At 39.5% G+C, this 144,179-nt stretch overlaps 2 protein-coding genes across 3 annotated transcripts; both read left to right on the top strand.

Moving 5' to 3' along the window:
• Positions 1 to 10,398: 10,398 nt before the first annotated feature.
• Positions 10,399 to 25,108, top strand: KCNV1 (potassium voltage-gated channel modifier subfamily V member 1). The gene is made up of 4 exons (XM_026703700.2): positions 10,399 to 10,613; positions 14,782 to 15,293; positions 17,866 to 18,392; positions 22,962 to 25,108. The coding sequence occupies exons 2-4, from the start codon at positions 14,812 to 14,814 to the stop codon at positions 23,471 to 23,473; spliced, it is 1,521 nt and encodes a 506-aa protein (XP_026559485.1). The 5' UTR covers positions 10,399 to 10,613; positions 14,782 to 14,811; the 3' UTR covers positions 23,474 to 25,108.
• Positions 25,109 to 90,480: 65,372 nt separating this feature from the next.
• On the top strand, positions 90,481 to 136,158 carry SYBU (syntabulin). Of its 2 annotated transcripts, XM_087931632.1 has the most exons (7): positions 90,481 to 90,679; positions 97,691 to 97,901; positions 118,816 to 119,016; positions 126,121 to 126,226; positions 132,074 to 132,280; positions 133,364 to 133,513; positions 134,372 to 136,158. In XM_087931632.1, the coding sequence occupies exons 1-7, from the start codon at positions 90,653 to 90,655 to the stop codon at positions 135,471 to 135,473; spliced, it is 2,004 nt and encodes a 667-aa protein (XP_087787758.1). In that variant the 5' UTR covers positions 90,481 to 90,652; the 3' UTR covers positions 135,474 to 136,158. The 2 variants fall into 2 exon arrangements, with proteins under 2 accessions (XP_087787758.1, XP_087787759.1); XM_087931633.1 differs by lacking the exons at positions 90,481 to 90,679; positions 97,691 to 97,901 and adding an exon at positions 111,944 to 112,388.
• Positions 136,159 to 144,179: the final 8,021 nt, after the last annotated feature.

Genomic DNA, 144,179 nt, shown 5'->3' with positions numbered 1-144,179 from the left:
TTTGTTTCTCCAAACAAAAAAGAAATCCTTGTGTTCAGGCACATACACATAACCTTTTGATTTGCGATTGTCATCTGGCAAGATGTAGTTTGCTAGGTATTTACGATCTGCCTATCTCTATGATGTATTTCCTTAAGCAAATGTTCTCTTTGTTCTAGTCATAAAGTTTGTTCCACGAATCATTGTTTAGATTCTATTCTCAGGAATGCTCCTATCCATACGCTAATGTTATCTCCTCCAACACATTATAACTATTAGTGTTTAAGTTTTGTAACTTATATAATTACACCATTTCAGGAAAATATCGGCTAGGTAGAGAAATAACAAATAAAACTTCGATGGATGATGAAAAGTAATGTTATTTAATTACACATATAAAGCCACACAAATTCAATTAGAATCTCTTTATAATTACTTGAACTCATGCTGAGAAAAAGAAAGCATTAGTGGAGGAGATAAAGAACCCCATGGAGAGCAAAAAATCTAGGAGATTCTGTACAAGGAGAATATTGGTTGTATGCTATTTCATTTAGTGATAATGGTAAACTACAGCAAAATCTATGGGAAGGCAGCAAAATAGCCATCAGCACTACAAAGATTGAGTTACAGACTCTCTACTGCATAGTCAGGCAAATTATTGACAGTGAAAGGTCTGGAAACTAGAACTGGAACTGAGATCTGCACTTCTCCTAAGTCTAGAAAGCTACAGGGTCATATTATAAATAGATGCTCCTAAATTTTGAAGTTTTGTCGAAAAATTAGCTCTGCCATGAGGCCAAATGAGGCAGATGCCCACAAGGACAATTGTTGGAAATTGAGAGTGGTAACAATATGTAGAAGACAGAACTTTGATTTTGCAACCAATGCTGCACCCCTTAAACTATTCTACTGCCTTGTGATATAATAGAGAACCATAATCTATATGGTGCAGGTCAGTGGTGGGATTCATTTTTTTTTTTACTATCGGTTCTGTGGGCGTGGCTTGCTGGGCATGGCAGGGGAAGAATACTTTAAAATCTCCAGTCAGAGGTGGCATTTGCCGGTTTTCCAAACTACTCAAAATTTCCGCTACTGGTTCTCCAGAACTAGTTAGAGCCTACTGAATACCACCTCCTGTACAGTTATATATTTATGTATGCATATAGAAAGTAGCTGACTGCAATTTGGCAGTTCAAATGTCACCAAAGTTGACTCAGCCTTCCATCCTTCCGAGATGGGTAAAATGAGGACCCAGATTTTGGAGGGGCAATAGGCTGACTCTGTAAGCTGCTTAGGGAGGGCTGTAGCAAATCACGATAAAGCAGTATATAATTCTAAGTACTAGTGCTAAGTGCTATTATCCAAACAGCGGTTCATCCAGTTGGATTTGTATTCAGATGAACGCTGTATTTGTAAGTGTTTAAATTTTCCTGCAGGTAGTAAATAAGTCCATTAGTACTACAGTCCTATACAGAGTTATCTGGGAGTGAATTTTACTGAATTTAGTGAAGTTTTCTTCCCAAAACTATGCAAAGGACTATAGACTTAAACAAGGTTTAAGAATGCTAGCTATTCTACTATCACTTCATACTGGATGCTAGTCAGTGGTGAGATTCAAATTGTTTTAACACCAGTTCCGTGGGTGTGGCTTGGTGGGCGTGTTTTGCCTAACGCTGGCACACAGCTTTCCCCACACCAGCTGAGACCTGCAGTGCCAATCAGCTGAGAGGATAAAGAAGAGAAAAATGCAGGGGTGGGTGGGAGGGCCAAACCTGAATTTTTCTCTTCTTTTTCCTCTCAGCTGATCGTTGAGGATTTTTTCCTCCTCTCAGCTGATCATTGGCTTTTTTTTTTTTTACTACTGGTTAGGCCAAACTGGTCTGAACCAGTAGCATACCACCACTGATGCTAATATTTTGTTAACCTTCTTCATACACTAGGGTTCTTCACTATGTTGATGACCACTACACACAATAAGTGAGCAGACAATGGAGGCTCTTCATCCCCAATTAAAGCAAATATTTGGATTATGTTCCACTCTAGCAAATAGATATGCTGTCATAGCAGTTCACTATCAACAAGCAGTTTTACAATTTTAGTTTAATGTGTAATATTTAGCATTGCTCTACTTCATGTAACTCCTGATTTTGGAATTAATTTGGCTTGCCGCAGAGAATATAATAGGCATGGGAGAACTACTTCATAGTTTCAAAGTTCAAAGGTAGTAATTAAATCAGATTAAAATATAATGGGAATCTGAATTACCTACTGCAATGTTTCTTAAACTTGGCAATTTTAAGATGTTCTGGACTTCAACTCCCAGAATTCCTCAGCTAGTGTGCTATAACTGGGCATTTCCCCATTTCCTGAACTGTTGCATGGATTCAGTTTTGCTTGTGAAATATAAAAATATTTTCTATCATATACTAAGGTGGCAGGAAAAGAGTCTTGTGGGATTGGATGTCATACTGTGCAATTAATATTGTTGTTCTCTTTAATCTAAGAAGCTAATAGACTGGGTGGATTATTGCTAGCAATAGTACATCCTTGCTGGTAGTGAGCCATTCAAATGTGTAGGGAGGGATATAATCTGAATCATTTACAACAATATCTGAAGCATGACCATTTCTTTTAGTACAAACACTCTTGTTAAAAGCTCATTTGAGCTACTTTGAATAAAGATTATGATAAATTCTCTAATGACTTTACCAGTCATGGCAGGTAAAAGAACCGGAGGGAAATATGGAAAATAAGTGAATCCGTTTTAGGGATGCTTTTTTTGCCCAGATTTCCATTCGGGAAATCAAGTTTTGTTGATAAGGCAAATGCTCATTCTCACCCACATCAATATATATTTTATTATTTATGTATTGGATTCAGAGGTGGTATTCAGTAGGTTCTGACCAGTTCTGTAGAACTGGTAGCAGAAATTTTGAGTAGTTTGGAGAACCAGCAAATATCATCTCTGACTGGAGATTTTACAATATTCTTCCCCTGCCGTGCTCACCAAGCCACATCCACAGAACCGGTAGTAAAAAAAAAATTGAATCCCACCACTGATTGGATTATATACTGCAATTCATGCATGACTCAAAACAACTAGGGTCAAAGCAGCTTACAGTCACTTATAAGAATAAATCAACTTTCACACACACACAAAAAAACCAGCCCTCATCCTTCCTGAGAATACAGAGCAACAGCTACATCCAGTCTAGAGGAGGATGACACTTTCATCCATTATCTAGGTTAAGACTTTCTGAAAATGTGAGGATGGATCGTTTCCCCACCACCACAAAAAACAACAACCCAAAACAGAACCAAACACAATAAGTAGGAACCAACCTCTTCCTAAGGAAAACGACATCTGAAGAAGTGGCATAGCAATTGAGAAGGGTACTGGCCTATGGTACCCAAAGGAGAACATCATTTTCTTCTTGGAGGAGTGAAAAATGAAATAAGTAAAATAGCTATGCAGGTAGTCCTTGCTTTACAATTTATTTAGTGACAGTTCTAAGTTATACAGCACTGAATAAAGTCACTTACAACCAATCCTTGCCTTTTCTCCTTCTGTCCTGGCCATTTTTTACAGAGGCACGATTAAGCGTTTTAACAAACTGCATCACTGTTTGTTTAGTTGGCAGCAGTGCCTCAGATAGAAAGTCCATACAGAGAGTGGTAAGGGCAGTCAAGAAGATTATAGGAAGCTTGCTTCCTGTTATTTAAGATACTGCTTATAAGTGCTATATGCATAGAGCTCAAAGCATTGTTAGAGGCCCCACACCCCGACTTCACAGTCTATTTCTGTTGCTCCCCTCTGGGAAGAGGTTTTGAAGTATTTCTAGCAGTGGCTAAGATGCTGAGCTTGTTGATCAGAAAGGTCAGAAGTTCGGTGGTTCAAATCCCTAGAGTGAGCTCCTGTTACTTGTCCCAGCTTCTGCCAATCTAGCAGTTCAAAAGCATGTAAAAATGCAAGAAGAAAAATAGGGACCACTTTGGTGGGAAGGTTACAGCATTCCATATGCCTTTGGCATTTAGTCATGCCAGCCACATGACCACAGAGACATCTGCAGACAGTGCTGGGTCTTTGGCTTTGTAATGGAGATGAGCACTGCCGCCTAGAGCTGGAAACGATTAGCACGTATGTGCGAGGGGGACCTTTCTACCTAAGTGTAGGACCTTTCTTTTCTCACCACTGAACTGCATAGGCCTTAAGAATACTAGAAATCAATGATATTTCCTGGTCCTGGTCCAATATTTTATTAGGGCATGCTAGTCGTCCTCAATTAATTGACAACCTGGCCTATTTTAAACAAGCTTACAGAGTAACTGCTTAGAGTACTGAAGAGTGGAAGAGTCAAGTAATGAACTGAGGATTCCATCTATCTTCTCTTTTTCTCTATTTATATTCTCTTATCTTTGAAATCTTGCAAAAATAAATGTCCCACAAAAAGGATTTGGATGCAATGAAAGTAAATAGTTGTCTAATGGTCTCAGAAAATGAACAGATTCTGGCATTCAGGTGTATTCCATATATTTTACTGAATATCCACCTGAGATGAATGGTTTATTATCGCTCTATTCATATAGGCTATAATCCCACAACTTGCTTAAGATGGTTATCAAATTAATCAAATTTTTGGGTTCCCACACTACATTTAATTCTAAGATATGTACTGGGTTCAATACACTAAGCCAAGAAAACAGCTAATCACTAGCCAGACATAACTTGTAGAAATGCAGTTGCTACAACTTTAATTAGAAAAGCATGCCATATGAACATACAAAACATGTAATAACTTTAAAAGAGTAAATACCACTAGACTGAAAGTGTGACAGCATCCTTCTTCATTTTAAACTCAACAATTCAGTGAAAAGCATGCATAATGTCAACTCTGAAACTGGATTACTGAGGCCATTTTGGGGTCTTCAGTGCTGCCACAATGGTGCTGAGGGATAGGGACAGGGGAATAGAGATAGTCAGAGTTTTGTAGTCAAAACAAAATAGCTTCCCCTGAGAACCAAGGACATTCTGACAGGTGGCGGAAAAGAGGAGTAGTGAAGTTTCCTAGCAACCAGACAGCACCTTGATTGGACCATGTGACTGATTGTTTGGGAAAGGGGGGAAACAGCCTGAACCTCTCACAGCTTCAACCTCAAACTGTCTACCATGGACCTCACCCAGAGATGGTGTTCAGCAGATTCTGACCAGTTCTGGAGAACCGGTAGTGAAAATTTTGAGTCGTTCGGAGAACCAGCAAATACCACCTCTGACTGAAGATTTTACAGTATCCTTCCTGTGCCCCACCAAGCCACGCCCACAGAACCGGTAGTAAAAAAAATTGAATCCCACCACTGACCTCACCCCATTCCTAAGAGGTCCTTAAAAGGGGCATGCACAAGAGCACCAGAGTGCCTACTGTCCCTGTCTTACTGTCCCCATTTATCTGTATTTATTTCCTGTGTTCTTGTTTATGGTCACACTTATACTAATCTTGTACATGTTTGACAAATAAATAAATGCTTTACTTTTAATTAGGTGAAAACTGCAGGAACCTTTAGAGTCAGTTTTCACCAGTCTGTGCCAATATGATATGTCCAAAAAACCTGTTATTTGAGGAACCTGCTTGCCTCAGAGTTCTGTTTGATATCGGCAGAACACTGACACTAAACCGACTCAAAGTCTAACCCAATTGTTGTTCCTTTCTGCCCACAAAGTCTACTTCCTGATATTGTTGCCATATTTTGACTACTGGCTGGGGAGAGGGAGTGTTGGAAGATGAGTTTGTGTATATAAACAGCATTCTTTATTTGTATAGGACAAACTAAAGGGGGGGGGGGAGAAAGAAAATTAATTTTAACTCAACCAGAATCTACATATTTAGACTACCTTTACTTATCATTTTATGGTTTCCAACAGAGTGCCATTTACATGAAAATGTAAACACTTGTAGTACCAAAGCTCAGGCTGACTTCTGCTTGATGCATGAAAAATATTCTAAAGTCTCCAGGACAGGTGAGTTTGGTCAAAATGTGTAAACCATTTTGGAAACAGCAGATGGCAGTATGAGATCAGACCTAAAATTCCACAGTTTCATATGAAATTTCCTTTCTAAGCAGTAATTTATTATACTATTATTTTTACACACTTTCCAAAATCAATGGATCAGTGGATAGTTTTTCCCTCCTAAATAAATTTCCTACCAGTGGGGAGGAGAGCACAGGGGAAGGGACCATGCTTTTCCAAAAGCACCTGACAGCTAAACAAAGGAATAATGGATGGAAACTGAACAAGGAGAGATTCAACCTGGAAATAAGGAGACATTTTCTGACAGTGAGAACACTCAACCAATGGAACAGTTTGCCTTCAGAAGTTGTGGGAGCTTCATCACTGGAAGCTTGGAGACTGGACTACCATCTGTCAAAAATGGTGTAGGGTCTGCTTCGGCAGGGAGTTGGACTAGATGACCTACAAGGTCCCTTCCAACGCTGTATCTGTATCGAAAACTGTAGTATCAACATCTGCGCAGTAGGAACACACAAAGTGGAGTCCAAATTGAACAAATACAATGATCACACCACTTTAGCTGTCCATCTTAATAATTACATGCAATATTTAATTAATTGATGAACGGATGAGTAGTATCTGAAGACCACATGCTCCATATGGATTCTACCCACCCAATAAGTGAGTTGCAGTTCCCAATACATAGGAAATGTTGCCATCAGAGTACCTAAATGAAAGCTGGCCTTTTCCTGGAACAGCATACCTCTAAATATGCCCTTTGTCTCACCTAATTCTGATATCTATTAAGACTTGACTTTTCAAGAAGGTCTTTAGGAATTGATGGGTTCTGATCAATTTGGGGTTAAAAATGGCATCATTTGGTTGTGGGTTCATTGTGATTGTTGTTCTGTTAATTTGATTAATTAATTTGATACAACATATTGTAATGCTGTTACTTGAATGAGAGATGGAGAAGACGAGAGATTCATACATTTTTGGCACAATATTTTGTTTTCACATTATAATTACAACCCACCAGGAAGGCAGATCTAACCTATGTGAATGAAGTATATCTCCCAGATGAACTTCTATATGTATACAAATTATATCTGAAACATGCAGCTGATAGCCCAGTCTAGCACTTGTCTTGTGCTTGTGAAACTTCATTTGTTACTTTAGATATACAGTGGCAATTATCTCATACCAAACATTACAGGACTGGAAATCACCGATTTATGTTCCACTCTCCTGGCTTGGAAAGATGCAGCCTTCTTTAAATCATGCACACCAAAGTGATGTTGATCTTGGTATAATCTTGCTGCGTTCAACATTACATGATGCCCTCAAATGAAAAGAGAACTAAAATTGATATAAATGTATACATACATACTTAATTAACATTATGCAACATATAAGCTATGAAAAGCACCTGCCCAAATCAGTAGGTTTAGCAGTCATGTCTTGCTTTATAGTTATCTAATACCTTAAAAATAATAGAGCAGATTTTCAACTGATTAAAAATTGCTTTGATCAATGCATATAAGAGCTGTGCGGGCACAGCAGTTAGAATGCAGTATTGCAAGGGAACTCTGCTCATTGCCAGAAGTTCCATTCCTTTGACCCTGATCAACTCAGGATTGACTCAGCCTTCCATCCTTTGGACGTCAGTAAAATGAGGACTCAATATTCTGACTCTGTAAACTGCTTAGAGAGTGCTACAAAGCATTATGAGGTAGTATATAAGGCCGAGAGCTATTGCTGTTGCTATTGCTATTCTTCATGCTATTCTTCCTCCTCCTATACAAAATGAGATTGGTTAAAATTTCAAAGCCCTCTTCAACCCGAGTCATTTCTGATTGCAACTCCTCAATACCAATGGTTCTGATTTCTTAATTTTAATGAATCCATACCTTAAAGCAGTGACCAATGTATGTGGAAGCATAACATTAAATGTGTTGCTTTAATGAACAACAGATGCTAAAATCATGCATAGTGTATAACAGGGGTGTCAAACCCAATTTCATTGAGGGCTGCATCAGGGCTGTGTTTGACCTCAGGATCAACCAGGGTCAACCTGGGGTGGGTGGGATCCGCTCAAGATCACTTGTGTTGGGGGCGCCTGTGGTAGCCCAAGCACTCTGCCAGTGAAAACGGGCTCCCGACCTTTGTTTTTGACTGCAACAGCCTCCTGAAACCCTCTGCCAGAAAAAAGAGAGTTCCTGACCTCCATTTTCAGTTGCAACAGCCTCCTGCAACCTTCTGCCAGCAAAAACAGAGCTCTCAAGGGCCATGCATGGCCCTCAAGAGTTCTGTTTTTGCTGGGAGAGGCACCACGGGCTGGTCCTTCACTGTTTCCAGGGTGGCCCTGCGGGCCAGGTCTAAATACCCCGCAGATTCAGACCCTGGGCCTTGAGTTTAACACCCCTGGTCTGCAACACCAATTTTCAAAGCAGGCATAATTCTACTGAATACACTTGATGGCAGTCCCAATAGGGAAGGAAATTTATAGATCAATCTGATGATATTAAGCAGGAGAGAAAAACTATACAGACATTTTATCGGTTTTGACCATTTAAAACAATATTATGACAAATTCCTATTAGCTATTGAATGCTTGGGTTTGCGGTATCACTCATAATTAGAACCAAAAAAAAGAAAGAATAGAAACTTCTCCTTGTTTTATTTTAGATATTTTTTGGCCCAATTTTATTATTTTTTTAATAAATAATTCAAGGCAGCAAACATACATAATACTCTTTGTTCCTCTTATTTTAATTGAAAGGGCAGAACCAATGTATCTGTGTCTTCTAGAGAACTGCAAAGCATTTCAGCAGGTGGTGCTCCATTTATCACTAAGGTTCAAAGGGAAACACATTTTCACATTTTTTCTCATTTCTAAGCTCAAAGAATAGAGTTGAGATCAAGGGATGATTTCCAACAAGATTTCCTAACTTAAATCTCATTCATCCACAATGGAATCATTCCAGCAAATTCATGCAGTACATACATACCTTTTCAGAAGGAATCGTCACTCAATTGTTTTCATGGTACACACCTATTCAACAAACACTGTTGTAAATATTCTGAGAAAAATAATAGAATAACAGAGTTGGAGATTTTCTAATCCAACTCCTGGCTCAAGCAGGAAATCCCATACCATTTCAGACAAATGGTTGTGCAATCTCTTCTTAAAAACCTCCAATGACAGAACGCTCACAACTTCTGGAGGCAAGTTGTTTCACTGGTTAATTGTTCTTAACTGTTAGGAAATTTCTCCTTAGTTCTATGTTGGTTCTCTCCTTTATTATTTTCCATCCATTGCTTCTTGTCTTGCCTTTGTGTGCTTTGGAGAATAGCTTGACTCCCCCTTCTTTGGAGCAGCCCCTGAGATACTGGAACACTGCTATCACATCACCCTAGTCTTTCTTTTCATTAAACTAGAGAAACCACTCTTCATCCAGAAGAATTTCACTGTAATTATATTCTCCTTTTGGAAAAAACAAACAAATCTAAAACCATTTTCTTTTCATGAAATTAAATGAGAACTGGTAGAAAAAGAATACAGAAACACAATTCATGTTTGACACTAAAAACTTTTTAACTACTTCTAACTCCCCAATATATCAATGTCTACTGACTTGATCGCAGAAGCTTGTTGAAAAGACCTTTTAGAGTTTGTTTGAAGTAATATGAGGTAACATTATTTTGCATAAATAACTGTTGGGTTTACATGACCAAATATACATTTCCCTTACTTGAATTATTAGACTTGCAGTATTGGAAGAACAGACATTGCAAACAGGTGACCATATTGGCAGCTGGTGTTCTTCAATAAATCTCTTCTCCACTTAGGTTTATTTGGGTTCCTGGAACCAGGAGCCCCTTGCAAGGCCTCAGGTACTTCCAAGACCATAACTTTTTCTTAATATTGGTTTTTCTGCAATAGAGCTCCATGTCTCAGAAAGGTCCTTGATCCTACAAATCGCTCTCCATCCTAATGGTTGGATTCAACTGCACTAAAATGGGGTTGGATCGTTTCTATTTCATTGTGTTGCCTGGATCCTAGTACTTACCAAGATATCTAATCTGTTGCTTGGTCTTACATGCCCCAAGGCCCCCTCGCAACTGTATCTCCTTAGCTCAGAGCTTAGATGTTGTGTGAACTCACCCGTATTGCAAACGGTTTGATAGTCGAGGGACGCATCATCTAACTCGACATAAGGCAGTTCACCCAAATTCTGCTTCTACATATCTTGCACGGTTTTCTGTCCGGAGAGACTCGCTCACATTTCATTCACCGCCCTTCGAGGAAAACGACTAGCCGGTCTAGCTAGGGTCTTTGCAAAGGAGCCGGGTGTATTAAAAAGCCCCTCCCGCTGCTTCGGAGTTTGGGGAGGGGGGGGAAATCGCGCCTGCTCACGTGATCAGCCCAGCCTTTCCATCGGAACGCCGCTCTCCAAGTTGAGAGAGCTGGAGGGGTCGGCGGTGGGAAGCAGACTCTCGGAGAAGCGCTCTGCAAGCCAGAGGAAAAGGCAAGAATTTTTTTGGCGTGAGAGGAAGCGAGCCGGGCAAAGGGGCAGCCGCTTAATCGCAGCAGCCCAGATGTCCTGGGCCGTAAGAAGGGAAGCAGGTGAGTTGGGAGTCCAGCTGCGCTTCTCAGCTTTGGATGGGAAAGTGCGCCCTTTAGTAGTTGGAGTAAAAATGAGTCAACTTTCTCTTCTTTGGTCTTCCTTCCTTCCTTCCTTCCTTCCTTCCTTCCTTTCCTTCCTTCCTTCCTTCCTTCCTTCCTTCTTTCTTTCCTTGTTTTCCCCCTCCTTTCCTCCCTCCCTCTTTTTTCTTCTTCCTTTTTATTTTCTGTGATGCTTCGGGTATTTGTTTTTTCATGTCTCAGTTTGCCTGAATTTGTATATTAGAATGATAGTGGCAAGCTTGTTCAGTGTAAGTCATAGAGTGCTCAGTGATGTTCACTTCTGGAGGGGAAAATGCACCATCAGTTGCAATCACATATAACTGTAGCATTCTCTGGTCTCTAGCATGACTTTTTTTTTTTTTAAGAGTCCTTAAACATCAGTTTGAAGCAACTTCTGGCACATTTTTTTTGTTTAAATGGAATTGAGTTTCTCGGACTGAAATCCCCTTTGCACACTTGCGAAGTATTAAGGTCAAGATATTGTCCTTCCAAGGAAACATGCATTGGACTTTGCTGTCTTTGAATCAACAAGAGCTTACGCAGGTATTAGATGATTTTGCTGTAGCCAGAGATAAAACTATAGTACTCTGTCCATACCAGTTATTAATCTTCATTTTTAATCCCCCTCCAAAAAAATACACAACTTCTATTATTTTCTTTTACTGCTTATAATTAAGGAGTATGATTAAAAGCTGCATTAATGGAAATAGACATTATTGACATTATTTTCATTAAGCATCTAATAGTTGTTTCCAATTGGAAAAAAATCACCTAATACAGGCAAGGCAAAGCTTGGTAAAAGAATGTCTTGCGGTTTCTACACGCACAAAAGGAGATGGAGAATTGAACTACTAATTAAAAATAAATGAGTAAATTTTATCGGCACCCTTAATGTAAATGCAAACTCTTCCTAGAGCAATAAAGATTGTTGGTTGCTCATAAGTGAATCCCTTTATGTTCCCTAGGACTTACTTTTCACTAAGTAGGCATAGGGCTGCAGTCCTGTTAAGTTCCATGGAAAGAAAAGTGTTCTTATTACAGAAGAAATGTAATATGCTCCCAACTAGGTCAATGGTCAATGCCACAGTTTAAATATGTTTCAGCAATTTTAAAGGAAATAGTAGATATTTTGAGATTTGAGTAATTATTGCATGTCATACCATGTGATTTTCTTCAGGAGTATTGTATGACAAGAGCAACATGAGTAATTTCAATTTGTGGATCTCCTAGCTTAAAATAATTAGGCCAATTTTTGGAATTCCCACCTACCTCCTCTCATCATTACGCCTGTTAAAAAGAGTTCTTAAGAACTCAAAAATAATCACTGAGTTCTTAAGAACTCCCAAATAAGCATTGAGTTCTTAAGAACTAAAGGTATCTATTATCTCAAGTATCTATTATTCATAATAATAATCAAGGTAATAATTGTCCATTTTGGTTAGATAAGGAATAACCAATTAAAGATACTTTCTTTATAAATGTTTGCGCAAACATTATGGAATATGGAAGACAGGTGATGATTGAATGGCTGGTCATTTTCCAGGGAAATCTGAGTAAAATCCTGATTACAAATGTAAAAGAGAACAATTTAGATGAAAGGAAGTACTTCCAGAGGTATAAAAAGAGATGTTACTTAAAAAGAAGCATTTAGGGATCTCAGCATCTGTCAATAAAAGATCCGCTGAAAACATATCAAAGCTACATGATTACAATTAATGATGAAGTGAATAGTGGTTGATTGGCCTTGCTTTCTCTATCTTATGCATTCCATTCATATTTTATGTGTTAGATTTAGGACATTCTTGGAGTCAGGAAAAAAAAAGGAGGTTTTCAAACCATGGCAGAGGAGAACCAGATGGACATTTCAACCATATTTCTTAAGTGAGACACTTCTCCATTCATTAGGAAGTCTATGAGGAAAAAGATCAAGGAACTCACACAGATTCTGCCTTAATGTATTCACTAATAAATGAAAATTGAATTACCTTTGTCTAAATTCCCAGAGTATGTAATATCACCCTTTTTTCTGGAAATTAATAGTGTAGACTCTCTGTCAATCTAACCTCCTTAGTCATATGCTGCAATTAGGAAGATGACATTATCCTAAGTTCCTATCAGGATCTCAAGATGACATATGGTATACTTCCTATTTTTCATCACAATTGCTGTTTGGGATGAGTTGGCTGAAAACTGCTCTAGAGTCACCTACAGAACTTCAAGAGTTGGATGTCAATGGAAATTTTCTATCATTCAAGTCATGGTTGTCCCAAAAAAATGTTTTTTCCAAAAGGCAACTGGACTTGCTTGCTTTTTTTTCTTTAAAAACATTTCGTTCTCATCCAAGAAGCTGAAAAAAACTGAAGAAGCTTCTTGGATGAGAAGTGAAATGTAAAAGAAAAGAAAAGAAGAAAAAAGAAAAGAAAGTCCAGTTGCCTTTTGGAAAAAGCATCTTTGGGATTCCAGAGTTGGAGGTGAAGTTGAATCCAAGACTCCTTTGAGTTGAATGTCTACATGAGGTCTAACTATGTAGGCTTCCTATATGATTTAGAAGAGCCTTGCCTGGCACCCTCAAGATGGTTTCACCCAGTGCAGAGTGCTTTTATAGGTGACCTTTTCAACAGCCCTGGAAATTGGGAAATGATGAGGGATAGTGCTGAAAATGTGAAAAATCTGGGGTTTAAAACCACAGATGACCTTTTCTGCAACATTGAAAATAAAAAAGAGGTACAAAAAATAGATAAATCTGTGGTTTAAACCACTTTTTTTTCAGTACTGTTGAAAAGGTTCACATAAATACTTTTATATCTGGTTGCTCTGAGCTCCACCACTGGCTTCAGATATCTATATCCTATGCCAAGCTCGCCAACATTCTGCATCCACAAAATTCAGGCTGAAAAATATGAATGTTTTTGTTTGAAATTTACTATGCTTTTCCATATTACATATATATATGCTCATATTTAAGATGATCACAAGCTGCTTCTCAGGGGTGGGATTCTACAGGTTCTCACCTATTCTCTAGAACCGGTTGTTAACATTCTAAGCAGTTCAGAGAACCAGTTGTTAGAAGAAATTAGTGGCCTAATCCTGTAAGGAAGGCAGGAAGGAAACATTCTGGTGTTGCTTACAGAAACTGCTTCTCCGTTAACCCTTATTACATTCTTGGCAGGACTAGACTTCCTGTCTCAGGAACTTCTCTGTAGTTCTTTTTCCCTCCCTCCTTTGCTTGTGTGGAGTGACCATTCAAAGTTACAGTGGCACTGAAAAAAAGTGACTTATGACCATTTTTCACACTTACGACTGTTGCAGCATCCCCACAGTCATGAGAGGCCAGGCAAGGTGATGCGTGCCTCGATGTGAGTGATATTTAGTTGGCCACGCCCAGCCAATAACATGACCACCAAGCCATGTCCACCCACTCACATGACCACCAAACCACGCCCACCAACTAAGCCACACCCACAGAACCAGTTGTTAAAAAATTTGAATCCCACTCCTGCTGCTTCTGTGAGGGGAACAAAGACATGGAGGTTGTAAAGATTCATTGTTTAGTTGATTTGGTACCTTCAGGATGTGGTGGTCTTCAACACTAAATAGGCAAAGATCTTTTATTTATTTGTATTATTAATTTTCATAACCATTCTGAAAACAAAATGAACCTTGAAATTCTCATAGGTTGGCATCAGTGCCAGATTCCATAATTACGTAGTGTAACCAGGGGCGGGCTTCAAAAATTTTAGCAAAGGGTTTTCTGCCTGGTTGCTGTCTGGCTGTGGCCATGCCGGGTTTGGCCTAGTCAGCCTCAAGAATGACTTTTGCCCCAAAATGGAAAGATAGAGAAATTCCCAGTGAAGGTGAGGTGATAAAGAAGATATTGATATGTGCTGAAATAGATAGATTGACTCAGCCAGGAGTGGGATTTGGGGTTCTCTGAACTGCACAGAATCTTAGCTAGGGACTCTCCAGAACCCCTGCGAACCCCCTGCATGTAACAATGAATAAAAATAATGCTCAAAGACCTGATCCTTAGGATATTTGGAGGAAAATAACATTTTGATTTTGTTCCTCCGGAATCAGCTTTCATCATTAACTTAACACTTTTCTGTAGGAGACCAAAAGCTGCTGCTGGAGCTGAAGGATGAAGTCACCTCCTTGCTGCTTGTCCCTTTCTTCTGGGGCGTCTGGAGAGGAATTAGATGAGAGCACGTCCTTTGATTCTTTGGAATCCAGTGTCTTCTATAGCGAGGAAGGGACAGGATCCTTGCTAGAGCACATAGCTCCATCCTTGGACTGCATGACTGTCAACGTTGGAGGTGCCCGCTTTGTGCTGTCCCAGAAGAAGCTTTGTTCCTATCCAGACACTCGGCTGGGCAAGCTAGCAGTAATGGTTTCAGCTGCCCGGGATGTTGCCTCCAGCCTTTTGGAACTTTGTGACGATGCCAACTTGGTGGAGAATGAATTTTTTTTTGATCGGAACTCTCAAGCATTCAGTTATGTCCATAACTATTACCAAACTGGCAGGCTACATGTAATGGATCAGCTATGTGCACTTTCCTTCCTGCAGGAGATCCAATATTGGGGGCTGGATGAACTTATGATTGATTCCTGCTGCAGGGACAGGTGAGCAATTTGGGGACAGAAATCCATCCAAGTGGCTTAGTTAATTTGGTTGTAGGAAGATGTGAAGGCAAAGTTAACACAAATTAGAGAAACGTACTGGAGTGGTTGGTTCAGCACAATCTCCTCCTCCCTAGATAATATAGCAACAGGCATTATTACATCTGTAAAGACTTAGTGCTAATGGGAAAGAGAAGCAATAAATGTAAAATATGAGGTAGCAGACTGGGTAAATTCAACCCTTCAGGTTTGCTAATGAATAGAAGCAGAAGAATGTTAATTAAGCCTAGAGTCCTGTATGAGGGATACATATAATTTGTTCTGTAATAAATTCAGATGTGAATTTTTTAAAGTGTTGTGGTAGATGAACCTGTTAAATAAAATGTGAAGTAAAACTAGATTTTTCTCATAACTAATCTTACCCTTTTCTACCATTATTTACTTTCAAAAGGGAAAGTGGTGGCCCACACAATTCCACAGGGCATGTTGGGAACATGGAAAGCTGGTCTATTAAGAAAAGTGCTTATCTATTTTGTCAGATGCTGTATAGTAAAACAAGGGTAGAGAATATGATACATCGATCAGGCCCATAGCTCATCAGCTATAATGGAAAGTGCCTAGCTCGTGTTACAAAGTTATTCACCAACATCGCATTTTAGTGTTTGAATATATAGTGTTTTAAGGATTGTAGAGGGACAATAAGGGCTAGTACCTATACCTACTGGTTAAAAAGCAGGGAACCATGAGTTATATAGTCTTCTGAGATGGGCCAGTCAATCTCTCTTAGGCTTAGGAAGAAAGCAATGGCAAACTACTACTGGAAATGTTGCCAGGAAAACTGCAGGACTGGTCCAAGCAATCACCAAATTCAAGGCTGATTCCTACGCACAATATAGTACAGTTCATCCTGTCAAGCCTTTTTGACTTGGGCTGCTGGCATAGAATTAAAATTATGACTCAGGTTTTTTTACAAGTCAGTAGTGAGTTTTTCAAAAAATATTTTTTCTCAAACTAGAAAGATTGGAAGTAGCCCAGGAATGACTCACTGTGATTTGAAAACAGTGGGAAAGGTCTTCTGCCCACAATTCATCTCTTGGCCATCATATTCTGTGACTTTAAAAACAGATTTAAGGACTATAGAAATAAAAATAGACCTGTTGGTATTTCACACTGTGAGATTAATCAAGGGTGGGTAATCCTCATCCTTATTTCAGAAATCCTTTGTGAGCAAACAATTCAAATATTTGGTAAAAACAATCTATCCCTTTACTCCTGGCATGAAATATGGTTCCATCAGTTTTCTCCTAGAACGGGCTCTTGATGGAAAAAATGTTCACTACTAAGTTAAATTATGCTGATGTTGAACTTGGATTTGGTAGACTAGATCCATCCTTGAGTTGCCATCTATCAAAAATATCAAAGTTCATTCTTACTCCACATGTGAATTTTATTCTCTACCTGTTTCAATTGTTGATTTGAAATGACCAGTTTCTTTAAGCAGAAACATTGCCTGGCTGACTATAATAATATAGGGGGGAAAATAAAACCAAATCTATAAATACAGAAACAGCTATTGGAAAGTACCACTTAAAACCAAGTCAGAGTTGATATTTTTTTTAAAAAGCAACATATAAACCCAAAGAAACCTAAGTAAAGTCTCAAAAATGTTATTAAAACTCAGGGAATGCCCTCTGAAATGCAAAATTTCCCACTGATGTATGTAGGTGTTCTAAAGCAAATGTGGATGTTTGGCAGGGATATGGCCTGGATAAATGATCAACCTTTATTCCGACTCAAGCCACACTATGATAGCGTGTTAGTTTATGGCAACTCAATTTTTATTTCTCCGTGAAATTATTCCACATTAATCCTTATCAGAATTATCCTGTACTAGAGCAGCTTGCAGTAGTAAAATTAGATCTGAAATTGCATATACAATATGGGTGAAAAATATTTTCCCACATTTTCTTTCTCAATTGTGTGTTGCAACATCCTCACATCATTTTCAGTGGTTTTGTGGAGCAACCCCTGTTATTAAGCATATGGTGTCTGTGTTCATTTTGATAAGTGAGTTTATGGTGAATTACTTAGAGAACTAAATTGAATTCTTCCCTTATCAAGACTTAATTACATTTATGATGACTCTCAAATGCAGCCTATCTGCATGAGGATACCTTGGATAACAATTCAATTTTGCAATTCAGCTTTGAAATATATCATCTTAACATCCCACTTGTTATTCAGATTGAATATGCTGTTGCTTGGGAATTTTCTTCCTATTCTTTCTCCAAAACTCATATTAGAAGTTACTGGTTCTTTCTTCAAGATCTTTGAACATTCTGTGTCTCTTTTTGTTGTCTGGCTCAGCTTATAATGAGAGAAGGGATCCTTTGAGAAAATTAATCCAGGATTCATTTCCAAAGGTAATCGTGGCCCAATTGCCTCCCACCTTTAACAGCCTCTAGTAACATTGCCTATCAGGGAAGTTCAGAAATAAATATCTCAAAATATTTTCTACTGAATGTATGTATTGGCTTCCAGTGGTGTAATATTAATAGCTGACTGCCCTATGCAGGTACTTCAGAAGAAAAGAACTGAGTGAAACTTTGGATATCAAGAAAGATGCTGAAGAATTGGAGACACAAGTTGAGGAAGAAGATTTCTCTGGAAGTCTGTGTTCTACTACCAGAAAAAAGCTATGGGAAGTCTTAGAAAAGCCAACCTCTTCTGTCACTGCCAGGACTTTTGGCACAATCTCCATGGTTTTTGTCATCATTTCGATTGCCAACATGGCTCTGATTTCAGTGGAATTGACCTGGATGCCAGCCCAGCTACTTGACATCCTGGAGTATGTGTGTATTGCTTGGTTCACAGGAGAACTTTTGCTACGCTTTCTCTGTGCACAGAATCGGTGCCGCTTTTTAAAGAACATAGCAAATATCATAGACCTTCTGGCTATTTTGCCCTTCTACATCACATTGTTGGTGGAGAGCTTGAGGGGCGAACACAGCTCCCAGGAGCTGGAAAATATGGGACGTATTGTGCAAGTGCTGAGGTTGCTGAGGGGTCTGCGCATGTTGAAGTTGGGCAGGCATTCAACAGGTAAATCCATGTGGTGTTGGGAGCAACTCTTTCTTCTTGGGAGACTTCAGGGAAGGGGGATGAATTAACAAAACCGAATTACAAAATAGGTAAGATTCCCCAAAGCTGCTTGTTCTTGTACTATTCCAATTCACCAACCCCAAAGGTGCTTTTTCAAAAGGCAATTGGACTTTGTTTTTTTTTTCCTTTAAAACATTTTGCTTCTCATCCAAGAAGCTTCTTCAGTTCTTAAGCAACTTTGGGACAACCATAAATTGGATAAGTGAGAATCTTAGTTTTGCCTTTTCATTGGGATAACCAATGCAGGCATTATTTTAATTTTTCCCCCAACTTCTAATGACTTTACCAGAAATTTTTGAGGCTGGACTTTATAAATTAGTTTCAGGGTGGGGAGTTTTTTGTGGGGGGGAGTGGGGTCAGGGCAAATTCAGTTGGGGGTTCCTTCAAAGGTTTAACTCACCTATTTTTAGTGGAAATAGGTTTCCATCCCACGCAACAAAACCAAGCTTTCAGATTATGGTGGGTGCGTATGTAAGCTGGCACACTTATTTCTTTCTCTGAATTTATTCCCAAGACAAGGAATAAGTGAATGGTCCTTGCAAATCTCTCAGCTTGATTGTTTTCTGGCAAACATTTCATTACTCAAACTAGGTGATATCATCAACATTAGCACTGATGATGTTACCTAGTTTGGGTAACAAAACATCTGCAAGAAAAAAAGGACCCTTCATTTCTGCCCTGAGCTACCAATATTCTCCTTTATTGGTACCAGGAATAACTCTTAAATAGCTGGAATGTTGTCAGTAAAGATTAAGAGTGACAAGTATTCTACAGATCAACCACAAAAGGGTTTGAACAGTGAACATATTTGGAAAATCTTCTGGCAACAATCTGAGCTTTTTGCAGTCATTTAATTTGGACAACATTTGTCAAAGACTCAATGGTTTGCCATTATTCCGATCAGCTCCCATTTTTCCCCTTCCTCAGAATGTAATAGCTTATCTTAAGATAAGTATCAGTAAGTATGGGTAGCAGCAAAAGCTCCATTTCTTCTATCCAAGGTCTTGGATTACCAACAGTGAAAGGGAATTAATAACATAGGCTCTTCAGAATGAAAAGCAGAAATCTTTCTCTCTAACTGGCCACCTGGTTCCTTCTCACTGGCTTTTCTATATGCAAAATATGTTCCTGCCTTTGCTCTCTGATCGCTTCCCAAATATTTTTCACAATAGTGTCATTTTGCTTGTTTTTCCTGCTTCTAGATAACGAATGCTAATAAGTCTGAGGTAAACCTTTTGTCAAAAAAAAAAAAAACTTAGCAGGAGTATTATTAATCAACCTACTTGCAGCAATTTATCAAATTAAGTAAGCAAATTAGAAAAAATAGAATTTGGAATTAAAATTTCCAAACCAGGGATTTGTGCTAAGGAAATGGGTTTTAAAGGGTTACATGACATCATTGGCCAATACAATTTCATTGGCAAATACAATTAAAGTTCACCCCAAAAGTAGATACTATTAGTCAGGAGGTGGAAACAGAGGGTGGGTACTAGGGAAATATGAGCCAATCAGTCAGTATCTTATCTGATTGCTAGCATAGTATTGTTGTTTCTTTGGTCACTTCTCAAAAAAATCCTTCAAGACTATATATCCAGTAAAAAAAAAATCTATATCTCTTTTCTGGTTTCTTCTTTAGGCAATAAAATATCTCACCATTTGCTTTCTTACCATTCCACCTACCTGTACTAGCAGAAAATTTCAAGGACCATTTTTCATAAATATCCATCCCAAGTCTCACTGATAGGATATTTTCCTCATTTTTTTTTTAAAAATGTAATCTTTATTAACCTCTCACTCCCTCTTGTGTCCACTTTTGAAGTTCCATTATATCTTGTTTTCACTTCAGAAAACCCAAACAATTGTAATTTCCCATGAGAAGAATTCAATTAATTTAAGATTATAGTTCAGACTCCATCTGGACCCTTAATCCATTATTAACGTTTGAAAATCAATATTCTAAGCACCCTTTTGTTGTTTGATCCAAAAAAATTCTATTTATCCCCAATCTCTGAAATTATATTAAAGATTCTCTCTCTAAGGAGAAGGCAACTCATCCAGTAGTCGCAGTAATATTTGTTGTTCCGAAGGATCTTAATTTCCCCCCTCCCCCAAAACTCAAATTCAAATTAATTAAAAGATCAGACTTGATAACATTTATGTCCTTAAAACAGGCTATCTCATGACTGGGAGTAAAGATGGTTTCTCCCTCAACTCCCATCTGCTGAACTCAATTTCAAAACAATTCCTGCAGTATATTCACAAGGAATGGCTGTATGGAGTCACATGGGCTATCTCAAAAATCATTCATTGATCCAGAGGGAATTTCTGTAGCCAGAAGCCTGTACCGGTCCCACACAGTGGTGGGATTCAGTTTTTTTAACTACTGGTTCTGCGGCCGTGCCTTGGTGGGCATGACAGGGGAAGGATAATGTAAAATCTCCAGTCAGAGGTGGCATTTGCCGGTTCTCCAAACTACTCAAAATTTCTGCTACCAGTTCTCCAGAACTGGTCAGAACCAGCGGAATACCACCTCTGGTCTCACTGTATAATATCATTCTACTGTAAAAGAGAATTTTTACTTGCCATGGTGTCAACAGGAAGTCCTCCCTCTCTCCAAGGAGGATTATTTTTACTTGGTTATCAAATAATCATGTGTGGATGAAAATTTATTCTCATGAGAACACAGCTATATGAATCAATGGGAAGGTTAGGCAGATTCCTATTTCTTCTCCTCCTTTTCAGCATATGATCACATTCTTGCTGAGAAGATTTAAATGGCAAAAGGAAAAATGGGAAGATTATTGATGAAGCAACTCCTATCAACCTCTGGATAAATTCCAAACCAATAAAGCTGCTATAAATATGAGCCAGCAGTACGGTGCCATTAGTAAAGGGCATACGAAAATGCAGATTATACAAAAGTACTCATATAGAAAGAAATTGTTTCCCTTTCAGCACTCTTTGATGCCTATTGATGCCTAGTGTTGGGATTTTAAAAAAATTACCGGTTCTATGGGCGTGGCTTGGTGGGCATGGTGTGGCTTGGTGGGTGTGGCAGGGAAAGGATACTGTAAAATCTCCATTCTCTCCCCACTCCTGGAGGAAGATTACTGCAAAATTCCCTTCCCTTCCCACCCCATTAACCTGCTTTCCAGCTCTGTTCTCCTGTGCAGGGCAACAAAAGAAGACCTAGCCAATCAGCTGGGACTCGGGAGGCAGAGAATAGATGGAGGGGTGCCAGCCAGAGGTGGTATTTGCCAGTTCTTCGAACTACTCAAAATTTCCACTACCGGTTCTCCAGAACTGGTCAGAAGCTGCTGAATACCACCTCTGCTATGTATAATAAAAGCTGAATCTGTTTTTCGACTTCAACTATTAAAGCAGAATGGTGGAAACTGACTTTAGTAATGTCAAGGAAATGGTGCCTTGGCATTATGCAGATCATTTGATACTCTGAGACATCTTGGTTGTTGTGAGCTTGCTCTCTTAATAAACAATGAATGAGAACAATAATATGGACACCAGCAATAGAATTGTCTCATGTTAGTAATTTGAGGGTGATGTGTATTTTTATTGTTTGAATAAAAGAATGGTAGGTTTCTTTGTCTTCAAGCATTGATTTTTGCCATTATTCTCTTATTACAGTTGTGTAGTTTTTAAAAATGTTATGTATATTTAAAGTTAGAAGTGGATGTGTATGATTTTAAAAATTTTGTGAAACTTACCATTAGTTTTTATGTGTTTTTCCTGAGAAAATGTTAAATCTTTCATCTAAGAGCCAGGGAAAAGCACTTTTTTTAACATTATCAGGCTCACTTAATAAGTCACCAACAACTGTAAGATAATAATTTCAGTGTACCCTCAACTCTAGTCCTAGTGTAGTTATGGAGTCACATATTGAGAAGGGTTTCAGATACATCAAGTGCTTCCTTGGGAAATCTGATGTATAGACTTCCACTCCAGAGTTTCTCAGCCAGCATCACTGTTGCTAAGAATTCTGGGAATTGAAGACCACACTGCTAGAGGGCATCCAAGTTGCAGAAGCTTAGGACTGACATTGACTTCAAGACAACCTTTTTTTATTTTACTTCTCCAAGTTGACATCTGTAGATTTGTCAAGTTTCCAATTCACAGAATTCCTAGCCAGGTTGGAGAAGAATAATGTTAAAACCAGTGGTGGGATTCAAATTTTTTTATTACTGGTCTGTGGGCATGGCTTGGTGGGTGTGGCAGGGGAAGGATAATATACAATCTCCAGTCAGAGGTGGTATTTGCCAGTTCTTCGAACTACTCAAAATTTCCACTACCGGTTCTCCAGAACTGGTCAGAACCTGCTGAATACCACCCTTAGTTAAAACCCAATATATCTGGAAGAATTCAATTCAGAGAAGGAGTCTTATTGGAAAAGATAATTTGATTGAATGAATGCTACTTCTTCCCACTTCATTGCTCAAGAAGAAAAGCAGTAAGAGGATATCTTGCTAATTGAAATATTGTTTTATGTTTTAGGCTTGCGTTCTCTTGGGATGACCATTGCACAGTGCTATGAAGAGGTTGGCATGCTTCTCCTTTTCCTCTCTGTGGGCATCTCCATCTTCTCCACCATAGAATACTTTGTTGAGCAAGGTATCCATGACACAACCTTCACAAGTGTGCCTTGTGCTTGGTGGTGGGCTACCACCTCCATGACAACTGTTGGCTATGGAGACATTAGGCCAGATACAACCGTTGGCAAGGTTGTAGCCTTTATGTGCATATTATCTGGAATATTAGTCCTCGCTTTACCAATTGCCATCATCAATGATCGCTTTTCTGCCTGCTATTTTACTCTGAAGATAAAAGAAGCTGCCCTTCGCCAGCGGGAAGCCCTAAAGAAACTCACAAAGAATATATCGAGTGACTCTAATATCAACATTAATTTGCGAGATGTATATGCTCGAAGTGTAATGGATGTGTTGAGGTTTAAGAGCCGAGAAAGAACAAGTACCAGGAGTAGTGCTGGTGATGAGTTTTGGTTTTGAAGACACACACACACACAAACATGCATACACACACACCCAAACAGTGTGAGAGATGCCTAAGGTGGTAATAGCTTTAATAACAACAATGAATGCAAAGTTAATGGTTCTTTATTTTTCCCCATGCAAATCTGCTTATCTAAGTTGCTGAGTATACGAACAAGTTATATAGTCCAAAAGTGTATTAAAAAGTAAAACAAAACAAGAAAAAATACTCTCAGGGTACATAAATGCAAATTCTCTTTAACATTTTTCATCTTTCATTAGAAAACAATGGGGGTGGGGGGAGAATTAATATTCCATTCTTTGGCTGTAACCCTTTTTCTGCTCATTCCATTATGAAAAGAATAAAAGATTAACAACATCAAAATGTGTATTGCTGCATTGGTATGAAATAAAATAAAAGAAAGGAAGGAAATGCCTGCTAAAACAATAGAAGTCAACCACTGACAAGCAGCATATTCTAGAAGTAGTAGCAAAGATATAGAAAAAGAATACTTATGGGAATGTCAACATTGGCATCTTTCTACTAAGCCTGTGTACAGAAATTCTTGCTTTGCTTCAACAAAATACCTTGAACCGCAGAGGTAAGGCTATTTGTGCTGACACAATTTTCCATGGTACAATACACTTTGGGTTTCTGTATGAGTTGTAACTTCTCCTGGCTACTGGAAGGGTGAAAGATCCCAGAAGCAAATGAAACAAAACAAAGAACTATCTTTGCTTCTCTCTATAGCAACGAAAGAGAACTAGTTCCTTCATAAAGCAATTTTGAATGAATATATCATTCTCAGCATTGTGAATGCTTTACCCATCTTTATTTTCTGTACGATGCAGGGAGAGGGAAGCTAAGAAATGTTTGCAGTTTATCTGTTGGTCTCTCCACTATATTAGTGGTCTTTGCAGGACATTAACAGCACTTCTCTGGGGAGAGAGAGAGCTCTATTTCAATATATGCTGATATTTGTTTTCTTTGGTATGCTTCAAATGAGTTGGCTAAGAACCCTCATGTACATTAGAGGTTGCTCTTTCATAATGCAATTTGAATTCCTGATCTCACAAAGGGATTTGCCACTTAAGTCTAGGATTAACTGCTAAGAATCTAAACTCATAACGTGCTTCAGTGTGAATGTGCTTAATTCACCTGTGCTTCACAAATAAATATAACTTTTTACATGACAGATGAGGTGCCTGTCTGTTTGAAGTAGATAGGGATCAGAAATGGCAATTCTGAAAGGAGTGACTTGAGTCAGATCCAAGAAGTATGAATGGAGAGGCACCATTCATTCACGAAAAGTGCTAAGATCCAATAGAAGTTTCTTCTGAGAGCAAAGCAACTTTTCCCCCAAAATCTTAAGCAGCTTATTATGTGGCTTTTGATTGCATTTGCAAAGAAGGTTGTTTTTTCTGGGTTAGTGTTATTTCCCAGTGACTGCCCAGTGAATGAGTCCCCCAAGCCAAAACCAAGGGAGTCACATTGTGGTGTAGTGTAATAGGTCAGTTCAATCAACATTTCCCCTCTCATGCGTCTAAGAACCATATATGAGACACAAGCCCTAAAAGAGAAAAGGGGATACACTGTCTCTTTCTCTGTGCTTCACTAAGTCAAGCCACTAGGTTCTTTTATATCCAATCACCTTCTTTTCTCCTGTACATTCCAGATATATTCTTGGTCCCAAAACAAACAGTTTGTAGAACCTGCTCCTTACAGGTAGTCCTTGACTTAGAACCACAAACTGAATTTAACATTGCTGTTGCTGAGTGAGACAGTTGTTAAGTGAATGTTGCCCTGTGTTATGACTTTTCTTGCCACAGTTGCTAAGTTAGTAACATGGTTGTGAAGTGAAACTGGCTTCTCCATTGACTTTGCTTGTCAGAAGGTTGCAAATGGTGATCACATGACCCTGGGATAGTGCAACCATCATAAATATGAATCAGCAGTCTGAATTTCGATCACTTGACCATGGAGATGCTGCAATGGTTTCAGTGCCATCGTAACTTTCAACAGTTGCTAAACTGTTGTAAGTCAAGAACTATTTGTACATGATTAATTGATATAGTACAATACTGTACAGTACAGTATCCTACGGTATCAGTGAGCTCTTGGTGTGTGAACAGGAGGAGGATGTTGCTTTTTCTGTGTGGTTTCTGTTTCATCAAGACTCTTCCTACCGAGTCTCCTGCTGTATGATTGATGACTGCTTTCAGCACCCCATCACCATTTCTATGTTACATGAAAGCTGGCTGGCACCAAGTCAACGGTATCATCTGTTGGCATTTCTATTCCAAATGCTCTGGCACAGACTGTTGCTTGGTTTCAACTCTGCATATCAGGATGGTGTCGGCACAGTTGCCTCCATAAATTCATGCTGCCTTCTGGACTTCCTGATGGTGAGGACACAAATAGGATCTCACCACACACCTGAGGTAAAAGTAAAAAAGAAAAGAAAAGAAAAAGAATAGCAAGCAAAATATTTTCATTTAAGAAGGAACGTACGTCCATCGGCTAGGAGTTGAAACAAAACACTGCAGTATCACCTCACCCTTTAACACAGCAGTGAGCAACTGTGGGTCTGAAGTCTTTAAGTCCGTTCAGTTCTTAGGAAATGTCTGTCAAGGCCAGTGTGATCATGATTGTGGAAAGCTGACAGACAGCAGGTTTTCCTGCCATTGTTGTGTCATGAGACGACAGATTAATAATTCTCTGATTAGTAATCAGCAAGTAATAAAATGAATAAATTGCAGCATTTGTAATTGTAGGAAGAAATAACTTATCCACGTTATAACTGCCATGGAATACACTAGGGCAAATTTTAAACACATAGATGCAAGGAGTCGCTCCCTTTTCCTGATAGGATTGTGACTGGTTCACTTATCAACAGAAGTATAATTTCCTTGATTTTAGGTCAGCATCCTTTATACATTTATTTACTTATTCAATTTCCATCTTAAACAAGTGACTCTGGATGATGAACAATCATAAAACAATTAAAAAGAGTTACAATATAGTGCAGAATGGTTCCTCAGGTAACCCAGTCCCAAGTCATGAAGGCCTTAAAGGTGATAAGCAGTACCTTGAATTGCAGTCAGAAACACACACACACACACAACCAATTTTGCTCATGAAGAGTGACCTCATTTGGCACCAGTTGAAGCTTCTAAATGCTTTTCAAGAACAGCCCCAAGCAGAACACATTACAGTAATCCAGACAAAGGGTCATGAGGGCATGAATGACTGTGAGCAGGACCTTTTGGTCCAGGAATGGACACAACTGACATACAACCCAAAGATGTGCAGAGACTCCCCTAGACACAGCTGCCATCTGCTCTTCTAGCAAAAGCCATGAGTGTAAGAGGACTTCCATATTGTGCATCAGGCCCATCTGGGATAGTGCTACCTCACCAAGGACCAAAGGTAGAATAGCCTTGTCATTTGAGGGTTCAAATACCCAAGCTACTCAATCTTGCTTGGATTGAGTCGAGGTCCATTGTGCCCCATCTAGGCTCCCTAAGCCTAGATGGGATGGGACATCCATGACATCACACTCAGGGAGCCCATGGCAGAATTTTGACTCCTGATTTCTTTTCAGTCAGTTCCACATTTTAAATAACCTTCTTCATCAGCAGTCTTCAATCATATTGGGATTACAAGTCCCAGAATTCCCAGCCAATCAGCATTTTAACAGGGACTGCAGGTTTCATTTAACTGCATTTTTGTTTGGTTCTGTGCTATTTGATATTAAAATAATATCAGGAAAAAGGGACCCTAACAAAGAGATGCAAGGAAATGAAATGAAATTTCATAACTTACAGGACTTTTCATGATAAAAATCCTCTTGATTTTAATTAGATTGTCCTTTTTAGGTCTGTTTTCTTTTTTAAAAAATATCAGTATATCTAGCATTCTTTTTTTTACTCATTTTTATGAACATTCAGTTGCACGATACATAACATCTGCAGGATCAAAGCAACTGCCACAAAACAAGCCATGTTTCCTTCCGCATGTAAAAAGAATAATCAAATCATAGATTAACATTAGTAGAAGGAACTTGTTAGACCATTAAGTCCAACCACTTGTTTGAGGCAGGATTAAAAATTAAAGCATTTTAGGTAGATGGCTACCTAATCTTAGTTCAGACACATCTGGGCAAAGAGAAGACCTGTACAACTTTGCGTAATTAGTGCCACTGTTAAAATGTATTTATTTTTAGAAATATTTTTTTCTTTTTAATTGGAATCTGCCTTCTTATAAGTTAAATCCATTCTTCTGTACTCTGCAGTGGAAAATAGATCTTATTCACCTTCTGTATGATATTCCTTCAGGTGCCTGAAGGCAACTGTTATTCTCCACACCCCAGCCCTTGTTGTTCCTTCTTAAAACTAAAACCTTGCATTTTCCTAAATATTACCATGGAACCTGTCAAAGGTCTTTGGCCTTAATGGCTGTTTTGGGATGATCTGGCAATTGTTTACAATGGACAAAGCCAACAAAAGATTGTTTCATCTTACAGTGGCTGATTCCACTTCCTCTTGTGAGTCCAAGTATTAACTGCTGACTCCAAGTATTAACTGCTCTTACTTTTCTGTGATGTTATTACTGTTTCTTTTTCTCTCCAGGTATTTTGACTTCTAGGTCATATTACAGGCAGGGCACAGAGGGAGCTTGCAAGAGAATGCTGAGTAGTGACTATAGTGGTAAAATAGACCCTCTCAAGGAAGGATGTCATGACTGATGACATCAGGAGGACTGGTTTGGTGCCTTCAATCAGTTTTCCTCTCAAGGAAGGAGAATTGATTGAAGGCACCAAACCAGCCCTCCTGATGTCATCAGTCACGACAAACTGGAATCAGATAACAGTATTTAACTCATGACCAAGCTATTTTTCCTTTCCTTGGTTCCTGGTCAGTCAGTCAGTTAGTTAATTAGTTCCTCAACTATATAAGAAAGAAGTTTACCCTTGCTATCATCTAGGGTATTTTTTTGGTAGAGTGAATGTGGGCATGGTGAATTAAATGAAGATGGCAGCCATGATAGTTCAACTGAAGCTGTGCTTATTGTTGCATACACAAGGCATGTTAAAAAAGTAGATAAAGCTTCAATCTCATTGATGTGGCTGCCCTCTTGTCTTGCTTTGAAGACATTCCTGCTTTGTTTGACTTCCCAGCTTTGCCTCTCACTCTGGAATTTCCTATAAACTTCCAAATGTAACCTAATCTAACCCTACTTAGCTTTTTTCAAAATACAATCAATATTTGCTTGATGTCATAATTGCAAAATGTTTTAAGATTCCGATAATTCATAGTCATCGTAATTTTTCTTTTTATTTTTCCCACAATAATTTTTAATTATTTATTTATTTAATGCATCATATTTATATGGCCAGCTATCTCACCAAAAAAAATGGCTGTGGGCAATGTACAATAGTGAATTAAGAAGAAAAAGCAATAATTATCCTCTTTGGAGGCCAGAATTTTACATCCAGTCTGAAAAGGTGGGGCAGCCTAAGAAATTCTATAATCCCTAAAAAAAAATTCTTACAGAACTATACAAGGAAGTATTAAAGACATTGTCATTGGTTGCTGTTATGTCCCTGGGACTGACACAAGTTCCCCATCAGGTCCGTTCCTTCCGCGGGGGCGTCAGCAGCCCCCATTGGCTGGCTCCTTCGACAGCCGGTTATAAAAGCCGGCTGCGAGGTCGAGCCAGCTGCTGTTCGCTGGTAGGTCTGCCTGGTTAGAAGCAGACTGCGACAGCCCCTTTATTCCCCTGAATAAAGTGTGTTATTGGAATGCTCTGGTGTGGCCTCCCCTTCTTTCCGATCCATAACAGTTGCCCTTTGGCTTGGTATATAATTTGTCCTTTGAATTTAGCATAACAAAAATCTGTAAATGGGATTTGAAATAGTATTATTATTATCATCATCATCTAAAATGGTTCTAGACAAAGATGTTTGGATTTAAATTGATAGTTTATTTATTTCAATAAAAAAATTAAAAAAAAATTAATTTGCTTAAAATACACTTCACTTTTTATTATCTTGCAATTATGAAATAAACAACTGGTTCCCAGGGTCATTTTAATAAACAAGAAATAGAAGGTGTGGAAAATATGAATGTGTCCAAAATCTGTAATGCAACTTATATAAATTGTCAACAGCAGTTAAAAGCAAACACAGTAGCCAAGAAGATTTCCAATTACTTTGGAATAATTGTCATAACAAGAGAGTTCCAAAGAAAAACAGCACATCATATAAAAGGAGCCAGACGGAATACATCTAGCACTGAAACAGAATTGGCAAATGAAATAATTGAACAGAAGACAAGAATAATGCCAATAATGTAATGGTGCATTCATTTGTGTTGACTGATCTTCAAAGAAACAAGCATTTTGATTTCTTCAGGAGCAGGAGGAGAATAAGAATCATCTGCCACTTTGTTGGCCTATCTTAGGGAACAGTTACCCTTGTTTTCACTAGAAAGTAGGTTTCAGTCAGTATAAAAATCATTAAACCAAATGGAGTGGTAGCCTAGTGGTATGGTGGCCTAGTGACATTTGCCTCCCACTTGGAAGGTTGTCCTTGGTAGTGGCAGATGTTTCTCACCTAGGGTACAAAGAAAAAAAATCTGCTGCAAACTCCATGTAGGCAGCAGGAAGTGCATCCAGCCAGTAAAGGCTCAGCTCCATCCAGTTGCCCTGACTCTATCCTGAATTAAGGGATTTCAGGGTTAAAAAAAGGGAGTATGATGACCCAGGGTGGGGATACAAAATAAACACAGTCACAAAAACCCGGTGGAAGCCCCTTTTATTCTTCACTTTACTTCCAAGATCCAAATATCCTTGACGGAAGACAAAAAACTCCCACACAAGCAGTTACAAGAAGGAGGGAAAAAACAGGCAAGATACAGGCTGGAGGATGTCCACAGATAACACACACTGGGAAGGATGCCAAACTCAGAGAGGAACCATAAACTAGAGATATGAGCTATGTTTCCAGAGCTCACCCATATGCATGTCCGTCCTCTTATTCAGTTGTCACAGCTGCAGCCCATGAAGAGGATCAAGACCCTCTCCTCCTGAGTAGACCATGTCTCTCCTTTAGCCTCTCCTCCTTGCATGCCGTAGGATGGAGAGGGAATGGGCCTGGGTCCTCCTCTGCTCAGCCGGCCTCTGCCCTTCCCCAGCCTCCTTCACAACCTCCAGAGCCACACTTCCACTCCCTGTAGGCTGTTCCTCCTCTCCCTCAGTCTCCACCAGAGACATGACAGGGAGTTTTAAAGATCATTAAACCAAACACATGGTGTTAAATAGGATATGAGAGTTTTGTACCCTCCTCTAAGTAAGCAGGTGATCATTTTGGAGTTTCACTCCATTGTTCCCTTCAAGGGAAGAAGCTATGGAGGGAGGGAGGGAGAGGAGGGGATAAAGAGATGAGATAGAAAAAGAAAGAAAGAAAGAAAGAAAGAAAGAAAGAAAGAAAGAAAGAAAGAAAGAAAGAAAGAAAGAAAGAAAGAAAGAAAGAAAGAAAGAAAGAAAGAAATAGAGATGATATCTATCATCTATCAATCTATCTATCTATTGACTTACCTATCCAAGTATTAACTGCTCTTACTTTTCTGTGATGTTATTACTGTTTCTTTTTCTCTCCAGGTATTTTGACTTCTAGGTCATATTACAGGCAGGGCACAGAGGGAGCTTGCAAGAGAATGCTGAGTAGTGACTATAGTGGTAAAATAGACCCTCTCAAGGAAGGATGTCATGACTGATGACATCAGGAGGACTGTTTGGTGCCTTCAATCAGTTTTCCTCTCAAGGAAGGAGAATTGATTGAAGGCACCAAACCAGCCCTCCTGATGTCATCAGTCACGACAAACTGGAATCAGATAACAGTATTTAACTCATGACCAAGCTATTTTTCCTTTCCTTGGTTCCTGGTCAGTCAGTCAGTTAGTTAATTAGTTCCTCAACTATATAAGAAAGAAGTTTACCCTTGCTATCATCTAGGGTATTTTTTTGGTAGAGTGAATGTGGGCATGGTGAATTAAATGAAGATGGCAGCCATGATAGTTCAACTGAAGCTGTGCTTATTGTTGCATACACAAGGCATGTTAAAAAAGTAGATAAAGCTTCAATCTCATTGATGTGGCTGCCCTCTTGTCTTGCTTTGAAGACATTCCTGCTTTGTTTGACTTCCCAGCTTTGCCTCTCACTCTGGAATTTCCTATAAACTTCCAAATGTAACCTAATCTAACCCTACTTAGCTTTTTTCAAAATACAATCAATATTTGCTTGATGTCATAATTGCAAAATGTTTTAAGATTCCGATAATTCATAGTCATCGTAATTTTTCTTTTTATTTTCCCACAATAATTTTTAATTATTTATTTATTTAATGCATCATATTTATATGGCCAGCTATCTCACCAAAAAAAATGGCTGTGGGTAATGTACAATAGTGAATTAAGAAGAAAAAGCAATAATTATCCTCTTTGGAGGCCAGAATTTTACATCCAGTCTGAAAAGGTGGGGCAGCCTAAGAAATTCTATAATCCCTAAAAAAAAATTCTTACAGAACTATACAAGGAAGTATTAAAGACATTGTCATTGGTTGCCCTTTGGCTTGGTATATAATTTGTCCTTTGAATTTAGCATAACAAAAATCTGTAAATGGGATTTGAAATAGTATTATTATTATCATCATCATCTAAAATGGTTCTAGACAAAGATGTTTGGATTTAAATTGATAGTTCATTTATTTCAATAAAAAAATTAAAAAAAATTAATTTGCTTAAAATACACTTCACTTTTTATTATCTTGCAATTATGAAATAAACAACTGGTTCCCAGGGTCATTTTAATAAGCAAGAAATAGAAGGTGTGGAAAATATGAATGCGTCCAAAATCTGTAATGCAACTTATATAAATTGTCAACAGCAGTTAAAAGCAAATGCAGTAGCCAAGAAGATTTCCAATTACTTTGGAATAATTGTCATAACAAGAGAGTTCCAAAGAAAAACAGCACATCATATAAAAGGAGCCAGACGGAATACATCTAGCACTGAAACAGAATTGGCAAATGAAATAATTGAACAGAAGACAAGAATAATGCCAATAATGTAATGGTGCATTCATTTGTGTTGACTGATCTTCAAAGAAACAAGCATTTTGATTTCTTCAGGAGCAGGAGGAGAATAAGAATCATCTGCCACTTTGTTGGCCTATCTTAGGGAACAGTTACCCTTGTTTTCACTAGAAAGTAGGTTTCAGTCAGTATAAAAATCATTAAACCAAATGGAGTGGTAGCCTAGTGGTATGGTGGCCTAGTGACATTTGCCTCCCACTTGGAAGGTTGTCCTTGGTAGTGGCAGATGTTTCTCACCTAGGGTACAAAGAAAAAAAATCTGCTGCAAACTCCATGTAGGCAGCAGGAAGTGCATCCAGCCAGTAAAGGCTCAGCTCCATCCAGTTGCCCTGACTCTATCCTGAATTAAGGGATTTCAGGGTTAAAAAAAGGGAGTATGATGACCCAGGGTGGGGATACAAAATAAACACAGTCACAAAAACCCGGTGGAAGCCCCTTTTATTCTTCACTTTATCCTTGACGGAAGACAAAAAACTCCCACACAAGCAGTTACAAGAAGGAGGGGAAAAACAGGCAAGATACAGGCTGGAGGATGTCCACAGATAACACACACTGGGAAGGATGCCAAACTCAGAGAGGAACCATAAACTAGAGATATGAGCTATGTTTCCAGAGCTCACCCATATGCATGTCCGTCCTCTTATTCAGTTGTCACAGCTGCAGCCCATGAAGAGGATCAAGACCCTCTCCTCCTGAGTAGACCATGTCTCTCCTTTAGCCTCTCCTCCTTGCATGCCGTAGGATGGAGAGGGAATGGGCCTGGGTCCTCCTCTGCTCAGCCGGCCTCTGCCCTTCCCCAGCCTCCTTCACAACCTCCAGAGCCACACTTCCACTCCCTGTAGGCTGTTCCTCCTCTCCCTCAGTCTCCACCAGAGACATGACAGGGAGTTTTAAAGATCATTAAACCAAACACACGGTGTTAAATAGGATATGAGAGTTTTGTACCCTCCTCTAAGTAAGCAGGTGATCATTTTGGAGTTTCACTCCATTGTTCCCTTCAAGGGAAGAAGCTATGGAGGGAGGGAGGGAGAGGAGGGGATAAAGAGATGAGATAGAAAAAGAAAGAAAGAAAGAAAGAAAGAAAGAAAGAAAGAAAGAAAGAAAGAAAGAAAGAAAGAAAGAAAGAAAGAAAGAAAGAAATAGAGATGATATCTATCATCTATCAATCTATCTATCTATTGACTTACCTATCTACCTACCTACCTAACTCATTTCTGGGTTTACTGCTGTGAGCCTTATTCAATATTCTTAAATATTACAATCTTTCAAACTTGATCCAGTCCTAGATGTTTTTTTTTCAAGCATTGACAATCTACGTTTGCCTAGGTTTATATACAATCCTTGATTGCCTAGAGCTGTTCATAAAATGGCAGGCGCATTTTGTTTTGAACTCTTCCATCAAAATGTTTCAAGTTGCGAGAAGACAAAAAAATCAAAACATTTTCAGTGTTCTGACAATAGAACACAATGAGAACTAAGAACAACCTCTTAGATCCTCTGTTGTACACCATAATTCTGTAAGAATAAACAGGTGGCAATCTTTGTTACTATGCTGCCAGCTTGAAATACAAATAGATGATTTTTTAAACATTTTAGAAAGCATTAGAATAAATGGAAGCACAGCTCTGATCTCTCCCACAGAAAAGTCTGTTATTTTTTAATAGAATATGTTATTAGATCAATCATCATTCTTCTTAATTCAGTGAGGAGTCCTTTCAATAATTTAAATAAGCCCTCTGGCACTGAGCCAATAGAATACAGAAGAAAAGAGGTAATATATTTAACATTTCTTTCAAATAGCACATCTTTCAGCATGAAAAAAAAAAAATCCAGACATCCAGATAGATTATGCTTCCATTCCTGAGTTTTCTTTAATGTTACCAATACTTTATTTTTTTCTCTTGGCACCGCAGTTACTTAGCAAAATCAAAATCAAGTAACAATTTAGCACATCTTTTTTTAGTCTGCTATCTTGTAGGTGCAAGACAATAAAGAGGAATGTTACTTTTTGCTAATATTTTTCCTTGCATGTAGGGGTAAACAGTAAAAATACAATAAAAATGAAATGATTTGCTGGTGTTCTTAACTGCATGAACATAAAAATAATAAAACATAAGAACATGTACGAAGTGAATGCACAATCAAAACTTAACAAATCAGTCTTTGCTTTTTAAAAAGGGTTTAAAATGCTTCCTGAAAATTCAGTCTCAACAAGATGTGAAATCATGGCTCAATACACCAATTAAAGTACTTCATGGCATTAAATTTGTATGAGAACATGAGAGAAGTCCTGCTCATAATTTCCTCTTAAATTATAAGTGCTCAGGCTGAACATGTAGCAGTGCATGATGGATTAGGGCATTGCCATCTCTCTGTGGATGCTTATGTGCTCAGTACTCATCTTAAATCATGCCATATGGATCATACTCTTAGGAACAGAAGCTCAGCTGGACTCCGGTAATGTCATTCAAGGCCTTTAACTTGAATTGTCCTGGTCTATGATAATATTATTTTTATCATCTGAAAGCTCCAGTTTGCCGTTATTTCTGCATTTTTTAATAATGCAAAAGACTTAGGTTTCAGAATGAGTAATGCTCTTCAAGTTCTATGACCTAACGAATCACCTAACTCTGGCTTTCTTAAGATTTCAGTCAAGGCAGGTGTTGGAACACTAGCTCGTAATTTTCTACACAGAGTATCCCACATCTACCTTGTTGACTCTGTGTGATCCTCACTCCATAACTAGGCTTCTCAAAGTCCTCAGCATGGTAAGAACAGTATGAATGGAATTATTATACATATTAATTCAGAAATGAGTAAGTCCAGTTTGGTCTATTGGTAAAGGTGCTTGTTCTGTATTAACATACTCCAAAGACTGAATTCCTATTGGTCCACATGGACAGCATTTCGATTGGTCCACTGAACGGCAGTGATTGGTCTGCTAAGAATCAACCGCGATTGACCAAGCCGATCGCGGGAGATTCAAAGACCTGTCATTGGCTGGCGAGCCGCGAGCAGTTCCTAAATGAAGGACTGCTGCTGCTCCAAGATCTTGTACAGACCTTAACATAAAATATAGAGCTTGAAGTACACTGGTCTGGCATCTCTTTTGTACCCGATCTAGAAACCATGAGACTGTCCCATTTTGGCCAAGAAAACCAGCTGGCTGATTTTGGGTGTCTAACCCCAACATACTACACAGGGTTGTTGTTGTGGGGAAAAGTAGGAGGTGGAAGGAGTATTATGTATAGTCACCACTGAGTTATGTAATAAAGGCAGGACAAAAATCTAAATAAATAACAAATTCTCATTATGATGGACCTTGATAAAATAGGTCCAGCCATAAAGGGAGTTGTACTATCTAATCTGTCAGAAAGTAGGATGTCTCCCAAATATTGTGATCCAATGCAATAATTTCTGAAGCAGAAAGGATGTGTAGAAAGTGATAAGTATGCATAGCTGGGGCAAATGCACATAAGGAGTGTGACTGCCAAGCTTGTGTTCTCATTTGTTCGATGTGTGAAGAAAACTATTGCATAGATAATGTTAAATCTGGGAGGACGGTTCAAGAATGGAGGCAAGACTCAGATAGCAACAACAGCTCTTTATTTGTGACTTCAGATCTGAGCAACTAACCCCAGCCGCAGCAGCCCCTTATATAGGGCTGGCTGCGGCTAGGCAGCCAATGAAGGCGATTTGAGTTTGCCGCTCTTGGCAGGGCCAATCGCGGCAGCCCGTTTACTGGCCAATCACATCAGTCTATGGAGACCAATCACGACCGGCTTTCAGCGGGCCAATCAGATTTGCAGGCTACGATCCTGCTAGTCCAGAACAGATAACAATTATCAAACAAAAACAATTATCCTTAGCCAAGTTCAGAGAAGTAGAAGCAACAATAAGAATGGGTAAATGCTTATCTCAAAAGCATAGTTCTGAACTAAAATAATGGAGAAAGTGCTTAGCACCGTCCTTTCCCTCTTTTATTTCTTGGGTCTTTTCAAAAGTGAAATCACTTTCATTTATGCTCTATGTTTGGATGGTGAGAAAAATTCAAAAAAGCCACAGAGAAAAGGAACATTTGTTAAAAAAAAAACACCCCAAAACCATAAACATGCAGATGAAGTCACTGCTCCTGTCATGGAAAGAAAAAGTAAGTGTTAACATCATTAATCAGAGGCTAGGCCAAACATTAGATACATGCTTGCATTTAGTGAATTTGTGTTTTTTTAAATAAAGAATACAACTGTTGAAATAATTCAGATTAACTCCTTCATTGTGTCTTGTAGCTTTCCTTACTACAAACTGACCTCTACCACATAATATGGTTCGTTGCACAATCACAACCTGTTTAACTTGGATTTGGCATTTTTATCCACCTATCGAGGGACCTGGGATGGATAGATATCATTATTTAATAATATTAAAGTCACAAGATATAAGTTGTACCAAGTAAAGCTGCTTTTTGCAATTAACTGATGGTGATTTTCTCAATGCCAATAGCGTTCAGGGGTTGTTCCAGATATTTTGGGATTATAAAATGAATTTACATTTACCATAGCATTCTCTTGGCCAAAGAATATCAGAACAGATCACCAACATTTCATTTTTGTTAATTTGTCAATTGCTTACAAGATAATAGGTATAAGTAAAACATAGTTATGAATACATGGATACATATAAGAAAAATTTAAAAAATAAACAATAGGACAGGGACATTAGGTACGTCGGTGCGCTTATGCACACCCTCTACAGACCTCTTAGGAAAGGGGTGAGGTCAATAGTAGACAGTCTAAGGTTAAAGTTTTTGAGGTTGGGGGGAAAAAAACCACAGAATCAGGCAGAGTATTCCAGACATTGATCACTCTGTTGCTGAAGTCGTATTTTCTGCAATCAAATTTGGTGCAATTAATCTTGAGTTTGTATCTATTGTTTGCTCTTGTGTTGTTATGGTTGAAGCTGATGTATCCATTGACTGGTAGGATATTGCAATGTATGATTTTATATACTATACTTAGATCAGACCAAAGGCAGCGTAGTTCTAGGTTTTCTAGGTCTAGAATTTCAAGTCTGGTGGCATAAGGTATTCTGCAATGAGTAGAGGAGTGGAGAACTCTTCTTGTGAAATATTTCCAGACTTTCTCAACTGTGTTAATATCAGATACGTAATGTGGGTTCCAGACTGATGAGCTGTATTCAAGTATTGGTCTAGCAAATGTTTTGTATGCTCTAGTTATTAGTGTAAAGCTACATAAGATTAGGTTAACAACTCTTAACGCTTTTTTGGCTATGTAGTTAGAGGGGGTTCTAGCACTTAGGTCATTTGAGATGAGTACTCCAAGATCCTTGACAGAGTTTGGATCATCAACAAGGTCTTGACTATTCGGCCTGTATTTTATTTTCTGGGGTTTTTTGCCAATATGTAGGACAGAGCATTTATTTGTTGAGATTTGAAGTTGCAATTTGTTTGACCATTCTGATACGTAGTCAAGGTCTTTTTGAAGGGTAGCAGTACTGTCTGTGGTGTTGAATAGCTTTACATCATTAGCGAAGAGCACGGAGTTGCTCTTGATATGATCACAGAGGTCATTTATGTAGAGTATGAAAAGAGTTGGTCCTAGAACACTTCCTTGGGGGACACCACTGTTGAAAGGTACAGAATTTGATAGGACACTCCCAATTTTGACCATTTGTTGTCTGTTTGACAGGAATGCTTCTATCCAGTTATGCAGATGTCCAGAGATACCATAAGATTTTAGTTTTAGGAGTAGTTTGTCACGTACCACTGAATCAAAGGCTTTACAGAAGTCTATGTAGATTGTGTCTATTGCTTTGCCCTGATTGAGTTGTGTAGTCCATATGTTTTTGCAGTGTAAGAGTTGCAGATTACATTATAGTTTCTCCAGATAATTTCTCCAGAGAATGCTGACAAATATGATAACTTCCTTGTAAGAACCTTCCAGCACTGGAAGGTTCTTACAAGGAAGATAAACTGTAAGAACTTAAAACCTTCCAGCACTGACCTTACAGTTCATTTTCTTGAACATAAAAGCCGATAAAGACTGAAACAGTTTCTCAACTTTGTAAACATTGAACATGTGCAATGATTTTGAAAAAAAAAAAGAATAAAAATGTGACTTTAGCAATGACAGAGTCATCTTTGCCAACATAACTGTGCTCAAAACGTTGCTATAACCGAATTTCTTGGAGGAAAGAGCAGTTACAACAACATGGGCGAATCAGGAGTAAGGCTGCAAGGTAATGACCCCTCCTTCAAGAAGATAAAAGTCAGCTGCAAACGAACATACTTTGCAGAAGGCAAAGACATTTAGAAACTACAGCTTCGTGGACTCAGTATCCTGAGTTTGTATTTGAACATTTTTGTCTTGCAAATTATTTCTTGTCTGTTATCTTTTGGCAAGCATTGCAGAGTTTGGCAATTTTTGTGCTTATCAGGGTTAATTATTTTGTAAAAGCATTACAAGGTTTTTGTTCTTTTTGGATTGTGTTTGATTTGTCGGAAAAGGGCCTGGGTCAGAACAGAAAGAGAACTTTCTATATTAGCAACAATTTAGAGACATCCCTGGGATACATGCATAAATATCACAGAGCCTTTCAAAAGATTGTTTCCACGGGAAGATTTGAGATTAGTAAAATGCTGATCATGAATTATCCTCCTAGCAGAACTATCGAAAAGTTCTAAACTGCATTATGTCTATGAAGATTCTAAGTCATCCAAGCCACGGTTGTCCCAAAGGTGCTTTTTCAAAAGGCAACTCTGGCATACGTAATTTACATTCCTCTGAGACCTTGTTTCCCCTCCCCCCTGGCTGTATCATAAATCAGATTCTCCAATGAAGCACATTCATGGGTTGGGTGTCATCAATCATGTTCTCCAATGAAGGGTTTTCTGGGGCAGAAGGTCCGGTAGCCTAACTATAATCTTTGTAGATAAGGGTAGAATGTACTTCTGGTTCTAAACTGCCTTAATGCTCCTTCAGATTCCACCCCCACCCCCACCCCCCACCCCCATTTATGGCAACTTGAAAACAGGCATAGGAATGTTTTATAAGTTGACAGGGTCCTTCAGAATTGGGTTTTCCCCAGATTTGCCAATATGACATGCCTAATACATCTGTACTTTGAGAAATATGCCTGCCTTGAAGTTTTGATTCTGTTTGGGTGTGTTAACTGGAACCCTGACAGCTGAACGGAGTTTCTTTCTCTCTTGCTGATGAATAGTGATTTTGCCATCTGCTTCTTATCCTTGTGATGGAAGCAAGGTTGTTAGCTGGCTCCTGTGAGAACTGGTCTTCCATGGCCTACATCTTCATTCTAGCAATTGTTCCAGAGTCATTAGATGCCAAGACTTTTCTTTTCTTTTCCCAGATGTTTGCACACACTGATGCCTCCTCTTTTCCCTCCCACTTTATTTCCTTTGACATTAACACGATCCATTTTTTTTCTTTCCCCCATCCCAGTGGGTATCTTCATTTGTTCTTATGCCACGATCAAAACAATAGGGAACGGCTTGTGGTTTCATTCCTACCTTGTTCTGTAGATGCATTTTGGTGGCACGAAAGCAATGATGGTTCAGCTTCACAGAAACAAAGGTATAATATTCTTCCTTTATAATTTAAATGTTTTTTTTAAAGGAAAAAGAAAGGAAGTTTTTCAGAACTATGGGCAACAAATATGAAGGCAAGGGGAGAATGGCATAGAAACTGAAAAGATAATCACTAAATTATGGTTGTAAGTGTCTAATGGGTTAATATGTACAAAATACGCATATCTATATCTTTGGAGTGGTGCGATGGTTTTGAGATGGAGTTCTAATTTCACAATCAGGACACAGTGAGTTTGATCCTAGGTAGAGGCAGATATTTCTCTCTGGGCACAATAAGAATTTATCTGCTGAATACAATTCCGCATTGGCGATAGGAAGGGCATCCGGCCAATAAACACTCTGCTCCATTCAGTTGCCCTGACTCTACCCACTAGGGATTATGGGGTCATTAAAGGGAAAATATGATGGATATCTATATATTCATATTCAGGATGAATATCCTGCTCTCCTTGAAAAAAAATTTGCAGTCAGTTCAAAACCACAACAGAGAAATCATTTTGGAAATGTTATTTTCAAACACAGATACCCTAACCGGGGTTGAATGGAATGGGCTATCAACTGCAAGATAATAACAAAGCTGCAAGATTATAACAAAGCTGCACATAATACGGCAACCCAGGGCCAAATGGTTGAACAAGGAAAAAACCAGCCCTTGGGAGAAGAGGTAATGCCTGATATTGTAGATAGTTGTACTTCAGCTAGATTGGAAAAAAGCACTGGAGAATATACCTGCATAAGTGACATACTACACTTTTATGAACCATGTGATACATTTGCTATCTATCCCTAATTTTTCATGTTCTCATTACACATGGAATGGTATACAAAGCAAGTTTCTATTCTTTTATATGCTTCAGAAGATGATTTTTGCAGAAGTAGATTATCAGGTAAACCACCAAAATCACTGAGATGGAGCATTGTACGTATTAAATAAATACATATGATTGTAGGGGGTTAATATACTAATATGTCTAGATATATACTAATATACTAATATGTATGCATAACTATATATTCAGGAGACATACCCTGTAATCCTTGAAAAAAATCTTCAGTCAGATCAAAACCACAGCAGAGAAGTCTTCTTGAAAATGTTATTTTTAAACACAGTTAGCCTGATAGTTCTTATCATGGCAGCATGCCTTTAAAATATTCCATTAAACAGACTAATTAGAAATACATATTTCTTTTTTGAGGGCACAAATCTATCTCAAAAAAAATCTGATTAAACAGCCCTCTGGTTTTCAGGGAAAACTTTCAAGATAAATTTATTTTCTTTAAATGGGAAGAACTCTGATATCATGATGACATGTTTTCTAATACCATCCAATCACTTGTCAGTTGGATTAAACATGCCTCAGAATATGAGCCTCATATAAAGATCATCTGTGCATTCACACAAAGGAAATGTGTGAATAGAGAACAAGCCACTGCAAAATACAAGAAGGGTTTCATAGGAAAGATAGCTGGAGGATCATCGCCCAGATTTTGTTTGCTTATTTTTGTCCAAATATTTTTTTTTATTATTTCAAAACCAGCCTTCCAAAAGGCCATTATAGAAGCTTATTTTATCCTCCGCAAATGGAATAGAATTAAACAAACCAAAAGAACATCCAGACAGCTCATCCTCCAATCTTTGAGATAGCACAAAGTATATCAGGCAGTACAGAGGGTCCTCGACTTACCCCTACAACTGACCTCAAAATTTCTGTTGTTAAGCGAGACAGTTGTTAAGTGAATTTAGTCCCGTTTTATGATCTTTCTTGCTACAGTTATTAAGTGAATTGCTGCAGTTGTTACATTAGTAACATGGCTGTTAAGTGAATCTGGCTTCCTCATTGATTTTGCTTGTCAGAAGGTCACAAAGGAGATCACATGACCCCAAGACACTGCAACAGTCATAAGTATGAGCCAGTTGCCACACGTTTGAATTTTGATAATGTGACTATAGGCATGCTGCAATGGTTATGTGAAAAACAATCATAAGTCACTTTTTTCAGTGCCAATGTAACTTCAAACGGTCAGTAAAGGAACTGTCGTAAGTTGAGGATTACTTGTTGTGGCCTGTCAGCTGCCGGCTGCCGAATCAGATAAGGAGGAAGGAAATGAGGCCAGCATCGAGTCAATTGGAGAACTCCGAGGGGGAAGAGGGAATGGAGCTATCAGTGAGAGAGACAGAAGCAGAGGGTCATTCATCAGTCCCCAGATGGAGACGCAACAGCCCCAGGTCTGGAAGTGGCTAATGAGGAAGAGGAGGAACAGCTGGGTCCAGTGCCTGATGCGCGGATGCGCAGAAGGCACAGGAGAGCAGCGGGAAGCTATGGGGCAGTCCTCAGGATGGAAGAGCCACTGCTGTTAGCTAAACCCCACCCTAGCTCTGGGTGAGATGAATAGGTGTGACAGACAACTATTCATCTCCCTTTCAGTCAGCTACTGATATTTTGTACTTCTGAATCCTGTCAGGAAATTCATCAGAATTCTTTCTTGGAATCTGCAGTGCTGAGAGAAGGCTGGATAAGAGTGAGTGCACCTTCCAAGACTTCCTGTACCACGAGAGAGAGAGAGAGAGAGAGAGAGAGAGACTCTCCTGGTGTGTTGAAGCCACTTCAATGGGAAAGGGAACGAGCCCACTTTCCACAGGCACTTAGAGACTTTGTTAGCCTGCTGTGTATGTGAGAGAGAGACTCTTGGCCAGGGCTGCTGGCGCTCCTAATGAAGGGAACATTTAATTAAAAACAGCATGCTTGCTGTGTTTGGGAGCCGGATCAGAACACTACCTGTGAAAATTTGCTCTGCCTCACCAACCATTCCTAAGCCTGCCATGTTTATAAAGCTGATGAGTGACACTGTCTTAACAATTTACTGTGGAGGAAGTGAAAATACGGTGCAAGGCAAGTTCCTTTTCCTGTCATAAGATATGGCTGTGACAGGAAATGAGTTTCAAAACATGGCCGCAGAGGAGAATTTAGCCATTGGAATCTGGTCTGTGGGAAAAGGTTGAAAGGAATATGGAATAACAACTGGACCTTGGGGGTCTTGTAGTCCACCCACTGCTCATGCAGAAGACCCCATACCATTTCAGACAAATGGCGGTCCAATCTCTTCTTTAAAAAAAAACCTATAGTAATGGAGCACTCATAACTTCCGAAGGCCAGATGTTTCTCTGATTAATTGTTCTCACTGTCAAGAAAGTTCTCCTTAGTTCTAAGTTGGATCTCTTCTTGATAAGTTTCCATCTGTTACTTCTTGTTCTGCTCTTATGTGCTTTAGAGAATAAATTGATCCCCTCTTCTTTGTGACAGCCTCTCAAATATTGGAAGTGCTATCATCTCATTTCTAGTACTTCTCTTTGTTAGACTGGACATACCCAATTCCTGCAACTATTCATCATATGTTTTAGTCTCCAAACCCCTAATCATCTTAGTTGTTCTTCTCTGCATCTGCATGTCTCTCCACACTCTCCCCACAAAAAGTTAAATCTACCCCCCTTCAATAAACAGATGCAAGTTTTGCTTCTCCAAAGTAACAACTTCTTGTAAGAAAAAATAGAAAAAAATATCATTGCTTTAACACTTTGAGCAATTTAATATTTCTGCATTCAAATGTTGAGACACTGAGGGTTCTTTTGACAGAATATCAGCACATTTCCTGTTTTTTCTCTGCAGAAGCAAATCTTATTACTGTCATTAGCTAGATGTCAGATTTTCATAACCTATCAACTTATCAAATTTGCAGACAACACCAAGCTACTGAGAATAGCCAACACTTCAGAAGGTAGGCTCAAGATCTAGAAAGATCTTGACATACTTGAACAGTGGGCCCCTATCCAACAAAATGCAATTCAGTGGTGAGAAAAATAAGATTTTACACTTAGACAAGAAAAATCAAATGCACAGGTATAGAATAGGAAGTACCTGGCTCAACAGAAATAACTGCAAAAGGGATCATGGAGTCCTACTGGACAGTCACTGAAATATGAACCAACAATGTGCTACAGCTGCCAAAATAGCCAAAACAATCCTAGGCTGTATTAATAGAGGGATAGAATCCAGACCATTGATGTGTTAATACCACTTTATAATGCTTTGGTAAGACCACACTTGGAATATTGCATCCAGTTTTGAATCTCAGAACATATAAAAAGATGTTTAGACTCTAGAAAGAATATAGAGAAGAACAGCAAATATGATTAGGGGACTGGAGGATAAAACATATAAAGAACAGTTGAAGGAATTAGGTAAGTTTAGTTTAATAAAAAAAAAAAGAATTAGGGGTAGGCTGCCACAGAGAATCTATTCTCCAATCTATTCTCCAAAGCACCTGAAGGCAGAACAAGAAGGAATGGTTGGAAACTAATAAAGAAGGCCAACCTAGAGTTAAGGAGAAATTTCTTGACAGTTAGAACAATTAATCAGTGGAACAACTTGCTTCCAGATGTTGTGGGTGCTTCAACACATGAGGTTTTTAAGAAGAGATTGGATAATCATTTGTCTGAAATGATATAGATTCTCCAGCTTAAGCAGGAGGTTGGACTAGAACTGTGGTCTCCAAACTTGGCCACTTTAAGACTTTGTGGACTTCAACACCCAGAATTCCTCAGCCAGCAGAGCAAAGCAAAGCAAAGCAAAGCTGGCTGAGGAATTCTGGGAGTTGAAGTCCACAAGTCTTGAAGTGGCCAAGGTTGGAGAGCCCTGGACTAGAAGACCACTAAGGTCCCTTCCAACTCTGTCATTCTGTACAACTGTCAGAGTGATCTAGGAGTTCTAGTGGACAATCACTTAAGTATGAGTCAGCACAGGCTGCAACTGCCAAAAAAGGCCAGTGCAGTCTTAGGTGCATCAACAGCCATCCAATGGCTGTTGTAATTTTTGCATCTCAGATCTGATAGCCTGAATTTCTGCCATCTATTGCATTCAGACTTGATTTGCTTCTTTGGAATGTCATACCAAATACTTACACCTACCTAAGATTTTATATCCTAGGCTTTGGGGGGCAATGCACATGAAATGTCTACTTGCTGTAGCCAAATCACCTATTATGTGGAAAAGCTACAGTTAGGGTCACTCAAAGTTTTTCCTTTATTAGTTACTAGTTATATGTAGATCATTCTCTCCAATGTGGTGAGTCCTGTTCTTATACTGTTTCCTCCTTTATCAAAGTGCTTGTATCATATTTTGTATTAAATGATTTTGTTCTATTTTGCAAAAGTTAACTACCCAAGCAATAATTCAAATGGGAAGAAAATACTTTGGGTCGGGGTGGGATTCAAATTTTTTAACAACCGATTCTGTGGGCGTGGCTTAGGGGGTGGGCATGTCTTGGTGGTCATGTAACTGGGTGGACATGGCTTGGTGGTCACTGTTATTGGCCGGATGTGGCCAACTCAATATCACTCACATCGAGGCATGCATCTCCTCGCCTGGCCTCCCAAGACTGTGGGGATGCTACAACAGTTGTAAGTGTGAAAAATGGTCATAAGTCACTTTTTTCAGTACCATTGTAACTTCAAACAGTCAGTAAAGGAACTGTTGTAAGTTGAGGACTACCTGTTGTGGCCTGTCAGTCGCCGGCCTCCAGCTGCCGAATCAGATAAGGAGGCAGGAATTGAGGCCAGCATCAAGTCAATTGGAGAACTCCGAGGGGGAAGAGGGAATGGAGCTATCAGTGAGAGAGACGGAGGCACAGCCTGGGTCATTCATCAGTCCCCAGATGGAGAGACAACAGCCCCAGGTCTGGAAGTGGCTAATGAGGAAGAAGAAGAACAGCTGGGTCCAGTGCCTGACACGCAGATGTGCAGAAGGCACAGGAAAGCAGTGAATGGTCACTACACAGAAGCAAAGTACCAGCAAAGGAGGGGGAAAAACTCCAGAGACGTTCCTGAGACAGGAAGTCTAATTCTGCCAAGAATGTAATAAGGGTTAATGGAGAGGCAGTTTCTGTAAGCAACACCAGAATGTTTCCTTCCTGCCTTCCTTACAGGATTAGCCCAGTAATTTCTTCTAACAACCAGTTCTCTGAACTGCTTAGAATGTTAACAACTGGTTCTAGCGAACAGGTGCGAACTGGTAGAATCCCACCCCTGCTTTAGGTAAAGGATGAATAATGGAGTATGCAATGAATTTAAGACATTTGCAGTATTTTTAATTGCTTAGGAACTTAGAGATTTCTTTGAGTTCCACAATAGCCAAGATAATCTTGCAATAAAAGGATTGAATTGCAACTGGGGAAATACAAATTCAAGGCCCCGCTTGACCTTCAAGTTCAATGCATGACTTCAAGCAAGCTATCCTCTTTCAGGAAAATATATGTCACCATATTTTTTGCTGTGGGCAAAAAATTAAAGAAGATTCTCTTCTTTAGCCTGTGAACTTGAGATTGTAGAAAAAAGTCAGTATATCAATGCAAAAAAATAAAAAGCTTATGAAGCATACATATCTATCATGCTTTTGATTTTCAAAGTCACTAAAGGTATGTAAAGCAGGAAGGAAGTGTCAATGAAGACAACAAAATTGATGACAAGAAGTTTTGGTGATAGATATTCCGTTTTTCCCCTTTTCTGTCCCTCTTATTTATTGGCTAGGTCTGTTTAGACAACAAAGAAGGAGCTTCTGCAAAATGGCAAGTTAGTGCTTTTTTCTCAATTAATTATAAGTAACATGCTCTGAAATAATAATCTGCTCCAGGGACTCATAGTCCAGATAATGAAAGAGCAGTGGGAGTGGTGCATTAGAAAAAAATGGTTGTTGTTTTTTTTCAGGCAACTTTTTAGGCCTGAAGCAATATGTATTATAGGTGGCAACATCTGGCTAATGTAGTCTGGGTGCAGGAATTAAATAAGTTCAGCCTTGGTTAGACATGCAGAGTAGATTTGGGTAGAATTTGGAATTCTACTATCCACATGTTTTTTAGATTTTTTTTAAATACTGCCTTTATTATTTTTATAAATAACTCAAAATGATGAACATACCTACTACTACTTCTTCCTCATGTTTTCCCCACAACCACCTACTCTATGAACTGGTTGGGTGGAGAGTGACTTGGCCAAGGTCACCATGTTTTCATGGTTTTCATGACCATGGCTGGACTAGAACTCACAGACTTTTGGTTTCTAGCCTTAACCACTACTAGACCATTCTTAAAGAAGGTAATGACAAACCATTTCAATATATCAGATAAGAACACACTGATGTGTACGTGGTCACTAGGACTACAAGTTCACTTTAGGAATCTGCATTCTTTTTTTAAAACTTATTTTGGATTGCATTATATAGTAGGCTATCTGTCTTTCTCAAAAAACAAAACCCTAATGGAAAGAAATTGCGCATAATTTATGAGTCCATAAAATGTCTTTCTCCTATTATTTTCTAATAGCAGTGTTAGTGTTGTGCATCAGTGTGAAATGTACTTCTGAGAGGCTTGATTATCCAAGCAGCTTGTACCCCAAGCAAACCACTGAGAATAAATGCAATCCAAAATCAATTACTAGCTGAAGACAGCAACATTTTAAAGTTTGTTGTTTTCCTTTGTGAAATTCACTGGTGCCAGTGTTATGTATCTCTCTCTCACTCTGTCTAGCCTGATAATAGACAAGAATTATTGTGGTTGCTTAGATTCTCCCAATGTGCATTTTGGCTGGTTGAAAAACAAGTTTAAACAAATGACCCAAAATTCTTTAATGACCTCTTCAGTGAAAACAGGTGATATGTGCTTTAGTTCATTGCTATTTATTCCTTATCTATTCTTTATTTTCTGCATAGTTTATATATATCTTAACAAATTGTGACATTTTTATTGTGGCTTCATTTTAAATTTAGTCTCTAAGATACTATATTTTTCTAAAACTTTGGATCTGTTTTGCATATCCACCATTTATGATAGAATGTTCCTTATGGCATTCCCATAATTTATTATGATGCGATTTGTCCATTTTGTCAATTGATGGAATTGTATAACATATGTAAAACATTTTGTATCAATCCTCTCTCTCAAATGAAAGCTTGGGGTAAATTTTATAGATTTGTTCCACAGTTCTTCCCATTACTATATTGAAACTGTTTCTCTGGAGTTGTGCATCCAATTTATTATACATATTTTAATTTGTTCTGTCCCTCTTTTATATTTAAATAAAAGTCTATATGGGCTGATAGGTGGTTTTGATTCTACACCATCACATACATTCTATGCAGAATATAGATATTTCCAATTCTGTCTTTTTTCTTAATGTCCCATCCTTATTTCTGTGATCAGATTTTACTCTTCCAGCCATCTTTATGTCAGTCATGGTAAATTCAGACTTTACTGAGCAATTTTTGCTCCAGAAATTCATGGTGCCTGGGTAGATCATGTTTACGTATGTAATTAGACTTTTCTTATAATACTGCAATTATCTCCATCATGAAAAGCATCTGGGAGCCAACTAATGGTGAAATTGTTGGGCTTATTATTTTTCTTGTAAAATTTCTGTAGTTTCATTAAGCTTTGTCTTATAATATATTCTTTTAGATGTTACTGTCTTTTGTGCCTGTGGTACCCATTTGTTACTCCTTCCCTCTTCGTATAATTTTCTTTCAATCAATTACTGAGTGATCCTTTCCCATACCAATTTGAGGCTGAGTTGAGAGATCTTTTGAAAAACTTTTTTCATTTTCCATGTTTATTGCCATTTTCAGTGACTTTAAAATGTTGCAATACTGAAACCCACAAATCCTGGTTCAATTCTGAGGTCAAGCTGTATTATTACCTTTGAAATTCTTATTGTCAGGAGTAAGAAGGCATTCCTATACTTAGTTATTCTAGTCCCACCTCTCCATTTAGCAGATCAATGCTCATGTCTAAAGTAATATTGAACAAATGATTCATACAACCACAAAAACTTGTTATAAAAGCCAAAAGAAAATTGACAAACAAACTACTCTGAATGTTTATGGACATAATTTTTTGAATTTTGAGAGCATGGTATATTATGGGCACAATAAGTTAAAAATACACATTTATTAGTCTGACCTCAAAACAAATGGACAAAAGTTCTGCTCTATCTTTTTTTTTAATCTAAAAATAATTCTGTCCTGCATTTTATTGGAAATAATGATTATACTTAAGGTACACTGCAAACATACTGACCTTGTAAGCTTTTGAAAAAGCTATGCAGATTCAAATCTGTTTTATATACCTACAGCAATTTCCAGCCTGAAAACTAGATTGGAAAGTTTCATTTAAAAAAAAAAATCATGAAAGATCATGTCAGACTGCATTTTCATTATAATCAAGAAATCACAGGGGTGTAAATGCAATCAACAAGGAGTTGAGCTCAACCTGAGGGATTCCTGACTTTTTTTTTTTAGTTTTCCATTTAATTCCTTATAATGAAAAGAATCTTTTTTAAAAAAATACCAAATGTTTCATAAAGTCTGTGTGCACTGGTGCTTGTGGGAGTTTCAGGAAATAAAATTTACTTATCATCATTTGTTTATTTTATCTGAAGATCCTATGAGGGGAAAATGTGTTCTTTGCAAATATTTTTGTCCTCTACATTTCTCTTAGTTAAACTTTTTTTAAAGCAGGGATGAAAACATGTTATTATTCCTTCTTAAGAAACCATCTGAAGTGAAACTGGCAAAAATAGTTTCATTTAAATTCATTAGTATATCCATTTTGGGGGATTGTAGCTACGTAAAATCCATTTTTAAGATAGTGAAACATATTCCAAAGGGTTGATACTAAATTATCCAGTTCACTTTAGTAAGATAAGTATTTAAGAAAAAAGATTTTACAGAAAATTAAAAATGTTACAAATGCTTGGGATTCTACCCTCTTTTTTGCGTGCAATGTCCTATTTATTGCAATTTAATTAGCATAGTACTGAAATGAAGCTACCCAAAGCTTCCCCAACCCCTGAGTTTACAGATGCCCTATTAGTTAGAAAGCTAATACTACTTCTATATATTTAGATCCTCTGAAATCTTCTAAGTAGTTCTGTCAATCTTATCAAAGAACGACATGTAATGGATGGAATTTTATAGTTCACTTTAATTAAACATATTTCTCTCAGTCAAGAATTATATGCATCATTAGTAAGAATTAAGGTATGCTTTTTATAGGATTATATGCCTATCCATGTGGTTAGCATTTCTCTACCATCTGTAATTCTTTAGAAATGCTGTTTAGAATCTACCCCAGTGGCAGTCCCTTCTTATATCCAACTTTACTTTGTACACATTATTTCTTCTGAATGGCCAGTTCTCACATTACTTCAGTAAGCATGGAATGCAGGAGTCCTTGATTTTTCTCCAAGCACACTTTTTACAATTATGCATCTTGATCTATACCCCTTTAATCATTTAGAAATTCGAATAGAAGAGAATATCTACCGGATGAACTATGAAGTCCTTGATACTCCCTGAGCTTGTTGCTTGCTTGTGGATGTTTTGTAACTTGCACATAAACTGGGAGTAACTTGCACATAAACCAGGAGAGATCCCCACACTCACCTCCACTGATGATATTACTGGGCTGGGTAAGGAAATGTCTGCAAGGAAAACAACTAAGCTCAGAGAGTCCAAGAACTCCACATTTAGGACTTGTTTATGAGTCAGAGGGCCTATAAAAAACTTTTACATGGGTCATAGAAGAGGTGCTTCTCTGTGTAAGCTGAGGGTTGAGACACAGCTGTGTGTCTAAACATCCCACTGGTCCTCCCACAGAGTGCCCATATCAGTGCGGAACCCTCAAAGGTCTTCAAGTATGAGCATCAGCCCATATCTTCAAGCTCTTCCATTTGCCTGTGAGAACTGGACATTTGCAAAGCACAGCGGAAAAACTATAAGTGGTTCAAAGGGTACCACAAATTTGGATACCATTTGCTTTTACTAATTTAGAGGTATTGATGCTGATTTAGAAATAATTGCTGTGATTTAAATAAACTCAACATAGTGGGGAGAATTTTGGCTGGCGATCAGTATGCCTATAAGTTTGTTTTCTGGAATCAAGTTTGATTCTGCTCTTTTTTTCTTTATTTAAGGATAGATTTGTCCAAGTCTTTAAGATGGATTTGAACAGGACTCTAACATAGCATTCTCTTTTTAAAAATTGGATCCAGGGCCACCCAAAAATACAAAATGGTGCCTTGGAAGAGTGATTTAATAACTCAATTATACAAGTCGGTGGTGGGATTCAAATTTTTTTACTACCAGTTCTGTGGGTGTGGCTTGGTGGGCATGGCAGGGGAAGGATACTGTAAAATATCTAGTCAGAGGTGGTATTTGCTGGTTCTTGGAACTACTCAAAATTTCCACTACTGGTTCTCCAGAACTGGTCAGAACCTGCTGAATACCACCTCTGATACAAGTGTTGTTGAGATGTGAGTGTTGGTGGTGGTTGTGATAGTTTTAAAGTTGGAGACAATGGAGAAACACTTGCTAGTGCAGTCCATGGAACACTGTTCCACAACCTGCTCGCTTACAGATATTTTGTCCTACAAAACCCATCATTCCCAGGCAGTATTGCCTTTGACTGACTGAAGATTATGGAAATAAAGTCCAGCCCATGTTGAGTAAGGCTATGCTAATCAGAAGAATTTTAGGACTAACTTCCAACTATGTACTTTGGACCAATAAGGATTTGTGTCCTACAAGTATTTCTAATTTCCTTCTTTTGTTTTCAGTCCTATAGGATGAAAAATGGTATTTCTGAAAGTATTACATTGCTCACTGTCATAATAACTGATTACCCAGAACAAAATTCTGTTTAATTATAAAACATGAGTGAGATATGGAATCTTTTGATCTGTGAAGCGGGAAGAGAAGTGAGAACATCTGCTGCTATTTTCCTGCTTCTTCTATGTTTAGTGTTCGTCATTTTTGTACCTTGTGGCAAGAACACCAGGATCTAATAAAGTATAGCTTTTATGTAGTTGCAGGAGGTGATGGAAGGATTGCCTTTATCCATAATATCCTTGATTAGTAGATTTTCAGTCAGGATATGAATCATTTACTATTCTACTCTGGTTCATTAAACATTAAATATTGGATTTCCTTTCCCTCATACACAGTTCCTCCAGACTATTTGTTACACAGGGAAGTGCTAAATCTTACTTTCTAATGAAAGACATATTAAGTTCATAATAAATGATAAATCTTATTATGTACATATTAAGACATATTAAGCTCATGCAGAATTTCTAAATCATACCTTAAGCGTCTTTGTGAACATATATTTCTTCAAACTATTCCTACAGTCCTAACCCTAACCCTTCAGAGGTTCTGCTTATATGAATTCCCTATATAATTCATATTATCCTTGGTTTGTTAACTGCTGAATAAACCACGTGGCTGGGTTTATCAAGCACGTTAAGATGCAATTATTTAGTCCACCAGAGATAGGTTCACACATTGCATTAAGTCACAACTGACAACTCAAGGATCACATTAGGCTTTAAACAAGAGGTTTAAGAGTTAACTCCAAAAACAGATAGAGGACTCAAAGAAAGACTGATGAATGACTAGATATTTTGAAACTGTTAGGAGCCTCTTACTCAGCCTTTGCAAGTTTTAAAGTCTCTGCTTTGCTCCTTAGAACCCCCTGGTACCTAAAAAACAAGCTGATATTTTTTTGAACCTGTCCTCTTGACAGGAGTATTGAGAATGCAAAAGGGATGCAAACTTTAAAGAAAAGAAACATGCAAAGAGCTGTAATGGAATGCATAGATGACCTTGGGAGATGAAGAAAAGAGATGCTGCCGAGGAAAGAATCAGACAGGAGAAAACAGAGCCCCTAATAGCTTAACAGTCAGAGATAAGAAACTTAAAATTGATGCAATGCAATTGATCAGATGATTAAAAGAGGCGACAGAAAGTTTGTATATTCAGACTTGCAAAGTTCTGTTAATATAGCTTTACATTAAATTAGATTTAATTCATCTATTCATATTTCCTGTCCGATTTACCCGGGAGCACTGAATACACAAAGAAAGTCTCCCTTTTGCTATGTCTTGTTATGGGATCTCAAGATTCTGTTAGGAGCTCTAAGAACTGACAGCCAGAACAGATAGTATTAGGTAGATTAATTAATCTAATTAGATGTGATAATTACAAGAGAGTTTCATGTGACCCTATAAAAGTCAATGGGTCAGATTCCAGAGGTATCCTTCTTTGAATAGAAAAATACTTTCCGCAGCCAGAGTGTTGTGGTTCGCCGGCAGCAGGTGTGAACAGCTGAGGTCTTGGAGAGCGAGGACTCAGATGAGGGGCCTACATGTGATGCAGGGATGGGGCCAGAACCATCAGGGAATGGAATGCTGCCTTTGGAGATTGTGGAGGCTGGCAGCAGTGATGAAGAGGTTCCTGAGGAGCCTGTGCCCAGTGTGCATGCATGCAGGGCTGCTCGAAGGAAAGAGCAGCTGCAGCAGCACAGGCAACTCAGGAGTAAGGCTGCAAGGTAATGGCCCCTCCCTCAAGAGATAAAAGCCAGCTGAGAAACCAGAGTGTTTTGCAGGAAGCAAAGAAGTTTTTGCACTCAAGCCTTGTGGATGGTTGGAATATCTTGGTTGGTGTTTGGAGACTCTTTGTGTTTGAAATATTTCTTAGTAACTTCTTGGCAGCCTTGCACGATGTTGGCAAGGCTCATTCTTATCAGAGACAATTAGTTTGAAACAGCCTTTTAACCGTGAAGGAACGGAATTCATAAAGAATCATTAAAAGATATTTCTGTTACCTCTGTTTCATGTTTGTTTCCTTGGAACAAGGTTTGGGTCAGAACACAGAGCGATCCAGAAACCTGTTGGAGAATGTAGGTCAGCTGGCAATTTTTTCCATCCCTTGAGCTTTTCATATTATTTTGCAAGCTCTTCTAGAGAATTGCCAGTGTTCAAAGAAGAGTTTTAGGAATGTAATGAGTTGCAGTGAAAAAAAGGAATTGGAAAACTTAATTCAGGTCCAAGCCTGATGTCAAATAAATGAAAGATTAGTAATTAGGATTTATATCAGATAATGAGTTGCATCCTATTCAGTTGTCTTACTGAATGTTCTAAGCAGCATTGAACAAAACAGTAATGGGGCTTACCCACATCCATAACTTTTTTTTAAAAACGGTTGATCTACAGCAGGGGGGTCAAACTTGATTTCTTCGAGGGACGGATCAGCATTCTATTTCTCCACATGGTCCGGCAAGAGGAAAGGGGGGAACGGGACATATGCCTCCTGTAGCACCCTGCCAGCCAAAACAGGGCAAGGGGGATGCACATAGATTTTCCGTGGCCTGTGTTTTGCTTCCAGGGCCTCCTGCAGCACTCTGCCGCCCCAAACCGGCTGTGCATGCTGCCCCTGTGGCCTGTTTTGCCCAGCAGAATCATCGTAGGCCGGTCCTATCATATTTGCAGGATGGCCCCGCAGGCCAGATCTAAGCACCCCATGGTCCAGATCCAGCCCACAAGCCTTGAGTTTGACATCCCTGACCTACAGGTATTGCAATTACTAACTCATTGTTGGGAAGATAATTTATGATTGAAACTATACTCTCAATTGAACTATGGTTGAGATCTGAGAATGTAGACTTCAGCCCAAGATTAATGGGGAAGATACACACATGTGAATCAGTGGTGGGATTCAAAATTTTTTTACTACCGGTTCTGTGGGTGTGGCTTGGTGGGCGTAGCAGGAGAAGGATACTGTAAAATCCCCAGTCACAGGTGGTATTTGCTGGTTCTCTAAACTACTCAAAATTTCCACTACGGTTCTCCAGAAGTGGTCAGAACCTGCTGAATAACACCTCTGATCTGAATATAGAGACACAATGATCTAATCAGAACTCCAGACATCCATATAACTTGAAAATGTGTACTAGATTATTATAATTTGGCCAAACAAAATTACTGTCCTTATATAAACACATCAATCTAATTTGGTCAGGGTTGATGATGGAGGCTCTGGTTCCCATCCATGAATGATGTGTCCTGGAAATTCCTGCACAGAGAGAAGAATAAGAAATTCAGTTCAGAAATTGCTAATATGTTATGAGGTCTCCAGCATATTTCAAATAATGAAGGATTATTGTAGCAGTCAAAAGGCACAGACAGCCATTAGCAGTTTTGCAGAGTTAAAGAAGAATCTGGAGCATGAAATAATATTAGAATGTGAGATGTTTTAACAGTCATTAATTGAGGATTTGTATCTTGACAGAACTCTGAAGAGACACAAAGTTCAAAAGGGAATTAAAAATGAAAAGTCCCAAAGGTGCTTTTTCAAGAGGCAACTGGACTGTCTTGTTTTTCTTTGAAGCCATTTTGCTTCTCATCCAGGAAGTTTCTTCAGCTCTGACTGGATGGTGAGGAATGGAAAGATTTATATTCCTTGCAGGTAGCTGGTCATTTGCATTATTTTAGAGAGTTGTTGAGGCCACTTGTGGGTTTGTTTGTGTCCTCTTTGTCTTGCTTCTTGAAAAAGCACGTTTGGGACAACCATGATCTGGATGACTGAGAATCTTCACAGACATTTAACTAGGCACATTGGGATGAGCACCCATTGTTATATCTGGGAGGACGGTTCAAGAACGGAGGCAAGACTCAGATAGCAACTAAAGCTCTTTATTTGTGACTTCAGATCTGAGCAGCTAACCCCAGCCACAGCAGCCCCTTATATAGGGTTAGCTGCGGCTAGGCAGCCAATGAAGGCGATTTGAGTTTGCCGCTCTTGGCAGGGCCAATCGCGGCAGTTCGTTTACTGGCCAATCGCATCAGTCTATGGTGACCAATCACGATCGGCTTTCAGCGGGCCAATCAGATTTGCAGGCTACGAGCCTGCTAGTCCGGAACACCCCTCCCCTCTCGGTTCTGTTTAAGGGGTGGAGTAATATAATCTCGCAGGCAGGCAGGTCTTCGCACCTGTCTGCCTGACTTACGCAGTTCCGCTTGACCCTGTTCAAACCCGGGTTCAGATGGACTGCTTGCTGGATCAAACAGGAACGGTGAACCAGTGTCATGGTTAGGGCTCTCCTCTGGTGCCCCCGGGGTGATGGAGTCCTCAGCCTCGCTGTTACTGCCATGGCTCCCGGGGCTCGCTGAACCTGCCTGGTTGCTGCTTCTTGGTGAAGCGTTTGACTGTCCACTCTCAGCTGCAGTGGGTGAGTGTTGCCAACCATGGTGCGGTGATCTCGGTGTTAGCTCAGAATGAACAGGTGTTGGTTCTAATTCTGAGTTCACTGCTTCCCCTCCCCCCCTAGTGTCAAAGTTAGGGTCAGGGTTGGAAGATGTGGTTAGTCTGGAGCGCAGTTGGTCAATATGGCGTTTCCATGGTCTGCCATCAGTGGTGAGTAGACGGTAGGAGCGGGGACCCGTAACTTGAGTTACCTGGGCAGGAATCCAAAGGGGATCCCCAGAAAAAAATTTTGCGAAAACAAGGTCTCCTACCTTGAAAACACGGTGCTTGCTGCTGGAACCCAGGGGCTTTTCCTGGGTGTAGGCAGGGTGCAAACGATCTAGAGGCGATCTGAGTTTCCTGGCCATCAGGAGTTCAGCTGGGCTCTTGTTGGTCGTGCTGTTTGGTGTGATGTGTTGTAGGAGCAGCATTCTAGTGACTTTGTCGTGGATGTTGCCTTGATCCATTTTCTGCAGGGTTTTCTTTGTAAACTGAACCATTCGTTCAGCCCGGCCATTCGCCGCAGGATGAGCCGGCGATGTGAGTGCGTGTCGGATGCTCCGTTCCGCTAAATACTGTTCAAAGGCTAAGGCAGTAAATTGGGGCCCATTGTCAGAGACCAGGACATCTGGTAACCCGTGTGTGGCAAAGAGTCTGTTCAGTTTTTTAATGACCGCCTCAGTAGTGGTTGCTTTCATTTTATTGACCTCAAGCCAGTTTGAGTAGGCATCAACAGTTATTAAGAAGGTGTGGCCTCTTGTAGGTCCTGCAAAGTCAATATGAATGCGAGACCAAGGACCCCTGGGTGTTTCCCATTCTGTTGTTGGGGCTTTGGGTGGCGCTGAGTGGTTCTCCTGGCATTTGTTACAAGAGGTGATCCAGGTTTTGATTTGTTTATCTATACCAGGCCACCAGGTGTAACTTCTTGCCAGCGCTTTCATACGCACGATGCCCAGGTGTCCATTGTGTAGCATTTGCAAGACCCTTTTTTCTAACTTAGTTGGTACAACAACTCGGTCTCCCCACAAAACGCACCCTTTCTGTGAAAAAAGTTCCGTTTGTCTGTTTTTAAACGGCTTAAACAGTTCCTTAGTGTCGTAATCTGGCCATCCCCTCTCCACCCAGCCAAGAACTCGTGCCAAACAAGAGTCTCTTTTGGTTTCAAAGGTGATGTCTTGAGCCGTTAGTGGAGGTGATGGCATTGTCTCTATTTGCAGTACCGGGAGTGTGGGAGCTGGGTCTTCCTGTGGCTCAGGTAGCGGTGAACGGCTCAAGGCATCTGCGTGGGGAATAGATTTCCCGGGGCGGTATTTTAATTGATAGTCATAGGCGGTAAGAAATTCTGACCATCGCGTCATTCTGGGGGAGAGAATGTGTGGAGTAGGTTTGTTGCCCGCCAGGATCCCAAGTAGTGGCTTATGGTCCGTTATAATAGAAAACGGTCTCCCATAAACATATTCATGAAATCGTTTTATTGCAGAGACAATAGCAAGGGCTTCCTTATCTAATTGGCTATAGTTTCTTTCTGTTTTTGATAGAGTTCATGAAAAAAATGCAATTGGTGCTTCTGGGCCATTTGGTAGGCCGTGGCTCAGGATGGCCCCTACCCCAAATGGTGAGGCATCACACGTGACAGTCAAAGGTAGTGTCTCGTTATACTGAATTAGTACTGCCTTTGAGGTAAGGAGGTCTTTTACTTGCTGGAAGGCGTGTTCCTCCCGACGTCCCCAAATCCAGGATGCCCTTTTATCAAGTAGTCTATGGAGGGGCTCAGCAACAGTCGCCTTCTGGGGTAGGAAGATGTTATAAAAGTTAATAAGTCCCAGGAAGGCTTGGAGGTCGGTTTTGTTTTTGGGTCTTGGGGCATTTTTGATAGCTGCCAATTTTTTTTCTGTGGGGTGGATTCCTTGCTTGTCAAGGAGGTAGCCAAGAAACTCCACCCTTTCTGTGCAAAGCTGGCACTTTTCCTTCTTAACCTTGAGGCCAGTGTTTTTGAACCTCTGTAGGACTGTTCTGAGATGTTTTTCTAATTGGTTTTTTGTGGGTGCTGCTATTAATACGTCATCAAAATAGGGCACAACCACTTTTATCCCTTGTAATAGTCTCTCCATCAGGCTTTGAAAGATGCCTGGGGCTACGCTTACACCAAACTGGAGCCTGTTGCATTTGAATGCACCACGATGTGTGACTATAGTTTGGGCTTCTGCAGTCTCGGGATCAACTGGTAGCTGTTGATACGCTTGGGCCAGATCTAATTTTGCAAACATTTTGCCACCCCCAAGTGAATGCAGGAGATGTTGAACAACTGGCACTGGGTAGGCGCTCTGCTGTAGTGCATGATTGAGGGTGGCCTTGTAGTCACCGCAGATTCTTATGGACCCGTCAGGTTTTATGAGAGTGACAATTGGTGTCTCCCATCGGGCGTGGTCAATAGGTTCTAACACGCCTTGTGCAATTAATTTGTCCATTTGCTCGTCAATTTTGGATTTAAGAGCAAAGGGAACTCAGCGTGGCTTTAGAGGAATGGGTGCTATGTCGGGGTGAAGATTAAATGAAATAGGGGACCCCTTGTACTTGCCTAGGCTTTCGTTGAACACTTCTCGGAAGTCGTGGATGAGAGCCGCCTCCCAGTCATTGTCTTCAGTATGATGGATGCCAGCCACTCCGATTCCTAATGGCGCGAACCACTGAAGACCCAATAGACTTGGCCGGTCTCGGTCTACGATGGTGAGTGGTAGAATTGCCTTATGTCCCTTGAATGAGACCTGCACATGGCGGGTACCTGCGACTGGAATCCGGTTGCCTTGATAGTCTTTTAGTATGAGTCTCTGACTGCTGAGGTCTTGGTGTCGGATGTTGGGGATTAGCTGCTTGAGTGTTCTCCAGGATACCATGGATAGAGATGACCCAGAGTCGACTTCCATGTTGCACGGTTTGTTTTCAATCATGACCTCTACTCGGATCTTTTTAGTGTCAAACGATGAAGCGCGGCCGATGGTGATGGTTTGATGAGCCTTCTCTCGTCTGGGGGCGTCGTTAAAACTTCGGGGTCTGCTGTACCGGTTCCACTGGTTGCTAGGGTGTTCCCTCTGCGTGGTGGCATTGCCATCGTTTCTCTTTGGGCTGCTCCCTCTCCGTCTGGGGCTGGAATTTCTCTTGTTTCTGCATACCTTCGTGATGTGTCCCTGTTACTCGCAAAAACGGCATATGGCATCTAAGAATCTGCATTCAGATCGGGGGTGGTTTCCCTCATATCCGGCGCATTGGTAGTTGGACTTGCGACCCCGCTGGTCCCGTTGCTCACGTTCTGACCGGAGCCTGTGGACTTCTTCTTCCTTGCTGTCTGAGGATGACTCAACGTCTTCGTGGTGGGTGGTTGATGTGTACTTGTCTCAAGGTTTCCCAGCATCGTTGGTGGGTTGGCGGTTGGTCCCGCTGGTTCGACGCATTTGTGCTGCCAATTTACGAGTGGCTTCGGCTGCTGTGGCATCTGCTATGGCATCTGCAAGCGAGATGTCCCCCTTGGCCATGATCTTGCTCTGGACGGTGGGGTCTCTGAGGCCAAGGACGATGCGATCTCTCATGGCTTCTTCAAGGTTGGCGAAGCCACACAAACCACCCAGGTTCCTCAGGTCTGCCACAAAATCCCCAACGCTCTCACCTTCACATTGGTCCCTCTGGTAGAACTCATGCCTGCAAATGAGAGTTGGCACAGCTGGGGCATAATGGTTGCGCAGGATGGGAGCAAGGGTGTCCCAATCCATGGTTTTAACTTCAGCTGGCTTGGCTAAGGCTTTAGCCATCTTAAAAACGGCTGGTCCTCAATGGGTTAGAAAAACGGCTCGTTTCTTGCTGGGCGTGGCATCTTTGAGGTTGTTGGACTCCAGGAACATTTGAAATCTGTCCATGTATGAGTCCCAATCTTCGCTAGCTGGATCGAATGGTGCGGGTGGTATAGCGCTGCTGGCCATGTCGCCGTCGTTGCGCTCTGTCAGCCACATGCTCCTTCGGCTAGCTCAATTTCAATAGCTTTCGTTGCCTCCACATCCCATCCTTGTCGCCAGTGTTATATCTGGGAGGACGGTTCAAGAACGGAGGCAAGACTCAGATAGTAACTAAAGCTCTTTATTTGTGACTTCAGATCTGAGCAGCTAACCCCAGCCGCAGCAGCCCCTTATATAGGGCTGGCTGCGGCTAGGCAGCCAATGAAGGCGATTTGAGTTTGCCGCTCTTGGCAGGGCCAATCGCGGCAGCCCATTTACTGGCCAATCGCATCAGTCTATGGCGACCAATCACGATCGGCTTTCAGCGGGCCAATCAGATTTGCAGGCTACGAGCCTGCTAGTCCGGAACACCCATCATTTGGGATGAGTATGAATGGATTTCCAAAAAATTGCAGCTGACAGGAACCATTTGCACTTCAGGCTGAGATGCAGACAACATAGACTCATCCCAACAGCCTGCACTTATGTTCAGCAGTGAAGGGACATAGGGCAGAAAACATCCTGCAAAAAAAGAGCTCCACAACACAGTCCATTCGACAGTTCCAAGAATGCTCCACATCATTTGCACTACTCAGGTTACCCTGAAGAGACAGACAAACCCCCAAGTGGCCTTAACAACTCTCTAAAAAGATGCAAATGACCAGCTATCTGCAAGGAATATAAATCCTTCCATTCTCCACCATCCAATCAGACAGAGCTGAAGCTCTGAAACAAAACATCTTCAAAGAAAATGAGAAAGTCCAGTTACCCCTTGAAAAAAAACACCTTTGGGACACCATATAAATACCACACACAGAACAACCCAAAGCACACATTCTGCTAGAGAGAAGTTTCCCGAAGATTGGCTCCAGTACACATCTGAAAGCTGGGAAGACTAAGCTACGGGCCCTGTTGACTGACCAGATTGGATTCTGCAATTGTACTAAAGCTATTTGTATTGCATTCTGCTGTTCCTGTCCATAGTATTCTTCTATGCCACCTTCAGAGGCTCTTCTGCTAGGATTTCCTTCTTTTATCTCCCCTTTCCATAACTCTTTTACTGGTCCACCCTTTTCAATGTCTCATCCAGTAGTACTTGGGATGCCTTGCCCTTCTTTAGCTCAATCGCTGTCAGAACCTTTACAATTAGTTTCATAACATCCTTTGAAAATAGTTTACAGATTCTATTTCAATATTAGGTGGAATAAAGAGCTCAGCTTAGTAACAAGCACAACAGATTTAAAAGTGGGTGTTTAAATAAATGATGTCCTTGGAACAAGATCCTCTCTCACTCTAACTTATTTCTCCTTCTGCTTCCTACCGTTTTCCCTCCCGCCATCCCCATTCTAAATATGTACACTATTGTGATACTAATCTTCATTTTTTCAATTTTATTTTGGAAATCAGACTGTCTTCAGCCTAGCTTAAGCATCCACCCATCTCTTACAAAACCTATATCTTCCATTATATTCTAATGTAAAAAGAATTACTGGTAGTAATTCTGTAAAATCAACTCCTATAAAAAAGAAAGGAGGAACAGTCATCAGTTTTATTATTCAACTTATATCTATTTATCACAGATGGCAGTATCCATATGAGCTCTTCCCTTGTCTGGCAGGACTGCTGAAAAGGATTCTTATAGTACCCTTTGATTTGGATGAGCTAAAGCTATGGCAAATCTAGACAGCATACTAAAAAGCAGAGACATCACCCTGCCAATGAAAGTCTGTGTACTCAAGGCTATGGTTTTCCCAGTTGCAGTGTATGGCTGTGAAAGTTGGACCATAAGAAAGGCTGAGCGCTAAAGAATTTAGGCCTTTGAACTATGGTGCTGGAGAAGACTCCTGTGAGTCCCTTGGACTGCAAGGTGATCAAACTGGTCAGTCCTAGAAAAGATCAACCCTGACTGCTCTTTAGAAGGCCAGATCCTGAAGATGAAACTCAAATACTTTAGCTACCTAATGAGAAGGAAGATCTCACTATAGAAGAGCCTAATGCTGGAAAAGATTGAGGGCAATAGAAAAAGGGGACAACAGAGAATGAGGTGGCTTGATGGAGTCACTGAAACAGTCGGCATGAGCTTAAATGGACTCCAGAAGATGGTAGAGGACAGAAAGGCCTGGAAGAACTTGTCCATGGGGTCGCGATGGGTTGGACACAACCGTAACTTAACAACAACACTTTATGCCTCAAATATGGCACTGACTGATAAATTGTTGTTATCAAAGAAAACAAAGGATAATTAATCTTCTTACACATGGGGACATTCATCAATAATAAAAGTTACATAAATAGATTTCAAGTTGATCAAAAACTTGGGTAAGGTAATATTTGGTGTTGCATGCTAAGATGAAATCACACGGGACCTTCGGGAGTGAGATAGTTGAAAATTGTAGGACTAGCCACATTTAAATGTGTAATATTTGATGCTATTAGATGCAAACATTCTCTCAGCTAAAAGGATTTACCAACCCCTGGAGTATGCTCTTACAACTATGGCTGGTTTTTGGGGTGAAAAATCACTCTGAAATCTATAATATGCAATTTATTAGCACTTTTTTCTTCCCTGCAGAAAGCCAGTTGTGGCACACCCTTTCAGCCCAATGTTATTTCAATTGAATGTTCATGGCTCATCACATAGAAAGAAATCAAGCTGTTGTTTTTAGCTTGTTAATGAGCTTTTATATTTCATAAGCTGCTTTAGAGGATGGATTATATGAGTAAAAACTCTTCAATAAATAATATTATGCATCATTCAGACATCTAAATTGCATGAAATTAAAAAGCTAAAAGCAATCTAATGCATCTCTGTCAACCAGTAAGTTCTGCTGAAGTCCTACTCTCAGTTAAAATTGTTCAAATATAGCATGAGGATATCATTTCTATTATTCTGTATCCACATGCTATGTAAAGTATGCATTAAGAGTGGACAATTATTGTTTTCTTTAAGAAAAAAAATGCATTAGCTAGTTCCCCCAGGATTCAATAGAATGGTCCTTTGTGAAGGGGTCTCAAACACTACAAAATGTTTCATATCTCCCAAGGAGATATAGATCCACTGTGATATGGGCAGAAGGAGAAATGATTCCATTTCTTGTGGACTTCAACTCCCAGAATTCTATGCTAATTTGGAAATTCTGGGAGTTGAAGTCCACAAGTATTAAAGTTGCCAAGTTGACAACTCTAAATTAAGCCATCGTGGCATTTACTATAATTTCCAATAGTAAATTCTGACTTTGGCATATGTGAAATGGAGGCACAGCAGATGGACTTGAATAGTATGATAAGAGAGGTATCAGATCTGCAGAATGTTCAGTCCTCCTGGTTTAGAAATATCACTCTGCCAACCAGAGACTTTTGTGGAGTAGATCAGTTCATTCCCTCTTAATTTCATCAGATGGGAGAGCAGAATATCAGCAAGACCTTAAGTCCATCTGTAGCTTTGATTTGGATATAGGATTACCTTCTTTCATTATTCTATTAGCAGTAGTAAACACGGTCACATGCATTAGCTTTCATGTACAGAAATATTTTCACTCTGTTGTAAGCAAATTCCACATACTTATTCCTGGTGTCCATTTTTTTCCAAACTCTAGAATGCTAAGATATTAATAATGTAGCTGGAGAGGCACCATAAGAACTCAAATTTAGTGTAAAGTAAAATTCAGAAATTCAAACTCTCACCAACTTTTTAAAAGATCAATCAGGGCAAATAGCAAAATTATGGCCTCATAATTTTTTTCCTCAACATATGAAGATAGGTACAGATAACAGATAATCAGAGTTGGAAGAGACCTTGTAGGTTATCTAGTCCAATCCCCTGCCCAAGCAGGAGATCCTACACCATTTCTGACAAATGGCAGTCCAATCTCTTCTTGAAAGTCTCAAGTGATGATGCTCCCACAACTTCCGAGGGCAAGCTGTTCCATTGGTTGGTTGTTCTCACTGTCAGAAAGTTTCTCCTTGTTTCCAGGTTAAATCTCTCCTTGTTCAGTTTCCATCCATTGTTACTTGTCTGGATTACAGGTGCTTTAGAAAATAGCTTGACGCCCTCCTCTCTGTGGCAGCCCCTCAAATATTGAACACTGCTATCATGTCTCCCCTGGTCTTCCTCTTCACTAGATCAGTTCCTGTAACCGTTCTACATATGTTTTAGTCTCCAGTCCCCTAATCAACCTGGTTGCTCTTCTATGTACTTTTTCTAGAGTCTCAACATCTTTTTATAGTGTGGTGACCAAAACTGGATGCAGTACTCTAGGTGTGGTCTTACTAAGGCTTTATAGAGTGGTATTAGTACATCACTTCATCTTGATTGTATCCCTCTGTTAATGCAATTTAGGATTGCATTAGCTTTTTTGGCTGCTGCTGTACACTGCTTGCTCATATTTACCTGGTTGTCCACTAAGACTCCAAGATCCCTCTCAAAGTTACTTCTAATGAGTTGGTTTCACCCAGTCTCTATATATGTACTTTTGGACTTTTTACAATGCAGATGCAATTCAAATATTACTGTGTGGATAAAGAAGGAAGAATTAATATACTATGTCTAATCATATAAACAATTTCATCTCTACTGTGCAAGACTAATAATCAAGGATAAAAGGCCTTTAACTATTTCACATTTTTTCCTGGTGTTGTTGCTAGTGTCTGTTTTTCCTGAACAGAATCTTTCTTACATTAAACACAGACAAGGAGAAAGAAAATGGTGTAAAAGAAAATCCTAAACTATATTATCAACAATACTTCCTCATGATTCATTAACAAGAAACCGAAGCAACATTTGCATAAGAAGCAAATGCTATAAGACAGAAATCAATTTATCTTTGTTCAGATAGCAGCAACTCTAAAAACAGTATTTATGTTTTTAATCAAAAGACATTCCCATTCCTATTTTGTCTTTTATTGCATAGCATAATTAGGAGCTAAAATTTGGCTGTAGAAGCTTCCTGCTGATTTCAGAAAGGATCTACATTTATTTAGAAAAGCAACCCCAAATTCCACTCTTCCTTTTAATCTTATTACGCATCTTCCTATTTTTAAATTATTTTTCCAGTCCTAGCTATATCAAAGAAGACAATCATACTTATAGTGACCCTTCTTTCTTCCATTATTTCTAGATCATGATAGAATATAATAACGCTAATCACATAATCAAATAATAATAATAATAATAATAATAATAATAATAATAATAATAATAATAATAATAATAACATAATAATCATATTTTGCAGAGTTTGTCCAGTAGTCAACAGAAAAGAGTCCAATACTATTACCATTCTTGATGTGATGGGTTGTGCACCTGTAAGAGCAGTAGGGAAGTTTTGGCAACGAAGAGATTTTCCAGAGAGAGACCAAAATTAAGCAACTATTCAGTCCTGTGCTGGTAGGGGCACAGGGGAGAAATTCAGAGTAACAACACCCTAGAATCTCTCAGGATATATCTAGTAAGTTAGGTTGGCAAGACTCTTCAATCTCCAATAAAAGATTGAATTTCACTGGACTTTGTAGTGTCATCTCTGAATTGGGCCTGGCACCTTATATTTATCAAGAAAAAGAATAATTTAGAAGGTACAGATTGTTTGGGATGGGTGATATGAGCTACAACTCCAAAGATCTGATCAGTTGGAGCCTTTCACTGCCAGCTCTTTTCCATACCAGTTTAAAGTCATATGGGGACATTGTTAATTTAAATAGGATCTTGTTGTCTGTCTGTCTTTCTCTGTCCCCCTTCCCGTTCTCTAAAAGGCATGAATTGTTATACTCCATATGAAGTTGTGTGATAAATGTTCCACCTACTTTTGGGGTGCTCCACTCTGAGGTTCCAGATCTGTATGACCTTCCCCTCCAACCTCAATAACTTGGTTGTTGTTCCGACAATCTTCAACTTCCCTCCATGCAAAAAAATGAAACATACCATATCAATGAGCTATCTATAGTTGGTGTTCAGTGGCTGTGTTTAACACCAATGGTTAAAATGAATGCAACTGACTTTGGCCAAAATTACACAGTTGACCAAAATATAGATAGGATTGTCTAGTAATTAAAGTGTCCTCCTTAGATAGAACCACAAGTTCAAACCTGTTCAGAAAAGAAGAAGAGAGAAATGTTTTTACAGTGGATACAACCATTCTTTCTTACATTTACTTATCACAATACAAACAAGAATTTGTATAAAGCACTGGTAGCTGTTATTCTTAGAATGAAACTTGATCCATTTAAATTGAGTTCAAAACATCAGTTTTTCTTAAAGTATAACTCGCATATGTTCTTCTTGTTATATATTTGAGATGTCAGTTTATTCATTACTGCAATCTTCCTAAAATGTATTTATTAATTTCCATGTTCATTAGGTGATTGCCATTGTCTGCAATATGAATTTAAGAAAGATAATGATATCTTTTATTCCATTTCTATCTTATGAGCCATGATGGTGCAGTGGTTAGAGTGTAGTACTGCAGGCTACTTCTGCTGCCTGCAGGCTGCCTGCAATTTGGCAGTTCAAATCTCACCAGGCTCAAGGTTGATTCAGCCTTCTATCCTTCTGAGGTAGATAAAAGGAGGACTCAGATTATGGGGGAACATCACTTGGAAATATGACACTGACTCTGTAAACTGCTTAGAGAGGACTGTGAAGCAGTATATAAGCCTAAGTGCTACTGCTATTAGCTTTTTCATATTCCAACACAATGCAGTTGCGTTTGTTACAGAAAGGGGTAACCTGGTCATGGATGGCTAAGAACACAAATAATTTATGAGAGCTAAATAAATAAATAAATATTTCATTTCTATATTCCTTCTAGAGCAAGGAAGGAAACAAATTATTCCCTAATCCATTGTCCTTCAGGTGTGTTATGCTCCACATCCCATCATGTGCAGCCAGTAAGGAGAAACTTAGTACCTCTTAGCATAGTGCTGTGTCCTGAAAGATAAATTATTAGGATTATGTTACAAGTTTAATTAGAAATGCTGATGCTATGTTTGGGTCCAAGAAAAAGATAAAATACCCAAAGAAAAAGAGTTGATTATGGCTACTGCAGAATAGTTAATGAAGAAGGACAGCCAAGATAATGAAGCAATGGGCTTTAATTAGAACAAAATTCCAAATAGAGAGTGGAAAACAAATGTCACTAAAAATGATGATTACGGGTGATCAAACCTAATCATAACTGATACGAAAAACACAATTATGAAATGTAGGTCTTATTCACACATTTACTAATGCTATTTTCAACATAACTGGCAATTAATGTATGAATACAAGCTCATTACCTATAGGTCTTCACCTCTGGCCAACTGGAATATAAAAATGAGGATCTATGACAATTCACCGTAGCCAACTTGCCACAGCCAACTTGCTGTGAGATAAAAATTACACTAATATCAAAAAAATTGTGGAACAGAATCATTAAAGAAAGGATACAAGAGGAGGGACAAAATAAAATGTGAATGACAAAAATTAAAATATTTTTTATTGATCTTAAATACTTAAATTGAATTGTAAAATTGTCTCACAATGAGTTGGCCACAACAAGTTGTCCCAGGTTGTCTGAGCACAAGCCCCTTCATTGCATCAAGCCCAGTAAAGTTCAATCAAACCTGGAAGCTCAGACAACCTACAGAGCCAACTATGACCCCTACATAATCCCTACAACAGCCAATAGAATACACGTTCTTACACAGGAACAGGAAGCTCAAGTGCAAAGCCCAAGAGAAGGTATAAAAACTCCACATTCTCAACTTCATGTGGTCAGCTGTACCAGAACCACAAACATGTGGTCCTATGCATCAATAAATGGACCCACTTTCCAATCAGTTTCCAACTCCCATTTTGTCTACAGTGCCTTTCTCCCGGCTTGGAACTGAACCAGATGGATATTTCTTCCCACAGGTCTTCTCAAAGACACACATTAATGCTTACCCCTCTACAATAACTTTAAAGGTGCTGTTTAAATGTAGAAAACTCCATTTACGATGTTTTAAATGTGGTCTACAGAATTTACCTTCATCTATTGCTGAAGGATAAAGTCCGTAATATTTTGGCATAAATTGCAAGATTTTACTCTGAAGCCATTAAAAAGCATAAGTATCTAATGGATAAAAAATATCAACAAGCTTAGCAAGGCAAAATTCTATTTTTATCCACTTTAATAATACAGATTAAGCTATTAAGTTTTGTTTTTTTCTTATTTACTGTGATGTGCCCCCTACTAAAAGCAAATAAGCTTTATAGAAAATAGGTTTTATAGGTTTAGTTAATTAAATCAGCTCAACAGGTTGTATAGGCTATTTTTTAATGCTTAAATTTACTTATTTTGTCTAATATATACATTGCATGGCCATATTGGGTTTTTTTTGCCTTTTTTCTTTTTTGCACTAGTCACTGATAGAACAAAGTTTGTTCTCTTTTTTGTTCTGTTAGACTTGTTCCAATGGTGCTTTTTCCAAAAGGCAACTGAACTTTTTTGAGTTTTTTTTTCTTTGAAAACATTTTGTTTCTTATCCAAGAAACTTCTTCAGTTCTTGGATGAGAAACAAAATGTTTTCAAAGAAAAACCTCCAGAAAGTCTAGTTGCCTTTTGGAAAAAGCAACCTTGGGACAATGATGACCTGGATGATTGAGAATCTCCATAGACATTCTGTTCAACCAGCAATCAACTGATTACATAGGTTTCAGTGTTAGAACAAAACAAACTGACATCCTCTTCAGGATGTCAACCACTGAAATTAAATAGCCTGTTTTCCTGCAGAAATTATTCTTGATTGGCAGATTCTGGGCTTTTACTTGAGAGGCAGATTCTGGGCTTGTACTTGAGCGGCTTCTTACAGACAAACTGCTTCACCAGGCCCTTACAACTTTTCCCTTAATCTCTCTCAGAACTTTCTCAGCTTTGCCAGAGATTCTTTGTTTCCTTTTGTGAAAATATTATTATACTTGATGTGTTTTAGTAAAAGCTGATGTCCCCTCCTCAGAAGCCCAGTTCAGGCATTCAGATCACCCACAATTATAATCCTGGGAAAGGGACATGATACAAGATTGAGGGAGATTTCTACGATGGTTCTAAATCACTATGGAGACCTTTATACATTGAAAAAGCAATGGCAACTGAAGTCAAGACAAGCTCAACTTCTGATTATTACACTTACACAGTGTATTTTTTCTTGACAACTTGACAACCTTCCTTATAATACTTTTCTGACTTCTCAATCACATTAAGACTTAGGGTTTCCAGATGTTCTCTCATTCAAATACTAAGTATTTTCAACTCTGCTTTGTTGTTGTTTGTCCTCCTTTTCTTCTTCTTCCTCTTTCTCCTGCCATTCCCAATGCAAGATAAAATAAAGGTTATTTTCATTATCTCTTAGAGGAAAAATTTACTCTGTAAATAATGTATATACAAGTGCTATTTCTCTTCCCTATTGAAAACTCAATGAGCAAATGACAGGTGGACAGTTAGGGCCTTTGCACTATTCCACTATTCAGCCAGTCCTCGAGTCTTAAAGATTTGCCTCACCTAAGGGAATAAAATCACCAGCTTCTATGACCAATGATGATTTATTCCATGACGAGCAAACATCATACACTCTCTTCTGGCAAGAATGGCTCAAAGCGAGGTAAGGTTAGTACTAAGAGCTTCTGTTCTCCATTCCCTTTTATCAGTACAACAGCCACAACTGCACTCCTGGCCCCACCTAGCCCATTATCCCCCATTGCTGCCATCTCATCATTGCATCGTTGTCATCGCCTAACCCCGTCTCATACCACCTCCTCATAATTGATCTCCACCTTGTGCACCCTCTACCATCCACCCATTGACCCTGTGGCCCAATCCACTCCCACGTGCCTTTCCACCCCTCAGCTGAGTCCCGAGCCGAGCTGTCACAAATGTCGATCCTTGTCGCAGCATATGCCTTGTCAGACGCTGTCAATTCCTCAGCTGCTGGCATGATCGTGGAGTCTCACCGCATCTGCGACATCAGATGTAGCACGACTTCCCAGCTGCAGTGAGGGTGGCTTGTTGTTCGGGAGTCACTGAAGGAGACTCTTGCTGAGCCCTGGTGAAATGGCAGGTTCTGAGGTATGCAACGCTGCACTCAGAGCTTGACACATAAAGCCTTGCATGGAACAGAAAGTCCCTTCTAACTTAGTTACCTCTCCTGTGAATTCAAACACAAATTGCATTCTCTGTGGAGCTGCTGTTGGAAGACCACCCCAAGGCTACAACTGTTCCAGAAGACAGTGGCTTGAATGGTGATAGGTATTTTACAGTACCTCTGCTACTTCAAGGGCTGTGCAGCTTATGACTTTGTTTCTGGGTGCAGCTAAAGTGTGTAGAAAGTTAACACCCTCCCATCTCCTAAAAGAATGAAATATTTTGAGAAATATTAAAGAGGCAGAATATTATATCTCCCCTGGATGAGAAATTGAGAAACATGCTCTTGGAGACAGAAAGCAGCACTCATCTTTCTTGATGGCCCACAGCAGATGTCAGCATTTAAGAGATAAAGAGATAGCTCAGTCCCAATAGGAATTGCCCAACAAGACCCTTCATTGCATCAGCAGACCAAGCTTCAACCAAGCTTGGCTCAGACAACCTACAGAGCCAGCTATGCCCCCTTCAACAGCCAATAGAATGCATGTTCTTGAACAGGAATCTCAAAGCCCAAGAGAAGGTATAAATACCCCCCACCCCATTCTCAACTCCATGTGGTCAGCTGCCCAGAGCCATGTGCTTGGTGGTTCTGTTCATCATTAAACCCTCTTTCCAATCAGTCTCCAGCCTCCATTTTGTCTTTAGTGCCTTTCTCCCGGCTTGGAACTAGAACTGGATATTTCTTCCAACAAGTGCAAGTAGTGTGAGCTTTAAACCCCTTCATGATCCAGACTTTGGTGTTTATGGGCCACCACCTCCCAATTGCTTGCCCATGTTTTTTTCAGATCCATTCTATTCATTCAGGAAATTCCATTATCAGGGCTCGCAGAGTTTTTCTTGAACCATTGATCTGATTAGCCCTAACCTTGCTGGGACTTCAACAAGCAATTAAAATCTTGCCTATTTTCCTGGCCTTACTGGCTGATATGTTCTAAACTGTTTTCTTCTAATTTGGGGTTTGATTGAAATTGAATTTTTATTGCTCTTTTGACACTAAACAGATGTGTCTACAATGTTGTGTAGTTACTGATCCCTGTATATTTTAACCTTATTCATTGAAAAGGCTAAATAAGCTGTTCAGAGTCAGTATTGATTGGTGTAGTATATATAAGCCCAGTGAATAACTAAACAAATATAAAATGACCTATTTCCTGGGCTCCATCCTCATAAGCAATGAAAATCTGTAGCTACTTTAAATGCAAGTCTCTCAACCCAAGTAAAGTGGATCTACTAGCATCCTGGTGGCAAACAGCAATCAATGCCATGTGTTTCATTTTTTTCTCTGAGTATATTAATCACGCGTATTACATGTTGACCCTAGGCCCCCACTGTACTTTGACATCTAATAAGCAATTAAAAGAAGCAATTCTAAGTCACGCAGCTGGACCAGAAGATTGGAAAATTGACTTGCAAATCATTCTGAAAATTTCTTTTTCATGCTCAAGCCTCTTGGTACAACGTTAGCCTTAATACTACTCAAATCCCAGGGGCAGACTGATCTCTGGGAGGACAGTTCAATGACTTATGTTGACTGAAGACATTTCAGCTTGCCAGATGAAAAGCAACCATCTGGCAACATCAACTCCAACTACTCAACTTGCAATTTAATTTTCCCACGTGTTTTACAATTACCTGGAATTTCCTTGCCAGAAACTACCATGAATGGCTGGGGGGGAACCTACATTATTGGAAAGATAACTTCAATAACCAACTATAGGGTTGCAAACTTCTTTAAAATACAGTATATTCAGCAGCAGATAATAATCTTCTTTAACAGTATCAGAATTATAGCAGTTGTAGATTTGGAAAGCCAAAATAGCAATTGCATTACAGCCAGGAAGATCTTTCTGAAACAGACATTTGGCAGAGAAATCTGAACAGGAAATTACTAGCAAGTCTTTTTCTAGTAAGAATCCTTACATGCTGGTGCTACAGCAAAAAGCCTAGATTCTGGGCTCTTAAAGATGGCTTCATTGAAAGGTGAAATTATCATCTAATTGTCTACAGGAATGTAGTTGGATAACTGACCTACGTAAGGTGATGGGGAAAATGAATATTTTTCTGCTGATTTTAGAAATATCTCCTGCCTTTCTTACAGGAGCTTAAGACACAGTACAGTTTGTTTATCTTGAACAGCAATTCTGCGAAGCAGGTTAGGCTGAAATTAGTGGCCTGCTCAATCATCAGAAAAATGCCATGTCTGTTAGCAGATTTGAGCCTCTCCAGACATAGTTCAAAACAAATCCACTCCCCTACAAGCCCATTCAAGCTCATTTGCTCATAGTGGTACTGGAGGGGGTGAGTGTGTGCAGGTGGAGCATTGCAGCATTGTGATGCAAACCAGTGGTGGGATTCAATTTTTTTTTACTACCAGTTCTGTGGGCGTGGCTTGGTGAGTGTGTCTTGATGGGCATGGCAGGAGAAGGAAACTGCAAAATCCCATTCTCTCCCCACCACACTAACCTGTTTTCCAGCTCCGATCTCCTGTGCAGGGTAACAAAAGAAGACCCAAAAGAAGATCAGCTGGGACTCTGGAGGCAGAGGATAGATGGGGTGGGGCCAGTCAGAGGTAGTATTTGCCAGTTCTCTGAACTACTCAAAAATTCCACTACCAGTTCCCCAGAACTGGTCAGAACCTGCTGAATACCACCTCTGATGCAAACCCCACCCCTTTACTATATGCGGCAGTGGTGGGATTCAAAAAATTTTACTACCAGTTCTGTGGGCATGGCAGGGGAAAGATACTGTAAAATCTCCAGTCAGAGGTGGTATTTGTTGGTTCTCCGAATTACTCAAAATTTCCACTACCGGTTCTCCACAGAACTAGTCAGAACCTGCTGAATACCACCTCTGATATGCAGTATTGAATGGATTCCCAAAGGGGTGGAGTTTGCCCAACCTTACAGCTTTCTTCCTTTGTACAAATGCAACAAGAAGCTAATATTTAAAGCATAGACAGCACAGATATTGTCTAAAGGGCTACAGAAAAGAGTGGTATAGTTGCTGAAATAATTAATCCAATTAATGTACTTGATGGAAGGTTGTAAATTACTCCACTGAAGTGGAGTTTACATCTTCTTTGAAAGTTCGTGTCCTAAGAGCTGAGAGACAGCAGGTAAAAAGAAAGGAGCTTTCTTACTAGAGGAAGGGGACATGCTAATGTGATTCTCTTCTCCCTTGTATTATAAAGAAAAATCTCTGAAGAGAGATTTGGATATATACCTTTATGCATATATAAAATGTTCCCTGTTTGGGTTTTTTTTTTTTTTTTTTTAAAAAAATACTATATTAGCAATAGCACTTAGACTTATATAGAACTTCATAGAGCTTCATATCCCTCTATGAGTAGTTTACAGAGTCAGCATATTGCCCCCAACAATCTGGGTCCTCATTTTACTGACCTTGGAAGGATGGAAGGCTGAGTCAACCTTGAGCCCATCCAGATCAAACTCCAGACAGTGGACCAAGTTAGCATGCAATACTGCATTCTAACCATTATGCCTCCAGGGCTCCTGTTATTCCACCAAATAACCATCATAAGAGCTAACCTAAAAATGGAAATTTGCATGATGTTAATAGCAAGATAAAATCCAGTAAACTAATTAATAAAACAGGTAGTTCATTTATTTAGTAAGTGGGCATAATAAATCTCCTTTTCAACCTTCAGCTACTTGTGGATCAGAACTCTCCATGCCCTCTCTTTCAGAGATGCCAGTATCAAACTCGATTTCATTGAGGACACCAGGGTTATGTTTGATCTTTGGGGGGGCAGGAGGAGGTATGGCCAGGGTGCGCATGGCCATCTCAACGTCACTCATATCAGGGGCACCTGTGGTGGCCCGAGCACTCTGCCAGTGAAAATGGGCTCCCGAGCTCCGTTTTCAGCTGTGACTGCCTCCTGCAACCCTTTGCCAGTGAAAACGGAGTTCATGAGGGCTGCCTGCTCTGTTTTTGCTAACAGAGGCACTGTGGGCCGGTCCTTCGCTGTTTCTAGGGCAGCCCCACAGGCCAGATCTAAGCACCCCACAGACTGGCTCTGGCTCCTGGGCCTTGAGTTTGACACTCCTGCTTTATAGTGTCCAGCCAGCAGATACTAGGGCAGCCCCTCCTCCCTTTTCTGATCACTCCCAACATGATTGCCTTTTCGAGTGAGTCATCTCTCATGGCGAAAGGCTGAATACATTTCACATCATTTGTGAGAGCTGCACTGGTTGCCAATTTGCTTCCAGGTGCAATTCAAGGTGCTGGTTATCACCTTTAAAGCCCTACATGGCTCTAGGATTATTTGAAGAACCGTCTTTTCCCAAATACATGTATGAATGTATTTTCCCAAATACATCTACCCAATTCACCAGATTGGGAAAGCAGGATAAATTATCCAGGTAGGACCAAGAAGGTCCTTTTCTGTGGTGGCTTCCTCTTTACGGCACTTCATCCCCATCAAGTGCTCCAACCTTGATACTCTTCTGAAAGGACCTGAAGACATGGATTTGCCAATCGGTCTGGTGATTCCAGATTGATATGGATCCCATCAAGTGGTTTGTTTGAATGTTGTCACCTGCAGACATATTGGGTTTTGTATTTGAGGTTTGTACAGTTCCCAGAGTCATCATGGATGAGTTAGGCAGCCATATAGATTTCTGTAATAAATAAACTTCTATAAATTCAAATTACACTGCTCTGCTCGGGTACTTATAACACATCCTTAATCATCAGGATCATCTGTTACTAATAGGAAAGGTGGATTCCTCTTGAACGTGTACTTAAGCCCCAATCAAGAAATTAAATCTCATTTCAGGACTTTTGCTGATATGTTTATTATTCAGGGACAAGCAGGTGGGCAATGCAATCCCAGGGTTTTAATGATATTCACGCTCCATCTTATGGCCAACTTAGGAATATTCCTACTAAAAGATTAATATAATGAGATGATGCCATCACTGGCATATGAGTAAAATGCCTTAAACTTTTTTTATTTTTGCTATCTTAAAAGTGTTGTGTTTAATGTGATATCCCATTACAAGAATTGTGAATTCTGTATTTAATCAGTATATTACATACAATCCATTTCACTAGGAATTACATAGTATTCTGACCCAACCGGGTTCCCAAAGAGCAAACACAAACAAAGGCAGAAGCCCCTTCAAGGTTTAATAACGAATTCTGTTCTGAAGGCTGCTTTCCACTAATTAGCTCCGTCAAGAAAGAGCCTTGCCAAGTTGTTTGTCAATGATGCCAAAAACTCAGAGATAAGAACTAATTTACAAGATTCTCCAAACACGAGCTAAGATGTCCACAAGTTGAGCTTCAGAGCTTCTTTGCTGTCTGCAAAGAATGTTTTTCCAAACCTGGCTTTTATCCTCTTGAGGGAGGAGTCATTACCTTTCAGCCTTACTTCCGAGTCACCTGTGCTGCTGTAATTGTTCTTTCCTCTGAGCAATCCTTCGTGCACATGCACTTGGCACAGCCTCCTTGGGAACCTCTTCATCTCTGCTGCCAGCTCCCACAATCTCTGAAGGCAGCAGTCCACTCCCTGATGGTCCTGGCCCCTCATCAAAGTCCTTGCTCTCCTTAGCCATCTGCACCTGCTGCTGGCTAACCACAACACATAGAACATTTCAAATTCTGTGCAGGCAGTCTTCAACTTACAACAGTTCACTAAGTGTGATCAACAGCACTGAAAAAAGTGACCTACGAATTTGTTTTACACTTATGACCATTGCAGCATCTTCATGATCATGTGATTTATATTCGGGTGCTTGACAATGGATTCGTATTTATGATGGTTAAAGTTTTTCCAGGTGATGTGATCCCCTTTTGTAACCTTCTGGCAAACAAAGTCAATAAGGAAGCCAGATTCATTGAACAACCGTGTCACTAATTTAACAACTGCAACTGGTTCACTTGATCAAGGTGACAAGAAAAGTTGTAAAATGGAGCAAAACCCAGTTAACAAATTTCTCACTGAGCAACATGAATTTTGGGCTCAACTGGGGTCATACGTTGAGGACCACCTCTACAGCCTTCCTCCATGTTATTTAAGGCTGCAGACTTGGTATTAAATAAAAAATGGGTGGGGGTTTCAGCTATGCTGCTTTGATAGACATGTTGGACCTCACTTCAGCCCCAACCTCATGTCTATGCCTGCTTGAATCCTTTCTGTTAAAAGAAATGGTACTTTTGATAACAATTGAAATGATGTCCAAATTTTAGATTATTTCTATTTACCTGTCCTTTTTTTTGGATAGTTGTATATAAGGATCTATAAAGCCTCCACCACAGTTCTGAGGGTCATTTGTAAATCCTTATTTTAATTAAAAACATAAGATTTGTGAAAATCCCACAATATTTGGGGCAAGAACAGGAAAAACTCATAAGACTTTGCAACTCCCAAAACCTTATGCAATTACCCTATACTAAGATGAGCGGCCCATAAATTCAATAAATAAATTTAATACATGAATAATAAGTTTGTCACTCTCACAAAATTTCACCTTTTTTCCCAGAAATATATTTATGTTTGAACTAAGCAATTGATTAGGCCAGAGCATGTAATTATGTAATTCTAATTTTTATTTATTTGTTTATTCTTCTCTGTGATATTCTAATAAACACTTGTCTAAGAGAAGTTAAACTCAATCACAATACAAAAAGTTAAAAACAGAGTTTAAATTTAACAATAGAATCAATAATTGTAATTCACAGTGTGGTGGAAGATGCCACTTTATAGATCACCAAAATGCTGAGTCAGGGCAAAAGTCAATTTTCAAGTAAGATAAGGATGATATGATGATTAAAATTTTAACCTAACCCATCCTGAATGTCATTATAGCAATAGCAATAACACTTAAACTTATATACTGCTTTACAGTGCTTTATAGTGCTCTTAAGTGGTTTACAGAAGCAGCATACAATCTGGGTCTTCATTTTATCCACCTCAGAAGGCTGGAAGGCTGAGTCAACCTTGAGCCTGGTAAGATTTGAACTGCCAAATTACAGGCAGCTGGCAGGCAGCAGAAGTAGCCTGCAGTACTGCACTCTAACCACTGTGCCACCGTGGCTCATTATCAGGTCTAGTTTGCAGGTTCTCACTAAACTTCCCATCCTTTGTGCATGCAAATATGTATGTATCTCTCTCTGTGTGTGTATATACACACGTATGTATGTATGCATGTATGTAAGTTAGATCATGGGCATGGTAAACTAAGCATATTTTATTTGCTGAGGCATAATTAAAGCTAACCAGAATCATTCAATGTCAACCTGCATATATATGAGATCCATTCTTTAGGATAAAAGATTCTTCAGGTGTTTTTTTTTTTTCAGTTCGGTTCCATTATGTCTCCTCAGCCACAATAAATGGACTCAAATATTGACAGAATAGGGTCAGTGTGCAATCATCTTGCTAGTCTGGATTTCATCTCATTTCTAAGAGTGCATCTCAAGCATTGTCTGCTTCCGTTCATTACCAATTCAGAGCAGGCTGTTTTACGTCACCCAGAGCACTGCTGTTGCCAGGAGCAATGCAATGAAAGCTGTACCGAATGTGATTTTCAGGCGTTCTAGAGAGGATTTCATAGGAGCCTGGATGTAGCCAATAGGGTAGCAGGGTGATGCACCTGTATGGATGAAAAATGGCTATGCTTTGTGCTCTTTAAATGAACCAGGTAGTTTCTTATAAACGGCAGATCGTTTCTGGAGCCCAGTTCATCTTTGTTAGGATGGGGTGAGAACACGTTGTAAGTACTGGGCAATAAATAAAAAGGAAAGGTTCCCTTAACTTAAGCTCAAACATCACTTTAGTTTCCTTTGTCAGTAATACAGAATTGGTTTGCCATTGCCTTTTTCTGAGGTTCATTTTTTTATTTCCTAAGTCAGCTGTAAGTAGTGCTTGACTTACAACTAGTCATTTAGCAAATATTCAAAGTTATGAGGGACCTCCCCATGGCTACTCAGGCTCTGGGTTTAAAGTTCCAACACACACAGCCCTGTCGTTTGATTGCATTTTGGGCATTTACAGCTTTTTGCAATGTCCCACAATTACATGATCACAATTTATGATGTTCTTCTATCAGAAACCAGTGTTCACTTCCAATTTCCAGCAAAAAAAACACCCACTGTGTTTTTGACTCACTTAACAATTGCTGTAAAATTGGGTGCAATCAGGTGGTGACCTGTTTAATGACTAGCATGACTTATGACCATAATTCTTCCCTCAATTACAGTTGTAAATCAAGTACTATGTGTACTAATCTGGGATTGATGAGTGGTTTCCTATCCAGTTAATAACCAAATCTGACCCTGTTCACCTTTTCAGAGAAGCGAAAGTGAGGCTTTTAAGATTTAATATCACCCTCCTAGGAACTTAGGTCTTTGCAGAAATCCCAATGGTTCTTGTTTCTTGAATTACCTGCCTCCAAAATTTATTGTCAGTGGGGTGCGTTATGAATACTGCATATAAGGAAACAGAAATGTAAAGATTACAGATCTGCAAGATAAAGGAGGTTCCCCTTGTACATATGTGCTAGTCATTTCTGGCTCTAGGGGGCAGTGCTCATCTCCGTTACAAAGCCACAGAGCCAGTGCTGTCTGAAGATGTCTCTGTGGTCATGTGGCTGGCATGACTAAATGCCGAAGGTGCATGGAATACTGTTACCTTCCCACAAAAGTGGTCCTTATTTTTCTACTTGCATTTTTACATGCTTTCGAAGGTTGGCAGAAGCTGGGACAAGTAACGGGAACTCACTCCATTATGCGGTGCTAGGGATTCAAACCACCAAAATGCCAACCTTTCTAATTGAGAAGCTCAGCATCTTAGCCACTGAGCCACCACGTCCCTCTGACAGATCTGTAGTGAGAGTCTTTTACCTGAACCAGCAGGAGTGACCAACCTGGTACCTTTCAGGGCCGCGGTGGTTCACATGGTAAGACGCTTGGGCCTGCATACCACTGAGGCCAGCAGTTTGGCAGTTTGATTCCCATGAGTGAATAAACCATGTAGGAACAAAAAAGGAGCCTCCCCCGGAAGCCTGCTAGCATTCAGGCATCCCACAGGTAAAGATAACACCGCTCCCAAAAATTCCTTTCAGAGGCAGCCAGACATCTCGGTGATCCCAGGCTAACATGTACCATATGCTAAATAAGTAAATAAAAACCTTTCAGAAATGTGAAAAGTCAACAGCAGTCTTCCCCACAGCCATAAGGGGATATCCCTTCAACCATCCTTAAGTTCAACCCTGAAAAGAGTCTTGGATAGGAAAAGGGAAACTTCTCTCAACTCAGTCTTTTAGGCTGATCTTACAGTCATTTTCATATGAGCTCAAACAGTTTTGCCGAAAAAGCTTGATAGCAGCAAATGCTATTCACCATGGCAACAGAGCAAAAAGGATGCAAGAACAGAATCATCTTCTTCTTTGGTTTCCTCCATTTCAGATTCACAAAGTCTTAGTCTTATTCCATGTCGCAGCCAGATCATTTATGTGATAGTCAGCCAGGGAAATGAATAGTTAAGCAGATAAGCCACAATTGTGGCTGCCAGTGCTGTAAACTAAGTGACTCTTTATTAGAGGAAAACCAGATACTGACATAACAAAGGAAAGGGAACATTTTATATGCATAGGGCCTCAACTTTAGCCCAAATATCTTGGAAAGCAGATGATCACAAAAATTTCCACTGTATATGTATATAGAAGGTAATCCTTGCTATCTTCATTTCCCATCTCATAAATATTGCTATTTACTATTCTCAATTTCCTTGGATTTTTTTTTTCCACTGAGAATTGCTGGTGATCTGAAACTGTATCCATATGGATGTGCAGTGGTGAAGTGGATGATACAAATTTAATATTAATCTTGTACAGCGTAGTAGCCTCATATTCTAGCAGCCCAGCACAACAAATTACAATGTGCTGGGAGTTGTAGATCAGTTTTATTTAGAGAGACCCAGGATGCTCATTATTCTTGCTGAATTTAGTGTTAAGACATTCAATCTATGCTGCCTTATATATTTACCGTTTCAGCATGTTTTCTTCTATTATTATTTTATTCAACTCTACAAAGTAATCTACTTTTGGGACAGAGGCAGGTTACTGACAAAAAAGATTACTGTGTCATAGAAGCAATTAACCTAAGTTCAGAACTTGGATTAAATCAACCCACCCTCTTTCGGTAATATTTTTTTATCATGTGTTGCAAGTATTCCTTTCAGATTTGAAGTGCTATTGTTTGTGCTACTTGAATCTGGGCTAATTGCTGTTTTTAATGTACTGGTTAATTATATGCTGGTTTTCTGGGACATAGATCACCTTAAATGCATAGCTGAATGTTGACAAGCATTCCAATTGGAGTTTCAACATAACCGGATGCTGTTGAACAGAATGGCAGTGACTGATTTATGCTGCTTAGGGGAATTTTCTACCCTGTCCTTGGTACTGAAATGCCAAAAGGTGAATAAATCCCATAAATCCACGTCAGCGTGTGTTGATTTAATGAGTCAGTGTGAAACAGACTAAGTCTGGATCCGAACTGCATCTGATGTTTGTGTAGCACCGAATTGTCTTTTTTAAAAAGAAAATGCAAACATTTTGAATATTTTTTTTTTTCATGTGTGGATCAAACATAGTTCACTGGGGACTCTTTTAAGACCTCAAAATATCTAGAGGGCATCAGTTTGTGAAACACTATTTAAAGCCATTAAGAAACTACTGCATTTCTTTTTGTTTGTACTAATAATGCCTTCAACAGACCTCTGCCTTTTCCAGAAGAAATGTGAAAAGACAGTTTCTTGTTGTTTTTAATTAATCAAGGGCATTTGGCTTGAAGTTGTCACATAAAATGAGCACGTGCAAAAGCAGCAGAAGGAAGAAAAGTGTGAACAGATAGCAGGCTGCCAAAGAAAAGGGAAGAATTCCCCACCCCCCCCACCCCCCCAAAGAAAGAGCAAAGGGGGGAGGGAAGGAAATATATGTCTATTTCAGAAAATCCAGGGACAAAACTTTGGAAACCAGACATATCAAATATTGTTTCTATGGGTAGCCCTCACAATTGGGACTGGCAGCTTGGCCATTAAACCGAGCAGTCACTAAGTGAAATTGTGACAGTTCTTACAATCTTATTTCAGCTTTCTTTTGCTTTACAGACTGAAAGAGGCACACGCATGAACTGGTCACAAAATTACTTTTTCCATCACTGTCCTAACTCACTGTCTGAGGCAGCTGCTAAATGTTGACTACTTGTATTTATTATCAACAATTCTTTTCTTCCTTAAATGGAGTCCAGTCAGCTAATCAAAGTCTTTACCATCCCTGGACTCTATAGCCAAACAGGGTCTGTGTGATTTTTCTTTAAATTTACGTTTCCCGGATTGAAACTATTTCATTATTTAGTTTTAACTTAGATTATACTGAACTCAAATGTTGGAGTCTAGATATTTGTTGAGCTTTGGGAAAGACACTGTCTTCCAAAAAGTAGCTCCTGGACTGAGTGTTTTACCTCTTTGAGTTACTGATCCTCTTCCCTTTTTTTAAAAAAAATGATCATATTTATTAATTGGGAATATTTGGCAAATTGTTCACTGTAAACATAATAAATAATAAAAGGCCATTTGTAAATGCATATCAAGATCCTTATCCCTATTTCACTAATATTAATATTTAATATTAAGAAGGAGGAGGAGGATTTAACATAGAATAGAATGGAATAGAATACAATAGAATCTGGAAGGGACTTTTGAGGTCTTCTAGTCCCCTGCTCAAGCAGGAGAACCTGTCCTATACCATTTCAGATAAGTGACTGTCCAGTCTCTTCTTAAAAACCTCCAGTGATAGAGCACCCATGATTTCTGAAGGTAAGCTGTTGCACTGGTTAATTGTCCTCACGGTTAGCAAGTTTGTCCTTAATTCCAGGTTGACTCCCTCTGTGATTACTTTCCAACCATTGTTTCTGGTCCTACCCTCTGGTGCTAATGAGAATAATTTTTTTTTAATTTTATTGGTTTTTAAAAACAAACATAAACAAACAAAACATTAAAACATCAAGCTATCTTCCACAGGTGTACATACAGTGTGCCGGTTAGTTTACAAATTGTTTTCTGCTTCCATTTCGTAGTCTTCAATTACATTACATATAATCTCATATTGTCAATCAAAAATTAAATACCTTAGTATCATTATTAATCAATCATTTGACTATACTTTTATTCATTCATGTTTTACAAGATAACCATAATTTACTTAGTTTATTTTATAACAGTTCATATTATCATCCAAAATCTATCCTAAAATCATTTTGTAGGTATAAGAAAGAACTACATCTTTATATATTTATTATTTTCTAAAAGTCTAAATATTTCATTACTGTACTTTATTGTCTAACCATTGATAGAAAAGATCCCAAATTTTATAAAATTATTTATCCTCTTGTTCTCTAATTTCAAATGTCAATCTACTCATTTCAGCACATTCCAATGTTTTCTTAATGATTTACTCCTGTGATGGTATTTTATCATTTTTCCAGTTTTTAGCAAATACAATCCTAGCCGCTGTTAATACATTTACAATCAGGTATTTCAAGTCTTTACTATATATTTCAGGTAAAATTCCCAATAAAAATATCTCTGGTTTCAAGTCTATATTTTTTTTGTCATTTTTTCCAACCACGTGTGGATTTTAATCCAGTATTTTTTAGCATCCGCACAAGTCCACCACATATGGTAATAGGAGCCAGGTGACATTTCCAACATTTTTCGGATTTATTCTTGAACATTCTTGCTATTCTTGCTGGGGGAAATGCCACCTGTAAAACATCTTATACAATTTTTTTTATATGCTGTTGACATTGTCATTTTATAATTTTGAGACCACAATTTTTGCCATTTCTCTAAATCAATCCCATATCCAAAATTCATCCCCCAAGCAATCATAGTTTCTTTAACTTGTTCTTCTTCTAGTTTAATTTCTAATAAATAACCATGCAATTTTTTAATCACCTTTTCATCAGTACCTGTCAAAATCTTATCTAAGTCAGTCAGCTTATGATAAAAACCTTCTGTTTTAGAATCTTTATCATACCTTGAATGTATTTGCGCATATGAAAACCAATTCATTTTTATACCTTGTTCCTCTAGTTTTTGCATAGATTTAAGTCCACCCTTTTCATTCAATATTTCACCATATCTAACTGTTTGTTCCCTTTTGTATACTATAGGATACGAAAATGCTTCAATAGTCAATAACCAGACTGGAATTTTCAAATAACATTGTCTTTTAATCTTCTCCCAGTTTAACCACAGAGACTTCCGTATATAATGTCTTCTAAAATACCCCTGTGTTTTAGTTCCTTTGTACCATAAAAAAGCATGCCACTCCAACAACAAATCATGTCCTTCTAATGTCAACAATCTAGTATTCTTCAGGTTCTTCAACACCTTAATCCAATTGAAAAGTCTCAAATAGAAAAAAGTGCATAAGAATAAACCAGAAAGGTAGATGAAAAAACAAAAATACCAGGAAAGGAAAAAAAAGGCTTTTAAGGCCTTTTAAAACAAAGACAAGCGCCAACAAAGCCAAAAACCCAAATAGTTATTACCAAAAAAAAAAAGATTAAAAAAAATACAATAAAGCTGGTGAGGAGGGATAGCACAACTTAGGAAAAGTAAAAAGGGCACACTGCACTTTGTTTAATTATCCAAGGCTCTTATTATAACTCTCTTCTCCAAAAACTTATCACCTTTTTTCCCCCTACGTTTCAACACCAGACTCCAGCTGTTGATAGAAACCCAGAAGAGCACCTGTAATAATACTCTCCCATGCTCTTCCCTCTATCTTATCAAATAGCAATGTCCTTGAAAAAGAGTCTCAGTTCTTTCTTTCTCGGCTTTGTCTGGTCACAGGGAAATAGAATATTTTCAAGCCTCTAGTTGGCAGTGTTACAAAGTTTCTTTGCTCTCACTTTCCCCCTCCTTTTCTGAGCAGGATATAATAAGAATTAATAAAAAAAGAAAAAGATATTTTTTAAAAATGAAATAACTAAAGGGAGCCTCTAGCCTAAAATATTACAAAATCAAAAAGGAGAAGAATAAAAAAAAGATATAAACGAAAAAACCAGTCCAGTTTCAAAATACAAGATCATATATAGAAAATCCAGCAATGAGAAAAAACAAAACATTACTTTGACATTCCTGTTTAAAATCACCGCTTAATCATTTCTGTCAAAACTTTTACAGATTCTTTCTTTTCCTTAGGGTGTCCTTTCAGATCTTAGAATTAAAAAAAAAAAGTTCTCACCAAACTGGCACACTCTCTCTTTCTGCTCTCTTTCGTTTTGGAGCTGTCCCAACTTCAGCAGCTTTAATGGCTACCTCTTTGCCACTGGCAAGAAGAGCCTCTCCTGGATCTACCAGGGACTTTGAGGTATCCCTGGGATCGACAGGATGCGCTCTTCACTTTCACCGTCTCTTTGGGACGGTTTAGATCTGACAGGACCATCCAGGAGCAAAGATATTGGCAGCGATCTCAGACCTCCAAGATCGCATGCCGTATCGTCACGACGCCAGCTCCGCCCTCGCTAATGAGAATAATTTGAGCCCTCTTCTTTGGGGCAGCCGCTCAAATACTGGAATACTGCTCACATCAGCTAGGCTTATATGCTTGTCACTGGCCCATCCTAATCCTTTTTATGGTGACTTGGACCTCTATCTTGCAGGGTGTGGTACCCTGGATTGTCAGATTCAAGATCCTGTTCTATCTATCTCACTGCCCCAATGAATCTAGGAAAGAAAACTGGGATTGCTCAACCCCACTGCTTTGCCTAGTCATGGATATTATGGGAAAGGTCAAGAAGAGCCAGTTTGGCCTAGTAATTAAGGCACCAGGCTGGAAAGCAGGAGACCATGAGTTCAAGTCTGGTCTTCACCATGGAAGCCAGCTAGGTGACTTTGGGACGGTTATTTTCACGCAGTGCAAACCAACTCACAGGAGAGGAAGTTGTGCTGGATTTGTTCACTGCCTTGAGGTATTTGTAAAAATAATAAAGGTGGGATACAAATAATAAATAAATAGGTAAGTAGGTCAATCGGTAGGTCTGGCTTCCTGAATAGCTGGTACCAAATGGGCATCTGGCCATTTCTGTTCAAAGTTTTGCAGCATTAATTCAGCACCAGAAAAATAAACACAGATGGCTGATGCTTCATTTAACATCTTTATAAACATAATAAGTAGATTTTACAAACCAGTTGTAGATAAGGGTGGGATTCAAAATTTTTAACAACTGGTTCTGTGGGCGTGGCTTAGGTGGTGGGTGTGACTTGGTGGTTATGTGACTGGGTGGACATGGCTTGGTGGTCATGTTATTGGCTGGGTGTGGCCAACTCAATATCACTCACATCGAGGCACACATCTCCTCGCCTGGCCTCTCATGACTGTGGGGATGCTGCAACAGTCATAAATTGTAAGTGAAAAATGGTCATAAGTCACTTTTTTCTGTGCCATTGTAACTTTTAATGGTCACTCCACAGAAGCAAAGTACCACCAGCAAATGTAACTTTTAATGGTCACTCTACACAAGCAAAGTACCACCAGCAAATGAGGAGAAAAAAACTCCAGAGATGTTCCTGAGACAGGAAGTCTAGTCCTGCTAAGAATGTAATAAGGGTTAACGGAGAGGCAGTTTCTGTAAGCAACACCAGAATGTTTCCTTCCTACCTTCCTTACAGGATTAGGCCAGTAATTTCTTCTAACAATCGGTTCTCCGAACTGCTTAGAATGTTAACAACTGGTTCTAGCGAATAGGTGTGAACTGGTAGAATCCCGCCCCTGGTTGTAGATTTCTCCAACATGGAGCAAACTCAGACAGAAACATGTTGCAAGTAACTTCAGAAGCAACTCAGGAGCTCAGAAACATACATCAGTTTCACTTTAGTTCAGCAGGCAAGCAGAGAAGCAGTTTCATCTTCAATAGACAGACTCAAAGCTCAACATAGCTTCAGAGCCGCAGAGCTTAACATAGCTGCAGAGTTGCAGAGCTTAATATAGAGCCACGCTTAGACTATTTCTTAGTTTCAGTTTCCAGCCTAGGCTACTTCTAGTTTCAGTTTCCAAACTGTCCTCATTGGCTGATTTAGTTGCTATGCCTATTCATTGGCTGACCTTGTTACCATGCTCTATTCCAATTCATGAATATACTCTGACAATTTCTCATCCTAATGTTCATACATAAACAGGGGTGGGATTCTACCGGTTCTGTCCACCTCTGTAGAACCAGTAGCTCTGAAGAGCAGCAGACATAGAACCAGTTCTATGTCTGCTGCTGTTTTGGCCCACCCACCCGCCTGGGCTCTTACCTGACCTTTATTTCCTGCTTTCTCAACCTCAGCTGCTTTGTGCAGCATAGCTGTGGTTGAAAAAGCAGGAAAAAAGTGCTTTTTCAAGTGCTGCGCACCCACGCGCAGCGCTGCTCAGCTGTCCAGGCAGCAAGCTGATGACATTATACACGTGCACGCAAAACGCAAAACGTAAAATCACGGAACCGGTAGTTACACCGGTCGGATCCCACCCCTGTACATAAATCATACATAAACCTTGCAAAGTTTTCTAAGAACCACTGAGGACTACAGAAAGAACTGCTGATACTCTAAATAAATAAATGATACTGAGGAAGAGATGGAATGGCAATATGACACACTCATTGATGCCAGCTACTTCATTTGTCAGCACAACCTAAATGAGAAAAGATTTTAAAATGTTGATATGCACCTAAATTATTTGAGATGGGGAAATGGGTTTATTTACTCATGTTTCTCTCATCTCCCACTACAGTTACAAGACAAAGGGAAGGTGGAAGGTTTCCTGTGGAATTAAAGGTTTTGTTTTAACTGGATTTCTTCCTATATGAACCTGTACAAAAGAATGCCTCTCTCAAATCTCACGCTCAGTCATAAACAAGATGAAAAGGCGTCATGGTACAATAAAGAAAGCCAATAAAGCCTACATGGCTAAATACCAGTGTAGAAAGTTAACACCCAGCCTTCTCCTAGAAGAATGAAATATTTTGAGAAATATTTAAAAAGGCAGAATATTATATTTCCCTAAAGGAGAAACATGCTCTTGGAAAGCAGCCCCCACCTTTGTTAATAGCCCTAGCAGGACTGAGGCATCCTATGTACAAGAAAATCCTATCGTATCTACCTTCAGCTCCAGGGTGATAGGATTAAGACATGACCCTGTGGGACAAAATAGGATTATCTAGCAGCAGGGCTCACTGCATTGCAAAATTTAAGGACATTGCATCACCCAGCAAGGTTCAACCAAACTTATCTCAGACAAACTCTTAGGATTTGCACATAGCTCAGTGGGAGTCTGACAGCAGCCAATAGAATACATTTCTTGCACAGGAACAGGAAGCTCAAGGGCAAGGCCCAAGAGAGGGTATAAATAACCCTCACTCTCCACTCCGTGTGGTCAGCTGCCCAGGACCCCAAACCCATGTGGTCCTGTTCATCAATAAACCATCTTTCCAATCAGCTTCCATGGTTCCACTGTCTTTCTCTCCACTTGGAACTGAACCAGATGGATATTTCTTCCAACACCAGGTTACCTGATTTTTCCAAGAGTTTCTACCCACCCAGACTGATCCAACAGATTGGACATGATGCAAATCCCATCATCCAAGGAGTGTCAACCGGCAGGAACTGGAAGATGGGCTTTTTCTGCTGTAGCCCCTGCTTTGTTAAACATTCTCCCGTTAGAATGATCACAACCCTGTTGGCTTTTCACAACGCTTTAAAAACTTGGCTATGTCGACAGGCCTGGGACTCAGAATGTGGTTAGAGACCAATTATTTGGATTTCCCAGCTGATGTTTATACTTATTTATTTTGTGGGTGTCTTTGTTGTTTTAATGTTCATAATTTTTAGAAGTGCAAGCCACCCAGAGTCAATTGGCTGAGTTAGGAAGCTATAGAAACTGGATAAATAAATGAAAAATAAATAAATTGGGGCTAACTTCGCTGTTGCAAAAGCCTATATATTATTCCTGAAGAAAGGAAAGCCACATTTCTGGAACAGCCATTAGAGGGTACTAGAGACAAGCAGTCGGCAGAAGTGATGGCCTGTTTATACACACTTCACCGCTAAATGCCAACTATCAAGCCAATGTTAATTACCCAACCAGATATCCATCCCAATTAGGGATGGGCAGTGTTCAAAAATAATCAGTAAGAAGTGTTTCCAACCACCCTTAGCCGTTCTTTGCTATTCATTTAAAACAGTTCAACTCTTTAGCTTTTCCATGAGGTTGAAAAATATGATCAAGAATCTCATCCATTTAGTCAAATGGATTTCTTAAAGCAGGATTGTTTTTTTTCCCCAGGCTTACATGAGAAACCTGGAAAAAGAAGGTCTGTTTTAATGGAGGAGATCATTTGCTCAAGCAAGATCCAAGCAATTGTTCATACTAGTGGTGATATTCTACTGGTTCGGCCCGGTTCTGCTGAGCCAGTACCGGTGATGAACAGTGGAGACATAACCAGTTCTCTCCACCACTCAGCTGTTGGGCCTGCCCGCTCGCCCGGGCTCCCATACTCACCTTTATCCTCTACTTTTGAAGCGCAGCTGCTTTGCGCGGCACAGCAGGTGTCGTGAGGCAGCTGCTGAAGCAATCGGGAGTGCGGGCTTCCAAGAGGTGAGTTGGAATGCCTCTGTGCCTGCGCAAAGTACGTGTTTGGGATGCGCAAAATGCGTGCATACTCGCAAAGCGCACCCACCAAGCCACGCCCACCGAACCGGTGATAAAACTTTTTGAATCCCACCACTGGTTCATACTACTGTATTTGCAACTTCCCTGATGAACAAATCCTGCGCAATTGCAGCCACAATCTGATAGCACCGACAAATTACATATATAAGTAAGAATCCTTTAATGGCAAGATTACCATGGACACAACCGTGCAGTAATCCTGCCATACCTCCTTCTAGGTCTATATTTTCCCAGGGTAGCTTGCAACCTGGACTCTCCTGTCTTAAGAGTTAATCAAGCCTTACCCTGCTTAGATTCCCAGCCCAGACATGCGTAGGTGGGGGGGGCAAAAGGAGGTGTCAAAAAGTTCCCGAGGGCAGTTGCAACCTACCTTGCCTCTTTTTAATTTTGTATCATATACAGGTAGTCTTCACCTTGTAACTGTCACTGAGCTCAACATTTCTGTTGCTAAGCAAGACCTTGGTGAAGTGAATTTTGCCCTCATTTTATGGGCACGGCTGTTAAGTGAAACACTTAGTAACATGGTCGTTAAGTGAATCTAGTTTCCCCATTGACTTTGCTTGTCAGGTCGCAAATGGGGATCACATGACATCAGGAAACCGCAACTGTCATAAGTACGAACCAGTTGTCAAATGTCTGAATTTTGATCCCACAGGAATGCTGCAACTTGGTCAGTGTGAAAAAACGGTCCTGAGTCAACTGTTTCGGTACCACTATCACTAAATGAACTGTTGTAAGTCGAGGACTACCTGCATTAAGCAATTCCCCTCCCCCTCACGGACACCCCTTGCCAGGCTCCATTGCTTTCTCCCCTGCCGGGAAGCCACTGGGAAGCCAGCTACAAGGGGGGAGGGCAACCAAGAATTTAAATTGAGGGTGGGGGAAGCAAAGAAAAATGAGAGGCAGCCGCTCTGCAAGCTGGCGCCAGTTCCTTAGGGGCCAAAGCAAGTGGAGCGCGCTGCATCCCCCTTCCCAGACCGAGGACCCCCCACGCCAAAAAAAAACCCTTCACCGTTCACAGTGCACCCCCACCCTTTTTAAAAAAAATCTCAGACGGCGCCGCGTCGATAGGCGGCCGACACGACTCCCGCCTTTCTCTCTCTCTCTCTCTCTCCACCGGTGGCAGCGATCTCCCGAGCCTCGGCGGAGCCAGCAGCAGCCTACCGCCTGACGCGAGCCGATAGCCGGCGGCGGCGGCGGCGGCGGCGGAGTCGGGCTCTCCACGTGTCAGGGCGGGGCGAGCGGACGGTCGAAGGCGGGGCTGGCCGGAGCTCGGGCTGCGGAGTGCCAAGCACGGGGTGTCGGGCAGCTGGGAGCGGCTGCGGCATTGGCAGCGACCCGGTTTCTCTCTCCTCGCCCTCCTTCGCGCCAGCAGCCCGGCTGGCTGTCACCGCCGAGGCCAGGCGGGATGGGGCCCCTCAAGGAAAGCTGCAAGGTGAGAGAGCGACGGTGTGTGTGTGAGAGAGACAGAGAGAGACAGAGACAGGGACAGAGACGGAGAGGAGGAACTGGGGAGTTGGGTTTGCAGGGAGGGAGCAAAACCAGGTGTAGCCAGACCTCGTTTCCAACCCGCCCGTCTGTACGCGTATACCCACCCCTAAGCTACCTGAAGACTCGAGCCTAGAGGCACACGCGTGCCTACGGTCTTTGGAATGGGCAAACGCGTGGATATATAGTCGGAATATACCTGCTTCATCTCACCTCCCTCTACGCAAAAATGCCTTTTCCAAAAGGAGCCTTAAATGCCGGGGGCGTCTCGTTACACACAAACATATACACCCGATCGTGTTTTGTCAGCCCCTCGCCCCTCGAGGGGAGACTGCATAGGTTGGTTGGATGGATGGAGAGGGAGATTAAGTATTGGGAGGTGCTGGTGGTAGGGAATAGGGCAACGGGGCATCCTTATGTGGGGCTGGAAGCTGAACCCGATTCCCTACCCCCAACCCCCCCACCCCAGCTGAAGGTATGCATCCTTCAGGCAACCCACCCAACCTCCCCCAATAAGGAGGCTGACATCATTTTCTGTGGCTCTGCCTCTTCTGCGGATCTTTCTCTAGAATGGGTGGGTGGGATCAAGCTCAAAAATAAATAACGTCAGCCCAAAGCTCAGAAAGGTACGCGGGGTTGGGTGGGAGAAAGGGGAGTAGAGAATGAAGCTCAACATATTACATCGGCTCCAAGCTGGATTATCTCCCGCCTCTTTCCCGATGATGTGTCCCAGTCTTTTGGGATTCCGGAGTGGTGGGGAAGAGACACAGAAGGACTGTCTCTGATAATTGCGTTTTGAGTCCCTCTTCCAGCTGATGCCTAGCATAATAAATTTATTACGGTTCCTCCCCAGTGATGCTGGGCCTCTGAGTCTCTCATTCGGGGAACAGTTGTTGTTGTCTTAATGTTAATATATCTTCCTTCTTTGCATCTGACATTGGGCTTCATTTCTAAATAGATTTCTTCCCCTAAGAAAACAAAGCTAAGGTCAATTAATGTAATGTACTTTTATGTTTTCCATTGGGTTGGAAATTTATGTGGATTGACTGCAGAAGAGCTAAGGGAAGTAAGTTGATCAGATAAACTGTATAAACCCTAAGAGGTTTTTGGTCATTTGCAACCGTTCTTTTTTTTTTTTTTTTTAATAAAGTTTATTTGGGTTTTCACACACAAAATACAAGTAAAACATCTTTTTTGAAAATAGCATGGTCCCAGGTTGAACTTCTTTATACAGACACAAAACTCAATTTCATGCTCCTTTTTGTGTTCTATTCCATATCTTATACTATTCTACATTTTCTATATAGTTTTTCCCCTCTTTTAATTTTCTCAATTTTATTTTGATTATCTCATCTCAATTCAAATCATTATATTTATACTTTTGTCTGTTCTGTTTCAATTTCATATTATCTTTTCTCATTAAACAAATTTTCTCCTGTAGTTACTAATTGGAGTATGACACCTTTATATCTTTTAATTACATCCATTCAACTCTTATTTAAACTTCAATATATATCTTAAGTTTATGACCTTCAAAATAATACATAATACATAACTTCCAATCGAATTCTGCTTGGTACATTCTTATAATACACACTATATTCTTTAAAAAAAAAAAGATTGTAAATATATGTAATTATAAACCTGCATTCCATTCCAGTTCAGTTCTATCATTAATAATCATTAAAATCTTAACATCTTTAACACTTCTTTTCAATTAAATATCATACTTCCTTAAAAACACATATAATCTCCATAATTAATTTTTTCCTTATTTCTCTTCACATCTGTTTTATAAATCATTAAATATACCTTTTGTTACATTTATTTATTGACAAGCATCCCACTGAATTACAATAGCTATTTTATCAAACATTTTAATGATACATTGTTTCATAGTTTCTAAAATTATTTCTGCTTCTAATATAACCATACTATCTTATGTACCTTTGCAGAATCCCTTTTTCCATTAAGTTTTCACCCATTATCTCTAAATAGGCCCTGTTTCTCTATTTGCTTCTGTCCTTTAGAACTTCTTTTCCTTTCTTTCTTCCCTCTCATCTTCTCCCTCCCCTTTTTACCCCCTTGTCTCTCTAGTTCTAATTCTCTCTTCTGCATTTCCCTCTTCTGTTGCTTTCTGATTTTATACTTATTTTTCACTTTTTTTTTGGAGTTGTTTTTCCCAATCTTAAACTTTCCATTCTCTTTCCCCCCCTTTCCTTTTTTCCCCCATCTAAGATTACTTGTTCCTTAAAGGTGGCTTCTTCTTTGTCGCAATCTTCTTGTTCTGCAGGCATTTCTTGTTGTTTCTCATAATTCCAAATCTCCATTTCTAAAAACTGAAATACGAAGCCAAAAGAACCTCTCCCTTCTTGTGCATCTTCTTTGTACTTTTTAAGTTCCATTTTTAGTTCTTCTAAAAGTGGAGCCATTTTAAACAGTTTTAAACAACCACCTGATTGATTTTAGTCATTCATATGCAATAACCAAGAATCCAGAGATCACCAAGTAATCCAAATAGTCCCGAGTTATATCTTTTTATTTCTTTTTCGACTTTCTCTTCCTGGGGTTTTTGTTGTGATATTTCAGTTAGAATGTATCTTTTGGAAGTCTTGTTGAAATTTTGCTGTAAGTTCTTTTTTAATTCCAGGCAGTCTCCTCCCTTTCAGATCCTACCCTTTTATTCTTTTTCTCTCCTTTCCTGTTTTCAATAGCTTTTAATTATCCAGAAATCTTTATTATCCCTTTGACTTTTTATTTTCAGCATTAAATGCCTATTGATGTCAAAGTGGATTTTTTTCCAATTTCTTGCTTAACTCTCTTAGCTGTCAGTATAGGAAAAGGAGAAAACCAAATCTTTTCCCTTTTCTCTCTCCTTCACAGCTTAAAAATCTTCTTAGGGAACGTTATTGTTTTTTAACAGTTTCAATTCCAGGGTACATTATTTGTTGCTTTTGCTGTTTGATCTGATCAACCAAAACTTTCTCTTCTTATCTTCCTCCTGCACATTCTTTTCCGGTCGAGTTCTTCTTTGTGGTGGCCATTTCTGACCACTGCTGCAACCACCTTCGGGAAAGGAAGTAATGGCCAGCTGGGGAGGAGAGATGCAGCTCTCCTCAACCCTGCTGGCAGTCTCCCCCCTCTTCGCCACCTCTACGGGGTGGTTTAGCCCTGAAACCAGCCGGCTCGGGGCGCTCCAGCGGTGCACATGGATCGAAGCCTCACAGAGATGAGGTTTCGGTCTGATGCTGAAGAAGCTCAAACCAGAAGTCCCATTTGCAACGGTTCTTTTGCTCAAAGATTGACCTTCAATTAAAAGCCACATCTTCAATTGGAGCCCCTTCATGAGTGGTTCTCTGTCAAACGTTCATAACTCAGTAGATTCAAGAGCTGATCTTGGCTTTGATCATGTCAAAAGCCCCACTCCCCAAATTAGACAAAAATTATGCTTGATTTAATGAAACGTAAATGATTGATAATAATATTGTAGTAATGATACAGTGATAATAATGATAATGATTGATTGATAAATTGAATGGTTGATAAAGGAATTAATGAAATAAAGACTAACATTACAGAGCTATTACCCTGTTAGTTGCATTAACATTTGGAGATACTAGAGATGCTGTTCACCATGGCAGTCCCTGAGTTTCAGCTTGTTTCTTTATTAACCAATATGATAAACCTGTTCATGGATGCCTTTTTATGCAAATTTGTCATAATTATCGATTCTGAGTTGACTTATTAAAACATCCAGTGGCCCAATTCCAAAATTACTAATGGAATCAATGCTTAAGATCCATCTAACATCAGTTCTAGTTGACCAGAGGGAAACACCAGGCCAACCTCACCCAATCTTAAAAACGTTAAGCTGGATCAAGTGGAAAACAAAAAAAACCCTAGGTCTGGAACCTAAACTGGGGTATTGGAAAAACATTGTGAAAGCCATGGTGGACCACTTCTGTACCGCTATCGAGAAAACTGCTTGAATGTGTCAACAGGAGTCAAACTTAGCTTAAAGATTTACCTGTAAGATTATTATGATAGATTATAAACCATTTTGTTTCTACCTTTGTTTCTACCTTAGTCTCTCATGGGAATATCTAATACCGTCTTACCTGACAAACAGGTGTGTTTGTCAGAATTGGACCTCTGTCTGAATTGTCAGTCAACTGACAGTCTTGGCAGCTTGAAAATATGTAGACCAACTCCAGCAAACAAATGCTGGTTGGGGAATTCTAGAAGTTGAAGGCCACACATCTTCAAGTGATCATGGTTGAAAAACACTGAGCTAAGGAATCTTCTGTGGAACATCACTATGCACAAGCCCGATTTGTTATTTCAGAGACATCTGAAAATATTTAAGTACTGAAAGTGGCTCCTATAGATGGAAACCTCATCCTGTTTCTGAGCCACAGATGTTTTTTTTTCTCTTAGAAGAAAATAAAGTTATTGCTTTAATAAAATCATTAATTTAATTTTTAATTTTAATTTAATTATTACAATAATTAATTCACAAAAGAAGGTAGGGAACACAAAGAAATACATACTGTTACAAGCAGCGGACAAGAAAAAAAAGGAAACGAGAAATGCATATAGGAAATCATTCAGCCTAATTCTTAAACACATCGCTATTTATTGATTGTACATTGATTGATCATTCAGTTATATTAATAGAAAGGAAGTTGGTAAACTGAAAGCAAACACATATTGTTGGTCCAAAATAGTAAATTTGCAATCACATGGGCTTTTTCCAACACCCAAAGCTGGCTTATTTGCTCCCTTCACTCCTGTTCTTGATAAATTCATAGTTTTTCGTACATTGATAAATTCCAAAAGAAATAGTACACTTTTTAAACCAACATGGGATCTATCATGGAACAAAACTGATCATATGAATAAATGTATTTGTGCTTAATTTATACTTCAAATCAAATGATGTTATTTGCCAACTTTCTTAAACATTTTCTGGGATGTCCAGTAACTTAGAAGAAAAATGATAAATGAGAATCATTAAATAATCTTTAAGACTTTATTAATCAATGAATCTGTTTTTATATTGCACTTGGATATTCCAATTGTTTATTTCTGATTTCTTGGAAATAACTAATTCTCACCTTTTCAGTACTTTTTTGTATGAAAAATATAGATATGGCATCATCCAAACATGGAAAATATTGATTGTAATATGGAATTTTATCCAGTACATTTTAAACAGTTGTAAAAACAATATCCTTTAACTGAAGATGAGAACCCAATTCTAATTTTAGGCAATTCAAAAGCCACTTACAATAATTCAGATACTGGCAAAAAGTTGATTTGAAGTATTAATACCTTTAGCTGATCACAATTTCCAATATCTATAATTTTCCAACTGGGATCATTCAGGAATACAAGTTAGCCTTGGGAATAAGGATCTAAAATACATTTCTGTCCCAAATTCATGTATTTATATTTGGGTGCTGCCCATCTCCAAATCAACTCTTCACAATATAATCAATTGTAAATAGTTAAAAACACAGCACAAAATAAGTAAATAAGATGTGATATAGTTCCTCTATACCACGAGTGTCAAATGTCAGGTGACATATCACGATGTTTTTCCCCTTCATGGAGCTGGGGTAGGTATGGCTTGCATGTGATGCATCCAGCCCACTGGCCACCAGTTTGACACCCCTGTTCTATACATAATCATAGACAAAAATATGTTCAAGAAGGGATTCCATCCAACTTGTAAAACTGCCAGGTCTTTAAAGCTCTCTGGAAAATCATCAAAGTGAGAACAGCATCATGAATCTCAGTGGGCACCAAATGTACCTTCTAGCCTTTAATATAACAATGATTGGTGAATATAAAGGTGGAAATAGAGATAAACTGTCCCATAATATTGAACAAGTCACACAATAATTTCCTAATTATGACCATCATGTATGTTTATTTTAATTTAATCACATTCCATAGCAAAGTCAAAATACTGTATATTCCCCTTGATAAACTGAGAATCAGTAATGGATTATTTATTATATCATAGCTGCAAAGTAGGTTTTAAAAATCTAGAAAATTGACCTTTTTGTTAAAAAAAATGCCAACATTTAATATCTTCTCAATCCATTTTTAAAAATTAGGGATAATTTTACACAGAAGTAATAATTGAAAAAGCACCTTTGTGTTCTGACCTAGGCTTCACAAAATCATGAAGCAGATTCCTTGTCCCAACAAAACCCCTTTTTGTTTGGCTAATGTGAATTCCTACCATTCACATCCAGCAAAGTCCCAGCAAACAGTCTTTCAAGGGTGAATTACAACCACAGACCTTATCAGGCTTGGAAAGTTGCCAGGTTGATAGCTTCCAAGCACAACACTGTACAAGAAAATACTTCACAAGGAGTCTCTGAGAGTCATGAACAAATCTTCACACCAGTTAAAGGAACTAATTGTTTCCTGCAAACACCACTCCCCTTTTGCTCCTCTTTATTCCCTATGGGGGGAGCTATTCACAATCCACCTTTGCCTTTACTCCCAAGTTGACCTTTGTTCCTTAACTGTTCCCTTCTCCTGACAGGTCTGCACATATGCACATAGGGAACAAGCTCCAGCTGTTCTTCTGCCCCACTGATCTCCGACTCTGAAGGCAGTTAACTGTCAGAAGGCCCTGGCCCCATTTCTGCCTCCGACACAGAGCACTCATCAGAGCCTTCCCCAGACTACAGGACTGGCCGATGTTTCCCCCCAGCCCCCTCACTGTCTGTCGCCAGCTCTGTTGGCCGTTGGCAGGCCAAAGCACTTTGGGACAGTAGGGAGTGATCCCAACTTTCAATAGAAGAGAATACCTGTAGTTCTGATATGAACTGTGGAATTCTCTGTGCTCTTTGAGTGTAGTATTTGACTGCAGAAGTTATCCATTAATCAGCTAGGTAGCATCATCCGTATGAATGACACTACTTTCTTTTCCCTTTAGAAGGATCACAAGATGCAGGACAAGGAGTTTTGCCGCAGCCGGATTCCTCGCCTGGTACTTCGGCCTCATCTCCCCCAGCAACATTTCCAATACCAGAAAGTGTCTCCAGCATCCGAATCCCCCTTTTCTGAAGAGGAAAGCAAAGAATTCAACCCTTTAAGCTCATCTGGAGGGTCTGCCAGGACAATTAGCAGCAACAGTTTTTGCTCAGGTATTAAAGAAAGAATGTACATCAGTTAGGATAAATGGTTGTTTTTATAGTATCATCATTGAATGGTCTCAGTGATCTTCTAATTCAGCTCCACCCCCACCCCCCCATGCAACTTTCATTTACTGTGTTCCCTGAAAATATGACCTACCCTGAAAATAAGCCCTAGCTTGATTTTTACATGTGCACTCAATATAAGCCCTAACCCCCTAGTTAAGACCCTGCCCACTCTGGGGTGCATGGAGTGGGGTGAGGCACAGAGGTAAAAATTAAACTAGGGTGGGGATGGGGGAGTGAACTGCCCTATTTACCAGGCCTTGCACACCCCAATACCTGCCTTGCAGACCCTCTTCTCCTGCTTGCTTGTATGTGTTGCCCCCAAACTCTGATCCAGAGCTCTGTTATCGGCTGCAGAGGACTTTCTGGAAGGCCTCTGATGGCAAAACCAAGTCTAGCGGCGATGTGTGCGAGTAGCGGCAAGTGGCCAACAGAAGAAATGGACCTGCAGCCATGAGGTGAGTCAGTAATTAGACATCCCCCAAAACTAAGACCTGGTGCCATTTTTGGTGGCAAAAAAATATAAGACCGGGTCTTATTTTCAGGGAAACATGGGTATATATGTCAGGCTTCTCCTATCTTGCTCATTTAGAAAGAAAGAGCCTTCAACTAAGTTCATAGTGAAAAGTTTACTTTTACTAAAGCCAAATGGTTACAAGACAGGGAAAAGGCCTGATCTGAGGTTTGTGTGTGAAATCTGTCTACTTACTTTCCCCTTTCCCTGGTTCTCCCTCCCCCATTACCTCCCTAGTGTACAATTAAATTCAAACAGGTTGTTTTGGTAATGGTCTTGATGCTTGGAGGGTCAGCACTGGTCCACATTCCAGACTTGTGACCTCGGGTTGTCTGACCAATGTCTCTGGTGGGCACTTGCAGTGGTTTCAGTTTCTGGTTTACCCCCCTCACTCCACCCTCCCCGGGGTCATGGCAATCTGTCATTAGCAAAACAGGAATGAGGTAAAGCAGGATGACAGCACTGACAGTTGTCCTCTCTCCTCCACTTGGGATAATCTGTACATCATCGGTTATGAATTTATCAAACCTCCATTTATCAAACCTCCATGTCTAAGTATGGGTAGTATTCTCTTCCTGTCTGGAGTTCGGTGAAGCATCTGAGACTTTCAATGTTGCTAACAACTGTTCAAAGTTATGGTTGAACTCCAACCATCTACTCACAACCTGGTTTTGAGGTTCCAATGTTCTCCCCACTCCCACCCCACAGTCACATGACTGTATTTTCAACACTCAGCAACCAGCCTGCAGTTACAGCTGTTTGCAGTGCCTTATGGTTACATAATCATAATTTACAATGGTTTTGTCAAAAAAAACCAGCATTTACTTCCAGTTTCCAACATAAAACTCCTCATAGTGATAAATGGGTTTGCTTAACAACCATCATGTTCACTTTATGACTACCACATTCACTTAATGACCACTGCAATAAAAGTTATAAAATCAGGTCTGATCACGTGACCTGCTTTACAAATGTCATAATTTATGATGGTTTGCAGGGCTCCAATATGGTCATAAATTGAGGATGACCTGTATGGAATTCATTATCAAAAGATAAACTGATGATCATTATTAAAAACTGGTCTTTATAACAGTGAGAGAAAATAATCTTTTTTCCACATTATACAATTTGCTAGCCATTCTCGCACATGTTTAAGTATAACCAAGTGCTATTAATGTTGCTGTGGTGGGTATGGCCTGTATAAAACACTCATTTCATAGAAAGGAAAACTGGTCAAACTATTTGTCAAATCAAGTAATTTGTCTAGGAATACATGCCAAAAGTTAAGAGCAGAGCCCAGAGATGCAGACCAACAACCATCCATTTGCGCAACTATTGCCCATCTATGAAATGTATTTCATAGAAAGAAAGATGTGTAAAGAAGTTGCTCAAAATCTTGATTGCACAATAGAAATGAGATTTGAGCCTCAAAACTGTAGACAAGGATCTTCAAACTTGGCAAGTTTAACACTTGTGGACTTCAACTCCCAGAATTCCTGAGCTAACATGACTGGAGGAAGAATTCTGGGAGTTGAAGTCCACAAGTCTTAAAGCTGTCAAGTTTGAAGACCCCCTGCTGTAGACCATCTCTTTGAATGCACAGGTCTTTCTCTCATTTGTGTGTTCTTCCCTAAACACACACTACCAATACATCTCTGATAGGTATTCAAACAAGCATATGTAGAACTTTCCCTTTTCCTAACCTAGGTTTCTCAGCTACTTTTTCCCATTCCACTGAATCAACTTCTTCCTTGTCTTCACATTTTTATAGGATCGTCTGCTTTCTTTGAGATTCCTCCTAACCAAATGGTGGCAGTGGAGTCTATTTTTCTCTTTTCCCGGATGATAAGAAATGGTCCAAATGTTAGGTTGCACATATATTTTTTTTCTTAGTGAAATGAGAAAGGTCCACAGCTTCATACTTACCATGTTGCTTTCTCCCCAAAATAGAAAACTATAAAGGATTTGGTGATCATGAATAGACCAGCCTTAACCAACCCATTCTAGATGTAAGGAAGTGGGTATTAACTGAGAATCCTAGGAGTTGAAGGCCACAAGGCCAGTCATGAAGGATCAAGGTCACACATTAGTTTCAGTTCAGAAGATTTGTTGTTCAATCTTGTACCCAAGAATCTAGTCAACTAATGAGCAGTACTTAATTGGTGCCAGATAAAGGTCAATTATATTCAAGAGGTGTTGAATTTGGATCATTTGTGGTAACATAATGACTCTAGGTCGATGACTCACTTAACTCCTCCCTAGCTCTGCCTGCTTTTCTCCTACACATATCAACTACAGTAGAGTCTTTTTAAAACTCCAGAAGGCCTGGGAAGGGATGTCCACATAAGGGTAAATATGCAAAGGGGCAGGACTTTGATTATACAATTGCATCCACCATCTTGGTCTTTATGCCCCCACAGATACGCCTCCCTAGAGACAAAACATTTGCTTGTCTATACTCCTCCAGATTCTTTTTTCATTGCATTTTTGCCATTCAGTATCTTTTTCTACGTAGTTTTTCACCCACTGATGCCAATGGCCTACTTAATGAAACTATGAATAATAATAATAATAATAATAATAATAATAATAATAATAATAATAATAATGATGATGATATCCGGGGTATTGTGTTCCACAAACTGACAAAGTAATACCCCAGATATCACGATTGTGGATCATTGACATTGCCATACCTGGTGACAGCAGAATCACCGAGAAACAACTTGAAAAAGTCACCAGATATCAGGACTTGAGAATCGAACTGCAGAGACTCTGGCATAAACCAGTGCAGGTGTTTCCAGTGGTACTCAGCACACTGGGTGCTGTGCCTAAAGACCTAGGCAAGCCCTTAAAAACAATTGGTGCTGATAAGATCACCATAGGTCAGCTGCAGAAGGCCACCTTACTGGGATGTGCTCGCATAATCCGCCGATACATCACGCAGTCTGAAACACTTGGGAAGTGCTCGACTAGTGATTTGTGATATGAACCCAGCATGGTTATCTCATCTGCTGTGTATATTATCATTTTAGTGAATGATGATGATGATGATGATGATGAAGATGATGAAATAATTATTCAAATGTTACTTTAACTGGTTAACCAGGATGATTAGGGGACTGGAGACTAAAACATATGAAGAACAGTTATAGGAACTGGGTATGGCTAATCTAGTGAAGAGAAGGACCGGGGAGACATGATAGGAGTGTTCTAATATTTGAGGGGCTGCCACAGAAAGGAGGGGCTCAAGCTATTTTCCAAGGCACCCGAAGGCCAGACAAGGAATAACAGATGGAAACTGAACAAGGAGAGATTCAACCTAGAAATAAGGAGAAACTTTCTGACAGTGAGAACAATCAACCAATGGAATAGCTTGCCTTCAGAAATTGTGGAAGCTTCATTGGAGGCTTTCAAGATGAAACTGGACTGCCATTTGTCAGAAATAGTGTAGGGTCTCCTGCTTGGGTATGGGGGGCTAGACTAGATGATAACAGATAACAGATAATCAGAGTTGGAAGGGACCTTGTAAGTCATCTAGTCCAACCCCCTGCCCAAGCAGGAGACCCTACACCATTTCTGACAGATGGGAGTCCAATCTCTTTTTAAAAGTCTCAAATGATGGCGCTCTCACAACTAGATGACTTACAAAGTGCCTTCCAACTCTGTTAATCTGTTAAATTGAATGATCAATATCATCAAAAATTTACTTTTTATAGAGTCACTCGGAGCAATTGTTCCATTCTTTGCCAATTAAACTTATGGAGAATCAGTTGGTTTGGTGCGTAATAACAATCATTTAGTTTGCCAAAACATGTTTCCCAAGAGGCACAGTTTGTTATTACTTTCTTCTTCCAATTGCTGTTATGCTTCAGTACCTGCAGTAGAGCTAAAATCAGTGTTGATGAGATGTTCCGTTGGCTAAAATCGTGTGTTGCTGTTTGAGTTGGTAGACAATTATTTTAAAATCTGCCTGAAAAGATGGCATACCTCTTTCATAAATATTGCTGGGTTTTACACACTGTCGACAGCTGTTTGATGTTCTTTGGTCACACTGTATAAAATATGTGAGTTATCCAGCCTTCATCAGCTTAATAGATTCCAGATTGCCCTTCCTGGCTGAGGGATAAAGGTTGCTGTCCAAGCGATCAGAAGGGCATCAGGATGGAAGGTATTACAAATTTCTGGTTTTATAATCTGTTAATGCTGCTTAACCTATTTAACTCATTAATATTGATGGTCCACCAGAAACAAACTCTAACCCATGTATGAGTCAATGATCAAATCTGTCAGCATAGATGATTCTGGTAGCTGTCATGTGCAAATGAGAGAATATCCTTCTCTTCTTTGTAGATGGTTGGAAGAGTTCTATGAATTCAGTTTCTGAAAGGTGCTTTAGAACATGATCATACCTGTCAGTAGCATATTTAAAAATGTATAACTGTGGAAGGTATCCTTGTGTTCTTGCAAAAAGCTCAACTGCGTTGCAAATAGATGCTTGTTTGAATTCCCAGGTCTTCAAAGCTCATTTTGGAGATTAGAATCAAATTTCTACATAGCCTTAAGGTTTAGGCAAGGATGGGGAATGAATGGCTCCCTGGCTAGTATTTAATGTCCAACTTCCAGCAAACCTAACCAACATGTTAGAAACAGGAAGGATGAGTTTATATTTCAGTGACATCAAGAGCACTACAGGTTGCCCAGTGCTGGATTAGTGGATTAGAACTGGAGAATGCCTAGTTCAATCCAGCTTCACCATGAAGTTTACTGGGAGAATCTCCACCTCACCTGCCTTACATGGTTGCTATGAGGATTAGTTTGGAGATAAGAGCATTATGTGGTATCTTGAGATACTTGAGGATAAACTGAAAGATATAACATATACATGGGACAAGGCATTTTTCTATAATAAAAATTTAGCAAGGAATACTGGCTCCATACAAGTAAGATTTGGAAAGGCTTGCCAAAGGAGAAGATATGACAAAGTAGAAGTCACTCTTTAATTATGTATGTTGCAAGTATGCATAGTTTTCTATCCCTTTAATTACAATGGCTTCTGCCAAAGAATGTAAGAGTGAATAAAGGTGATGGAAATTCCAAGTCGCTACAGGAATTGTTCATAAAAAGCAATGGCTATTAAATAGTTTCTGGTAGTGGAAATGTGTGCTAGATAGAACTAGCCAAACATTGCATCTAGTACAAAGTTGTTTGAAGAAAATGCTTACCTTCTCAAAGAGTTCATCCCAGGCCTGGTGACTGTTTAGCTTTCTGAATTTATGCAAACCAGTTCAGATCAAATGAGTCTAAACCAATTCAAACCGAACTGGATGCTTTCCACACTAATATTTTAAAGATCATAATTAATATAAATCAAAGCTGGTCCAATCAGAGATTTGTTCTGAACTGATTTAGACATCTAAATTTTCCAAATCAATACGAACATTCTAACTTAATCAAATGTCATTAATTCGATTCCATTATAGCCACCTATTTTTCAATACTCCGGTATAGAAAATATATTGCAAGTAATGCTTTTTTTTAGTATTCTATGAAATTCAAACTAGGATAACACTATTTCCAGAACACATACCATTTGACTTTGAATCAATATAGATCATGTATTATAAAATTATAACAGAAAAGCCAGTGGTGGGATTCAAATTTTTTTACTACTGGTTCTGTGGGTGTGGCTTGGTGGGCGTGGCAGGCGAAGGATACTGTAAAATCTCCAGTCAGAGGTGGTATTTGCCGGTTTTCCAAACTACTCAAAATTTCTGCTACCAGTTCTCCAGAACTGGTCAGAACCTGCTGAATACCACCACTGAGAAAAGTATACTTGATGAATATGAACAAAGTTCATGCATAAGCATAACATGATAAAACTTGCAAAAGGTTTACTATAGCTTCAATCCAGAGGTACACAGAAACTAAAATTAAGATTACTTAAAACATACAAAATTATACAGACAGATGTGTTATAAAAATATGGGAAAATCATGTCATTCACTCCCAGTGTTGATAATTATTCCAGATAGTAATGTGTCTATGACAGAATGCAAGTTGTTTGTTTATACTTTGAAATTTGTTAGTTAAATAACACATGATGCTTTTAGCCAGTGAATGGAATATTTATCCTAGATTAACTCATCACAGTTCTAGAATAAAAGAAATATTTTCAGTTGCTAAGCAATGTTATATAACCTGCCTTTGTATCTTCCAGAATATAGGGCTGCATTGCCCTAGGTATTTGTATAATACATGGAAGTAGTTCTAAATTTTAATAGGAGAAGAACAGGCTGAGCTGGAGGGCAGGGTTAAATGTGTCATGAGTTCAGAACATTTTACACTCCCACAAGAGACCTAAGTCTAGCTCCCTCCCTCATAAATTCTATTGACCCTTATCTAGTGCCAATTTAGCTTTGACTGTTACTTACCAGATTCTTATGTATTTGTTATTAGTCACGAAGTCATGTCCGACCCATAGTGACCCCATGTCAACATTTCTCCAGGCCTTCCTGTCCTCTACCATCCCCCAGAGTCCATTTAAGCTCACGCTGACTGCTTCAGTGACTCCATCCAGCCATCTCATTCTTTGCCATCCTGTCTTCTTTTGCCCTTAATAATTCCTAGCATTAGGCTCTTCTCTAGTGAGTCCTTCCTTCTATTCAGGTGGCCAAAGTATTTGAGTTTCATCTTCAGGATCTGGCCTTCTAAAGAGCAGTCAGCATTGATCTCCTTTAGGACTGATCAGTTTGATCACCTTGGAGTCCAAGGGACTTCCAGGAGTCTTCTTCAGCACCATAGTTCAAAGGCCTCCAATCTTTGGTGGTCATTCTTATGTATAGATAGCAATAGTAACCTTTTCTGTGCTTTAAACTAAGTGAATCCTCCTGGTTATTTTTGCCTAACAATTTTAGCATCACACGTTGTTGTCTGATCTGTATCTTGTGCTAATTCAGCCCTAGTCCTGAGGATATGGCTTCAGGCAATGCTTTGTAAAGGAAGTAACACTGCTGAATTCTGTAATTGAATGTTTGCTTGACACACATTTTATATCTGTTCTTTGGCAGGTAGGTGACCTCGTAAGTAACTGTGGCCTACATACAAAAAAAACAAAAATAGGATTGGCTTGCAAAATGTTGTTCATGAAGATGTTTATAGGTAGAATTTAGCATTTTGAATAAAGTCCTCTACCTGTCCCCAGCCTGTTAACCAGGGGTGGGATACGACAGGGTTAACTACCGGTTAGGGATTTACGAGCTTCCCTGCACGCTGTGAGTCATGCACCTGTAAATCTGTAAGCGTACCTGTAAGTTGCCAAGGTTGGAGACCCCTGACCTGGATGAAGTTTCTGAATAGGCTTTGGTTTAAAGGATGCTTCTGTACATCCAGAATTGGTGTGTGCTGCAGAAGAGTTGATGTTCTGGTTTAATCTGTTTTTAGATGGTTTCTGTTCTGCTATAATGCTCTGATCACACAATGTGTCCACAGCTGAAACTTGATGCCAACTTTCTTGGCATCATCGCTGAGGCTCAGCTATGCTGCAAAAGAGATGTTGGTGGAAGGAACTATGCTACAATATACTTGTTTGGGTGGGAAGTGGGGGAGAAAATGCCCATTTTGCCCATTCTCACTGCATGTGAATCCCATTAACTAGATTTGAGCAGACCCTTTCCAGCTGGGTATGAACATTCTGTAAAACTGAACAAATAGGAATTTGATACTCTACTACCTCTGCCGCCCCTTTTCCACCCTTAGGTTTGGATTTCAGCTGCAGGATTCATATGTCAAGCTGAGAAAAAACATTCACCAGAAACATTTAGCTGGCTCATTCACTTCAGATTATTTTCAATATTAGTTCTGTTTTAATCATAAGTTGCACACCACTTTGGAATCATTTTTCATGTAGATTGAGGCATATTGGCTACCTAAGTTTTAAGATAGCTGTTCCAAATAGATGAAATAAAAAGGAAATTCTAAATTTCTACTCATTTTGGAAAAATTAAGCTATTTACCTTAAGGGATCCAGAATGAGAAAACAAGACACTAAAAAAAATGTATTTAAATATTCCAGCACTATAATATTGTGTATCAGATCCCTAAGCCTATTATTAGTCTATCAGAGATATACAATATATTCTTTGTTGTGCTGTGTTCATTGTCTTGCAGATTAGTAATTTAATTTTAGTGAAGTAGTTGCACCTCAAACATAGCATGCAATCTGATGCCTAGTGAGTACACGAGCTTTACTTAATTAAATATTATACAGTACATATTGCAAAAAAATTGGTTTATAGCAATATATGGACACACGCATTTGCTAGAGCTGCACAGAGAGAGTCCTTGTTTAGCAACTTCCTCATATCTCAATCATTCATAGTTACAATGGTGATGAAAAAATAACTTTGCCACCAGTCCTCTCATTTAAACCTTCCACAGGTCTGTAAAGCAAAGGGAAGCAGAAGTAAGATCACAAGCACAGTTACAATTTCACTTAGCAACAACTTTGCTTAACTATTCGGTTGCCTGTTCTAATTCTAGTTGCTAAACCTATTTATCCAGGGAGATTTATAGCAATAGCACTTAGACTTATATACCACTTCACAGTGCTTAACAGCCCTCTCTAAGCGGTTTACAGAAGCAGCATATTGCCCCCAACAATTTGGGTCCTCCTTTTACCAACCTCAGGAGGACGGAAGGCTGAGTCAACCTTGGGCCTGGTCAGATTCGAACTGCCAAATTGCAGGCAACTGGCAGCCATAAGAAGTAGCCTGCAGTATTGCATTCTAACCACTGCACCACTATAGTCATTTATAGTTATTTTTAAATCAATTATATTCAATAAATAGAAGAAAGTACGTGCAAAGCAACTGTGTGTTCTAGAGCAAGAGAATGAAGGTGATCAAGGTACAATTTTGTCAGAACGTATACTGTGTGTTGAAATAAATCTGTGGAGGGATTGACTTATCCCCAAGCAATTTAAAAAAATGTTAAAACCAGTCCTGGTTGAAGTTTTCTGAGGCAGATAGACCACAAATGGTTCCAGAAGACAACATGCAGCTGTATTGTGGGATGTAGCAAACATGCTCCGTCCTGCCTTAGCCATGAAATCCAGCTGGGTGACTTTGAGCCAGTCACTCTCTGTCAACCCAACCGTAAAAAAAGGAGTAGTAGAAACTGGGGCGGAGTTAAAAGAGGGATCAGCCTAGAATCCCTACATAGTCTCAAGCATGAGACAACTTGAATCCAACTCCCCTTGAATTCCATTGGCCCTTATCTAACTCCAAGCAGGTGGTAACTGTTAATTGAGAAGATTCCTCTGAATAGACAGTTTCGGAATAAATCAATTTAATTGGACCTTCACATGTGGATCTTTTGTACCAGACACCAACCCACCTCATAGCATAGTTGCTGTGAGGAAAATAGGAAGAGGAAGGTGTACAGGTAGTCTTCGACTTAAAAGCACAATTGAGCTCCGAATTTATGTTGCTAAGTGAGAAATGTGTTAAGTGAGTTTTGCCCCAGTTTACGATCTTTCTTGCCACATTTGTCACGTGAATAACTGCGGTTGTTAAATTAGTTACATGGTTGTTAAGTGAATCTTGCTTCCCCATTGACTTTGCTTGACAGAAGGTCACAAAAGAGGATCATGTGATCCCAGGACACTGCAACTATCATAAATACCATGTGAACTAAAAAAATACTTCTTTGGTCTTTTTAGTTGCCAGCAGAAGGGGAGTGGGGGTGGGGGAAACAATGCATTCCTTAAATGCTTCAGATAATCAGATAATGTCTTTGTCTTTCACTGATCCATTAAAAGATGGCATCTTTTACAATAGAAATATGTTAGTATTGGATCAGAGGTGGTACTCAGGAGGTTCTGTAGAACCAGTAGCGGAAATTTTGAGTAGTTCGGACAACCAGCAAATACCACCTCTGACTGGCCCTGCCCCCATCTATTCTCTGCCTCCCGAGTCCCAGTTGTTACCCTGCCCAGGAAAACGGAGCTGGAAAGCAGGTTAGTGGGGTGGGGGTTGGGAATGGCCATTTTGCAATAACCTTCCCCTGGAGTGGGGAGGGAATGGGGATTTTGCAGTATCCTTCCCCTGCTACATGGAGAGGGGGAGGGGAGGGAGTGAGGGATGGGGGGAGAGAGAGAGAGAGAGATAATGTGTGTGTTTTTTATATTTTATATCATTTTAATTGATATTGTGCATGTTTATACCACCACAGAAGAACTCTGGGCATGGGCGGTCTGCAAATTAAATCAGTCAATTAATAACTTGTGAAGCTGCTATGCTGCTATTCTGAAGAAAGCCATTTCAGGAATCCTTCTCATCATGTCATCTAAATACTGACTTTTTTAAAAGCAAGGCTTTTGAGGGGTGAATTTATTTGCTGTATACCTCATTGTTTTAAACCTGCAGCACACAGATACGTTTCCGGTAAAAATTCATTGATAAAAATGTGCCATTGAGCTAAGATTTTGTGAATGCTTTAAAAGCTAAGCCTTGTTAATTTAGCAGGTCTCCCAGTTAATATTCTAGAGGGAGGCCATACATAAATTCAGCCTTTAAGCCGCTGTGTGTCACCTGCATGACTGATTTTTTTTGGGTGGGGGAGGGGGTAGCATGAGTTCTTCTGATAAGTGATTATCCCCCATGCTGGTTTCGTGTGTGCCTATTTGGGAAGCCAAGCCAGTGACCTTGACTTCTGTCTTCATCTGTTTGGCTCATCAATCATCCTATCAGTTATGCATCCTTTCTCCCCCCCCACCCCACCTGTTTTCTTTTCTACACATAGGAATCAAGTCAGAGTTTTGAAAACAGGATCCAGCCGAAATGCTAGAGCAGCGTAAAGCTAATTCCTTTAAGCCAAACCACTGTTGTGTAATGAGAATTTTTTTTATTAAGGCACATTCAGTTTACTTAGGAACAAACCTAAGGGACTGGTGACTTATTTCATTCCATTTTTAAAAACTTCTTCAAGGGAGTTGTTTTATCTTGTCACCAAGAAATAGGAAAGAGCAATAATAATTTATCTTTACAATTGAATGGTGGACAGCACTTCACTAGATGTAGCCACCCAACATAAAACAAACCTAGGGAAGGGAGACTAACTATGTCTGCTAATATTTTTTATCAAGCACTGTGAAAACCTCTGGCAAATATTTATTGATCCATAAAAAACGTGGACCACTTTCTGTCAAAAAGCAATCTCTTACAGCTCAACCCACTTCACCTGTTGTGGGGAAAATAGGAGAAAGATTCACCGCTTTGAGTTACTTATACAAAAAAACAAACATGGATTTAAAAAATTCTAATCTAAAATCTGAAACCCTCATTCCTATGAGTTTCTTTTCTTCTTGGCAAATACTGATCTTTATTTAAAATAGGCATGGCTGACCTGCCATGAAAGAATTTATCAAAAAGCAGGATAAAAATGGGATAAATAGTATATTAAAACTCATAATAATAATTGTTGTAATGCTGATAGAGACAAAAGTTTTCGTGAAGCTGTGGCCTCAAATCTTGGGGGGCTGAGTCATCAGGGGAAAAAAAAGAGAGAGAGAAGTCCATGCTAGGTTGCTCATCAGAGGAAGTCCATCCCAAAGCTGAGGTGCCACAACATAGAAATCACTTTTTGGTATCCTCCTTTGGAAGAAAAAAAACATTTTGTACTGTAATTTTTCAATTCCCTTTAACAATCACACGAGGAACATGATGAAACCAAATATTTCATCCTGTTGAATCAGATCCATGAATATCAACCGGCAGTCAGAAGACATGATGAAAATTCTTTAATTTCACAACATATAGGCAAATTTAGCCATAGTTTCCATTGGGATAATGTGACCATCCTAGACCATGTGCTTCAATTTTAGGCCAAGTCCTAAAATGTCAGGGTATTTCTACAAGCCTGCAGTCTGACAAACCAGCAATCAGTAGACACATAGACATTAACAGCATCTATAGACTATGCAAAAGAGGCAATCAACCAGCCCTAAAGAGAAAAAGACTCCACCACCTCTCCACCAGTAATCAGCACTCAGAACAGCATGGATTAATTCCAACTTCAGACCAACAATGAAATTAACAATACCTCAATCAAAAAACTGCCAAACGGCCCAACCAAAGAATCAGACCGCCCCTAACCACACAGACAGGCAAGTTACCAGGATATAAACTGACAGCAAACAGCACTCCTTACTACCGGAGCACTGATGATGTTACCTAGTTAGGGTAATGAATTGTCTTCAAGGAAACAAGCAAGCTCAGAGAGCACCAAGGACCCCCTCATGTCAACCCAGAGCTACAAATATTCTCCTTTATTAGGTTGCTTGCAAATCTGAGATACACACAGCTTCTGCCCCTGTGTATGTAAGGCTGGTTGTTGTTTTTTTTAAAATTTCAACAGACTGATTTTCCTTTAACTCACCCTACCTCAATCTGGGATTTTGCGACCTCTTTTACCAGTGTTGTTAAGTAAATCACTGCAATTGTACCACGGTTGTTAAGTGAATCCAATTTCCCCCATTGACTTTGTTTATCAGAAGTTGGCTGGGAAGATTGCAGATGGCAATCACATGACCCCTCCCCCCCATTCTGCAGCTGTTTAAATACATGTCGGTTGCCAAGCAACCAAATTTTGATTTTGTGACCATGTGGATGCCGGTGAAAGCATTGTAAGTGCGAGGACCTGTCATAAGTCATTTTTTTCAGTGCTGTTGTAACTTTGAATGGTTGCTAAAAATGATTATTTAGCCACAGTTGCGCAGTGGTTAGAATGCCGTACTGCAGGCTACTTCCGCTGACTTGCAATTTGGCAGTTCGAATCTTACCAGCGTCAAGGTTGGCTCAGCCTCCCATCCTTCCAAGGTCGATAAAATGAGGACCTAAATTGTTGGGGGCAATATGCTGACTCTGTAAACCGCTTAGAGAGGGCTGTAAAGCACTGTGAAGCAGTATGTAAGTCTAAGTGCTACTGCTATTATAAGTCAAGAAATACCTGTATGCATTTTACCACATCTTAGTTTGAGGATTAAGGATGTAGGAACTGATTTTCTGTAAACCTATCAGTAGACAAGACCTGGACTGTCTCTGTTATTATCTTGAAATCATGACATCAGAGGAATGGGAGTGGAGAAAATAATAGCATGTCTTTAATTCCATGAGAATTGAGGATGTGGAAGGGCTTGTTTTGCTAAGAGGTTAATTTAAATGCTTTCTGTCATAGCCACCAGCCATGTTAGAGCAGATACTAGTTAGGAACTGTTTGTAACTGATGGCCTGGTTGGAGGGAGGAAAAAAAGGAGGAGGGAAAACATTCTGTGCTGTCCAAAATTATGTGCTGCCAAGTTGCACGAGCTGCAAGTTGGCAGATTTCTTTCTTCCTTTCTTGTAAAAAAAAAAAAAAAAAGTATGCTGTGAACTAGCAAATAAAACTGGGAAGCAGGAAGTGATCCTATTAAGTTCACGGCATGCTATCATCCCTCAGTCTTCTCCTTCCCTTTCCCCAACTGATTTTCTGCAAAACTTTGGTGGTATGTTTAGCCAGGCGTTACTCTGAAGGACAAAGTTATCTCTGGTTACATTTTCTTTCGTTCCCACTTGTGACTGAGGCTCTGACTTCACAATTTCGTCATTGTCATTTCGAAGCTTCTAGAGATAAGTCATTCTCCATTTTGAGATAGTGCATGTTAGCAAGTTGGGGCCAAGTGGTAAGATCTGGCCATTAACTTAAGAGGTTTGGAGAGAAAGTTTTCAAGAATCACTTGAGAGTCAACCTGTGGGGGCAGCCAATTGCTCATCATGATTTATTGGGCAGTCACTTAGGAAGCTGAAAGTGTGAAGGCGCTGTGGCAAGAGGGATGTAAGCTGGTCACAGGAGCTTTTGAATGGAGATCTTGGCAAATAATGGTAAGCTTGCATTGGGGTAAAGAACATTTTCATTGGTGTAAAATGTCTTTGTGGATCTAAAGAAAGAGATTCTGCTCAGTAAGTAAGTTGCAATGGCTGATTTTATATTTTATTTTGATCATAAACTCAGTAGCTTTAAGGAAAGCACATTTTTTGCTGATGTTGTTATTCCCTTTTTTTGTGCTCTGCAGTTTCCATTAATGATTGTCTTTATTACAGGCCTCTTGGAAGGCATACTGAAAATTATATTTCCAACTGCATGAGTATTCAAAAGGGGTTGCTTAATTGCTAAGTAAAATCATGTATAATTGTTAATCTGTTGGTATTACATTTTACTGCATGTTTTTTTAGCAAACTTTGTTTGAGTGCCCAGCAGTCTCTATATCTACCTATCCGTCCATCTATGTATAAATGAATTTCAGTTCAGTCAACTTTCTTTCTTTTTCGTTTAACAGTCAGCATAAATGTAGACTTCATTTAACAGAGAATTAAATTGAAGCTGAAGTTATTTCAGAACTTGGACTTCATATATGTCCAGTCCATTACCAATACAAGAAATCTGCTACTGCTTCCATCTGTCAGGTGTTCATTTACCCCGCACTTAAAAAACCCACAACTTTTGAAGGGTCTGCTGTTTGAGCAGCCTGTGGTTAATCAAAGCCACATTATATTGATTTAGCTTCTAAGCAGTTGTGTGACAAAGATAGTCTTTCTACTTCTTGGAGCAAAAACAAACTTGCTCTTACAATTCAACAGACTTTTTAGAGAGGAATTTTTTGTGTTATGGATTGGGTGACTTCATTCTAACCTCGGACCCCAACCCACCCAAAAATATTGTTATTACAGGTAGTCCTCATCTTACAACCACAGGGAAATTCTGGGGCCAGAATTTTCATTGCCAAGCAAGGCAATTGTTAAGTGAGCTGCATCCAATGTTCAACTCTTTTTGCCATGGTTGTTAAGCGATCACTGCAGTTGTTAAGTGAATCATGTGGTTCTAAGTTGACTTGGCTTGTCGGGAAGGTTGCAAATGGTGATCATATGACCCTGGGACACTACAACCATCATGAATAGATGCTGGTTGCCAAGTACCCAAATTTTGATCATGAGATCATGGGGAATCCTGCGATGATTGTAAGTGTGAGGACCAGTTGTAAGTCATTTTTTTTCATTACTGTCCTAACTTTGAATGGTCACTGAACAAAGGGTTGTAAGTTAAGGACTACTAATACATAGCCCTGAACCCAATGCTATATAAAACAATTGATCAGAATTCACATTTCTGCTGAAGTGTTTTTATAGAGACTGGTAGTATTTTAAATTCTCAAATAGTGTAGAAAGTTAGCACCTGCACTCACCCCTCTCCTAGAAGAATGAAATATTTTAGGAAATATTAAAAAGGCAGAATATTATATTTCCCTAAAGGGAGAAATGGAGAAACATGCTCTTGGAAAGCAGCCCCCATCTTCCTTAATAGCCCACAGCAGATGTCAGCACTTAAGAGTTAAAGAGACAGATAGCTTTATTCATAAGCAAATACCCTCACCCAAGATCCAACAAAGGCAGAATTAGCCCTCAGCCACAGTAAGAATTGCCCAATGCCCCTTCATTGCATCAGCAGTCCAAATTTCAAGCAAGCTTAGCTCAGACAACCTACAAAGCCAGCTATGACCCCTATATAACCCCTACAACACCCAGTAGAATATATGTACTTGCACAGGAACAGGAAGTTCAAGTGCAAAGCCCAAGAGAAGGTATAAATACTCTTCACTCTCGACTCCATGTGGTCAGCTGTCCAAAACTACCCATGTAGTTCTGCTTCATCAATACATGGACCCTCTTTCCAATCGGCCTCCAGTCTCCATTTTGTCTCCAGTGTTTTTCTCCCAGCTTTGACCTGGACCTGGATGTTTCTTTCAACAATAGCTTATTACAATTTTGCATCATAAAATTTGGTTGTGCAAAATAAGAACAAAGCTTAAAAGCTCCCTAGCTTTCAACAAACTAGCATCCCTGTGTTTCAGGACTAGGGGTTCCATCTATATACACATATGTTTTAATATATTTGAGCACTTAAACTTTTTAAAAGTAATAAAAATACAGATATCCTGTAAACCTGACAGTCAATGTGGTGCCATAAATAGAAATGTCAGATCAGTAGTATATAAACTGAGTTCAAAATTCTACTCAATTATCAAGCTCATTTAATAATTTTAATCCAGTTAATATGATTTGGGCTAACCTCCTTGAGAAACTGCTGGAAGTTAGAGGAGGGGAAGGAAATATCATGGATCAAAAATATATTTGGAAGATAGAGAAGTAAGGAGATTTATATAAAACAAGCCTATGTTGATTTCTGTGTATGGATGTAGAATTGGAAATAATAATAATTGAAATGAAGAAGGTCTTAGTTTTAAGGGAAGACTAAATAAGAAAACCCATGTGTCACCTCAGGCTGTTTGGTAGTGTCAGTACCAATGAATAAAAATAATCCACAAGATCACTGATATTGCCAACAAAACAACAGAATAATCAGTATTTCCTAACACAGTGTAATAATATAAACATTTCTTAATATTAGCACAAGAATAATCTCAGCGTATAGAAAATAAGGAGAAGGTTCTTCTGGTTTTATAAACAGAAAAATAATAATAATTAAGGGTCTTCCTAAGTTTTAAAAGATGTGACTCCAGATGTTTCAAGAGGGAGTCAAATTCAGAGTAAGTGAACTATCTAGGTAATAACTGTATATTTTAAAAGCTGCTATTCTCTCTAAGATGTCTATCTTAAAATAGTTCTGGAGCTGGCAGTCCTTCAATCAGCTGGCAGTATCTCCAATCAGAATCTTCTTATAGTTGTTCAGTTAGATAAACTATGATGGTTTTGTTGAAACTTCTTTTTTCTTCTCCTAGAATCTGAATATATATATATATATATATATATATATATATATATATATAATATATATATATATATATCTGAATATATATATATATATACATATATATGTTTTCTGAGGTTCTCGGGGTATTTGTATGTGGATCTTTGGTTATTCGGGTTTTCTCCCGCGTAAGATTGGCAGTATCTAGGCAATGTTTCGATGAAGTCTCATTCATCATCTTCAGGCTTCTGAAATATATATATATATTTCAGCTTTGTTCGGGTATTTTCCCACGTCATTGTAGTTGTGCTTTTAAAGTTGTAGCAACGTTTTGGCAGAATGTCATCTGCCATCATCAGGCTTCTGTATAGTGATCGTCTGTGAGTCAGATTTTTACAGTGGTTTCAGTTTTAAATTTGGGGCTAGCCTATTGCTGTGCCAGAATGGTTTTTTTCTTCATCTTGATTGGTTGGGAGTCTTGGCCTGTGTTTATTTGTCTTGGAGTTTGTTGTGTTCTGCTTGATTGGTGTTTCTAATATCTTCTGTCTGTTCTGTGGCTTTTTTTGCCTTGATTGGCTGGCAACGTTGTGTTCCTGTATTGGAGGCTTTTAGTGCGGCTTGGCTCCAAGTAAATGGCATGCTATCTAAAAGCCTCCAATACAGGAACAATACAGAAGCCGTACCGCAGCTGCATCACTACCCGCTTCAAACCCCTCCAACCCATACATGAAGCGAACTGATGCCCACCATGAATATGTGGCACGACCACGAATGTGAAGCCAAACAACAGGATCACAGCTCACCAGCTCAAATCCTGCAGCAATTAAGACTAACCTGAGCACAACCAAGCCCCCACCTGAACAGAACACACCCCCAGCCAATCAGAACACAGCCAAGCCCCCACCCAATCAAGTCACACCCCCACTAGCAGTTAAAAGGAAGAAGCAGCTGCAAGCTCACATTACTCCGAGAAGCACAAAGCCGAAGACACAAGCCTGAAGATGATGAATGAGACTTCATCGAAACGTCGCCTAGTTACTTCCAATTTTACGTGGGAGAAAACCTGAATAACCAAAGATCCACATACAAATACCCACAAAAACCTCCGATATATATATGTGTGTGTGTGTGTGTGTGTGTGTGTATGTATGTATGTATGTGTATGTGTATGTGTATGTGTGTGTGTGTGTGTATATATATATATATGGCATTGTTTCTGCCCAATTCTGAACAATTTCAGAATTGTTCTTGATGATCTCCAGTTTTCTTTCATTTCAGTAATATAATTAAGAGAAATTGGTCATCTATTGATACTATTTCAATCTTTTGAAACCATCCAGAGATTCACAGGAAAATTCAGACTTACTTTCTGTCCAGAAAGAGAAATCAGTTCTCTTCTACCGAAAAGATGACCTACCTACCCTTTCCTGCAATTGGCATTTTTATGTACAGCAGTGTAACCTCTGTCTAAGTCACAGAATGACTTTGACTTGAGTGATCGACAGTGCCGGGAGTTGTGCAGCTGCTGTTTTGGTAATGGTGAAAATTTTGATCCTACAGGAGACATAGTGATCAAATGCTCATCTGATACTAATGTACAGGCAGGAAAAAAATGTCCTCTGGCAAAGTGGAAGAGGTAACAAGACTATTCTGATGTATGTTTTCTCTCTGAATATTTGGAGAGGAGAGAGAAAGAGGGTTATACACCAGCCTGGCATTCATTATATAGTTTGATTAAAAAAAATAACAATACGGTGGTAAAGAGGGATTGTGTCCAACAGATCTTTGGATTACCCGTAGCTTGAATTCAAAAGCCTCCTGAGTTATTGGTATGCATAAAGGTCACGATAACATGAGCCAAGTGAAGAATGATTTTCGGTGCCAAGATTGCTTTGTTCCTATGATAAGCAGCTTGAGGTCCATGAAAGCTGCAAAGCTGAATCAGTTTTAGTTATAATAGAAACCAGGGCTGGATTCAGGGTTAAGAAGACCTGTTAAAAGTTGCTTGGAACCCCCTTTTATTCTGATGAAACCTTTCCGATATTGCTGCTGTTCCCCTGTCACCATTATCTACATTTTCCACAATGGCCTAAATATGAGCTATTAAAATGGGAAGAAGGAAGGAAGGAAGGAAGGAAGGAAGGAAGGAAGGAAGGAAGGAAGGATATTAAAAAGACAGAATATTATATTTCCCTGGATGAAAAATTGAGAAACATGCTCTTGGAAAGCAGCCCCCACCTTCCTTAATAGCGCTCATCAAATGTCAGTACTTAAGAGATAAAGAGATAGATAGGTCTATTCATAAACACTCAAGATCCTTCAAAGATTGCCCTCAGCCACAAAAGAAATTGCCCAATACCCTTTCATTGCATTACCCTCAGAAACTTCAACCAAACTTAGCTCAGACAAACGCTAAGATTTGTACATGGTCCCATGGGAGTCTGACAACAGCCAATAGAATACATGTTCTTGCACAGGAACAGGAAGTTTAAGTGCAAAGCCCAAGAGAAGGTATACATATCCCCCTGACTCTCAACTCCATTTTGTCAGCTGCACCAGAACCATGTGCTTGGTGGTTCTGTTCATCATTAAACCTTCTTTCCAATTAGCCTCCATGTTTCCAGTGTATTTCTCCCAGCTTGAAACTGAACCAGATGAATATTTCTTTCAACAGAAAGGGAGGGAAGGAGGGAGGAGATGGGCTGTGTTTGGGCTTATGGAGGTGTTAGAGATAGACTTGACAAGGACACAAAGCAAAATAAGGAGCAGACTGACCCATTAAGATAACAATGCTCAGATCTGTCCATTCCTTCTACTGCAAAATGAAAAGCTATCAGCTTCTTAAAACTGAGGTGAGAAGGCGATCAAAGAAAAAACAGAAAGTCCAGTTGCTTCTTGATAAAATACCTTTGGAACATTTTAGTGCTGTTGTAACTTTGAGTAGTCACAAAACAAGGTTGATGACTATCTGTAGTACTTTATTTGTAACACCTGCTCCATTCAGTTTGGCCACACTGTCAACAACCCTGTCAGTGGTCATTGGATCTCGCAAGGCTTTTCAAACTTTCATCTTGTCTTTGTGGCATCCCCAATGTGTTTTCTCACACCATTGGTTGTACACCGTGCATGAAGCCCAGGAAGGACTGGTTCTTTGAGAAGTCATTGGATGGCATGAACCTAGGCACATATTTCCTTTTCCCATTTTCCATCTCATAATACCCTGTTTTGAGTGAGTGAGATGGGAAATGAATCCCCTTGCCTGACATTTAGTGCGGACAGGGAACTTCATTTTTGTCCCTCTGGGTTGGAGAGCCTAGTTCAAACATGGGTGAACTAGAAGCTACTGCTGTGGGGATTAAAAAGATGCTTATCAGATGGTGACACAGCAGTGTTCCACTGAAAAGAAAAAGGCATTCAACTCCAGCCAGGACTGCATGCTTCATTGCTTTACAGAATGCCTGCCTTTATAGAGTGAAGCTGGGAGAGACGAGGAGAAGGAAGAGAGAGAGATCCAGCAAGTAACTTTTGCCCCTCTCTTGTTTTCAGATGACACAGGTTGCCCCAGTAGCCAATCAGTATCTCCAGTTAAGACTCCACCAGATACAGGAAACAGTCCAATCGTTTTCTGTACAGGCAGTGATGGGGGAGACTATGCCAGAAAGAAATTTAATTCAGGAACGGTGGCAGATGGAACTCATCAGCCGGCTCGATATAAAAAGGAAGCAAAGACAAACCTCATAAAGCCAGGTAAGAACTACCTACTTTTTTTAAAAAAACGTATCTTTTTCTCCTTGTAAGATAAATTTTATGGAACTATATCCATTAAAATTCATTTACAGCCAATCAAAAAGAGTCTACATGTATACATATTTGTGATCTTCTGGATTTTTATAATTTAGAAAGAGACAGGCTTTAATGGCTTACTTTGGTGTTCTTCGTATTGTGTTTAAAGTATTCTTTAAATAAAGATCTACTTGGAAATTACATACAGAATGAAGCATGCGTATTGTATTATGAATGGTGATGTTTTGTAAAAAGAAAAACTGGGTAGCAAAAAGGAAATGCTTAAAATCTGTTCTTAATACGAGGTAATGTTTAAATGCTGTTGTGATGCCAAGAGATTTTCATTGCTGGGATGTTCATTGACAAAAGCCAACCTGGTCTTGGTAGGATTTAGTTTGAGATTGTTTCATCTCATTAAGATTCTAACAACTTTTGCACACCAGTTTAGGCTTTTTATGGCATTTTATGGGGGTGGTAATATATAATACTTCTTGGTATCACAACAGCAAGAGGAAGTGATGGTCAAGGGATCTTTGCTCAACTTTAGCTGTTATGCCACCCTACCTGAACCTGGATTACAGCCTTGGGGTGTGCAATTAGTAGTCTAAATTCATATTTAGACTGATGTGCTCCATGTAAATAACCTTTGGAGATTATTTGAAAACTACAAATGGTCCAGAATATGATGGTCAGATAAACTGGTGAAATCCAACCAATATCGGATAAAACCAACTTTGAGGTTATTCATAAGCTTCTGGGTAAAATTTGGAATGCTGGTAATTAGGATCCTTAATGGAATGCCACCAGTTTACCTCAGGCACTGCCTTACCAAGGTTAATTCTACCTATCCAGTCCAAAGATCTTGAGAAGTCCTACAGAGAGTTCATATCCTGTACTCCTCAAAAAAGGACATGGGACATGAATGAAGTATCTGGCTATTCTATAAGATATCCGCCCACCTGCAATTCAAAAAGCACTCATTGCTTTTTTGCAAAGCATTAAACACATTTTTGACTCATTGGATAAGTGTCTGAACTCAACTGATTAATATGGATAGTTTCTGATGAGATGAGCCCTATGAAATGTCAGACAGGTCTTCACTATAAATTAACATCAGAAGATCTCTGATGACAAAACAGTGGGAAAAATAAAATACTATGCAATTTTTTAAGGAATTATCCTACCACTCTATCATTTGCAGCACTATTCTGTGTGTATCTTCTCAAAAGTAATTCCCAGTGAGTAATTTCATAACATTGCAGTCTTTTGACCTCATTAAAGCCATATTTAGTCATTCTTGGGGTAGATATATTGAAATTAATGAGATGGGGGTCCAAAATGTTTTGGATACTAGCAAATACTAGCAATTACAGCTGCAGACTGGAAGTTTCAGATGAATTGAAAATAAGCCTCTGGATGTGAAAGACTATTAACCACTTTTAGACTGATTAAACAATCATGGCCCCTTTTTTATGTTAGAACTGTGATCATTTATTTGCAGAAAGAGTTTACAGTCTGTAGGATGCTATGGTAGACTTGATACTGATTCAAGAGCATCCCTTTCTATTCTTGGGAAAATATTCTGCAAAAGGTTTGCAGAAATTGACATTTTAAAAATTGTGCTTGAATTTCTGCTTTTTGTTCTCAGCTGCAGAGATCAGCAATCTGGTACAAATAATGTTTGTGCTTAAATACAGAATGTGCTCAGTTGAATAGAAGCCTTGACATGGGAATAATTGACTGTTTGGGGGTAATAGCTTTGCAGCACATCTACCAAAATCCTGCATTGTTCATTCTTAACTGAAGATTTCAAAGATAGCTTTCATTTCACAGTTAATCTATTACTGAGAAATGTTCGCCCGTTTTCATTTCCACTTATTTTTCAGTTCAATGCTTTGGATAATCACATGCAGAATAAAATCCAGATGTGTGATCAGACATCTGTTATCCATATGTTTCTATCACTGATTCCAGTTTTGCTGAGTGCATAAGCCCATGCTTCGTGGGTTTGTCAGGAAGGAAACAGAAGGCAATGTTTAAGGCATTGCTCAAGTTATTGATGTTAAAGTTAGTTCCACGGAAGTATATAAATAAAGCAGCTAACTTTCACTTTGTTCCATTCAATTCACTAGATTTGGAATAAAGATGGTTTTCATTTAGTGACCACAGCTGAGACCAGCAACTTGATCATTAAGCAAAGCAATCCTTTAATGAAATTGTCAATATATAAGAGCCATGGTGGCACAGTGGATAGAATACAGTATTACAGGCTAATGCTGCCCACTGCCAGGAGTTCAATTCTGACTGGCTCAAGGTTTTCATCTTCTGGGGTCAATAAGATGAGGACCAGATTGTCTGGGGCAATGCTGACTTTATAAATTATTTAGAGAGGGCTGTAAGGCACTATGAAGTAATATATAAGTCTAAGTGCTATTGCTGTATTTATGATCTTACTTCAAGAAAGGTTATAAAGGCAAGGACTGATTGCAAAGTTATGTTTTCATCACTGTTCGTAACTGCGAACAAGCCATCACTAAACGAAGACTAGCTGTAATGTGTTTGAGATACAGGGAGGCAAATTCTCAGGAAACATTGGGAAAAAACTTTGTGACAGTAAAAATAATTTGACCATGGAATCCATTATCCAGAGAGATGGACAGTTCTCTTTCACTGTTCACTGTATGTTCAGTGAAGGTTGGAGAGGCTCTTGCCAATATTCGTTTTTCAGGTAGTCCTCAACTTAGGACCATTCATTCCACAACCTTTAGAAATTATGATGGTGCTGAATGAAAGGATTTATGACCAATGCTCAAAATTAAGGCCATTTTAATGCTCCCACAGGCACGTGATTGGAATCTGGGCTTTTGACAATTCTCTTGTACTTACAATGAGTTGCCAAGCCCTCTGAAATCATGTGACCACCATTTGCAATCTTTCCTCAGAATATCGACAGAGAAGCTGGCAGAGAGGGTCATAAACCACTTCCTTCGTCTGGCAAAGACTGCACAGCATGCCAGTTTTTCTCCTCTCCTTGAAGACTTTCTAGCCCAGGCAGGGAGGAGAGCTGGCATACTATACCAGTGTTTCTCAAAATTAGCAACTTTAAGATATGTGGACTTCAACCCCCAGAATTCTCCACATGTGGACTTCAATCCCCAGAATACAACATGGCTGGCTGGGGAATTCTGAGGGTTGAAATCCACATATCTTAAAGTTGTCAAGGTTGAGAAACACTATACTGTAAGCCCTGTGCCAAAAAAGGGAAGGGTTGGCCATTGCTTATTTTGGGATTTTTCTCACATGTTCACTACTTCTGATTTCCTGCCAGCTTCCCCAGTGACTTTGCTTGTGAGAAGCTGGCAGGGAAAGTCTCAGATCTTGTGATCATGAGTTGTTGAGATGACTGCTACATTGGTGGCTAGTCATAACTATCACTCTTTCAGTGTAGTTGCAAGTTTGAATAGTCCTTAAACAAGGACCCACTGTGTTTATGGTATCTCATTAAATCAATGTTCTTTCTCCTTCCTTTCTTCTTTTCCCTTTTTGTGGGTTGCTATTCTTGCCCCCTTCTTTTGCCTTTTGTTCAAAATCTTATAGTAAGGAAATAATTCAGACATTTTGTATGCAAATTGCTTGAGGCATGGCCTACAGGAACTTCAGCTCTTGCAGTGCCCTAAAGCTGTGGTGTTTCCTCCAGAGACTTCCAAACAGTGCTGCCAAATAAGAATTTTTAAAATGCTAAAAGAGAAAACATATTTAATACTTGATTAAGGAACAGTAATCTTACTTGTATTTTAACTTTAATCTAATCAAATAACTTTACATTTAAAGGCCAAATGCAGCTTTTAAGCCAAAACAGTTGGACATTCAGCTCTAAAATATTTGTCTTTAGGCTTGTGCTGTTGGGATTATTTTTGTACTTCTCATTAGATTGTCTTCTCTGTTCTAAATAGGCGATTGACTAGTAAGAGAGGACAGTATTGATAATGGTTTCTATATCAGAATTACAAGGATTCTTTGCGCCCTTTCAGTAGACATGCCCTTAAATCTAGAGAACTGAAGACCTTCAGAGGGCCAAACAGGCATCACAGCTTGATATATACATTATAGTGTTTTTTTTTAATTTTTGTTTTACTTGTGCTTCAGGACATTGCTGCAGCCACTAATAACCAGTTGCACAGAGCACAAATAAAATAGATTTAATTTGCTCCTAACAGGCAGCCTTTTCCTATTGGTCAGCTTCTTTTGACTTGCTTTGTCCCTTGTCTTCTCTAGCACCTTTGTCAAAGGGAATGTGAGCCTTTTGATGAAGCTAGCCTGCAGAGCATAATAATGGGATGCACTGCTACCCATGAGAATATTCAATTGCTGATAGGCTAGTTTTTAGTCGAATCGGTTGCTATGGTACTGGCTAGGTTTGCTTACCAGTTACTCTGATGTGAGGAGTTACTAAGTGATCTGTCTCCATGGAGACACCAGGATAAAACTATGCTCCACAGAATACATAAATTACACATCCCTTTACAAGAGAATCTTACGGGCTTTTTTTATGAAGAGTTTCCCACCCACCCCTCCCCATTCTGGAAATCTTGAGTAAATACACAATCCCAAATGTAAGCAAAAGAGGCCAGTTGTTTAAATTATCTTCTGTGTAAGGTCTCATTTTTGCAGTTTGAACAAGTTACCTCTAGAAATCACTCAGAAATGATGAGAGATTTTGATGGTGAAGGTTCCCTGGTCTTTTTGGCCTTAGTGTGATTGTTACAAAGACAAAAATCAATACCCATTTCTGTTCTGGTGGCATCATAAACTACTAGGAAATTAAAGCAAGAGGAGTATTAAAACTGAGAAGAGGGCATGCTTTTTCTAGTTCAGATTGAAAGCATTGTGATTCATGGGGAAAATAGATGTATTTTCTTGTTTAACAATCTAGGAAGACTTTGAGCCAACATAAATATGAAACTGACCTATAAACACTTTACTTAATCCGTTGTTTATTTTAAAATATCCAAAAGGTTGACTCAGAGCATAGTTTCAAGCCTGCTTGTTTATTTTTCTTGTTCTTCTTTTGCATTACTGAACATTTTTCCCATGTGATCACACTATAATATTTTTCCAAGTCATTACAGTATAAATCCTGTACACATAGAAGTCTCTCTGTCTGTATCCTTTGCTGGAATATTTTAACTCTGGTTTATTCTTTTCTGGCTCAGTAGTTAATCCCTACCAGTTAGTTAATTCAGTAAATCAAAATTAATATTTTATCACATTGCATTCTCACAGCAGATAGGTTTCTTCATTCCAAAGAGCCACGAATAATACTATGGATAAGTTGAATAATTGTGTTAGAAGAAATGAGGTATGCCTGGTCTACAAAGAAAAGGAGTAGGGGTCACATAATAACAGTCTTCCAGAACTTGAGAGGCTATCTAGAGAAGAGGGGGTCAATTTATTCTCCAAAGCACCAGAAGGTAAAACAAGAATAGAGGGAAACTTATCAAGGAGAAATCCAACCTAGAACTAAAGAGAAATTTCCTGACAGCTAGAACAATTGTTCTAATCAGTGGAATGGTTTGCCTCTAGAAGTTGTGGATGCTGGAGGTTTTTAAAAAGAGATTGAAAAGCCATTAAGTATAGGGTCTCCTACCATGGTCAAGGGGTTAGAATAGAAGACATCCAAGCTCTCTTCTAACCCTGTTGTTCTATGTTTTATGAATCAATTCTCCCTGGTTCTTTGTCTACACTCTACAGGAAGTTCAGTCGAAGGAGATCCAACCCTATTATTCTATGTTCTATTGCTATCAGGAATCTTCTTATTCATGATAGTCCACTGAAGAGATTGAGCTGCAGCCGGAATAACATGCCACTGGCTCCAATCCATTTAATTTAATACAGAAGAGCAGTCTTCGAAAGAAACATTTTAAACACTATACTATGAAGTCATGGTTATGTGGCATAGATTCACCTTTTCCATAGACCATGGCAGTGATGCAGTGACATCAATAGAGAAAGAACATGTGCCTTTGTCACTTGTTTGGGTTTTTTTTAAAAAAGTTATGGCAAACACAGAGATTTGATGTGCCTGTGCTATGCTTTCTTTTTAAAAAAATCTTTTAAAAAATGGTATCACTTTAAAGTTAATGTTTACATCTGAATTTGGGGAGTGCAGTTTTAGACGGCTGGAAGTAGACGGTATGCCCTCTCTGTATCAAGTAGATATTTAATTATTTATTATGGGAATTTATATGGCTCCAACCCATCTTAATCAGATTGAATGGGTGGCTAAAGGCCATAAAAGCTGAAACACATAAAAGCAATAGGATAAAAAAAACAATACAAGACACCGGGCAAAGAAAATCTTAATCAACCACAGCAGAAAACACAATATATTTTTTAGTTTGATTGCAACTTTGGGCTTAGATCCAGAGTTCCTTGGGAAAATGTTCCAGAAATAAACCTGTATAGCCAATGGAGTTGGGGGCCATAAAGGAAAGAAAGAATCGTCAAAAACCTACTGCCAAGCATGATTTTTCTCCTAGCTGGAAACTCCTCAATATCTAAAAAGAAGTCCTTTTCAGGTTAGGAACACTTTGGATTTTTTTTTAAGGGACTGCCTCTTTGGGAACAGCTATTATAAAGCACCAGGTACATTAGCATGTCAATTGATTCCATTATTCCTACTAAACAAAAAGGACCCAAGCAAACAAATGGCTTTCAAGTTCAAGAAATGAATTAAAATGTGTTTTTTTTAAATTACAATAGACTTCTCTACCAACGAAAATATTCTCAGGGTGGTTCATAACAATGAAAAAGAAACCAGTTATTTTATTTGTTTGCTTAATTGTTTAATTTGTAGAAGAGCTATTTTTATCTTGGCTCTTTATTCCTCGGGAAATGTTAAAGTATCTGAAAATGGGATCTGCCCTTCCAGTTTTGCAAATTGCAGGATGAGAAAGTTTCAAGCCAGGCAGATGATGGTGGTGATTCATAGTGAGGCTTGCATGTCATAGGTTAATCTTTTGAGTGAGAAATTTCCATCAAATTTATTCCTCCCTTTTCCTTTTTCAGGAAGCGAAGCTGATTTTAGTTCATCGAGTAGTACAGGAAGCATTTCAGCTCCTGAAGTCCACATGTCTGCTGGTTCCGGAAACAAAAGATCATCATTTTCCCGCAAGTATGTCACAACATTTTACGCCCTTTCATCTGGGTTATTTATAATAAGTGTGCACCTTACAAGTATTCCTTGACTTATGACCACAACTGAGCCCAAAACTTCCATTGCTAAGCAAGACTATTGTTAAGTGAATTTTGCCCCGTTTTATGCTTCTTGCCACAATTGTTCAGTGAATCACTGCAGTTGTTCAGTTAGTGACATGGTTGTTAAGTAAACCTGGTTTCGCCATTGACTTTGCTTGTCAGAAGGTTGCAAAAGATGATCACATGACTCTGGGACATTGCAACCATCATAAATACATGCCAGTCGACAAGCATCTTGATCATGTGACCATGTGCAACAATCATTAAGTATGAAAAAAATATGAAAAAATAAGGAAAATAATTTAAATGGCCCCTTCTATCCATGCATGCATTCCACAGTTGCATCTCTGATCCGTCAGTAGAAAGAAGAATCTTTTACATGAAAATTATTATCTTAAGACTTTGTTAGAGGACAGGATTACCTGGAATCCATGTTTGTAGTTCTGAGAAGCCCTTTAAGTACCAATTCCAAAGATCAGTGATTCATTTTCCTACCCACTTTGAAACAGGGGACACCTGAAAGTTGAAATTTAAATATGGTTAATGTTGTTCTTAAAATTAAGAAAATAGCCCATTCCTCCCCAAAGCAGTGTAGGGTTTAAAAAATGTCTCCTATGATGTGAGAGGGTCACTTTTCTCAGTGTCCCATCAACTGCAGCTTTAGAACCTATCAAAAAATATCAAAGGCAGCTTCAGATCATTAAAAATTACCCACAACTCTCTTAAACTTATAAAACTTCAGCAAAATGTTCATGTCATGGGTTCTGCACATTATTTTTTACAACCCAACAAAGTGAATAATAGTTACAATGCAGAGAACAAGGAAGCAGTTGGCCTTGTTCTCTTCACTGTACACTCTTAATGTTATTAAACCCCTGCCAGCACAACTTTCATCCCATCTGGTGTTGTCAGTTTGAGTAGGTGTCTTGTTGCATGCTGCAAAGTTGTGCAAAGGTGTGACTCCATTGGAGCCACAGAACATTGAGATCTACCAAAAGTATCAGGTTTGTTTGCTTGTTTGTGTCGTTAGTGAAAAATTTCACCACAAGGTTGGGAAATGCAAGTTTAAAACTTCTGGAAGTCCTCAGAAGTTCAACAACAATCCTGGAACCCTAGATAGTCCCCATCCAAATTCTAGCAAGAGCCTACTTTGATTGGTTTTCAGGCTCATTTTCCACTTGCTAGGATCTTTTAACTTAATGGTTGACAAATACATTACAGCAAATGCTTTCATGGATAAAATGATCCACGCCATCAGCTAAGTATTATGAAAAGGACTATAGTCCAAGATAATGTTAGTAAGAAATGAAAGAATTCTTACTTTGTGTTGCAAAGCAGGGTTTGGAAGATGCAGACCTATAGAATATTCATCCAGCAAAGTTGTATATCTAACTGGTCATGACTGGCCTCAAAAAAATCAAGTAGGTTGAACCTGGTAGTAGTGGTCAATGGAGTTGTAGGAGGTGACTAGATTGAGCCCAAGGGAAGGATCAAATGAGTCATCAGTTATGAGTCCCACAAGAGATCTATGTACAATCCACCGTGAATTTGTTCTGACCCAGCCGGGTTCCCAAAGAGCAAACACAGACAAAGGCAGCAACCCCCACCTTTTAAGGTTTAATAACAAATTCTGTTCTGAAGGCTGCTTTCCACTAATTAGCTCCAACAAGAAAGAGCCTTGCCAAGTTGTTTGTCAAGACTGCCAAAAACCCAGAGATAAGAACTAATTACAAGATTCTCCAAACATGAACTAAGATGTCCACCAGTTGAGCTTAAGAGCTTCTTTGCTGTCTGCAAACAATGCTTTTCCAAACCAGGCTTTTATCCTCTTGAGGGAGGGGCCATTACCTCGCAGCCTTGCTCCCGAGTCGCCTGTGCTGTTGTACTTGTTCTTTCCTCCGAGTACTCCTTCGTGCACGGGCACTTGGCACAGGCTCTTCGGGAACCTCCTTGTCACTGCTGCCAAACCCCACAATCTCTGAAGGCAGGAGTCCACTCCCTGATGGTCCTGGCCCTTCATCAGAGTCATCGCTCTCCTCAGCCATCTGCACCTGCTGCCGGCTAATCACAACAGAACTCCTTATCCATCGCCAAATTGCTTTGATTGTTAGTAGTTCAGATTTTTGTAGAGAGCTGAAGTTTACAATAAATCTTGATACCCATTTGAACTGCCTGGATCTCCTGATTTCCCTGGCGTTTGATAGGAGTTTTTTTTTAATAACTATATGGAAGATATTTTGTTTTGCTTTCTTTTAGGGTGTTTTTCAACTTCTCAGTGTAGCTTGCACCCTTGGAATCTCCTGGTTATGTCCTATCCAAGGACTAAACAAGAAGTTGAAAACATCTTGAAGGAAATCAAATGAAAGCAATGTTCATGCTGTCAGGAAGACCTTATGAATCTTTCCAAGCTCAATTCAAGGGAAGTTTCATTTTTCAAGATGCTAATATTGCATTCATTTGTTGGATTTTTCAGTTTTATAGCCAAGAGTTACTTTTTTCAACTGCTGATGGTCTGTTTTACATTTAAACACACATGCTCATACATTCATACTATTTTCAGTATGTTCTGGCCAAGTACAAATTGTGGTGGTTATTTCCCCTCTTTCTAACAAAAATTCTTTTTCAGTGAGAATTGGTTTGAATTACATGAAAAACGTGGCAGCTTCCATTCCAATCCTTCTTTCTCTCAGAAAGAATTCTGGATGTTTGAGTTGGATCTGTTTATCATGATGACAAATCCCAACAAATGAATTGGTTGAGCCAAGGCAGCAAAAGGAGTCCTTGGTGGTCTCTGAGCTAACTTGTTATCTTGCAGAGGTTTCATTACCCAAACTAGGTAACATCAGCAGTACTAGTAAGGAGTGCAGTTTGCTGTCAGTTTATATTCTAGTGCATGGGTGTGAAACTTACCACATCATAGTGCCATCATGTGACGCATGGTTTTCCCTTTGTGGAGCTGGGGTGGGCGTGGCCTGTGCGTGATGCATCTGGCCCACAGGCCACCAGTTTTTCACCCCTGTGTCAGCTTAGAAGCCATTTGCTTGTTTCTCATTCCAGGACGTGATTCTCGCCTGCAGTGGGGAAGCCTGTTTGCTTAGAACCCATTTTTCTTTGAGCTTCTGGGCTGCTACATTCAGTGCCTGGAAAGTTGGGAGGGGGATTTCAAGGAGTGGTGGAAGATTAGTCACAACAACATTCCTTTCTCAGAAAGTCAAGGACATGTTACTCTGCACCTGGAGGGGAGTGACTGGGGCTAGTCTCTAGTTTGAACAAAGTAATGATTGGAACATGTGATGGACTATTGGGTGCAGGCATTGGATTTTGGATTTCCTTTGGACTAGGGAAAACCCGAATCTCAGATTCAGATTTGGGTCTTCTTCAGATGTGCCAATATGACATTGCTGATAACATGGATCTTTGTGAAGATGATTGTCTTGGAGTCTTTTCATTTGGAGGTTGTTACTTGGAACGTTGGCACCCTATTCTAGTGGCTTGCCTATCACTGTCAGAACACATCCGCAAACACCAGTCAGAAGACATGATAAAAATTCTTTAATTCACAGCATGTAGACAGATTTAACCATAGTTTCAGTTGGGAAAATGTGACCATCCTAGACTAAGCCAAATCCAAAAATGCCAGGGAATTTCTAGAAGCCATCAATAGACACATAGGCATTAACAGCATCTATAGCAGTGGTGGTATTTGACCGGTTCTGCCCAGTTCTGGAGAGCCGGTAGCGGCGATAAGCAGTGGAGACCGAACCGGTTCTCTTCGCTGCTCTATGGCTGGCCCAGCCGCCCTCCCGGGCTCACATACTCACTTTTATGGCCAGAATTCAAAGCGCAGCTGCTTTGCACGGCGTAGAATAGCACTGCGCAGCAGCTGCTGCAGCAACCACCTTCGTGCAGACTTGCAGGAGGCAAGTTAGAATGCCTCTGCACCTGCACAAAGTGCGTGTTTGGCGTGCACATGCATGCAAAAGTGTGTGCATGCGCGCAAAGCGCAGCCATCAAGCCACGCCCACCGAACCGGTGGCAACTTTATTTGAATACCACCACTGATCTATAGGCTATGCAAAAGAGATAATCAGCCAGCCCAAAAAGTAATACAAAAACCCAAGCAGCTCTCCACCAGCAGTCAGCACCCAGATCAACATAGATTAACTCCAAGATTAACATCACACCAATAATCAAGTAAATAATATCCCAATTAAGAAACTGCCAAAAAAGCAAACAGCCCAACCAAAGAATCTCTAAGACCACCCCCACCAATACAGACAGGCAAGTCACCAGAATATAAACTGACAGCAAACTGCACTCCTTACTAGCACCGATGATTGTTACCTAGTTTGGGTAATGAAACAATGTGCAAGAAAACAAGCTAGCTCAGAGAGCACCAAGGAGCCCTCATGTCAGCCCTGGGCTACAAATTTTCTCCTTTTTCCAAGGAAGCAAAGCAAGGAAAACAGAGGTTATGGTTTTACTTTTCTACCAAAGTCCTATACTGTGTCCTTTCTAATGGAGCCTTTGAATCAATGAGCTAAACTCTGCCTGCCAAAATTATCTTGGCCATGCCATGTGTGCGGAACAGAGGCGCTATTTTCTTCCTAGTTTAAAACTGTACGTGTGGCTTTTCTTTTCCCACACGAGGGCCAGAGTTTCATTCAGAGCAATGGTAATGCTATGTCTTCTTCTTCCCTTGTTGCTTCCCTCTCCTTTTCTTGAAACAAATGGGATCAAAGCCACTAACCTCTGTCTTGAAATGCGTCTGTGCTAAACAACCATGCCACCATCTGATGATATAAAGTGTTCCTTGCAATGGGTGGAGGAAACCAATTCAAAGAGATCCCTAATTAAGACTTTCTGCTTCTTGGCTACTGACTTCTCACCCAGGCTTTCTGCCTATTATTTGTCAGCTTATTTTTCTACTTCAGAAGATACAGTTTTAATATTAGATGTGGGTGCATGCATAAACACACACACACACACACACACACGGGGAGAGGGAGAGAGAGAGAGAGAGATTAATTAGCATGTGTAATTTGTTCAGTGTTCACATTAAAAATCTATCATAATAAGTTATAAATATTTATAAATATATTTATTCATCTATAATTTTCCAGTGAATAGATTCTCCAACCAGTCATCAAAGCAAAGTTAGCATGGTTGATTATTATGCCAAAGGCTTGCTGTTGTTATGAAATATGCTTCGAAATCAAACATTTTTTTAAATGGTACTTTTAAGAAATCAAGATGTCATGCCTTCAAAAATTAGATTTGCAGTCAATAGAAAAAAAAACCCAGTGAAAGTATGGTTACAGTTTGGCATGGTGCCTGAATAGACCTTGGATATTGTTTATAAATATTGGATATTTAAATAACACTGTCATTTAAAGCAATTATTAAATAAAAAAGGGCTTTGGGCAATTCCTATTATGGCTCTACCTGGAGTAGATCTCTGTTATGTAAAATAGACTGGCCCAGGCCAGAGTAATGACCTGTCAGTAATGAAACTCAGCCCCCTGGGGGGCTGAGTTTCTGCCTCTGACTTTCTACTTTTCTTTTTAGGGGAAATATTCTGCCTTTTTAGTATATCCTAAAATATTTCATTTTCCTATGATGGGTTTTAACTTCCAACACATGATAAAATTGACCCAAAGAGATCTTGGTAATTATTGTCAAAGGTAATCAGTAAAAACTGTCACAACTTTATGGCTTTTATAAATATGATATAACCCATTGTTGACATTGTTGTCTCCTTCAGCCGGGGGCCTCATGGACGCAATCATGGTTCCTTGCCTTGTAAGTCTGGGTCCAGCCCTCCAACCACAGCTCGTGAGAAGGACTTCTTGTCGATGCTGTGCAAAAATCAATTGAGTCCTGTCAGTCCCCATCAGAATTATGGTGCCTCTTCAGCCAGTAGCAGCAATTCCAGTTCATATAAGGGAAATGATAACAGCCCGACTTTTAGGCAAGTGAACTTCTCCATAATATTTATCTCCTTGTATCCTACCACTTCCCAAATCTTTAAACTCTTTCATCTCTAGCTGCCATTGGAATTTCTCCAGGGCATATTATTTCAAGCACATGAAATCTCTTGATCTTTGAGTTGCTTTGTTTTTGAGCATTTGAACAAGCTCTTCTATTTTTTCTTCTCCTCTGGGAAGAAGGAATCTTTCAAAAGGTCACATTCCTAACTTAATGTCTGTGTTAACTATTTTATTCCTTGGCCTGCATCTGCTTCAGAAAAAAAAAACCTCCTTTGTGTGGAGCCGCTCTTAAGTTCTATTATCTCTGCCCCTACTTGACCTGTTCGGTTGGTTGCTTGTTCTGAAGTTTTTACCAGGAGCAAATGTGTAGCTTCTGCCTTCAGTGTGATTAGTCCTTGGATTCTTAATCAATTACAAGGAATAAAGTGAGTAAGCTGTAGCTATGATTAACTTTTGGCTTGTTGAACTAGTAGGACATTTAGGATTTGAATAATGTAATTTTGGTGTGCTTAAGGCAAGACTTTGTTGTGTTTTTTCTAAAAACAACAACAATAACAACGACGATGACAACAACAACAACAACAAGAGAAAACTTGCCTTTTCTGTTGAAGCCAATTCCTCACTGGAAAGTGTTTAAAATTGACCTGCTATCTCCCAAAGATCAATCCAGATATCCAGCTTTCAAGAATTGTTTCAACCCAATCTGGCATTAAATCTTTCTTTTCTTTCCTTTCTTTCTTTTATTTCTCCCTCCCTACTTCTCCCCCTCCCTCTTGTTGTGTGTGTGAGAGAGAGAGAGGGCGAGAGAAAGAGATCTTCATTTTTCTAAAAAATGGTGCTTATTCTGAGGTAAATGCATATAGCCCTGTTTCTCAATTTTAGCAATTTTAAGATTTTTGGACTTTAATTCCCAGAATTCCTGGCTGCAGAATTCTGGGAACTGAAGTCCACACATCTTAAAATAATTAAAATTGTGAAACATCAGCATATAGGAATGCAATTAAAGTCATCTATGCAGAATACAACACAGTTCTGCAAGCATAACAACCTTTTCCCTACTGCAGGCGGCCAGCACGATACAATTCTTGCGGTGAGAACCATGGGATTAAGCCACCCAGTCCAGAACAGTACCTGACCCCTCTCCAACAAAAGGAAGTTACAGTGAGGCACCTGAAAACAAAACTGAAGGAATCAGAGAGCAGACTTCAAGAAAGGTGAAAGTTCTGGCTAGAAACAAAGGCTAGAAGGCAAAGCTTGTTTGGGGGTTTGTGATTAGGGTATTTTACATTATCTAGACAGATGTCAACTATAAACCTAAATTACAGATTTTCTAAACAATATTTTGGAAGCTTAAGTAACTAGATTGAGAGACAGGCAATTTTGGAAGGGAAAATCAACATGAGATAGATAAATAGATACATGTATTTTACTGAAAAGGCTCTGAATTTGTACCACCTCTAGATAAATTTTGGGAAAGACTGAAGACCTTTGGTTGATCCAGAGCTGTAAACCAGGAGTAAGCAATCCTGCACCCTCTTACTTTAAATTTCTAAAATGAAATAGTTGTCCAGAATATCTGAAGGACACCTGATTGCCTATTCACCTGTTCTTATAGATTTAGACAGACTTACATTTGAGATAAATTTATAGAACTGAAACTCGTATGCATCGTATCACCTCCGGTTACTGTTTCCCAATACAAGTCACCCCTTTGCAAAATAATGGAATTATCAAAACTGCAGCATAACCACACAACTGCAGTGAAATAGGTAGTTTTGTCAAGTGAAATTTAACCACAGGAAAAGGGGTTACAAGAAAACAATTGGGAAGAAAAATATATGTACATATGGTTGCCTACTTTATAGCTGGGGCAACCAGCAACTTAGGAAAAAGTTCCTATTAGACTATGAAAAACACTTGCCATGTGATCTATATTAATCTGTCCCCAAACAAGACAAAAGAAATACCTCTCCACTGTTGTACACAGTCTTCCTTATTAATCACCAGTTTTTAATCCTCAGAGTTGGAATCTCAAAAGTGCATAACTTGTTTTTTGTTTTCCCCCTCCTTAGAGAAAGCGAAATCAAGGAACTTAAATCACAACTGGCACGCATGCGGGATGACTGGATTGAAGAAGAATGTCATCGTGTGGAGGCCCAGCTTGCCTTGAAAGAAGCTCGGAAGGAGATAAAGCAACTCAAGCAGGTCATTGAAACGATGAAAAATAGCTTGGCTGAGAAAGACAAAGGGATTCAGAAGTATTTTGTGGACATCAACATCCAGAACAAGAAATTGGAGTCTTTGCTTCAGAGCATGGAATTGGCCCAAAGCGGCTCTTCTCGTGAGGATCAGAGCTTAGAATATGAATGTGACTTGTCACCTGACAAGTCTTTCAGCATGAGTACAACTTATTCCAAGACAGAAGACAGCATGTTCACAGAGAACCATTCAGTGGAGGCAGATAGTGGTGTACTGCTCAGTGATGATATTGTGAATGGGAATGACATCTTTGAAGAAACCATGTTTGCTACCACTCCTGAATTTGGTCACCCGACTCTTTTTACATCTTCTACATTCAATCACCTGGATCTTGTGCAAGGCGTAAGCAACTCCCAAGTAGAAGATGATAATTATAGTGAAGCCATGGAACAAGCTGTTCAGGCTGATGTATTGCTGTACAGGTCAGGCGTGGAGCAGCTGATTGAGAACATATTCAAGACACAAGATGTTTGTCCAATCAACCCATCTCCAGTTTTGGTGGAATCCAGTGTATCTTGCCCTGAAAATATCTCAGACTTGCTTGTGGATTTGACACCAACAGATCCAAATTCTGCTATCCTCTTATCTCCATTGGAACCCATGCCCAGGGCCATGGATTCTCGATATTACAAAAACCGAGTCATGAAGGAACTTGATTTCATAGACTATCACACCACAACCCTTGGAAATATGACAAAGTTGTCCGAGGGGAACATTGTCAAAAGGTATTGGAGCAGCAACTTCCTCATAGATCTGTTGGCCATTGGTGCCCCCATTGTGCCGACAATCATGTGGATGTTTAGTACTAGGAGGGGAGGAACAATTCCAATCTTCACTTTTGGAGCATTGTTTCGTGGCTGCTGCCTGCTGGCCTTAAATTCTCTTCGTCATGAACCAGTTATTCTTCAACGTTAGATGTCACTGTCTTGAATGGTGTGCCAAGAGATTGTATTCTGGTGGATATATAGTGAGGCCATTAAACAAAAAAAAGTGGTGTGCATCATGGTGAATCTGCCTGTTTTGCTCCTAATTTTGATTTGCACTATATTTAATTGAGAACATGTTTGTTGTTTGAAATTGAAGGCAAACTATTGATGGCATGGAGACATGTTTCCATTAAGTGTATACACAAGTGCATTTATAGCGCATGATCAGCACTTTCCATCCCGTGGTCAGATGTATGGATTGTGATACCAAATATTTTCTGATGTGAGGGTCAGGTTCATTCTTTCAAAGGCAGCATATATAGTCCCAGCATGTGTTGTCTACGCTTCTTAATGGCACAATTGTGATGCAGTCACGCTCGCATTCCATTCATCTTGTGTACCCAGGGATCATAACCAAATCTGCCCCCCCAACTTAGTGTATTCATGTAGATGGGTGGGAATCTTGAATTGTGTTATTTTGTTTATAAATATGGCTGTGAATATATTTTACTGAGATTTGTCTGAAGTCCTAAATGAAGTCTTACTGGAAGTGTAATGTTAATCTATGAAGGAATATTTTAAATGTGTGATGTATTAACTTATTTTTCCTCTTGTTTAATAATCTTTTCAAAAACCCTTTGAATCACATGTAAATAAAGCATGCTGAAACTGAAGTGGTGTGTTTGTGGTAGCTACCTATAGCACAATACAAGATATTTTAGAAGAGACTTAGAATAACTTTATTGTCACTTTGAATGTCCACTAATCGGCACATATTAGTGTATAATATATATATATATATGTACATATATATATATACATATATATGTACACTAATATACATATATATGTACACTAATCGGCACATATTACACATATGCAGTGTAAACAAGAGATAACAGCTAAGTTTGTTTGGAAACATAACATACCGTCAGAGATTGCAAGGCTCCCTGGCTCTCTGTGGATTGTGGCTCCAGTGAAAAGGAAAAGAAGACGAAGAGAAAGGGGCAAGAAAAGAGGCTGCAGGGCTGGTGTTTTGTATAGGCTGCAAAAACAAACGAAGCGGCTACCGCTCCCAAGCCTCTTTCTGACTAATGCTAGATCCGTGGTAAATAAGATGGATGATTTAAGGCTACAGGTCTCTTCAAGTAAGTTCGTGAAAAGCTGTTGTGTGTTGCTAATCACCAAAACCTGGTTGGACCCCACTATTCCAGACATTGTTATTGAGATGGACGGTTTTTTATTACATCGTCTGGACAGAGACAGAAATGTGGGGAAGTGTAGAGGAGGTGGAGTGTGTATGTTTGTTAAAAAGACTTGGTGTAAAAACTCAGAGGTTATAACACGTCACTGCTCTTTGGAGCTGGAATATCTGTCTGTTAGATGCAGACCCTTCTACCTTCCACGGGAATTCAGCATTGTTATTATTCTTGCTGTTTTCATTCCGCCAGACGCAAATGCAGATTTGGCTCTGGACTACCTGGGTGATGAAATTGGCAACTTGCAAAGCAAATTTCCAGATGCTGTATTCATTATTGCAGGAGATTTTAATCATGTAGATCTTCGTGTGGTCCTCCTAAATTCTATCAACATATAAGGTGTGCAACTAGGGATCGAACACCTTGGATAAGGTCTACACGAATATTGTAAATGGATACAGGGTATTACAACTACCACATCTGGGCCAGTCAGATCACTTGTCCCTGCTTTTAGCCCCGGAGTATATTCCTCTGAGAAAACAGGCGGGGTCGGTAGTCAAGACGGTGAAAAGCTGGCCAGAGGGAGCAATGGAGCAGCTAAAGGACTGCTTGAATGCACAAACTGGGAAGTTTTTGATCATCCTGATCTCAACGAACACACGGCTGCAGTGCTAGGGTATATGGCACACTGTATTGATACTGTCACGGTGGATAAACGAATCCGGGTGTATCCTAATGAAAAACCTTGGATGACCGGGAAGGTTAGACGCTTGTTGTACTGCAAGAAATAAGGCTTTTAAGTCTGGGAATGATCTAGATTATAGTGCTGCAAGAACAAACTTGAAGAGAGGTATTAAGCAAGCTAAGGCCGAATATAAGAGGAGAATTGAAGACTGCTTTCTCAGTAATAACATGAGGCAGGTTTGGCAGGGGTTCAACAACTAACGAACTATAAAGCAAAAAGGTCTCTTTGGATGTTAGTGCGGTGGTGGTTGAGGAGTTGAACAATTTTTTTGCTCGATTTGAGATCCATCAAACTGAAACTGTCCCTTTGCCATCATTTACTCAGCAGAGCCTCCCCTTCATTGTGAATGAGCAGGATGTGAGGCAGACAATGAAGGCGGTTAATTCCAGAAAGTCAGCTGGGCCCGACTCAATTCCTGGTCGTGTGGTAAAAGATTGTGCTGATCAGCTAGCTGGGGTGTGGACTGAAATTTTTAATCTATCCTTGACACAAAGTGTGGTTCCTGTGTGTCTCAAGGCTTCCACCATCGTTCCACTGCCTAAAAAGTTGCCCACAAATGGTCCTAGCGACTATAGGCCGGTGGCACTAACTTCTATCTTAATGAAGTGCTTTGAGAAGCTAGTTCGAAATTATATTATCTCCTGCCTTCCTGATTCCTTTGATGGGCTTCAGTTTGCTTACAAAGAAAATAGATCAACCGAGGATGCAATTATTACTGTGCTTCACATGGCCTTATCCCATTTGGAAACACCGGGGAATTATGTAAGAATGTTGTTCGCAGATTTTAGTTCTGCTTTCAATACCATCATACCGCACAGATTAATAGCCAAGCTCAAAGATCTAGATTTTCCAGATTCTATTTGTTTATGGATATTGGATTTTTTAACAAATCGTCCACAAAGAGTTAAACTGAATGATTATATTTCTACTGTCAAGACACTTAGCATTGACACTCCGCAAGGTTGTGTCCTTAGTCCACTACTGTTCTCCATTTATTCATCAGATTGCACAAATAAACATCCCAACAATAAGATAATAAAATTTGCAGACGATACTACACTTGTAGGACTTATTTCTGGGGATGATGAGTCTGCATATCGGGATGAGGTATTATAGCTATCCCAATGGTGCAAAAATAATAATCTTCTATTTAACATTAAGAAGACCAAGGAGGTTATAGTGGACTATAGGAAAAAAAGAGCAGACATTCAGCCACTGTATATAGAGGGAGTTCGTGTGGAACAGGTGGTTGAATGTAAGTATCTCGGGACCATCATTACAAATGACCTGACCTGGAGTGCAAACACCGCTGCTTTAATTAAGAAGGCACAACAACGGTTGTATTTACTAAGGATTCTTAGGAAACAACAACTGGCTGAGAGTCTACTGACTACCTTTCTATCGGAGTTCAATTGAGAGTATATTATCCTACTGTCTCTGTGTATGGTTCTCGAGCTGCACAGTGGCAGAGAAAAAGGCAATTCAGAGGGTGATTAAGATGGCCCAAAACATCATTGGCTGCTCACTCCCCTCTTTGGAAGAACGGTATAGGAATAGATGTAAGAGGAAGATATTTAATATATTGAATGACTCCTCTCATCCGGGACATCAGCTCTTTGAACTATTACCATCGAGAAGGAGATTCAGGGTATTAAGAACAAGGACGACTAGATTTAAGAACAGTTTTTATCCAAGTGCAGTTTTGAGTTTGAATGCAGGGTCATAAGATTTTGTGGAATTTAATGGCTGAGAGTAATGGGGTATTTACATTTTTAAATTGTATAGAGATTATTGTATGGTCTGTTGTGTTTAATTTTATTTTTCTTTCAATGGTGTTGTCCAGTTTTACTTGTGGAAGAGCACCTCATTTCGTTGCACCCGCTTGCGAGTGTAATGACAAAATAAATTCTTATGTCTTATGTCTTATGTCTTATGTCTTATTAAAATGAAATTTCATTGCATACAGCCCTCAAAGGGTCTCCACTTCTAATATACTGTACACTAAATAAATATGACTAAATAAATAAATACAAAACTTTATGCTATTATCCACATAGATAGAGGTTTCCTCTGGTATTTGAATTAGTGGCTAATACTCAATTTCATGTGAACTCTGTGTGTGTGTATTTGTGTGTGTTGTCTCTGGTAATTGTTAAAAAACAAAGGCAATAGTATAGTGCACAACTGCTGCAAACTCTAGATGCCTTTGAGGATTAGCCACTTACTGATAGTCCATAACTTAGGCCATTCATTAAGCATTTTCAAAATTATGACAATGAAAAAAGTGACTTGTGACTAGTCCTCAGATCTATGATCATTGCAGCTTCTTCATGGTCACATGATCAGAATTCAAGCATTTGGTAACTAGCATGCATGTGATGACCCGGGGTATGGCACAAAGACAACCCAGCCAGATAATCAGTAGGAATCCCTTTATTAGCTCCAACTTTGCCCCAAATGTCCTGGTTTGAAGAAAAACTCTCCCAGGAACCTGCAACAGCCTTTGGCTGCAGATATTCCAGTCCAAAACATTGTAAACAGAAAACTATGAATCCAACAAAGCAAGATAAGGCAATAAATTCAGCAGGGCATGATAAGGAGTTCCAGAAGTGAAGTAACACAGCAGTAAATCAAACCAGTTGGGAGGATGCCAGGGAATGCAGCTAACAGAAGTCAATATTAGATAAACTCAACATTTGTTCCCGGTGACCGTAGCATTCACTTTAAACACACTCCCCAGGTGTGTCCTGTGAAGGCCCTCTCCCTTGTAAGCCAAGCAACCCATATTGCTCTCTTCTCTGTTCTTCCCTGCGTGCCCTAGGTGAAGAGGGGATGGGCCTTGGTCTTCCTCTGAACCCCTCTCCATTGTTCTACCTCTGCTCTGCTCTGCCCAGCCTGACTTTGCCCTTCCCCAGTTTCATCCACACTCTCCAACTCCCTGTCAGCCGTTCGTCTTCCGCCTCCTCGGAGTCAGATTCCGATAGGGGTATGACAAAGCATTTACAACAGTGGCCGCATCTCGGGATCATCTGTCATTTGCAATCCTCCCAGCTGCCTAATGGGGAAAGCTGGATTCGCTTAATGACCATGTGATTCAATAAATGGCCATGGTGATTGGCTTAATGACCATGGCATAAAAGGTTGTAAGATGAAGTGCAACTCACTGAATAAGCACCTCACGTAGTGATGGAAGTTTAGTCCCCATCATTGTCATAAGTTGAGGACTTACATGGTGTATTTTTGCTTGGGAAATTTCTTCACTGGAGGCTTTTAAGAAGAGCATGGACAGCCACTTGAGATGGTATAGGTTCTCTTCTCTCTTGAGCAGGAAGCTGGACTACAAGACCTCCAGGGTCCTTTCCAGAATCCTATCTTATCCTTCTTAATCCTTTAGGAGATCCAGCCAGTTGCTTTCGAAATATAAGAGAGCAGAAGTACATGTATGCGGAACATAAGACATCTCTTTTCACCACATTCCCACTAATTGGAATATCGGTATGTCAAATAAGCCAAGACAGTGACCACAATTGTAATCAGAAGCGCACTGTTTAACCTGCATACCTCTTATAGCCAATGCACGTAAACATGGCAGGGTGTTTTATCACGCAGTTGGGAGTCTGATTTTTGGCCCATTTTTTTCTCTTCAAAGAAATAGCAAGAAAAGGTTTGGTGAATCTTCAAATTCCATATCATTGGTAGAAAACCTTTGGGAAACAAATCTGCATTCTCTTGAGTAATGGTAAGCCATGGGATACCCACTAACAACAGAGATTTAAAGACACTTTCCTTGCCCCAAATATCCTCAAAATGGTGTCTAATTTCTCTTGCTTCGGTACATCTGCCCACTGCTTCTCAGAATAAGACATAAGACATAAGACATAAGAATTTATTTGTCATTACACTCGCAAGCGGGTGCAATGAAATGAGGTGCTCTTCCACAAGTAAAACTGGACAACGCCATTGAAAGAAAAATAAAATTAAACACAACAGACCATACAATAATCAATTTAAAAAATGTAAATACCCCATTACTCTCAGCCATTAAATTCCACAAAATCTTATGACCCTGCATTCAAACTCAAAACTGCACTTGGATAAAAACTGTTCTTAAATCTAGTCGTCCTTGTTCTTAATACCCTGAATCTCCTTCTCGATGGTAATAGTTCAAAGAGCTGATGTCCCGGATGAGAGGAGTCATTCAATATATTAAATATCTTCCTCTTACATCTATTCCTATACCGTTCTTCCAAAGAGGGGAGTGAGCAGCCAATGATGTTTTGGGCCATCTTAATCACCCTCTGAATTGCCTTTTCTCTGCCACTGTGCAGCTCGAGAACCATACACAGAGACAGTAGGATAATATACTCTCAATTGAACTCCGATAGAAGGTAGTCAGTAGACTCTCAGCCAGTTGTTGTTTCCTAAGAATCCTTAGTAAATACAACCGTTGTTGTGCCTTCTTAATTAAAGCAGCGGTGTTTTCACTCCAGGTCAGGTCATTTGTAATGATGGTCCCGAGATACTTACATTCAACCACCTGTTCCACACGAACTCCCTCTATATACAGTGGCTGAATGTCTGCTCTTTTTTCCTGTAGTCCACTATAACCTCCTTGGTCTTCTTAATGTTAAATAGAAGATTATTATTTTTGCACCAGTGGGATAGCTGTAATACCTCATCCCGATATGCAGACTCATCATCCCCAGAAATAAGTCCTACAAGTGTAGTATCGTCTGCAAATTTTATTATCTTATTGTTGGGATGTTTATTTGTGCAATCTGATGAATAAATGGAGAACAGTAGTGGACTAAGGACACAACCTGCGAGTGCCAATGCTAAGTGTCTTGACAGTAGAAATATAATCATTCAGTTTAACTCTTTGTGGACGATTTGTTAAAAATCCAATATCCATAAACAAATAGAATCTGGAAAATCTAGATCTTTGAGCTTGGCTATTAATCTGTGCGGTATGATGGTATTGAAAGCAGAACTAAAATCTGCGAACAACATTCTTACATAATTCCCGGTGTTTCCAAATGGGATAAGGCCATGTGAAGCACAGTAATAATTGCATCCTCGGTTGATCTATTTTCTTTGTAAGCAAACTGAAGCCCATCAAAGGAATCAGGAAGGCAGGAGATAATATAATTTCGAACTAGCTTCTCAAAGCACTTCATTAAGATAGAAGTTAGTGCCACCGCCATAGTCGCTAGGACCATTTGTGGGCAACTTTTTAGGCAGTGGAACGATGGTGGAAGCCTTGAGACACACAGGAACCACACTTTGTGTCAAGGATCGATTAAAAATTTCAGTCCACACCCCAGCTAGCTGATCAGCACAATCTTTTACCACACGACCAGGAATTGAGTCGGGCCCAGCTGACTTTCTGGAATTAACCGCCTTCATTTTCTGCCTCACATCCTGCTCATTCACAATGAAGGGGAGGCTCTACTGAGTAAATGATGGCAAAGGGACAGTTTCAGTTTGATGGATCTCAAATCGAGCAAAAAGTTGTTCAACTCCTCAACCACCACCGCACTACCATCCAAAGAGACCTTTTTGCTTTATAGTTCGTTAGTTGTTGAACCCCCTGCCAAACCTGCCTCATGTTATTACTGAGAAAGCAGTCTTCAATTCTCCTCTTATATTCGGCCTTAGCTTGCTTAATACCTCTCTTCAAGTTTGTTCTTGCAGCACTATAATCTAGATCATTCCCAGACTTAAAAGCCTTATTTCTTGCGTACAACAAGCGTCTAACCTTCCCGGTCATCCAAGGTTTTTCATTAGGATACACCCGGATTCGTTTATCCACCGTGACAGTATCAATACAGTGTGCCATATACCCTAGCACTGCAGCCGTGTGTTCGTTGAGATCAGGATGATCAAAAACTTCCCAGTTTGTGCATTCAAGCAGTCCTTTAGCTGCTCCATTGCTCCCTCTGGCCAGCTTTTCACCGTCTTGACTACCGACCCCGCCTGTTTTCTCAGAGGAATATACTCCAGGGCTAAAAGCAGGGACAAGTGATCTGACTGGCCCAGATGTGGTAGTTGTAATACCCCGTATCCATTTACAATATTCGTGTAGACCTTATCCAAGGTGTTCGATCCCCTAGTTGCACACCTTATATGTTGATAGAATTTAGGGAGGACCACACGAAGATCTACATGATTTGAATAAGAAATTCAAAGCATATTATGATTAAGAAATGATCTCTCAGACCAGACTGAGATTGCATATGAGCAGTACCTAGCATATTCTTTGCATAAGCGACTCAGTGCAGGAAAAATTCTTTTGAAACAATCTGTGTTCAAAATAAAGGAGAATATTTGTAACTCAGGGTTGACGTGTCCAGAACACCCAGGTTTGAGCCTACACTATGAAAAAAAAAAAAAAAAAGCCCTCAAACACACATATTTCAGGGGTCCTAGGTGATCTCTGGGCTTGGTTGTTTGCTTGCAGATGTTTTGCTCCCCAGAGTAGGTAACAGCATCACACTGCTACGGATTACTAGTTTGAGTAATGAAACATCTGCAAGGAAACAACCAAGCTCAGAGCACCTAGGGCCCCTGAAATGTGTGTTTTGGGGTCTCGTTTCTTTTATATTTTTTTTCGTAGTCTAGACTCAAAGCTGGGTGTTCTGGACAGCCGGGTCTGTGGTGGGGGAAAAGGCAAAACAAAGTCAATTCATCTGGGCAGAGTTGTGGACCTTGGCAGTGGCCATGGTGGCTGATAACAGGGCGAGGACAGAGG

The sequence above is a fragment of the Pseudonaja textilis genome, chromosome 3 (genome assembly GCF_049901715.1).
Source record: "Pseudonaja textilis isolate UNSWEBS1 chromosome 3, rPseTex1.2, whole genome shotgun sequence".
Classification (NCBI taxonomy): domain Eukaryota; kingdom Metazoa; phylum Chordata; class Lepidosauria; order Squamata; family Elapidae; genus Pseudonaja; species Pseudonaja textilis.
The sequence above is the reverse complement of the archived record's forward strand: the minus strand, read 5'-3'. Positions and strand labels throughout refer to the sequence as shown.

What these genes read in the sequence shown, in the direction of transcription:
- KCNV1 (XM_026703700.2), top strand. Translation starts at nt 14,812, where the DNA reads ATGAAGTCACCTCCTTGCTGCTTGTCCCTTTCTTCTGGGGCGTCTGGA. An exon ending in GATTCCTGCTGCAGGGACAG is followed by an intron (nt 15,294 to 17,865) that starts GTGAGCAATTTG and finishes TGCCCTATGCAG; the next exon opens with GTACTTCAGAAGAAAAGAAC. An exon ending in GTTGGGCAGGCATTCAACAG is followed by an intron (nt 18,393 to 22,961) that starts GTAAATCCATGT and finishes TTTATGTTTTAG; the next exon opens with GCTTGCGTTCTCTTGGGATG.
- SYBU (XM_087931632.1), top strand. Translation starts at nt 90,653, where the DNA reads ATGGGGCCCCTCAAGGAAAGCTGCAAG. An exon ending in CAGCAACAGTTTTTGCTCAG is followed by an intron (nt 97,902 to 118,815) that starts GTATTAAAGAAA and finishes TCTTGTTTTCAG; the next exon opens with ATGACACAGGTTGCCCCAGT. An exon ending in GACAAACCTCATAAAGCCAG is followed by an intron (nt 119,017 to 126,120) that starts GTAAGAACTACC and finishes TTCCTTTTTCAG; the next exon opens with GAAGCGAAGCTGATTTTAGT.